This window comes from Tauraco erythrolophus, chromosome Z, assembly GCF_009769465.1.
Source record: "Tauraco erythrolophus isolate bTauEry1 chromosome Z, bTauEry1.pri, whole genome shotgun sequence".
Lineage (NCBI taxonomy): Eukaryota > Metazoa > Chordata > Aves > Musophagiformes > Musophagidae > Tauraco > Tauraco erythrolophus.
This window is the reverse complement of record NC_141496.1, coordinates 12,502,807-12,630,078: the sequence shown is the minus strand read 5'-3', so window position 1 is coordinate 12,630,078 and position 127,272 is coordinate 12,502,807. Positions and strand designations below refer to the sequence as shown.

Sequence of the window (127,272 nt, the reverse complement as noted above, 5' to 3'; positions counted from 1 at the left end):
CCCTTTTGCTTCCCCGGGCACCCCCTTGGCCCCAGCACACCCCTCCATGGGGGATCTGGAGCATTTTGGCCCGGCTCATGCAGGACAGTGCTTGTAACTTAGAAAGCAGCAGCTCAAGAGCTTCAGCTCAGGTACTCAAGGGATGCCGAGGGCTGAAGGAGCTGACACTCTCTCCAGCTGTGCTAGCCAGTGCATCCCAGAGGTTTTGCCTTGGAGGGTGAAACGGGCCTGCTGGTTTCAGTGGTCACATCTTGGGGGGACAACTGAGACTCGGGGAAGAGCCATGGAGGGATGCAGGTGCCTCACTGTAAGCTGAGTTACTTTGCTTTAACAGACAGAGGCCAACAGCAGGGACTGACTTCATGTCCAGGCACGACAGTGAGGTGTGGCCACCACCCTTGAGCATCCTGGGGCCCTACAGAAGGTCACATCCGAGTCTCAGCAACCCTCCAGCAGGACCCAGCTGCTCCTGCCTGGTCTGGCTCTCAGATCATAGCTGTGCCTAAGAGCTGGGTGCTGCACCCCACTGAGGGCACAGTGTCACTGAGCCCTTCTCCCAGCAAAGGTTGGGTGCTCTCCCTGCAGAGCTCCTGTTCAAGCCCCCGGTGCTGGAGGATGGGACCCTGCAGACGGGCAGGGGTGAGCACCTGGACTGGGGGGTGCTAGGATGGGGTGACAACAGCCCCACAGGAGATGCGGGGTATATAAATGATGCTGGACAAGTTGCCATCAGCAGGATCCAGGAGCGTTATAAAACCTGAATCTCCTGAGCCTTCAGCTGGGATTGCAGCTGCAGAGCAGGAAGCAAACAGGATCCCGGCTGGCGTTGTGAAAGCAAACACCATAAATCTGAGGAAGTGCTGCGATTGCTGTTTTAGGCACTGGGGAGCTTGGCTCCTGCTCCCCACAAGCTCTTTATTTTCTCTCTAAACAGAAAAAAAAAAAACCAAACCAAACCCCAACCCCAACTTATCGCTGGGCTGAGATGTCCCAGTGCTGCCTTGGGCCCCGGGGTGGCTGTGGGATGTGGACATCTCTCCTCAGACAGAGCCTTGAAGATGCTTCAAGCCACAGAGCTCCCAAGGCACTGAGGCAGGGCGCAGGCAGGGCGCAGGCAGGGTGCAGGCAGATACCAGCTCTGAGCCATGAACGCTCACCTGAACAGTCACCGCAACATCTAGATCCTGGAGAGGGGGAGCAGAGGGGTCAGAGAGAGCTGGACAACCAGGAGTCAGGAGGGGACAAAGCACTATTGGGGAGCGACAACCAGCTCCCACCATCCTGCCTCCCCCAGTTGTTAAGTCAGACAGGATGGCTACCAGAGGCTGGATGTACGGGTGGGATCAGAATCGACCCCACTGGAACTAAAGCAATGAGGCTGTTGGTCTATAAAGGGGACAAAGAGGAGAAGACATGGTGAAAAGCTTGATGTCACCTCATTCTGCAGGCTAGCTGCCCACCGGACAGCACTCAAGTGTCACTGGAGGAGCATGGGCTGGGAGACATGCTGGCATGCCCTGCATCTCCCACGGGTGTCCCTGGCCTCGGCACTCACACCTCAACCCTCCTCACAGAGTAGAGCCCTTCCCACCCCAAGGGCTGGGTGTGGTGTTTTCCAAGGGCTCTACAAGCCTGGGTCAGATGATAACCATGGGTCCCCAGCTATCAGACGGTGTCTGTAGAGGAATGGTGTCTGTCGAGGAATGGTGTCTGTCGAGGAATGGTGTCTGTGGATCCCCAGCCATGGGATAGAGTCTGTAATGGGATAGTGTCTGTGGACCCCCAGCTGTGGGAGGGGGTCTCTAATGAGATGGTGTCTGTGGGTCCTCAGCTGTGGATTGGAATCTCTGATGGGATGGTGTCTGTGAACCCCCAGCTGTGGGATGGGCTCTGCTCACCCCAGGCCAGGGAGTGCCTCCTCCTTGCAGCTGGTGACAGACAGGGCTCTGCTGTCTGGGCAGCCCCACGCCATGGTTCCCTCAGGCTCCCTTGCCCTCTTGACATCTCTCCTTCCTTGCTCACCCCAATGCTCTAACCATCTCCATCATCCTTTGACACTCTCCCGGGACATTTATCCCAGCTGTGGTGGGTCTGTGCCAGACCAGGTTTTGGCACCAGTGGGTTAGCCACGCATCTCTGCTTCCTTCAGCCTTGGCAGTGTGGTGGCACCCATCCTGGTGCTGGTACCCCAGCACCGTAGATGTGCTGCTGCCCATCGTTCTGCCTGGGCACCCCTTGAGGGAAACGTGCCGGGAGGGCATAGGGTGTTTAGGAAAACAGACCTTGGCACTTGCTGGCCATCCCAGGAAAATAAAAACATCCGGGCGGGCAGCCACGCAGCGAGTGCGAGAGGCCAGCACTCCATAAATCCCCTGGAGCAGGTGCTTTGTAGTCGGCACAAGGAAATGAGCACATTATTCAGCTCGGCTTAAACCCCAAAACGTTTCCTGTCCTGTGAGTCAGAAATAACCCTGGGAGATCATTCCTGGGCCACGCAGGAGCCACACCGGCCAAAAAAGTACCAGGCGCATATCGGGCCCAGGGACCCACTGGGGAGGTCAGGAGTCCGGGCATCCTGCGATGGAGAAGCCACCCGGGGCAGCTCACCAATGGAGGGGACTTTGCCATGGCAGTGCCATGCTACCAGTGCCAACCCTGGCGTGTAACTGCTCTGGGGACTCCTAGACCTGTCCTGGGCACCATGCTTCAAAGGCATGCAGGGACAGGGAGAGCCTCAGGGGACACCGGGGCTTTCCGGGTCCTGGATGGATTCAGCAGATGCTCTCCATCGTCTCTCTGGGATCAGAAGGACAGATTGCACACTCCATCCATAACCCCCCCTGCACCCTGCATCACCATGGTGCAGCACAGGCTGTTGGATGGCACCCACAGGAGCACCCTGGGGTGATGCCCTGCTTTGGGGACACCCTACAGGAAAGGCCACGACAGAATAGACCATTTAGGCACGGGGCCAAATCCCCGCATACCTGTCCTGGGGGTTCTGGAGCAGGTGGAGGGGAAAGAAACGCAGCTGATGGCCCCAGCTCAGCATGGAAAGCACTTGCCTGAGGGGCATGTGGGTGACACGTCCTGTCCTGGTGCCCTGCAAGGGCACTCATAGGGCCCTGCTGGGGGTCTGAGACACAGAGGTGCACAGGTGCTGGGGACTGAACCCATGGACACACTGGGACAGCCCCTGCTCCAAACTGTGGGGGGCAACACAGCTGCCACATTACTCGCATTTTTCCCTTTAGAACACTTGCCCCTTCTCCATTTTTTCCGCTGTTGACACACAAACCCCAAATCCAGACAAGGAACCCTTCAGGTTTCCTGGAGAGCAGGAGCACACGAAGCCCGTACATGCGAACATTGCCCTGCGTGCCTGTGCCCGTCCCTGTGTGTCTCATGCCCACCTGACCTGGAGATGTTCCTCTCCCATTTGGGATGGGGTGGTCTTTGCAGGTGCCGGGGTCCTGCAGCACCAAGAATGCCCCAGTGAAGTGCGTATCCTGGCGCAGCAGTGCCTGCATGGGTCCTCCAGCCAGCCCCGGTGGAGCTGGCCATGCCGCAGGCACCCAACTGTGGTGCCTGCCGTGCTTTTTACAGCCACCTCCCAAGGCTGACAGGTTTCTGGCCCTGCTCTTGGTGCAGAGGTGAAGGCACTTGGCAGGGCCCTGCAGCTCACTAGCTCATGTTGCTGCACTCCAGGAGGTGGAAAAACATTTTTTAGCAATTAAACAATCATCAGCTTTGGCGACCTGAGGCTTGATTTTGCCTGATGAGAACCTGGAAAACAAGATGGGAAACTCATGAGCCTGAGCTCCCCAAGGCAGGTGGGCACGGCTGTGCCCTTAGTGCCCACCATGCTCTGCTGCAGTGCAAGGACTTGCACAGACTAACATGGGCTGCCGTGGGCTGCCACAGATCGCCATAGACCACCACAGTCCACCATAGGCCATCATGGACCTTTGTGGACTGGCATGGACCACCACAGTCCACTATGGAACGTCATGGACCACCATGGACCACTACGGACCACCACAATCCATCATAGACCATCACAGACCCCTGTGCACTGCCACAGACCGCCACAAACCACCATAGACTGCCAGGATCACATGTTGGGCACAGCCCTGTGGAAAGAAAACTTGTCAGCTCTGAGACTCAGGATGCCAAGTGCAGAAAGACTAAAACTTGGTGTGAGGCCAGGGGATGGTGAAGGTGACATGGAGTTACAGAAACCCTAAAGCATGGTGCGCCACAGATGTGCGTGCCCAGGGAGCAGGCAGTAGGACACCAAGCGTACTGAGCCCTCCTAGACCCCATCCCCCCTCGGCTCCTCTTCCTCATGTGCACTAGTGGGGAGGGTGCCCTGGTCCCAGGCGGGATGCAGAGCCGGGGCTGCCGCCTCGCATGCCCTCTGGCTGCCCGGGTGCCTGAACGGCGGCGGGCACAGCTGACAGCTTGCAGCCGGTGTTCCCGGTTGCAGGGATGACCGGCTCACGGTGTGCGGTGTCCGGGCGGCGGTAACCGGGCCCCCTCTGCTGGCACGCACAAGCAAACACGGAGTGCCTGGCACCCACGGACCCTCCACGGGGCACCTCATGCTCCGCATCCCACCTGCAGCGAGACCCCCCGGGCTTTCCTCATGCTCTTTCCTCTGTTTTCCCCCTACATTTCTTTTTTTTCTTTTAAATTTGCCAGGGTCGTTGCCTTCGCTGGCCCCACTCCCTCCCCCAAGCCCCCCTCCCCGCGGCAGGTCCTGCGAGAGCATCACCACCTCCCAGGCAAGTGCGGGCAGGGAGGGGACACGGATCAAAGAAGGCTTTTCCCACCCAGAATGCTACCAGCCGCTTTGCCCCACCGTCCATCCTGGCCGGCGCCACCAAGTGACCCCAGCCTAAAGGCTCGGAGATGCCACCGTGGCACAGGGCGCAAGCCCCGGGGCTGGGGTATCCAGCGTGGAGGACACACGAAGGGCACAGGACCGGGCATCATCAGTACCCCGTGAACCCCCAGTAGCATGGGTGATTTTGAGGAGGCTGTGGTCCCCGGCGGGACAGTCACCATGCCCAGCCTCACGCTCCATGGGAAAGCTCTTCCAGACCTTCCCAGCGTCTCCTTTCTCTCCTATATTTGCTGCCGGTTGGATTTCACCGTCCTCCGGCAGCCGCCGTCCTTCGGCTCAGGCACCGCTGCCGGCTCCGTGCTGCCACCGGACCGAGGTATTTATAGCCGGCAACCCAATCCTCCCGGCTCCGGTGAGCCGAGCTCCGCGACCCCGCGATGACGGGAAGGACGTGTCACTCGTGGTGGGGACACCTGCAGTGGCACCAGCAGGGACATCCAGAGGGGCCATGATTCCCCCCAGCTGCGGGGGGACGGGGCACTCTGGGGTGTCACGCCCGCAGCTCTGCTCTGCTTTGATGGCCTTGCCCCAAACAGCAGGACGGGACAAGGACCCCTGCCCGCCGCTCAGCCCAGCATCCGGTCCCCGTGGGACCCTCACAGCGGTACCACCAAGACCCGCGGGGTCCCCGTGCAACACTGCCCTCCCCATCCTGCCCCACACACGCATGCCACCCTCCATAGCTTTGAGCCGTGGGGCAGGGGCTGGCAACACTCCCCCCCATACAAACCCCCTCCCCCCCCACCGCCGCCCCCGCCCGATGGGAGTAAGCAGCAGGCTGGGAATGCGAGGAATGCACCGCAGGCATGCTGCCCCGCCGAGCCCCAACAGCCCCACCGAGAACCCCCCCTGCAAACAGAGGGCACCTCTGTGTACCCCCGGGCTGGGGGGCTGGGGCAGCCCCCCACGGCAGCCGGGGCTGGCATCGCTTCGAATCCTTCCCCAGACCCCCGGGGAGGACCGGCAGCTCCGCTCCGCCCGGGTTATCCCAGCCCCACAGCGTCCTGGGGGACTGCACAGTGCTCCCTGCCCCGTAGCCAGCCCTTGCCCCCAGAACACTACCCACGGCACCCCCTGCCCTCGGACACCCTGTCCCCTCTGTCCCCGCTTGCCTGCCCTGGCCAGGCCATGTGTCGAGGAGGGACAGGCAGCAGGGACACGAGATCCCTGGAGCGCGGCTCCCCACTTGCACCCTTCACTGTAGCGGGGACGTCCTGGGTGTCAGGAGCATGTGGATCCCCAGGGCATCCCACTTCTCAGGGCCCGACTCCTCAGTCGCCCCCCTGCACCCCAAATCCCCAGGGACCTCCTCAGCCTGCCCCCCCCGCCCCCCCACCCCCCGCCTCCAGTGGGGCACTGGATGTCTCCTCCCCCATCAGCTGGCTGCACCCCACAGCCGAGTACCTTCTCATCCCCCGCTGTGGGGACAGCCCTCCCCAGGACACGCTTTTGCCAAGACCCCACCAGCCCCCTGCACCCCGTTCCACGATGCCTTCCCCAGCCCCCGGTGGGGACCCTCAGGACGGGGTGTCCCCTCCTCAATCCCCAGCCAGTTGGGCAACCCGGAACCCAGATGCCTCCTCCCAACCCCTCCTCACTGGACCTCCCCGGAACCGAGGTACCCCTGTTATCCTTGACACCCCATCCTCAATCCCCCCCCCCCCACACTGGGGACACTCCGAACCCTGACGCCCCCTCCCCAGACCCTCCCATTGGGACGCCCCAGAACCCAGGCACCTCTTGATCAATGCCTGCCAACTGGGGGCCGCCAGACCTGGAGAGCCCCCCTTCGCCCCTACGCCGGAGACCCCAGAGCCCCTTCTCAACCCCTCCACCGAGGACACCCAGCAGCCGAGCACCCCGCCACCCTCCCCCCGGCCCTTCCCCAGAACCGATGCACCCCTCCCCAACTCATCCCACTAGCCCCCTCCCTGGGGACACCCCCCTCTCCCTCCCCCCGGTACCGCCCATCCCCGTGCCGTCCGGCCGGGCGGGGAGCGGCAGCAGAGGGCGCTGGCCGGCCCGGGGCGGTGCCGCCCGGGGGAGGGCGCAGGCGGCGGGGCGGGGGCGCGGCGGGGCGCAGGAGCCGCGGGCGGCGGCCGGGGCGGAGGAGCCAGCGCGGCCCATGGCTCCGCGGCTGCCGCTGCTGCTGCTGCTGCTGCCGCTGCTGCCGGCGGCGGCGGCGGCGGCGGCGGGAGGGGGGCGGCGGGCGGCGACCCCCGACGGGGCGGTCGCCAACTTGACGGTGGCGGTGGTACTGCCGGAGCGCAACGTGAGCTACGCGTGGGCTTGGCCGCGCGTGGGGCCGGCGCTGAGCCTGGCGCTGGAAGCGCTGGAGCGGGGCGAGCCGCCGCTGCTGCCGCGGCCCTTCTCGGTGCGCGTCGAGTTCATGAGCTCGGAGCTGGAGGGCGCCTGCTCCGAGTACGTGGCACCGCTCAACGCCGTGGACCTGAAGCTCTACCACGACCCCGACGTCCTTTTCGGGCCGGGCTGCGTCTACCCCGCCGCTTCCGTGGGGCGCTTCGCCTCGCACTGGCGGCTGCCGCTGATCACCGGCGGGGCAGTGGCGGCCGGTTTCAGCCGCAAACGGGAGCATTACAGCACGACGGTGCGTACCGGGCCCTCGGCCCCTAAACTGGGTGCCTTCGTCTCCCACCTCCACGCCCACTTCAACTGGAGCGCCCGCGCCGTCCTTCTCTACGTGGACCGCAAGACCGACGACCGACCGTACTACTTCACCGTCGAGGGTGTCTACCAGGAGCTGCAGGACGGCAGCAACCTCACCGTGCGCCACCACATCTACTCCCCCGACGAGGGTGGCCCCGACACCGCCGTGCACTTCATCAAGGCCAACGGGCGCGGTGCGTAGGGCGGGGGGGGGATGGGACCCCGCGCGCGACAGGGCTGAGCGCCCGGGGAGGGGTCTCCCCGCGGGGGAATCGCGGAGGGCTAGCAGAGGGGAGGAGGCAAAATCCTCCGTGGGGCGCAGAGAGGGGCTGGGGTGTGGTGGGATCCGTGTGAGGTGACGCGAGGGGTTCGGGGGTGCAACAGGGCACACGTAGGGTACAGCGAGGGGTTGGGCATGCGATGGGACCCGTCTGGGGGGCAGCGGGGGAACAGGGGTGCTGTGGAGCACACGTAGGGTACAGAGAGGGGTTGAAAGTGTGATGGGACCAGTCTAGGGCACAGCGAGGAGCCGAGGATGTGGTGGGGCACACATAGAGTACAGCAAAGGACCCGGGGGGGGTACAGTGGGACCCGTCTGGGGGGCAGCAAGGGCACAGAGACATAATGGGACCCGTGCAGGATACAGTGAGGGACCAGGTGCACAGTGGGACCCATGTGGGGCACCGCAAGGGTTTGGGGGGGACAATGGGACTCGTGGGGCACAGCAAGGGGCTAAGAGGGCAGTGAGATCCGTGTGGGACGCAGCGAGGAGATGGGGACACACTGGGATCTGTGCGGAGTGCAGCAAAGGGCCAAGGAGACAGTGGCACCTTTGTGGGGCACCATGAGGGTCTGGGGACGCAGCGGGACCTGTCTGGGGTAGAGTGGGGGGCTGAGGGCACAATGGAACTCATGAGGAGCCCAGCAAGGGGCCAAGGCACAGCAGGACCTCTGCGGGGCACAGGGACGGACTAGGAGTGCAGTGGGACCCTTGTGGGGCATGAGGAGGGGCTGGGGGTGCAGTGGGACTTGTGTGGGGCATGGGGAGGCTTGGGCAAAGTGGGTTGCATGTAGGGCACAGCGAGGGATGGGGGCGCATTTGGTTGCGGTGCAGCTGGGGGAGCAGCGAGAGCTGCATAGAGAGGTGGGTGTGCAGGGGACAAGGCAGGACCTGGGACTCCAAGCCACCCCGGTGCCAGTTGGAGGGGTCCAGGGTGGGGGGGTGGGGGGGTGGGAGGGGGCATGGGGTTCCCCCTCCCTGCCCCCAGCCCAGTCACCCTGTGCTGGGAGAGAGCTGGAGCAGACCCTCACCTTGGTGGGATGCGTGGTGTGAGGGGCACTGTGACCACACTGCCCTTACAGTAGCAGGATCAGGGTGTCTCCAGGGGCAAGCCACCTCCTCGGTGGCTGAAGGTGACAGTGTGGACGTGGCTGTCTGAAGGGCAGTACTGGCTGTGGTTATGTGCCCCGAGCAACCTGGTGCCAACACACCAAGGTGCCCATGCCATGCTTGGGCAGAGCCCCCCAGTCTGGGTGCCCGGGGCTGTGCCTGTCCCCACTGTGCCCCGGGGACGGTGCTGGGGACGGCCCCACCCTGCTGATGGAGGGGTAAATCAATCTGGTGCCTTATGAGCGTCCCAGGAGAGCGGCTATATCAGGAGCGAGAGGAAATGGAGGGGCTTACGGAGGCAGCTGGAGTGCGAGAGCAGCCCGATGCTCTTTCATTATTGATGAGCGGGGTATATCGATCCCGGAGCCAGCCGCTCCGTGATGCTTCTTAATGGATCCTGAGATGCTGTGTCATTAAGAAGGACATCGAGCCGGGACGAGTGGAGCCAGATGGGCCAGCAGGAGACATGGCCGAGGTTGCATGCGACCAGGCTGGGGGCATGTGGCTGGGGAGCTTTGGCGTGCTGGGTCGAGTTCCCCAGGACTGAGGCTGGTGGGGCTGGATCCATGGGGCTGAGCATCCCTTGGTGAGCTGCAGGACCTGAGCAGCTTGTGGCTACCCCTCTGGTTTGCTTGGCCGAGTGTCTGGGATGGAAGCTCCCTGCATACACCATCGCCAGCCGTGGTGTATAGAGCTTCATGTGGGATGGGGGCAAAGAACAGTGCAGGAAAAAAGGCTAAAATCAGCGATTCCCATCAACGTTTCCGGCTTGGTGCCATAAATCACCCCGATGGGAATCAGTCCCTACTGGTGTAGGCAGGGGCTCATGGCTGGTAGGGACTGGGGGAGGAGGCCAGGCATAGGCAGAGACCTGGGGGCCTCTGAGCCAGGATGCAGGGGGAGTCTGGGCCCCTCTGGCCACAGCCGAGAGATGAGGGCAGGTTGTGGGGCTGAATGCTTGGCCCCAGGGGGATGGGTGCTCAGGGCTGCAATGCTGATGTTAGGTGCTTTCTTAACCTGAGGGTGTGGGGCAGGGAGTGGGGACCCTGCAAGGCTGTCCCAGGAGTGTCCACCATGAGTGACATGGCATGAACAGGGAAGCAGGAGCTTTGGCCACAGCCACATCCATGTTCATGACCTGCAATGGTACCACATGTCGTCCCTCTTGATGTCACCTTCCTTATCTCAGGTGATGGGTAGGAGTTTGGTAAACCTTTCCTGGGGAAAGCTACTTCCCTGCCCGACTGTGTGCCTCCAAAGCTGCTAATGCCCGACGTTCATGGCTCTAAGGAGCAGGGGTGGGGGGATGTGGATGCATCGCCCTGTCCTTTGTATGTCTGCCTCGCGCTTCCCATTGCCCCTCTCACCTGTGCCTGGGCGACGTGCAGGGGCCCATGTCTCTCCTGCCACTTGCAAAACTACTGATATAATTAAAGCCATGGTTGAGGGAATTACTGGAGCATCTGCCTGCAAAGCCCAGGTCCCCTGCCTGGGGACATGGCTGGGCACTGCTGCCGGGAGGGAAGTGTGTTTGGTCCTTCCCCCTGCAATCCACCCGGGTGGGGAATGGCTGCTTGGCTGGGGTGAGGGTCTCTGCGCTGCAGTGCCTTGTGCTGCTGGGACTGCTTGAAACTGGGATTTGCAGGAATTTGCTGCCTGAAACCGGGATTCGCCCTCGCTTTAAGGTTATCTCCCATCAAGCAGGGGTCAGGCAGTGTCCTGCCACTCTGTCTGCATGCTCAGGGTCCTGCTCGTCCCCCGGGGCTCTGCCTCCTGCACCATGGGCACCCCCTAAATAAACACCCGAGGGATGCATGTGCTCCAGCCTTGCTGGGCCCCATTCCCCTTCTCCTTGGAGATGTTGAGGCTGCTTTTTGGCTGTTTGCCGACCCCTGGGGGGTTGTGCGAGCAGGCTGGGGTGCTGCTGGCCAGGCAGGAGGCAGCTGCCGGCGTCACGGAGAGCTCCGAGCGTTGACCCTTCCCTTCTGCGCGGCTCCTCCAACCTGTCCCTGGGGAGCCATGCAGACGCCATCGATCCCTTGCTCGGTGGCCTTTGACTAGGCAGGCTTTTGCTGCTGCTGCCGCCGCAGGGGCCGGCTGCCCGGGGTGTCCCGCCGGCTGCCACCAGCTGTTGCGGCTCCCCAGCCCTTGCGGTGCTGTGGGCTGCCTTTTCCTGGTGCCTGTGATGGGATGGTGAGGGTCCCATGCTGAGTCCCCATGGGGAGACCATCAGCCTGTGCATGTTGGGGAGATGCCGAGCTGCCTCTCCTGGCTGAGAAATTTGGGGATGGCACGTTTCTTGGTGCAGGACTAGTGAAGTAGGGAAGCAGAGTGTTTATTTGAGGTATTACAGCACTCGGAGGGAAACCATTTCAGACCCTGGAATGGGATTTTGCTCACGCACAGCCCAAGCTGCTGTGATTTCCCTCTCTCCCATGCCCAGGAGCAGCTCTCCACTTTGCTGTGGGTTTCCTGTGCCCAAGGTGGCTGTGCTGGGTTTCTTCTCCCACCCGTGGGCTGCCTAGCTGCCCCCATGGGTGACTCCATCAGCCCCACTGCCTGCATGGCTGGTTGCCCTCTAGCAGCAGGGATCCCATTCCAGGGTGCAGGGACCCCATCCCGGGGCATGAGGCTTCCTTGCTCTCCCCGGCCCTCCGTGCACTCCAAATCGCACTGGGGCGCGGGGCCCCATGCAGAAGGGCTGCGTCCTGGGGCCAGCGCCTGAGCATGACATTCCTCCGGCACCCGCCGCCTCCTCCATTGCTCAATCCTGGGTTCCCAGCCAGGCTGACTGGAGCGGGGGCCCTGGTTTTCCAGGGGGAGGGAGGAGGCGATGGCAGGATCCTCTGCGAGGGCGAGGAGGGCCCCTGCACGGGGGGGTTTCGGACTCCATCGGATGCCCGTCCCTGCAGCCCGTGGTGCCCTGTGCCAGCCCTGTGCCGCCCCCACGCAGCACCCAGATGGGCATCCCATCATGGCTGGACGAGCCCCTGGCCGCGGGTGAGGGCACGCGGGGCGGCTGGCCGTGGCCCGGGCACCCCCTTGCCGCATGGGTCGCACCAGCGAGATGCTCTGTTTCCAATTAGCGCCGGCAGCCGCCGTAGGTACTGGAATCCAGGAACCTGCGCATTCCTGCCGCACGGCTGGCCAGCCGCGAACCCAAACATGGGTTTGTCCTGTTCCCCAGCCCGGGTTCCCCAGGGGCCTCCGGCGCACAGCCCCGACGCCTCTCCCAGCTCCCTCAGTCCCCTGGCCGGGTCTGGCAGGAAGCAGCCAGGGAGTGATGCTGTGGGAGGCATCCCCTGGGCGGGTTTTGCTGGAGCAGGGTGCATGGGGTCTGTGCAGGGGGTGTCTGCCCCGTATTTTGGAGCAAGGGTTCCCCTGTTCTCCTTCGTCCCTTCAGCCCAAGGTGTCTGATGGGACCAGAGTGGGTCAGGGCCAGCGAGGGCAGTGGGGCTGAGTGGGCTCTGTGGCCATGTGGCATGAGAAGGTAGTGGGCTGAGCCGTGCCCCATCTGCCTGCTCTGCCTTCCCTGCGGCCGCTGAGTGTGCTCCCAGGGCTGCTGTGCCCCATTGCCCCAAGGGAAAGCATCCCACCCCACGCCTGAGCGGGGTGCCCCGGCATGGGGTAGCATTGCCCCTGTGACGCCCTGCATCTCGCTGGCAGTGGTGTATCTCTGCGGGCCACCGGAGATGCTGCGGCAGATCATGCAGCTGGCGCAGCGGGAGAACCTCACCAATGGTGACTACGTCTTCTTCTACCTGGACGTTTTCGGGGAGAGTTTGCGGGGAGACTCTGCTCGTGACCCCTTCAAGCCCTGGCAGCAGAGTCTGGGCCAGGACTCAGGGCTGCGCGAGGCTTTCCGGGTAAGCTGCGACCACCTGCCTGGGAACAGGGACAGGGACCTCCCTGGCCTGGCCCCAGTGCATGAACTGGGGTGCCGTGCCTGGTTGCAGATGGTGCTGGTGATCACCTACTATGAGCCCCAAAACCCCGAGTACCAGCACTTCCAAACTCAGCTCATCCTGCGGGCCAAGCAGAAATTTGGGGTGCAGCTCAACTACTCTCTGGTGAGTGGGTACCCCTGTGTGACAGTGCAGTGGAGACCCTCCCCATGTGGCTGTGGCACCTCACTGAGGTGCAGAGGGTGGGACACAGCCACAGGCACAGCCATCCTGCAGGATGCGTGTTGGCCCTGGTGTGGGGTTATGGGGCCGTGGGTGGGTGCATGGCCCCAGCATGGGGGTCCTGAGCCTGGGCTACCCCCATGCACGTGGCCATGGGTGCGCTGAGGTTTCCCCGGCAGATGAACCTGGTGGCGGGGTGTTTCTACGATGGGATGCTGCTGTATGCCATGGTGCTGAACGAGACCCTGCAGGAGGGCGGCTCCAAGAAAAATGCCACCCACATCATCGAGAAGATGCGAGATCGGAAGTTCCAGGGTAACAGTGGGACAGGGGCAGCTGGGCTAGGGGTGCCACAGGGGTGGTGGGACCCGGTCTCCGTCCCACCTGGGTGTCGCTTCTCCCACAGGGGTGACAGGGCTGGTGAGCATGGACAGCAACAACGACCGGGACACCGACTTCAACCTATGGGCCATGGGCGACCTCGAGAGTGGGCAGTATGAGGTGCGGGTTGGCAGCAGGATCCTGCCAGCAGCAGGGGATGGGGGACGAGATGCTGGGGGCTGGGGGGGCCTCAGCTCTCTCTGCCGTAGGTGGTGGGACACTACTCAGGTGTGGAGAAGCAGATCCACTGGCTGGGACGACCCATCCCCTGGGTGAAGGGGGCTCCTCCCTTGGACAACCCACCCTGCGTCTTCGATGTGGATGACCCCTCCTGCGATAAAAGTGGGTGTACCGTGTCTGCACATCCCTCGGTCCCCAGCACCCATCCCTGCAGGTGCATGGGGACCTAGTACCCGTGGCCAGCTAGGCCACACTGACAAACCCTCCTGCCTGCAGCACCCCTCTCCATGCTGGCCATCGTGGCTTTGGGCACTGGCCTCACCTTTGTCATGTTCGGCATCTCCAGCTTCCTCATCTTCAGGTCAGTTGGGTCTGGGGGAGCCTCTACTTGGGCACTGGGCACCCCTAAGCCTGACAGAGGGGCAGACAGGGTGGGGGGTGTATGGGAGCCTGATCTTCCGTGTGCCCCCCAGGAAGCTGATGCTAGAGAAGGAGCTTGCCAGCATGCTCTGGAGGATCCGCTGGGATGAGCTGCAATTCGGGAGTCCTGAGCGGTACCACAAGGCAGCGGGCAGCCGGCTCACCCTGTCCCTGGTGAGAGCTGCCAGTCCTGGGGCACTGCCCTCCTCCTGCCCCTGTCCCTGCACCACCTTCCCGCCCTGCATGACATTCCTCCCTTGCTGATCCCCTACACGTTCCTCTGTCCTCTGCAGAACCATGCTTGATCCGTCTCCTGGCCAGCTCTGAATCCCCTGCATAACACCATACCTCGTTAAGCTGCTATGTCACTGTGCATCCCCTACACAGCCACACCTCATCCATCCCCTACGCCACCTACATCCCCTGCAGCGTGCCATACTGCATCCTATAGTCTTCACCGTCTCTACTGGGCGTGCAGAGCTTGTCCTGACCCTTCAGAGCTTGTCCTACACCACCCCCTGCACACCCCTGACTGTCCCTGCCCTTCTCCATCGGTGCCTGTCACCCCGCACCTCAGTGTCCCCATCCCTAATCCCTTCCTACCCTGCAGCGTGGCTCCAGCTACGGCTCCCTGATGACGACCCACGGCAAGTACCAGATCTTCGCCAACACCGGCCACTTCAAGGTCAGTGCAGCAGGCGGGGAGCTGAGCCCTCCTCCCAAAACCCCCAGCCCTGTTGAGATACTCCCCTTTGGCTTCACCCCCATCCTATGGGATGCCAGCACCTTCCTCCCCTCCCCAAATCTGCCCGAAGATTTGCTGACCTCTTCTCCCTCCTTGGCATCCCAGGGCAACGTGGTGGCCATCAAGCACATCAACAAGAAGCGCATTGAGCTGACGCGGCAGGTGCTCTTCGAGCTGAAACACGTAGGTTTGGGGTGTGGGCTAGGGTGGGCACCCTGCTTGGGGGTGCAGGGGATGGTCGTGGTGCTGACGAGGGCTGGTGGGAGCAGCAGTGCATCCTGTCTGACCTGAAGTCTGTGTTGGTTCCACTTCCACCTCCAGATGCGAGACATCCAGTTTAACCACCTGACCCGCTTCATCGGGGCGTGCATCGACCCCCCTAACATCTGCATCGTCACTGAGTACTGCCCGCGGGGCAGCCTGCAGGTAGGGGGCTTGGGGGCACCACGGGTGACACTTAGACACTCCTGGTGACCCGGCTGGGCTGGGCATTTAGGACAGGGATGGGAGGGGGTGAGTGTCATGGAGCCACATGTAGCTGGGTGCTTGGTGAGGCTGGTGCTGGTCCCACCATCCCCTGGGTGCTTGGTGGGGTCCACTCAATGTGCTGCCCCAGGACGTCCTGGAGAACGAGAGCATCAACCTGGACTGGATGTTTCGCTACTCCCTCATCAACGACATCGTCAAGGTACCCAAGCAAGAGGCATGAGGAGCTGGGGGGGTTAGATGTGCCCGTGGGGGTGCCAGCTTCACCACATCTGTCCGTCCATCCGTCCCAGGGAATGGCGTTTCTGCACAACAGCATCATCGGCCACCACGGCAGCCTCAAGTCATCCAACTGCGTGGTAGACAGCCGTTTTGTGCTGAAGATCACCGACTATGGGCTGGCCAGCTTCCGCTCACCCTGCGACAGTGAGGACACGCATGCCCTCTATGCCAGTGAGTGGCATATCTATGCTGATGGGGGGGCTAGGGGGATGGGGGGGGCCCTGCCTCACCGCCCCTTGGCTGTGTCCCTCCAGAGAAGCTATGGACAGCGCCAGAGCTGCTGCAGAAGGCACGCCTGCCCACCCCGGGCATGCAGAAAGCTGATGTCTACAGCTTCGGCATCATTGTGCAGGAGGTCGCCCTGCGCAATGGCCCCTTCTACATCGAGGGCATGGACCTGAGCCCCAAAGGTGAGGGTGGGGGGGCAGGTGTGGGGTGGTCCCGTCCCTGCCGGGGAGGTCTGGTGCTCACTGGTGGCCACCCCCTGGCAGAGATCGTGCAGAAGGTGTGTAACAGCCAGAAGCCCTTCTTCCGCCCCTCCATCGACATCGGGGTGCACAGCGAGGAGCTGGCGGTGCTGATGGAGCGCTGCTGGGCGCAGGAGCCGGCCGAGCGCCCCGACTTCAGCCAGATCAAGATCTTCATCCGTAGATTCAACAAGTGGGTGGCTGGCGAGCGGGGAAGGTGGCCCTGGACGGGAGCGGGGACAACATTGCAGGGGTAGTTGCGGAGTCACCTCTTCCCGTGGTGCCAGCTGCCTGTGCTCTGGCAGGGAGGGGAGCACCAGCATCCTGGACAACCTGCTGTCACGCATGGAGCAGTATGCCAACAACCTGGAGAAGCTGGTGGAGGAGCGGACGCAGGCCTACCTGGAGGAGAAGCGCAAGGCAGAGAACCTCCTCTACCAGATCCTGCCCCAGTGAGAGGGGGGAGAAACAGGACCATGTGGGGCCGGGGGTTGGCATGGGGTCTGCGTGCACCCTCTGCTGTTCAAGCATGCGGTCCCTTGCCAGCTCTCCATGCTGGTGTAGGGCAAGGGGGGCAGGGGGAACAAGGTTTGGGGAGGTAGGGAGCCCACTACCATCCCCCTTTGTCCTTGCCAGCTCTGTGGCAGAGCAGCTGAAGCGTGGGGAGACGGTGCGGGCTGAGGCTTTTGACAGCGTCACCATCTACTTCAGCGACATCGTGGGCTTCACTGCCCTCTCGGCAGAGAGCACCCCCATGCAGGTGAGAGCAGGGCTGGGGAGGGGATTCTCATATCCTGGCCATGCCGTCCCCGGGGCTGGGGCAACGTGTCCGCTCCCAGCCCCACACGCACCCTTGCTCCATCCAGGTCGTGACGCTGCTGAATGACCTCTACACATGCTTCGATGCCATCATTGACAACTTTGACGTCTACAAGGTGAGGGGGCTGTGAGCAAGTGCAGCCCGCTGAAGTAAGGCAGGCAGCAAGGAGCCCAGGGTGTACCTGCCCCCCTTGACCCCTCAGGTGGAGACCATTGGGGATGCCTACATGGTGGTGTCGGGACTGCCGGTGCGCAATGGGAAGCTACACGCTCGCGAGATCGTCCGCATGGCCCTGGCCCTGCTCGAGGCTGTCAAAACCTTCAAGATCCGGCACCGGCCCAATGACCAGCTCCACCTGCGCATCGGCGTACACACTGGTGAGCCTCCGCGCTGGCCAGCACCACGGCGGGGTGGTGCCTGCCTGCCCACCCCGCAGCAGCCCTAGGCTTCTCTGCACCCACAGGTCCTGTGTGCGCCGGAGTCGTGGGTCTGAAGATGCCGCGCTACTGCCTGTTCGGGGACACGGTGAACACCGCATCCCGCATGGAGTCCAACGGCCAGGGTGAGCCAGGGGGCTGGCAGCTGGGGTCTGGGGCCATGCGTCATGCCCTGCTCCTGCACCCAGGCATGTCCCTTTTGCCCCTCTGTGCTGCCCAGCCCTCAAGATCCATGTCTCGTCCACCACCAAGGAAGTCCTGGATGAGTTTGGCTGCTTTGAGCTGGAGCTGCGTGGGGATGTGGAGATGAAGGTGAGAGTGCGGGGACCTCAGCAGGATGTCAGCCCTTCCTGCTGCAGGAGCGTGCAATGGGTGGGTGGGTTGGGGCTGGGTCCCTCCATTGCTGTCAGTGCTGGAGATGGCACCCAAGGAGCAGCACCCAGCGGGGGGGCAGGGAGGGTCTCACCACCACCCTCTGCCCCCCAGGGCAAGGGGAAGATGCGAACGTACTGGCTGCTGGGCGAGAGGAAAGACCCCAAAGTCATCTGAGCCTGGCGGCAGTGGTGGAGCCCCAGTGGGGGCCACCAGCGTTTCCCAGTGCTTGGACACCTGGCACATACAGGGACCCCCCGCCCTGTTACTGCTGCCCCCCACCACCACTGCAGCCCCCCTGCTTCAGCAGGGCTCGGGCGCGGGGGCCAGCGGCCACGGCACCGCCTGCCCCCCTCCATCGGCACCAGCAAAGCCCACCTCCCCCGTGCAGCCTCTGCCAGAGGGGGGGAACCTGCCCCAATCCAGCCCGGGGAGGACCCCATATCCCCCCACCCTCTGAGGTCCAGCCCTCTCCCCTCCTTCCCTCTCCCCTCTGGCTCAGCTGGCTCTGAGCCGCTACCGGGGCCTGGCTGCCCCGAAGGGCACTTTGCTGTCTCTTTTCAGTACCTGGCCCCCGACAGAAGTCGTGCCCACATCACCCCCTCTCCGGGGGGGCAGAACTGGGAGCTTCTGCTGGGACTGACCCCTTGGCCAGAGCAGGCTTCAATGCTGCGGCTCGCCCCCAGTCCCAGTCTCCCCCTCCCCTGTATATAGCCCCACCAGGTCGTGTAAATACTTCCCTCCCCAGGTGTAAATATAGGAGTCGCTGCAAACTATTTTGTTGAAATACAAACTTCCCCAAACCCCTCTTGTCCTCCGACCTCTGCTTTGCTCTCCCCCAGAGCACCAAGCAGGGTGGGGGTCCGGGGAAGACACCGACCTAGATGGAGCTCAACCCGGGCTGGAGGTGGCTGCCCAGAGCATTGTACCCCAGGGGTCCGGCCGCAGCAAGGGGCAGGGATTTGGGGATCCGGCACAGGGTGGCTGCAGTGGTGACTGGCGAGGGCTCGGGGCAGTGCTGGGAAGGCAGGGCCGCCGCGGCGGGGTTTGCTTTGGCGCGAGGGCTGCGGTGCGTTCCTCTGAGCTCATGCTCTGGCCACGCCGCCGCCGCCTCCTCTTACTGGAACCCACCTGTGCCTGGGGACGGGGGCCATGTGTCACTCGCTGCGGGTGCTGGGAAAGGGCACGTCCCAGGAGACAGAGCTGTGCCAGGGGCTCTCTCTCTGTGACCAAGGAGGGAGGCTTGGGGCCATTGCATGTTTCGGGGCAGCAGTGACTTGCAGAGAGGCTCGGGGTGTCCCCATGCCTGCACTGCATGGCCCCACAGGGATTGTGATACCAGGGACACAGTGCTCCCCCTCCAAATGCCCAGCCTGAGGACAACTCTGGGATGTCAAAGACACTAGGACCACTTGTGCCCCCCTGCTCTTTATTGCTTGTGGGACCGGAGTTGGCTGCTGAAGGGAGCGCAGGGCAGGGGCTGCTCCAGGTACTCGGTGATGGGGGTGGAGAAGGCTGCATTCCTCCGAAAGGGACTGTCCCCGCTGCAGATGCCTGTGACACCCTGGGGCGACGGGAAGTGGACAGGTCCCCATAAGAAGCCGAGTCCCCCAGCTGCCGGCAGGGGAGGGGGTTGGGGGCTTACGGGCAGGCTGCGGGCTTGCTCCAGCCAGAAGGTGCAGGGCTGCTCCGTGCAGTAGTTGTGGGGCTGCAGGTGGAAGCAATGTGACAGTGGGGGGCGGGGGGGACAGCACGCCCAGGGGGGACATGGGAGCCTTGTGGGCTCCCTGGGGGCTGCCGCAAGCTGGGGAAGGGGCTGTCACCTGCCTGTACCTGGGTGGTAGGCAGTGGCGTGAACTGGCAGCTCCCGGTGCAGTAGTCACGGTGCACGGTGGAGACTGACTCCATGGGCCTCCGAGGAGGAGAGATCTCCTCCAGCATCTCCTTCCTGCTGACACAGCAGACCTCACACCCCTCAGCTCTAGGGTCCCCCCCGCCCTGGGCAGGGGCCTGCAGCAGGGTCCTCCCCTCCAAGGCATGGCTCCAGAGGAGAGTGGCACACAGGGACATGGGCTTGCCTGTACTTCTGGTAGAGCATGGACTCCAGCATGGCCTTCCGTGGTGCTGAGGGGGAAGAAGGCACTGTCAGCACTGCAGCCAAGATCCCCTCGCTGCCTTTTTGGGGTGCATGTGGGTTGGGAGAAGGGGATCAGCCTCACCTTGCCGCAGCAGCAGGGGCCTCTGTGATGGGTGATGGGCGTCCTTCATGGTGGTGCTCTCGGTAGGCCAGGAGAGGAGCTGGCTGACCAGTAGCCCGTGGTGGCTGTGCCAGTGGACAAAGCCCTCACTGCCCAGCTGCTGCCCCGGCACAGGGTCCGCGTGGTTCGTGGCTCCCTGAGGATGAATGGAAGGGGCTGCAGGAAGGGGGCGGGAGCCCACCCCGCAGTGCCCCACGTCTGCTCCTGGCTTTTAGACTTTCAATGGTCCCGTGGGGCTCTGGGCAGGGCTTAGGGGTAAGAGCGAGTTTCCCCCTCCTGCTGAGTCTCCCCAAGTCGGGGGCACTGCCTCATACCTAAGGCCATGCCATGTAGGCAGGTGCCTGGCACAAGCCCTGGGAGCAGCCACAGAGGTACAAGCTACAAAAAGCGGGGATGGTCCTTCCAGCCACCTCCCTGGGAAAGCTGATGTGGGAGCAGCTGTGGCTTGGGCAGGGCTGACCTCTCCTATCTGCTGGGGGTCAGCTGGCCTCATACGGCCACCCTGACCCCCTGGGTGCTCAGCCTGCCCTTACAGCTGGGCAGGCACTTCTATGGCACTCAAACCGTGGCATCCCCGGGCTGTGGCACGGCTTGGCCCATGATGTTCCTAGCTCAGCTCGCCCAAGCGGGTGTCCCTGCATCCCGCAATGGGCTGCAACACCCAGCTCCCACCACCCCAGCAGCAAGCTCCCAGCTCTCTGCCTTTTGTGCTATTGAATTTCATCCCTTTTCCATCACACTGGGCTCAAGGTCATCCAGGGAGCATCAGCTTGGCCAAGGGCAGCTATTTAAAGAGAGGGGGCTGCCCATGAGCGGAGAGCTTCACAAGATAAGCATGTGGGACGCGGTGGGATGGGTTTGGAGGACCATTTCCCCTTATGGCCCCTCAGCTGGTGGTTACCTCCTCCTGCCGGTTGTGGATCAAGCAGCTCTCCTGAGGCATCAGACAGCTGGGCTGCTCCGTCGGCATTTGCAGGGAGGCGGGCAGTGCTGGTGCCATGATGGGGGTCACCTCGCTGCGACAGGTCCCCGGCTTTCCAGGACAGGGTGGCAGCTCAGCCTCACAGGGATCCTTCCCAGCCTCAACAGGGGACATCGTGCTGGGCACGGCTGGCAGGGCCTCGGCAGGCAGCTTGGCCATGGCCGACAGCATCTCCTGGGGCACCTCCTCCATGGCTGGCATCTCCTGGGGCATCTGGGTCCTGGCTGCCGGTGTCTCCCTATGACACAGAGGCTTCTCCGTGGGCACCTCAGGCAGGGGGACATCACTGTGGACCCTGACCACACACAGTGGCCTCTCCCCAGGGCACACAGGAGGCAAGTGGCCCATCAGAGCCATGCTGCAGGTGGGGACAGTCCTTGAGGCAAGGCAGTGGGGTGCATCTTTCAGGCCCCTCTCACCTGCCACATCGTCAGCCCCCACCAGCGTGGGCAGGACCCTGATATAAGAGACCCCAGGTCCCCAGTGGTGTCACACCCATCCTGGGGGGACGGGACGACAAGGGACTCCTCTCCCTTCGAGGGGTGGAAGCAGTGCCTGCAGCTGGGTCTGTGCTCCAGCAAGGTCTCCCCCTCCGAAACTCCCCTCTCCCCACCCTCCTCCAGCAACATCCCCTCCCCGGTGTCCCTAGCCCAGGCTCTGTCTCCCATTGGCCCCCCACTCGCACAGGGCTCCCTCCCGGGGCTCTGCCCTCCAACATCCTCCCCAGGCGCGACTCCCCCCGGGCCGCTCCCCGCCCCTTCCATCTTCTAATGCCCTCCTGTCCACGCAATGCTCCCCAGGCCCTGCGCCCCAGGTGTTTCCCTCGGGGGTCACATCAAGCTCCTACACCCCTTAACGCTTCCCCCGCCCCCGGTGCCCCCGGCCCGGCCCCACCCTTGGGGGGGGGGTCTCTGTCCCCCGCCGCTGCACTCCCGGCTCCGTGGCGCCTGCGCCGGGTGAGGCTGCGCCGTCTCCATGGAGACGGTAAACACCACACTCATTGGTGGAGCCGGGGGCGTGCGTACCTCCCATTGGCCGACAGCCTGAAGAGGGGGCGGGCGCGGAGCCCGCCCGGGGGGCGGGGCTAGATCGGTGGCGGCAAGAGGGCGTGGCGAGGGGGCGCGGCCGGGGCAAGTGGGCGTGGCCGGGGCAGGAAGGGGCGAAGGCGCATGGCTGGGCCCGGTGCGGGGCGACCTCCCGGCCCGGGGCTGTCTCCATCCCCGAGCGTCCACGTGCCCTGGCCCCGGGATGCCCTGGTGCCTCGGAGCCGCCACCGGCGGGGGCTGGGAAGGAGCCCTGGGCCTGGCGAGAGCTCGCAGGGCCCGGCCTGAGGCCACGGGTGGCCCCGGAGGTGCTGGAGGAAGGGGGACGAGTGGGCACCGTGCCCGGGTGGGGACAGCTCGGCCCCAGGCGGGACGTGCCCTGCGCCGTGCAGCTGGGGACACGCTGCTCCCCATAACTCGGCCCAAGTGACCCCCGTGCCTCCCCCGTTTCGGTCTGGCCCACGGGCATGCCCGTCTGCCCTCGGGGACCCACGCCTGGCCCCAGGATGGGACCGGCCAGGCGCCTGGCTGGGCACAGCTGGTCCCCCGCAGGCGTGGAGCTGCTCCTCTTGCCGCCAGCCCTCTCTGGGCCCCCGGCCCCCATCCCTGCGGAGGCCGGGCAGAAGAAGGGCCCTTTGACAGCGCGCAGCGGGCTTCAGCACGAGGGCTGTTATTCCAGCCCGCTGCGGTGTGCGCTGCTGGGGCCGCCACACGCTCAGCCTTGGGGCCTCTGTTTTTTCTGGCCGGGGCTCCGCCTGGCCCCTCTGGCCTCGGCTGGCCGGGGCCCCCAGCGGGGACCGCTCCTCCCTCCGGGCGCTTGGCCCCACGCGCCGAGCAGGGACTCCTCGGAGCCCATCTGCCGAGCAGCTGCGAGGAGGAGGGAGAGACATGCCCTGGAGCTCAGGCTTGGCAAAGGGACCCCCCTAGGCTGGGGCTGCACCAGCTCCACTGCCACTGGAGGTGGGTTCTTGGGTGCCCCGAGGGCTGGGTGCTCACTGGCAGGGTGCTGGGGTGCATGCTGCTTGTCGTGCCCCCATGTTTGGCCTTGGGCTGACCCCTGAGGTACAGCTGTACCCCTGTTCATGCTGGGAGGGTGACAGTCTGGACACTATGCACCAGCTTGCACCCCAAGGCGCTGTTCCTATGAGCACTTCCCAGCCAGACATGCGTGGGCTTGCCCCCATGGCAGCCAAAAGCCTGTCTGGGCAGCATGGGTGCCTGGGCACACCAAAGGCACATCAAAGGCACACCAAAGGCACCGCAGTACAGTGTTGGACATGGACCCTGGTCATGCCATCCCAGGGGTATGCACTTACTGTGGGGCAAACTGCTCTGGGGTGGCATAGGGGCCGTCACTGTGGGGCTGCACCCTGGCAGCATTGCCATGAGGCAGCAGCCCTGGAGCTGCTGGAGCACATCTGGCTGCCTCTTGCAGGCTGACACATCCCCCGCTGCCCCCCTGCCTGGCTTTTTTGAGAACTTGCGTCATTTGTGATAGTCTTCGGCTGAGGAACGAAAACATCCCTGCCCCCCCCGGCCCAGCCCCATGGGGCCGTGACCGCCGTGCTACCCTGGGGACCGACAAAATAAACGTGGAGCAGGGAGGAATGTGCTAGCAGGCGTCTGTCGCCTGACCTCGTGTGCCAGTGCTCGCCCTCTGCCCAGAACAGCATCCCTGGGGGGCTGCTCCGGCTGAGCCCTGAGGGACCACGCACCAGGGATCTCCTGCCTCTCTTTGGGATCCTCACCTCCACAGAGACCTCCAGCCCCTCTTTGGGGTCCTCACCTCCTTGGGGATCCCAGCCAGGAGGAGTCCCCAGCCCTGAAGCAGGGCTGTCCCACATCCAAGAGTGACCCCAGCCCATGCTGAGGCTCAAGCAGGTCTCAGAGCCAGGAAGCAGCAGCATCCAAGATTTTTAAGGTCCATTTGCACCCCAAAACCACTGCCCACGCTATACTGGGTGTGAAGGGGGAGGCAACCAGGCTCTGTCGCAGCCCCACGCTGCTCCGGGGGGGCCTCGCCGCCAGCGCCACCGAGCCGGAGGCCAAACAGAGCCGCCATTCTCCCCGGCGGGCTGCGGTCCCCTGCGCGGCTGGCGGGGGCCCAGGCAGCCCCGCCGGTGGTGCCAGGTGGGCCGCGTGCTGCGCCAGCACCGGCCCCCGCCGCTAAATATAGCCACGGCGCCCGGCTGCGGCTCAGCACGCAGCAGGAGCGGGAGGCGCGGGACAGGGAGCGCAGGGGCGGCCGCGCGCTGGTGGAGAGCGAGCGGCCCGCTGCCCATGTCTGCGACCACGGCGAGCGAGCGGCCACGAGTGCCCCACTCGGGGTGGGCACGGCCGTGTGCGGGCACGTGTCCGCAGTCGATGCGGGTCAACATGTGTGTGTGTGAGCGCTGCTGCACCTACAGTGCTGCTCGTATTTGGCATGTACAGGGGGTCTGTGGTCTGCAACAGTGTGTTTTGCACTGTGGTGCATGCTCGTGTTTTGCATGTACAGGGGGGTCTGCGGTGTGCAACTGTGTTTTGCACTGTGGTGCATGCTTGTGTTTGGCATGTACGAGGGGTCTATGGTGTGCAACAGTGTGTTTTGCACAGCGGTGCATGCACAAGGGGTCTGGGATGTGCAGCACAACGCAGGCACAGGGGTCTGGTGTGGGAAACTTTTGCACAGTGGTGCACGCACAGAGGGTCTGGGATGTGCAATGCATTTCGCATGGTAGCACGTGCACGGGGGTCTGGTGTGAGCGGTGCAACTTTTGTACAGTGGTGCACACACAGGGGGTGCGGGGTGTGCAGTGCCACGAGTTGGGCACGGTGGTGCATGCACAGGCAGTGTAACGAGTGCAGTGTGCAGTGGTATGGGGGTGCACAGTGGTACAGGGGTACGTGTATGTGCAGCAGGCAGCATGCCCACCACGCAGCCCATCCTGCACTGCCCTCAGCTCAGGGCTATGAACCATCTGGGAGCTCCCAGCAAGGGCCCTCTGGGGTGGTGAGGAGTAAATGTGCAATTAGCGCTTTTAGTTCAATTTAGTGCAATTAGCTCGCTTTTGCAAGGCAGAGAAGCACCAGTGCCTGGCGCAGGGCTCTGGCAGCAACACGGGGGTGCCTGGGGGCACCAAGGGTGGGGGGCATGCAGGGGTGCTGGGTTGTGGCAGCAGGGCTGAGTGGGCAGCCCAGGGCATGGGGTGCTGTTGGCACTCCCAGGACATTCCTCAGCTCAGGGATATCCTTGTGGCACACAGCTGACTCCCCCACTGCCAGGGTGGGTGTGGGCACTCCGCAAAACCTGCTTGCTCCAGCTGGGGGGCTCCAGCACAGGGAGAAATGGGATATGTGAAGCCTAGCCTCCCTTCCAAGAAGCAAGTCCCACCTGCATCCCCAGCCCAAGTCCTGCTGGCATGTCCCTGACACACTGCTGTGACACCTGAGGCCACTCCTGCCCAGGCTGGCCACCCCCACCTGCAGAAGGGCCACCCCAACACAAAGCCACCGAAGCCACCACCAAGGCGATGCTTTATTGGGGGTGGTGGGTGGGGGGGGGGCTCAGCCAGGAGGCCAGCCCAGCTGCCGCCCCCCCAGCACGTGGAGGTGCAGGTGGTAGACGGACTGGGCGCCATGCTTCCCGTCGTTGATCACTGCCGGGAGAGGGACAGGGGATCAGCACAACCCCTTCACTGGGCCGCTCCCCCGGGACCACTGGCGAGGGTCCTGCCCCATGGCACGGCAGGGGACACCAACTCACCGAGGCGGTAGCCGTCAGCCAGCCCCTCTGCCTGTGCCGTGCGTGCCGCCACCACCAGCAAGTGCCCCAGGAGCTGCGGGGGTGGGGGGAACAGGAGGGTCAGCACCATGCATGTCCCCCCCTCGGTGTCCCAGGGACCCCTCTCCAGACTCACCTCAGTGTCCTGGGGACCCACACGGCTGATCCGGGGGATGGGGTGCTTGGGGATCACCAGGAAGTGGACAGGGGCTTGGGGGGCCACATCGCGGAAGACCAGGCACTGCCGAGGGGGGGGTGGGGGGACTAGGATGAGCTCCGCACCCACGGGAGCTAAACCCCGCCCCGGCTTCCCGATGCGGGCACGTGCCCCACTGTCCCCGCTACCTTGTCGTCTTCATAGAGGATGGTGGCAGGCACGCTGCGGGCGATGATCTTGCTGAAGATGGTGGGCTGCCCACCCGCCTCCTCGCCGGCCGCCGCTGCCTGCCGCGCCTTGCCCACCTCCCCGTCCTGCCCGCCCGCCGCCGCCACGCAGCGCCGGGGCGGAGGGGGCACACGGGGACTGAGGGCCTGGGCCACCGGCGGACGGGGCACGGCGACCTGGGGTGGTGGGGGCAGGTGGGAGTGATGAGCGCAGGGGCGATGGGGGACGCAGTGTGGGGTCCGGGGGGACGCGTCGGGGAATTGGTAGGGGGGTACGTTGGGGAATTGGCAGGGGGATGCGTTGGGGAATTGGCAGGGATACGCGTTGGGGAATTGGCAGGGATACGCGCTGGGGGAAGCACGGGGGGTCGATGGGGGGTGAGTGGGGCTGGGGGGGGAGCGCATGGTGGGGTGAGTGCGGGAGGCACGTGGGGTGACCGTGCACACTGGGGCGATGGGGGGGGCCGCACACGGGGGGTGCATCCTGGGGTGACGAAGGATGCACGCGGGAGTGGGGGTGGGGGGTGTACTCCGAGGCCCCGTGCCGTGGCGTGGAGGCGCGCGCGGCGGGGATCACGCCGGCCGCGGACCTTGCCCGGGGGTGTGAGCAGCGGCAAGGGCGGCTCAGGGCTAAGGCACGGCCGGACTCGGCCACTTTCCTCCGTCTCCCTCTCCCCGCCTCCGCTCCGCCCCTCCCCTCCCCGCTCCCACGCGTGTCCCCCCGCGCCCACCTGCCCCGCGCGCGGCGCGCCTCGCACCGCCCAGCCGCGCGCCAGACCGCGCGCCAGCACCGCCGCCATCACCGCCGGCACAGCCCCGCCCCGCCTCCCCATTGGCTCCCGCTCCTGCCACTCCCACCCGACACTCCCACCCCCCCCCGCGGCGCCTTAAAGCGCCCGCAGGCGCCTGCGCCCACGCGTGACAGGGACCCGCACGCGAAGGCCCCCCGGCAAGAAGCGCGCGGGGCTCCCGCCCGAATCGAACACCCCCCCCCCTCCCGCACCGTGGGTGCCGTGACCACGCGTGGCGTAGCAGCCCCCCCCCCCCCCCCTCCTCCCCCCCAGTCACGGACGGCGGGGCAGAGGCTGGTGCAGGCGGCATTTATTGTGCTCAGAAGCCCATGCGTGGGCGCTTGCGGCGCGGCTGGGAGGCGGAGGAGAGCTGGCTCTGGGAGGAGGGGATGCAGAGCTGGCTGGCCTGGCTGCCGGGGGGCTCCGGGGGCTCGGGGGGACCCTCTGCCCACACCGCCAGGTAATCCCGCAGCGTTTTCCGCCGCTCCTTAGGGATGCCGCGGCAGCGCAGGCTCTGGGAGGAGAGCAGGGCTTCATCGGGTGCTGACAATGTCGGGGGGCTTCCACCGGGTGGGGAGCCCTCCTGGGGGAGCAGCCCCCCCTCCTGGGGGAGCACGGCGGGACGGCCCGGGGACAGTGGCATGGGGGCGGCATCGCTCAGCTCTGACAGCTCGGACTGGTAGGTGAGGGAGGAGGTGAAGCTGGCCGAAAGGCTGCGATGGCCACGGGCTCGCTTCTGCCGCCGCCGCCGCTCCCGCAGCGCCCGCTGCCTCTGCGCCATGCTGGAACTCGTTCTCTCCTCCCACCACTGCCACCAGTCCCCGGACCAGGCTGCTGTCAGACGGGCGCTCAGGGGGTCCGGACCTCCCGTCGGCTCCGGGGGCTGTGGTAGAGCAGGGGGTTGAGGGGCTGGGAGGTCCCAGTGCTGGATGAGGCCCCCTTCCCGCATGGCCTGGCGCAGTCGCTGCCGTGCCTGCCCCTGCAGGGCGCTGGGGCCTGCCGGAACCTCCAGCTCCTTGCGGGTGAAAAGGCGCTTCTGGCTGAGGGTGGGGGGCCAGCCATGCCGAGGGGGCTGCCTGCAGCCTCTGGAAAGAGCCTTCAGCCAGCGGCGGTAGCGCAGGGCTGCGGCTGGGCTGGGTACTGCCGGGGTGGGCTGGGGGCTGGCACAGGGCTCCTCGGGGAGTTCAGCTTCCTCCTGGGTCACGGGCCTGCCCATGTCCTCCTCCTCCTCGTTGATAATCACCTCCAGGTTGGACAAGTAGAAGGTTTGCTCTTCCTCCTCCTCTTCTTCTTCCTCGCTGCCCAAGGCCGGTGGGCTGCTGGCTGGATCCTCGAAGAGAGGGGAAGAGCCAGGGGCTGCCGCAGCCTCATCCCCTGAGGCGGGCGCAGGGGGCTGCGCTGTCTCATGGGTCAGCCTCTGGCAGAAGACATCTCCAGCCTCAGACAGCTGGAAAACCACCAGGGACTCCTGTGGCCCGTCCTCTTGCAGCGCGGCGGCCAGCCCTGTGGGGACAGCAGAGGCATTGCCTAGGGCCGCTCCCGCAGCCTGGCCAGCAGCGGGGAGTCCATCCACCCCCCCATGGTTCCGCTCACTGCTGGCTCCTGACCCCCACGTCCTTTTCGAGGTCATTAATCTCTGGCACGGGGTTGTCCAAGGCTTTGCGTTTGCTTTTTCAGCTGCTCCCCCCTACCCCCCAGGCATGGCAGGGGCTATACTCCCCTCCTCCAGCCCAAGTTCTCCACGCCAGGGCCTGCACCCGAGGGTTGTGCGGGACACCCACCAGCAGCCGGGGCACTGAGGCGCTCCTGGAGCAGGCAGTGGCGGTGCGGAAGCTGGGCAGGCAAGTGCTGCAGGCAGCCGGCAATGCTGTGCAGCTTCTGTGGCAGCCCCGCCAGCTGGCAGGCTGACCGGCTACCACCTGAGGAAGAGCAGCCAAAAATTGGCTGGTGAGCACTGATGCTGGGGCAGCAGCTAGTACCAGTAGCGAGGAGGCTGGGACGTGGGAACAGAGGAGACTCAGCCCCACAGCATCCCTGAAGCCCCCATCTCTTACCCCGGTATTGCAGCAGCAGCAGCTCCTGGGTGCGGGATGTGCCGAGCAGCACCTTATGGCTCCTCCCGGGCCCTCCCGGCATCAGGTGGGCAAACAGAGGGGGGGCCTTCATCATGTGTGCCCACTTCAGCATGGGCACCAGCGGCAACCGCTCGTCCATCACGTACACAGAGAACTGGGACAGGAGGCATGGTTCAGCGGGGCTCACCCTGACATGCTGTGGCAGCCCCTCCTCAGCTGGGTGATCCCCCTGCCCCACAGGCACTGGGAGCTGGGGCTGTACCAGGGTGCCCTCCCCTCCAGCCCCTGGATGTCCCTCCTGGGTGCGGTGGGACTCACCTGTGTGGTGACGAGGTGCTGGGAGGGGTGAGCTCTGCCCAGGTACATGGGTAGCACCACGCGCTCGCCCTGCTGGCAGCCGGCTTCCTCACCCACTTTGAAGAATTCAAAGTGGCATCTCTCGGGGGCCTGTAGCAGCAAATTGGGGTGCCTTCAGCATCCCAGGCTGAGGAAACCTCTCTCTCCCCTGCCTGCTGCCACCCTCCCAGGCTCACTCGGGCATCCAGGCACTGCAGGCCAGTGCGGTCTGCACAGCTCAGCACCCGCGGGTGGGCAGTGAAGTCACTCCAGCGCCAGGGCGAATGGTCCCGAAAAAACATGGTCTGGGGGTCATGGCGGAGCCGCTGCAGCCTGCGGGGAGAAGGCAGTGCCAGTGCAGGGCAGAGCTGCCCCTCTCGCTTGGGCTCCCCCCACCCCCACTGATACCCAAGGGCCTGCTGAGCCCTCTCCCAGCCCCGAGCACCCCATCTCACCCCGTCTCGATGCTCCAGAGGTAGACAGCCCCGCTCTGGGTGCAGACAGCCAGCTCCCCCGGGAGGTGAGGGCTGCGGGATGAGGGGCACAGCATCACTGCTGGGGTGAGAGCACCCGCCACTGCAGGGAGGGCTGCAGAGGCGGCAGGGCCCCCCCGGTGCCTACCTGACGGTGAGGCAGGAGGCAGGCACGCTGGTGCGGATGACCTGTAGTGGGGTGGGGGCCATCCCCGTCCTGCCTGGCACCCTCCAAACACCGCAGTGATAGTCAGAGCGGACGCCGACAAAATCTGGCAGGGGACAGAAGGTGGCATGTGAGAAGGCAGTGTCCCAGCCACTCCCTGTGACCCCCTCACTGAGGCCAGGGCATGAGGTGCCCGGCTCACGGTACTCCTGGGGCTGCCTCACCTTCCCTGTCCACCCGGGCAGCAGCCACTTGCTGAATGCGTCCGTTGAGCTCAAACTGTGCCGGGGAGCCCCGGGCACGGGGCATCTCCTCCAGCACCACATCCTGGAAATCTGAGGTGCTGGTTAAGGGGAGTGCAACACAACCCTCACGTCCCTCCCCAGGGACACCTCACTGGGAAGGATACAGAGGTGGTTCATGGCCTGCCCTCCGGGGTACACCAGGTGGCCCGTGCGTGCCCCTGCGTTCTCAGGGGGCAGCCACGCCAGCGCTCCCCCCGTGGGGCTGTCATCGAAGAGCAGGCCAGCCCACTGCAGCAGCAGCTCCTCGTGCACACAGTCGGCCAGCAGCCCCAGCGGCACCTCGAAGAGCCAGTCGCGGCAGAGGTGGGAGAACCAGCGCAGGCGGGACACTCGGTGTTGCCGGGGGCAGCCACTGCGGGGGGACACATGGCGTCAGGCAGCGGGAGAGCAGGAGCCCCCTCCCAGCCCTCTGCAGAGCAGGGAACATGGGGGTGCTCACCGCCTGGCCTCCAAACGGTCGATTTCCTCCATCAGGGCTGTCATCCGGATGGTGCTGTCTCGTGCCTGTCTCTGTGGGGAGGAGAAGGGGCAGAGGCTGTGGCTGGCAGCTGCACAGGGAGGGGCGGGGGATGGTGTTGTCACCCCTGGACACACACTGACCTTCAGCTTGGAGTTGCCCAGGTAGAAGTTCTTGTGCAGCAGCCGCCCCAGGGAGCCAAATGCATCTTCTGGGTGATCCACAAAGAAATGGCCCAGCTGTGCAGGAAGGACAGGGAGGGGTTGAGATGTGCAGCGATCCCATGCCGTCCCCGCAGGTCCTCAGCAGAACACGGTGCCCCAGGCCCTACCTGTCTGGTGAAGTCCAGGGCAGCTCCAGACTTGCCTGCCCGCAGGTTCCTGTGCAGGACACCGCGGCAGAGGATGTCTTGAGGCACGAGCGAGGGGACCCAGCAGCCTGCAGGGAGAGGGGAGGGGCTGGGTGGTACTGCACAAGTAGAATCATAAAATTGTTTAGGTTGGAAGAGACCTTGAAGATCATCAAGTCCAACCATTAACCTAACACTGCCAAGCCCACCACTAGCCATGTCCCAAAGCACCACGTCTACACATCTTTTAAACACCTCCACGAACGGTGACTCAAGCACTTCCCTGGACAGACTGTTCCAAGTCTTGACAACCCTTTCGGTGAAGAAATTTTTCCTAATACCCAATCTAAACCTCCCCCAGTTCAACCTGAGGCCATTTCCTCTTGTCCTATCGCTTGTTACTTGGGAGAAGAGACCGATACCCACCTCACTACAACCTCCTTTCAGGTAGTTGTAGAGAGTGATACGGGCTCCTTTCAGCCTTTTTTTCTCCAGGCTAAACAACCCCAGTTCCCTCAGCCACTCCTAAGACTTGTGCTCCAGACCCTTCACCAGCTTTGTTGCTCTTCTCTGGACATGCTCCAGCATCTCAATGACTTTCTTGTAGTGAAGGGTCCAAAACTGAATACAGGATTCGAGGTGCAGCCTCACCAGTGCTGAGTACAGGGGGACAACCACTTCCTTTCTGCTGCTGGCTGCACTATTTCTGATACAAGCCAGCATGCTATTGGCCTTCTTGGCCATCTGCGCACACTGCTGCCTCATATTCAGGTGCCAGCTGTCCACCAACACTCCCAGGTCCTTCTCCCCCACCACTCTTCCCCAAGCCTGTAGTGTTGCACAGGGTGGGGTTGTTGTGACCGAAGTGAAGGACCTGACGCTCAGCATTGTTGAACCTCATACAACTGGCCTTGGCCCTTTGATCCGGCCTGTCCAGATCCCTCCGTGAAGCCTTCCTACCTACAATCAACACCCCCACCCAACTTGGGGTCATCTGCAAACTTAGTGAGGGTGCACCGGTTGTACTGGGACACAGCCGCAGCATCGTGGGGCCATGGCTCACCCGTCCCTGAGCCCTCCTGTGCAAGCACCCCCAGGGAGAGCTGCTAGAACTTCCCGTGCCGGCCCAGCAGAGCCGTCAGGGATGCCAAGCTCAGCAGGCACGGGCAGAGATGGAAGGGGATGTCCCCCTCCCCTCCCCGGGCAGCGTACCCCCCTCCCGCCCCCCGCGGCCCTCACTCGCGTTGGGAGGCAGGAAGGGGACGGCAGCGGCGTCGGTGGGTTCCCAGCTCTCGCCCGTCCCGCCGCGGCGGGGCACGAACGCCGCCTCGGCCCTGCAGGGAGAGGAAGCGGGAGGTGAGGGCGGCCCCGGCCTGGCCCCTCGGGCCCGGGCAGGGCGGGCTGCGCCGCGGCCTCACCTGCCGACGGCCGGGGCCGGCCTCCAGCACCTGCCCGTGCTCGCCCCAGCCGGCAGCCGGAGCGGGGCCGCCCTCCTCCCGAGGCGGGCCGGCGCCGAAGTAGGAGGGGAAGAGAGCGGCCGGGAACTCCATGGCGCCGCGGGGCGCCGGCAGCGGGACGAGGGGACTAGGGCGCGGCGCGGCGGGGCTGAACGCGGCCCGGGAGCGGGCCCGGGCCCGGCCGGGGGGTCCCGAAGGGTCCCGGATTCCAGGAGCGGCCGGCAGCGGGGAGCGGTGCGGCCGGCAGCGGGGAGCGGTGCGCCCGCCGATGTGGCGTCGTGACGGCGCCGCGCATCAATCAGCGCCGGGAACGGAGCGGGACCGGAGAGGCGACGGCGGTGGCGGCGCGGGGCGCTACCGCCCCCTGGCGGCCGGCGGGAGAAAACGCGCCGCCTCCGCCGGGACCGAGGGTCGCGGGGAGCGGGCGGAGGGAGCGGCGGGGGAGGGACCGGGATGGTGCAGGACCGGCACTGGGGCAGCCAAGGGGACCGGACCGCACCGGGGGCCGGGCGAGGCGCGCGCATTGTCCCCTACTCCTCGTCCCCAGGACAGCAGAGGGAGAACCCCACCACGGTGGGCACACCGCGTCCTCCGTGACCCCGGTGCTGCGTGGCCGTGGGGCACCCCACGCACCTGGGGGACGTGGGGCCATGGAGGGGGAGCTCCTAGAGGGTTGTAGGACTGTTCCGGGCACCCTCAGCCCACCCGGCCCTTCCCATGTGACCCCCACGCTGGCTTAGCCCCAGGGACCCTCCCTCCCGCCTCCACTCCAGTGCCTCTGCCTCCCCCCGGGACGGCTTGCAGGCTCCCCATGAGGGTCCCGCCTGGCCCAGCACCACCATGGGTACCCACACCCAGCTCCGTCGCCCACAGGTCTTTGTCCCACGGAGCTCCAGTGGGACCCGGGAGCCTTTGGGGACTATCCCGGGGGGAGACAGGCTCCTCTGCAAGCAAAGGAGAGCGGGACCAGGTTGCTTCTGGAAGGACCACGGGCCTCGCGTATCCCTGTGCCAGGGGCTACCGGCATCAGAGCTGTGCCCTGGGCAGAGCTGCCCACCCAGGAGGTCTGTGTTGGGGAGAAGACCCGGAGCCATACCTGGAGAGGGGCTGTGCTCTGAAGAGGGGAAGTCGGGATGGACCACCGGGGGAGGCTGCTTCCCCCCTGAGCAGGTCCCGGGATGCTCTGTAACGGGGGAACAGGATGGGAGCGGGGCTGGCACAGGGCAGAGCACCCCGAGGAGTGGAGCTGTGCCCACGAGTCACCTACCTGCCTCTGCCATGGCCAAAGAGGACAGTGATGTCAGGGGAGTTTGGGGATGATGTCAGGGGAGTTTGGGGAAGTGTGATGAGATCATTTCCAGTTGGGATGCCCTCATCTCCACAAGTAATGCCCAGACCCTCTCACCTGGACACCTCATCTATAAGACAAACATTCTAATTTATTGTGACAATACAGCAGCTGCTGTTACAAAACCACCTGCCCCCACTGAACAGCCCCTATAGTAAGGTAGCCCCCCAGCCCCCATAGGTAGCCCTGTCTACCTCCCATCCCCTCCCCACAAGACGCCCTGTTTGCCCCCAGCGTTGTAGCCCCCTTGTCCCCCTACACTCAATCCCCACGGCCCCTGTGCCCCAGCCCCATGGCCCCTTTCACCAATGTCCTGTGTCTCCCTTGTAGCCTGGCCCCATGGCTACCTGCATCCCAGCTCCATGTCCTCTGTTCCCCAGCCTGTACCCCTGTCTCCAGACTGTATCCTTGTCATCAGCCCTATATCCCTGTCGCCAGCCCCAGTGCATGCCCCCAGCCCCATATCTGTGTCCTCAGCCTATATCCTTGTCCCCAGCCCCATGTCCCTGTCCTCAGCCTGTGTCCCTGTCTTCAGTCTGTGTCCTTGGCTCCAGCCTGTGTCCCTGTCCCATACCCCGTGTCCTCATTCCCAGCCCATGTGTTTGTGGCCAGCCTCCTGTCCCTGACCCCAGCCCACATCCCCGACCCCAGCCCACATCCCCACTCTCACCCTATATCTCTGTTCCCAGGCCCAGGCCCCTGTTCCCAGCCTCATGTCCCTGTCCCCAGCCCCGTATCGCTGTCCCCCGTCATTGTCCCTGTTCCCACCCTATATCCCTGTCCCCCATAATTGTCCCTGTTCCCACCCTATATCCCTGTCCCCAGGCACATATCCCTGTTCCCACCCTATATCCCTGTCCCCCATAACTGTCCCTGTTCCCACCGTCACGTCCCCAGCCCCATGTCCCTGTTCCCACTCTACATCCCTGTCCCCAGCCCCATGTCCCTGTTCCCACCCTACATCCCTGTCTCCAGCCCGTGACCCGTCCCCTCCCGTGTCACCGCCGCCCGGTGCCCCGAGCAGCAGCGGGGCCACCCCGGAGGGACCCGGTCGCCGAGGGGGGCGGGCCGCCGCCGCCGGCGAGTGACGCGCGCGGAGCCCAATGGTCGCGCGGGGGCGGCCCCGGGGGCGGGGCGAGTGACGTCATGGGCGCCGGTGCGCGGCGGGGCTGCTGGCGGCGCGCGCCCCACGGCAACCGGCGCGGCGGCATGGGCCGGCGGGGCGGCGGGGGCGGCGGGCAGCGGCGGCCGCTCGCCCCCCCCCTCCGCCTCCCGCTGCTGCTCCCGCCGCTCCTCCTCCTCCTCCTCCTCCTCCTCCTCCTCCTCCTCCTCCTGCCGCCGCCCGCCGGTGAGTGCCGCGGGGGCCGGGGGCGCGGGGGGGGGCGTGGGGGCGGCGTGTAACGGGTGTGGGGCCCACGCGCGGCGGGGCAAAGGAACGAGTGCGGCGGGATGGGGCGCGGGGGTGCTCGTGCGTGGGCCGCGTGCGCGGCGGGGCGCTGGGATGCACGGTGAGGGGTGCACGTGCAACGGGAGTCAGGGGCGCAAGCAACGGGGCACAGGGCGCGCGTGCCGTGGGGTGGGAGGTCTGCGTGCTGTGGGGCGCGGGGGGGGGGGGTGCGAGGTGGGGAGCGGGATGCTCGTGTCGTGGGGCAGGGGGGCCGTGCGTGCGAGGGGTGTGAGGTGCACGAGCAACGGGATGTGGAGTGTGCGTGCAATGGGGCAGGAGGGTGGGAGAGAATGGGGCGGAGGGGTGTATGTGCAGTGGGGCGCAGCGTCTGCCGGTCGTGGGATGCAGGATGCAAGAGCGATGGGACGTGGTGAGTCTGTGCAACAAGCGATGGGGTGGGTGCGCATCCAGTGGAGTTTGGGGCACGTGTGCAATGAGACGTGGTGAGTCTGTGCAACAAGCGATGGGGTGCACAACCAGTGGGGTCTGGGGCACATATGCAACAGGGCAGAGAGGTGTGCCCAGTTGGGTGTGGGGGGTGTGTGCAATGGGGCAGGAGGTGCACATGCAATAGGGTGTGAAGTGCGTGTGCGATGAGACACAGAAATGTGTATGCAATGGTGTGTTTGCATAATGGGACATGGAGATGCATGTGCAGAGGGTACCAGCTGCCTGTGCAATGGGGCACAAGGATGCACGTGCAGTGGGGCATGACGATAAGCATGCTGTGGGGCATGGAGTACCCGTGCAGTGGGGAGTGGAGATAAATGTGCAGTGGGGCGCAGAGGTTTGTATGCCTGGAGGACGCAGGCCATGCACACGCCGTGGAACACCCAAGGGGGACACGTGTGCATGGGCAGTGGGCCCGGGGGGCTGCAGAGGCGGGGCAGAGGGCTGTGCGTGCAGTGGGGCAGCGGGGATGGACGCCCAGCAGAGAGGGGGATGTGCGTGTAGCAGGGCGTCGGGATGTGCGGGAGGGACACCGGCGGGACTGTGTGAGGCCATGAGCATGCCGTGAGGCACGGGGAGCTGGCTTGGTGACGGGCGTGCGGAGGGGTACCCGGTGGCGTGGCAGGGGCATCCCTTGTGGAGCGGGGGCAGCTGGCCGGGGGCTGCCGGTAGCCCGGGGCGGGGGCGCCGTGGGGTGGCCGCGGGAGCTGTCCGCGGTGCTGACCGCCGCTCCCGGGAGCTGCCCGCGGTGCTGACCGCCGGCTGGGGCCTGGGGCTGTGGTCCCAGGGTGGGGGGTCCCGCGGCTCCGGCCGCTGGCCTGGGGCAGAGGGACACTTGCTTCCCTCCTTCCCCCTGCCTTCCATGGAAATCCCGGTCCGCCCTCCAGCAACTCCTCCGTGCTCTGACCACACCCCCATGGGGTTTCAGCCTGACCCTCTGCCCGCAGCTGACTCCCCCCGCCTTGCCCCGGGGAAGTGGTCATGGGGAACCGTGATAGAATCGGGAAGTTCCGAGTGCTTCCCTCCATGCTGCCTTCTGGAGTTGTGTTCAACATCCTCTCCTCCCTGGGGTCCCCTGCCAGGTCACTGTCTCCACATGGGAAGGGGAGCTGCGGAGTGGCTTGGTGGTTCATGGTGGGGAAAGTGAGATTGGATGCTCTTGCACTGAGTCAGGTATTTCATGTCTGGCTTGTGCCGCTGTCAGTGAAGGGAAGGAGGAGCTGCCTTTGTTCCAGGCAAGGGAGCAGATGCATGTCAGTGTACAGCCAGCTGGGGCTGCACACAAGCAGCAAAAACACACGTGCGCACAAGCACATGCGCGCGTTTCCAGCCAGGCACAGGCTGTGCAGAGCAGCCCTTCTTCTCAGGTATCCCGCTCCCCACTGGACGAGTCCTCGTGGGCACAGCCCTGCTCGCAGCCCATCTTCTGCTGGCATCTCCCTTGCTGGCAGCTTGTGCGGAGGTGCATCTAATTCTTGGTACATCTCTGGGGAATAATGGATGAATCTCCCAGACTGGAAGTGGGGAATTGTGGCAATGGTAGGGTGAAGTTACAGATGTTGTCTGGACACCAGGTCTGCCTTGTCTCTACTGTGCCAAGAAAGTGTCTGTCCCTCTGCTGCCAGGGCCCTTGGAAATCCCTGGAAATCAAACTGTCAGACAGTTGGGCAGAGAGAGTTGGCCTCAGTGAGAGCCGTGGGCTTGCAGGAAGTGTCTTGCAGACATGGGGCTGTGCACAGCCACGCGTACCCATGCATGTGGGTGTGCACGCCTCCATATTGCTGTGCACGCAGACAGCACCCACGTGAGCATATGTGCACACATATGTGCACCATTCCTCCTCCGCAAACCATGGGAGAGCTGAGGAGCTGTGCAAGAAGTGCACTGCTCACTCCTTCTTCTGGTGGCTCTGATGTAGGACTCTGTGGTTTATGATGGGCTTTGTGCTGAGCCTCCTTGGCAGGCAGGGAAGCAGGGAATCCATATCCCTGTGGGAGATGACCTGTCGGGGCAGGGCTGGAGTCATGAGGAATGGCCCTTTGTTATAGGCAAAATGTGGGAAGCAGGTTCCCACTGAAGAGAACAATATGTTGAAAGAGGTAAGCTGACCTGGGCAGAGCCTGAGCAGGCAGGGTCGAGGGCTCCTCAGGCTCCAGAGGATGAGCACCCAGATCTCCGGGAACTGGGCTGGAGGCAATGCCGAATCAGGCGCGATGCAGGCTGTGCCAGGGCTGGGAGGTACAACTGCGCACGGCTGACCTCAGCCCTGGGGACACATAAAATGGCACAGCTCCAGCCTCTCCTGCCTCTGACCTGCCCATGTGGGGCATGTTCAGAGCCTAGGTGCGTTGGCCTGGCCTGTGAGGGGTGCTGCACCCCCCTGGTCCCCCTGCCCCACTAGAGTGCCTTGGGTCTCTTCTGCAGATGGGCTCTTTGTGACAGACTACTTCACCCGCACGCCACGCAAGCTCAGCCCCTTCCGCTCCTTTGCCAGCATCGAGCTCTTCCACTTCCATATCCCTGAGGACACAGTCATCGCCATCTGGAACCTCATCACTTTCAAGGAGCAGGGTGGCACATTTGGGGATCAATGTCCAGATCGTAGCATCACCGTGTGAGTAGGCAGCCTGCCCTGGCTGTTTCCTTCCTGCCTGCCTCTGTCTGCCCCTGCTGCCCCTTGCTTGGACTTGCCCTGGAGCCTGCCTGCTCTTGTCTGCTTCTTCCCTTGCACAGGCACATGTACACACATGCACACATGCAGAGGAACACTCATGCATGCACATGTACACATCTGTGCACAGATGCATGTGCACACCTGCATATTTGCACATACATGCACACACACACACATGCCCACTCCCCATGATTCATCTTCCCAGGACTGTTGCAGGCTTTGCTCTTTTGTGCATCTCATACATGAACAGTTTTGCTTGAACACCTACCCAGGGAAGCTCACAGTCTCCAGCAAGGTCCCAGCTTATGAGTGGCTTCCCGTGCTGTCTTTGAGCTTCCTGACAGCATGGAGGACAGATCCCTACACGTAGGGCAGGCTGACCCTGCACCCATGCCCAGCCCACACCCTGCTAACTGCTGTCTCTCCTGCAGGTATTTCCGCTCAGGGGCTCCCTCCGTCATTAACCCACTGCACACACACTTCCCCAGGGACACAGCTGTCCCTGGCTCCTTCGCACTGACCCTCACCTGGACCCTGCCCAACCGCACCACGGGGGTGTTCAATGTCACCAGCCCACTGCCTGGGGACTGGTTCCTGGCTGCCCACCTGCCTAAAGATGAGGGCAAGATCTCCGTCAAGGTGAAGGGCTTGGGGGGACTGTGAGGTGGCAGGGCTCGCTGCAGGGCGCTGCTGGCATCTGACTGTCCTGGGCTGTCAGGACCCAGGGCAGATGTCCCAAGCTGGGACAGTGCCCCGTGTCCCCTGCCCTGTAGTGACTGTCCTGTTGGTGCAGGGGCTCTACGAGGAGTGCCAGTATCTCTTCCAGCCACAGCTCATTGTGCAGCGCCTGGTGAATATTGCTGTGCTGTACCCCGGTTATGTCACCGAGCAGAGCATGGCCCCCCACAACCGCTCCTGCCTCTACAAGTGAGTGTAAGAGGGTCTCCTAAGGAGGAGGCATCCCCAGGGTGGGGAGCTCAGGGTGTCCCATCCCTCTGGCTTGCCTCCCCAGCCCTGTTGGTCCCTGCTGAGAGACCGGATCTGACACGGCTGTCCTGCAGGGTGTTCGTGCCCAGCTACACGTCACGAGTGCTGGTGGAGGTGCTGCGGTGCCGCGGGGCTGAGGGCTGCCCGCTCTGGCTGCGCGTGCGAGCGAAGGCTCCCCCTTTGCACAACTCCACAGCGCTGGACTGCCGTGAGCACACTCCCTGCCAGCTGGCACTGGACCTGCCCTTCTGGCAGCACTGGTACTACGTGCTGGTGGAGAAACACCCTGGGGTGCCGGGCACCATCTCCTTCCAGGTCACCGTGCAGCTCACAGGTGAGGGTGTGCTGGCAGGTATGGGTGGGGGGCAGGTATTCTTGACTCTGCTTGGGTGACGGGGGGAGGGATAAAAGACGCCCACAGGGTCTGACCCCACCTGGGCACAGGGTGATACCCAACTCTGCTGGGATGGGGACACTGGGAGAGGTGTCAGGGATGGGTTGCAGATGGAGGTGATCTGGGTTGCAGATAGAGGTGGGCAGTGGGCAATAAGGGGAGGTGGGAGCTAAAAGGGGGCTGGAGGGGCTATGCGGTGCCCAGGCTGACGACTCTGCCCCCCAGACTGCTCCCGACCCAGCCTGGCCCGGCCACCCTTCCTGCCCTCCAGTGCCTCCATGAACATGCCCCACTCCTTCGGCTCCGCGGGTGGGCTGGCGCTGGGGGACAGCCCTCCGCCCGCCAGTCCCAACGGCACGAAGCACCCGGTCCCCATCCCCACCGTCTCGCCCACCAGCGAGCGGTGCTGGCCGGTCCGCCCCACGCTGCGCAACGAGCTGGACACCTTCTCCGTCCACTTCTACATCTTCTTTGGGCCCAACGTGTCGGTGCCGCCTGACCGCCCTGCTGTCTTTGTCATCAACCTCCTACCAGTGCTGGACAGTGGTGGGGTGCTCAACCTGGAGCTGCGGCTGAATGTGGTGAGGTGGCCGGGCTGTGCTCCAGATGGGGAAGGGCAGCCTGGGGAGGATGGGCTGGGACATGGGTGATGTTGGTGCTTCAGCCGGGTGAGGGAGAGGATTTGGGGTGCTCTTGGGTCATAGGTCATGGTTTGGGAGGTTTTGGGGGATGGAGCACAGATTAGGGTACTCAGAGGGCAGGATGCTGGCCTGGATTTGGGGTGTTCGGAGGTGATGGAACACAGATTAGGGTGCTCTAAGGGCAGGATCGTGGCCTGGATTTGGGGTGTTCGGAGGTGATGGAACACAGATTAGGGTGCTCTAAGGGCAGGATCGTGGCCTGGATTTGAGATGTTCTTGTGTGATGGACAGTGGGATAGGGCACTGCTAGGTGGTGTGCTGTGGTCTGGGAGCTGTCAGAGCAAGGGACATCCCCGGCACTGGTTTAGGGCTGTCTCCTCCTCTGCCGTCAGAGCTCCCTGTGTGGCGAGAACGTGACAGTGTTCGGGTGTCTGAACCATGAAGTCCCGCTGACGTCCGGCGACAACTCATCTGTCACCTGCGAGACAGGTAGGCTGGGCTGTGCGTGTCCGTCCTGCTGTGGCTGTGGGGGTCACAACCGCCATGTGTCTGACAAGAGGCTGGGTGGGACACGGCAGAGACCAGGGTGGCATCTGACCCTGGAGCCTGGCCCAGGGTGCTCTGTCAAAGCTCTGCCCCGGAGAAGGGGCTGCCTGCTGCCCTGCTCACCTGGAGCTCTCCCTTCCCACAGAATCTCTGGCAGGCTTCCTGCTCTCTGTCAACGCCACGGCCAGCCTCAGCCGCCTGCGGATCCCATACCCCCAGACGGGCAGCTGGTACCTAAGCCTGCGCTCACTCTGTGCCACGGAGCACGGGTAAGAGCCCTGGCACGTCCCCTCCCTGTGCGCCCAGAGGGGATGTCCCCACCACGACCTGCATCCGTGTGGGTCCGTGGGTCTGCCTGACCCCTGCGCTGTGTATCACTGCTCACGTGTGTGCATGTGGCTCCGCGGGCCGCGCATCCCCCTGTGACTGCATGGGCACGGATGGCTCTTCCTTGCGCCTGCCTGACCGTCTGCGGATCCCCATGGCTCTTCCCTCCATCTCTCAGTTAGGAAGCACCTGGCAGCTCGTGGATGCCATGTCGGTTGGTACCCAACCGTCTCCGTGGCAGTGCCCATCTGTACCCGTGTGCAGGAGGGGGCTGGGCTGTCACTGTGAGGACAGGGCTTGGCTGTGCATGTGAGGGGGTGGCTCTGGTTGGGCTGCTGTGCCCCTGCTCTGCTCAGCATCTCCAGGGACCGGTGCTGTGTCTGCGGCTCTGCTCCTGGCCTGTGTGTCTGCCTGAGAGCCCTGCGGGGGAGAGGGCCTGTTGTGTGCGTGTGTCTGTGCACATGTGAGAGTCCGTGTGGGGCTCTGTGCTGCGCGGACGGTGCAGTGCGCACGCTCGGTGCATGCACGCAGACGGCGCTGGGTGTTTGGTGCATGCAGGCATGCGGATGGAGCTGCATGCATGTTTGGTGCGTGCATGCAGACAGCACTGCGTGCACGTTTGGGTGCTCACGTGCAGGCAGCTCCGCGAGCGCGTTCAGGTTTGTGCAAGCAGACGGGGTTGCGTGCGTTCTGCGAGCACGTCTGCCCGGATTTGGCTGTGTGAGCACACACAGGGACGGCACACACGCGCGTGGACGTGCCTCGTGCGTGTGTGCGGATGTTGCCAGGTGCGTGTTTGTGCACGCTGGGGTGCCTGCGTGTGCACAGGCAGCAGCTGGTGCGTGCTGGCGGGACGTGGGGCTGTCTGTGCTCCTGCACACTGAAGCTGCCGAGGTGCTGGGTGTGCCCAGAGCCCAGCGCATGGGAGGCGTGGGGCAGCAGGGGTTCTGTGCCTGCTCTGACCCCTCCGCTGAGTTTGTAGTTCTCGCTGAGTTGCCAGTTGCGGTCGGTCCTTCCCCAGTATGGTCACACGCAGGCATTGCAGGGCATGGTGTTTTCACAGCAAAATCCACACAAAATAGGAGCCAGCTGAGTGTGTTGCTACAGGCAAAGTGGGTCTGAGTGCAGACCACGTTCCTCCTGCTCACTCAGCCTGGCACAGATGATTGCAGTGCAAAGATCCTTGGGGACCTGCTTTGAGCTGCCATACGTAGCACCAAAGCAGCTCATTTCCACCCTCGCCCAGTCCCTGGGTCTCCTGTCGCCTGCCGAGTTTGGGGGCGATGGGTGCCTCTGGTGGAGGCAGGAGCTGCTCAAGGGGTGCAGGGCAAGCACTGACCCCCTTCTCCCACACTGCAGGTTCGAGCCTTGCACCAACGTGACGGCTGAGGTGTACCTGCGTGCCTATCTCTCACCCTGCATCAACGACTGTGGCATCTACGGCCAGTGCAAGCTGCTGCGCACCAACAACTACCTGTATGCCGCCTGCGAGTGCAAAGCAGGTGAGAGCTTCCCCAGGTGCCCACGGTGCCCACTGCACCTGGGGACCTCCCTGGCATCCCCCCTGCCTCCCTAGGGGTTGTGCACCCCATTATTTCTCCCACACCAGCTCTCTGCATGGTGCTGGAAAGGGGCTTCCCTGCTCCCTCCCCGGTGCCTGTGGGTGCTGCAAGGGTGACAGTGGCTCTCCCTGGCTGCAGGCTGGAACGGCTGGGGCTGCACAGACAACGCCGAGGCTTTCTCCTACGGCTTCCAGCTTCTCTCCACGCTGCTGTTGTGCCTCAGCAACGTCATGTTTGTGCCTCCCGTGGCCATCGCTGTCCGTAGCCACTACCTCATGGAAGCCGCCGTCTACATCTTCACCATGTTCTTCTCCACCGTCAGTGCGGGGTTGGGGGTGGATGGGGGGACAGGCGAGGGGCCATGGCCATGAGGGGGCAGCTCTCACCCCCTTTTTCCCGCACTCCAGTTTTACCATGCCTGCGACCAGCCTGGCATCGTGGTGTTCTGCATCATGGAGTACGATGTGCTGCAGTTCTGTGACTTCCTGGGCTCCCTCATGTCTGTCTGGGTCACCGTCATCGCCATGGCCCGGCTCCAGCCTGTGGTCAAGCAGGCGAGTGCGGGGACAGGGCGTGCGGGTGGGTGGGGAGGGGACCCATCCTGATGGGTACCCGGCTGCCCCACAGGTGCTGTACCTGCTGGGGGCCATGCTGCTCTCCATGGCTCTGCAGATGGACCGCCACGGGCTCTGGAACCTGCTGGGGCCCAGCCTCTTCGCCTTAGGGATCATGGCCATCGCCTGGGTAAGGACATGCCATCCTTCCCCATCCTCTTATGTCCTCATCCTGCTGTGCTCAGCATCCTGCTCAGCTGTCCAGCCCCATTCCGCTGCCAGCATCTCCCTTCCGCTGCCTTCATCCTTCCCCATGAAGCCCCTACCTGGCTTCTGGGGGATGCGGTGCCACGGCACAGGGGCTGTGCCTGTCGCTGCCGGGGCTGCCTCTTCCAGCCTCTCCCTTTCCCTGCCACAGACGGCTCGCACCATCCGGCGCCGCCACTGCTACCCGCCGACCTGGAAGCGCTGGGCTTTCTACCTGTGCCCGGGAGCGCTGATCGCGGCAGCTGCTGTGCTGCTCTACGCCTTCGTGGAGACAGAGGAGAACTACTTCTACATCCACAGCATCTGGCACCTGCTCATCGCTGGCAGCGTCGGCTTTTTGCTGCCGCCCCGTGCCAAGCCCAGCGGGCACCTGGGGCCGATTCCCCGGCGCAAGGGCTGCGGGTACCAGCTCTGTGTCAATGAACAGGAGGAGCTGGGGCTCGTCGACCCGGCCGTGGCCTCCATCAACAGCATTTGTACCAGCTGATGCCAACGGCAGCCCGGACTCCTCTGGCATGGACAGCAGCCCTGCAGGGCCAGGCACATGGTCTGTTTGCCGGCCACCCGTCCCCAGGAGTGCCAGGACTCCTCTGGGCAGGCGCTCAGCTGCCCGTGCCGCCCTGTTCTTGCAATTACAGCCTGGTTGAACTTGTCTCCGGGAGTTGCTGCGGCTCAGTCTGGTGCAGAGCTGGGGGGGCTCGTGGCTGAGATGTGTACACGCTCCTCTCTTTGCAAGGCCACGGAGGTGCCCAGGGGACGCAGCCGTGTGTGGAGGGAGGAATGGCAACGGTCTCTGGCTCTCATTCAGGGGTCTGCAGCAAGAGCTGCTGCTCTGCAGTGGGCTGTTCTGGGACTGACGCAGCTCCGGCATAGAGCAAGGTGGCCGGCAAGAGGTGGGGAGACAGGGGCTGCAGTCTTCTGGCTCACTGCAAGGCAGGCTGCGAAGCTGGGATGACTTTGCCATGGCACTGTGCTCTCATGGGATGGTGGTAATGCCTGAGCCATGGGCAGCTGTGCCGTGCCAGGGCAGCCGGGGTCTCCCCGAAGCCGGCAGGCCCACAGGGAGCCTATAGCCGTGGGGGAAACTGCTACTGGGGAGCAGTGCCGGTGCTGTCTACTGTGGCTATGCCTGCGTCTGAGAGCACCCTGCCTGCAAGGGCCACGTCCCTAGGAGCCCACAGCCCCCTTGATGTGACCCAGCTGCCCAGAGAAGCCCCTCTCAGCTCCCCACGAGTGGGTGCACCCACCCAGGAGCAGTGGAGCAGTGACCCTGCATCCCTGTTGGTGCCACCAGCCGTGAGCAGCTCCTTGCTGCCTTGTCTTTGCAGGGCACTGAGCATCGGTGAGACAGGGCATTGAGTGGACTGTACCCCCTCCACCATCTGGTTGGGGCAACCTCGTCTCAGCCCCTGTTCCGTGTCTTCCCCATGTTCAGACCCACGGGCTCAGCACCCGCCTGAGCCAGTGATGACCGTGGTGTGGTGGCAGTCACCTGGGCTGCGTGCATGGCTCAGGGCCAGGGCATTTCCACCCTACTCCTGCAGCTTACAGGAGGCAAGACAGACCAGAGAGGAGAGGGGAAACCCCACTGCCCCTTCTTACCCCTTTGGGGACTGCTCCAACCCCCTGGGCTCTTCCCAGCCCCAAAGGGGTCTTTGGAGGTGAGTCCCCAGGCAAAGCTCTGCCGCCCAGTGGTCTCATCCTGCCTCAGCAGAGCCCACCCACCAGCAGCCCCACCAGCAGCCCCCCTCCCCATACCCTGGGGACAGGGAGGTTTACTGGATGCCTAACAGGATTAGCAATTGTGGACGGGCAGGCAGCTCGTAATAGGATTGCAATCTAATTAAACTTGCTGCTCGGGAGCTGGGCCTCAGCTGGCTGGAGCGGGGTGGGCTCAGGGGGCTGCGAGGGCGGCTGGAGGGGACAGCAGGGATGAGGCGGGCAGAGCAGAAGGAGGGGTGATCTGATGAGGGCCACGGCGGCAGTGGTGGGTTCAGGGCTTTGCTGACCATAACTTAGGGCCCTGTGGGTGGCCGTGGCCATGGGGAGCCACCCTGGCGTGGGGGTGGGCCAGGCAGCCCAGGTTGGCTGGGCAGGAGCCCCAGTCACTGTGCAAAGGGGCTGGGGGATCTGCATCTGCCACCCTCCTTCCCCCTCGAGAGCTCACTCTCCAGCCCTTTCTCTGCCATGCAAAATGCCCTGTCTGGTCCAGCCAGGCGGCTGATTAAGGATTAATTTTTTAATTAAAAACGTTACTCACTTCACCAAGTCCAATTGCATTCCGCCTCTGGCAGTAGCAGCCCCTGGAGAACAAGTTGCTCAGCTTTAGCTTTCACATCATCAAGGTGCCAGGGCGCAGCGTGCACTGAGCGCGGGGCTTGTGCCACCCCGGCGTGTGCGCCAGCCCGGCGGGTGGTCCTGTGCAAATTCCCCCCCCAATTTCATTAAGAGGTTGGTACTCCATGCAGCATCTCCACTCCTCCCTCATCCTCTGGCTTGCTGCTGTAGGGCTGAAGAGCAAACCCGCTGCTGGCCAAGTTTGTGTAGACCCTACAACAACAGAGCCTAGCTAGAGAGCATGTGGTGGGATGCGCATTCCCTTTGCAAGCAGCTCCGCAGGCCCTCGCCTGCCCCACGGCAGATGCCATGGGCTGGCAGATGCAGGTCTGGACCCCCAGGAGCCCTGGCAGAGGTGGGAAGGGTTTTTAGCTGGAAGAGCTGCCTAGGGAAGCCTGGAGGAGCCATGCACTGGCTCTGCTAGACTATGCTTCTGCGCGCTGCCAGGGTGGCTCAGCACTCTGTCTCGTTTTAATTAAACCTGTGACTGAATTTTTCATCTCAAGGACAGGCCAGGCGGCCGATCATGCTGCCGGGGAGGGAGCTCGGCCAAGCAGCGATGGAGGGGATCCAGGCACTCTTTGCCAGCCCAACTCATCTCCTGGGGCTTGTAGACTGCCCACAGGGAGCTGGGAATCCCTCTCTCCACTTCACCTTCCAGCCCCAGCAGGGCAGAAACCTGTTACCCTGCCCAGGAGGCTGGCACAGCTCAGGGCTGTTGTGGTGGGGTGAAAGTACAGCACCTTCAGTCTTGCAGGACTGAGAGGTTTTCACCCAGTGCTCCTGGCATCAAGCACAGCGCAGCCGCTCTCTCCCATGGGACACTGGGCACACCCATCTCTCCCACCCAGCCTGACTGGGAGCATGTTGGGACACCCCATGGGAGGCTCTGCATCCCCTCAGCCACCTCTCCTTTGTTGCAGGGTCAGGACCATGGGCCTGTCCATCCCTACAGGGATGGGTGAGCTTTGCCGGTACGCTCCCCATGGTCTCCAGCCTCGGCCCTGTGGGGATGTGCCTAGGGCGAAGGCTGGACTCTGCCTTCCTCCGCTGCTCAGAGGTTTGGGGTCTCTGTGACTCCCACCCCCCACAATGTGAACAGCCGTCCTGATGCTCCATCCCTGCTTCTGCCCAGCATAGCAACCGCGTAACCATGGCAACAGTGTCCCCATAACAACCAGGTACATCTGACATCCCCATGGCAACCAGCTCCCTGAACAGCCAGTGAAGAGCTTCGCTTCCTTGGTGCTGGGGAGGGATGGGGGGGTTCCAGTCCCACTGGGGCTTGGTGGCTGCAAAGACATAGGGACAGACACGGATGGGAAGGGCTTTGGCCAGGTGCCTGGGGCAGCACAAGCCTTCGTGGCCTCTGTCCTGCCAGGGAAGCTGCAGGAGACGCAGGCGATGTGGGAGAACGGGGTGGCCCTGAGGACAGCATTGCCACAGGGCTCAGCCTCCTGCATCCCAGCCCCATCCTGCTGGCTGGGCTGTCAGTGCCACCAGACCGGCTTTCCCTGCTCCGACACAAGCTCCCTGGAAATGTGTATCCCAAAGGCTGGGGCCGTGCTTCCCCTCCACAACCTCCTTCCATCCCTGATCCCAGTGCGGAGATGCTCTGCCCACCGCCCACAGCGTGCCCTCCCTGAGGGGCTGCCGGGCCCTTCTGCCACTGCCTGCCCGTGTCTGCCAGGTCAAGCTCGCCAGACAGCAGCCCTGACGCAGTCTGTCATTGCAGATGGCAATTGCACACCATGCAACTTTAATGTGTCAAAGCCTGAATTATTGAGCCCTGCAGCGGGACGCGTGCATGCAGGCAAGACCCATCATCCCTCCTCCTCTCCCTGCCCTCGCACGCCAGAGTGGGCAGCAGCAGGTGGGGGCTGGTGAGAGGCACCAGTGTTTGAGGTCTCTCTGGGTGCAAGAGGGTGCTGCACCCATTGCTAGCCCCGGGGGCTGCAAGGTGTGGGTGGCAGCGTGACTCTTGGTGCCATCAGCTCAGTTGCCTGGGGGTTGATAGTCCCTGTGCCAGGACACCCCAAGGATGGTGTTATCTCTGCAGGGTGCAGGGGCATGTGCATAGAGAGGGATGCACCATCTTGCTCTGTCCCTGCCTTGGCATTTGCAGCCTGCATCCTTATGAAACCCCATGGCCAGAGGCATCAGACCCCCCACTGCTGCCCTGGGAGGTCCTGAACCCTCTCCTGCTCACCCAGCTGCCAGGTCCCAATGAGATGAAGCCTTTCCACCACAGTCAATGTAAATCCTGCTGTGAGTGCAGCCAGCGCTTGCTCTCTGGCCAGTCAGGGCTGTCGCTGTCCTGCTCTGGGGATGACAAAAGGCTGGGAGAATGGCCTGGCTGCTCTTTTCCTTTGCAATTTGCCCAGTGTACCCTGCAGCCACTTGATGATTTTCTCATCAGAGTAGCAAGCCTTGACTGCCCTCCCATGCAGACCCGTCCATCACCCCAGTTGGCACTGCCATGCGAATCACAGGCACTGGAGCTGCCTGCCCTGCTCTGTCCCTGGCCATCCCTCAGCCCTGCAGCAGCAGTGATCAGCCTGTGGGAGAGCAGCTCTGAGCATGCCAAGGGATCCCATTTCCCTTGGTGTAACCCTGCTTGTTCATCCCTCCTTCTCCCCAGTCCCCTAAGCCTGTGCCTCACCCTCCTGCTGCCATTCCCTGCCCTCATCCCATGTCAGGGACCTCCTCAAAGCTTGAGTCCCAGTCTGCAGGGTGCTGGGCGAGGGCCAGCTGGGACCCAGGCACCCACAAGTGGGAGATACAGCTACAGACAATGCAAGCCCAGCCCCAGCGCATGCTCCTGGATTGCTCCTGCCATGGGGCATCTGTCCAGGTCCCTGCTCCGGGGCAGCACTGTGCCATGGGTACCTGTCTCATGCAACCAGGACAGAACCCAGAGCAGGGACAAGGGGCTCAGAGACGGACCCAGGGCATCAGGAACCAGCATGACCCCAGCAGCACCCTGTGCCACAATGCCTGGAGGTGTAAGAGAGCAGCAGAGTGGCAGGGGACCCCCAGTTTTGCAGGAAGGCATGGGTGCAGGGGCTATGGAGAGGACAGACAAGCTGCTTAGCTGTACCCACAAGGACGGGAGCATCACAGGGGTGCTGTGTCAAGGGACAAACACCAGCTGCCACACTCGCATGTCCAGAAGGGAGCAGCGAACAGGGAAGGGGGACATGGTGGCAAATGTGGTGGCGATGCAATGCACCATGAGTTTTAGCTGCTGGTAATTGAGTTTCTTGGAGAGGCTTGTTGGGGAACCCACAGCGGGGGGTCAGGACTTTATCTCCAGCAATTTAGAAGAGGGCTGTTGAAGAGCTGCTCTGCCGAGCGGAAAAGCCACTTGAGTTGTGCTTAACTTCATCAAGGGAAATGCATAGAAATCAGGGAGCTTGCTAAAAGAAATTAATAGAGCAGCCAGGAGGGCAGAGCGCCTGCAGACAGCATGAGAATTGCTCAGAGCAGCACATGCTGGAGACTTCCAGTAAATGAACGCGTCCTTTAATGAGATTTGCAGGGCCAGTGTGGCTGAAGGAGCCGAGTGAAGGAGGCGAAGCAGTGGGAAAGGGCATTCCTCGAGGAGGGGAAGCTGTCAAAACGAAGAGCACAGGAAAGGGGATGAAGTTACGTGGAAAACAAGAGCAAAACAACCCCCAAAAAGGCTTTGAGGAAGAATTTGGTGACAGTGTAAAATTTCAGATAATTACACAATGCCAACTTTGAGATGTTGCTGTAACGATGAGGGTGTGGAGGTGTCTGGGGGTGCACCAGAATGCCACAACCTGCACCTACCTCCTTCAGATGAATCTTTGGATGGGGGCCTATGTGCCCTGCAAGCCTTCTCCTTTTGTGTTAGGAACAGAAAGTCAAGCGTGTTTAGCCCCGGAGCAGGTATCCAGGGCCCGTATATCAGCACAGAAGGATGCTGCTGAAGGAGCAACCTTGGTGTGCGGTGGCGGGCGGGCAGGGGAAGGATCTCCCATGGGCTGCGATTGCGAGAGCAAAGTCTACGAGTACAAAGTGTGGCTGCGCTGGCTGTCAAGTGGTAGGAAATTAAGGCAGTTACTCTCGTGAGAAATCAGCTTCGCACCAACAGAAATCAAACTGTTAGGCCAAATGCAATCCCGGACAAATTTATCTTGAGAAGCGAGCCTGCAGAGGAAGATAAAACCGTGTTAGCAGAGGCTGAGAACATTTTCCATGGGATGCAAAGCTGCCGTTCCCTTTATGGCTCACAGATTAAAGTTTTCTCATAAAAAACATTTCTCCCCGCTCAAATACCGTCACTAAAATTTCCCTTGAGAAAACCAAGTGCTAAGCAATACGTTGTTATGTATGAACAGTGCTCTCAATGGCAGCTATATTAAAGAAATCACATTGAATCTTCCTGTTAGAGTGTGAGTGGTGCCTATACCATGGGGAACACTGCAGTTTATTCTTACTTTACATAAAGATGCTTCACCAGGCTCCAGGGCTAAGACCCAGGGCTTCATGTTTCGAGGAGGAGTATTTTGGCTGAAATTAAATGGAATTGGAACAAGTGCAATCCAGCAGCTCCCGGCACAGCAGGAGGGGAGGTAAGTCCCCGTGAGCTCCAGGCATTGTGTCCTCCCATGGAGCTCTGCCCTGCAGTCAGCAAATCTCCTGCCAGCACAGCTACAAATCCCAGACAAGCCCATGAGAATTGTTGTTCTAATTAACTAATGAAGATGTCTCCTGCAGGGAAGATGGATAATCGGAACTGGAGGCTTTCTCCCTGTTTGAGGGCAGGACCTGGAGCAACACTCAGCTCCTCTCGAAGGACCCCATAAACATCAGCACACCTCAAGGATCAGAGTGCGGTCCCTGCTGTGGGGAGGTACCAAGTGCTCCCAGACACCGAGCGTGTCCCTGCACCCTATCTTCAACCGAATTTCAATCTCAGAACCCAGCTGTGCTCCGGTTCAGGGCTGCCTTTAAAAACCCACCCAATCCCATCCTTGGCCCAGCGGGTCTGAAGGCAGCCATGCTGCCCTCATCCCTGAGTTTTAACTTCTGTCTCACCCTCTCTGCTGCAATCTGGAGTTATTTTCAGGCAAATCACATGAGAAAAATTTACTTCTGGTGGGGTGAAATCTGTACAGGATTTCCCTGAGCCAGGCACAAGGAGGATCCACTTCAAAGCGGGGAGCTGCTTCATTAACAAAGTGTACTAGGGCTTTTGACATTGAGATAAACATTCTGATACACTTCAAAGCAGCTTCCTCTCCTTGTCCTTAGACATCCTCTCCTGCTTTGCCCAGTTGTGGATTTTGGAGTCGTATTTCTGCCTACATTGTCCTGCACCGCATCCCAGCTGGGTGGTCGTTTGCTGGGGGGAGATGTCAGGTGCTGCTTTGCCATGCATGAGACCTTTACGGTATGACCATGAACCCAAAAACTCCGTCATTGCCTTCTGGCCCACCTATAAAGTGTTAAGAGTTGCTGATGAAAGGGACTAATTTCCATTGAAAAATGCCATGGTTTTAAAAGAAAGTGCAATAGAGAAGTGTCTGAGGGCTGACTTGTGTGTGTCTGTGCCTGGAGATGTCCATCCCTCTGGACATCCCTTTGGCAGAGCCTTCAAACCCATCTCTGGCAGCTGGTCAGGTGTTCAGCAGCCTAGGAGAAAGCACTGAGGTGCAGACACTGACCACTTGCACAGGGAGAGGTGTGAGGAGGTGGGAGCAGTTGGTGCATGGAGTGCCCACAGGAGTCACATTGCACCCCAATTTACCCAGTGGTAAACCTCTCCTTGAGCATTTGGATGGGTTAGAAGGATTTTGCAATACTTGAGAGCAAGGGGACTCTTCCTAATGCTTTTGCCACAGCTGGATGCTTTAGCAGGTCAGCCAAACAGAGCTGGGCTGTGGGGTGAGCTATGGCCAGGGGGGCCAGTGTGCCCCTCGCCTGGTCACCCCAGGCCTTGGGACACCTTTTGAGGCAGGAAAGGGAGCGGCTGGTGCAGTGGGGAAGCCACAGGGCAGAGCAGCAGGAGTAGGCAACCGCAGCATGTGGCCAAAAGCTCCTCTCAGGGCCGTCATTTCGGTCACACTACTGCTACCTCTGCTTTACAGAATGGGACCAGACTCGAGGCATTGCATCCGGGGCACGGCATGCCAGTGAGCACTGGGAGTGTGGTACAGGGACAAAGGAGTTGCTGCCTGCTCCACTGGCAGGTAAAAACATTTCATTATTACACTTCCTCCAGACATTATATATATAGGCTCTGGGCTTGGACAGGCTGTGCAGGAAGGAGAGGACCAGGAGAGCAGTGCAGCTTTGACTTGTTCCAGAGTGGGACAAATCTGGGAAAAAAATCGTCTCCCAGACTCCCACTACCTCAGGGTTCTGCTCCAACTTCCCCAGGGATCGCGTGGCGTTTGGGATGTAGGAGGCCTGCTCAGCGTGCTGTGGCTGCCCTGTTGCAGGCTGTTGCCTGGGATAGAAGCATATGTCCTGGCTGCTCAGAGCAGGACCCTCATGGTCCCTGGGCCCCCAGACAGCAATACTGATCCCTGCTGAGATCTGCTGGTGCTTTCACCTCCATTTTCAGCTCAGAGAAGGCCTTGCGTTCCCCAAAAGGAGCCTGCTTTCCCCTCCCCAGGCTTGTCTTGTGCTCTCCTGGCCATCACCTCAGCTCCACCAGCTCAGCACACTGCTTGGGTCTGGAGCTGGAGAGGTCTCACTGTTTCAGACAGACACCCTCAGGAATGGGTGATGGCTTTGGCTATCCCAGAACCTTCCCCACCTGCGCCCCCTCGGTGCCAGCCCCGATTTCCCTTGCTGAAACCGCCGGATGCCTTCGTCACAGGGCTGGGGGCTCATGATAAAGGGGCTGTCCCACTGCCCCTCTGGCACCCCCCTGCTCGGCAGGGCAGGGGGCACCCCAAGCTGTGCTGCATGGGGTGGTTTAGGGCAGGGTAAGAGGGTGCGATGTGAGTGCCAGGGCGTGCCCCTGGCAGGACACCCCCACACCTGTCCAGCAGCCCACTCCGCACACTGCACTGGGCAGGGGGTGAAGCAGACCCTGGAGGGGGTTCACTCCCTTTGCACCGAGGGGTGGCCCTCTGTTCTGGTGGGGCAATCCAGCAGGGATGGCAATGCTCCGGCCAGCTGGATATCGGGGTATGGGTATTGATTCTTTTGATTTAATCATTAACCTGTATACCCCCATGGTCAGTTTGTACAAGAGAGTTTTGTACGATTTAGAAAATACAAAATTTTTCTTTTCAGTGATTGCCTTATATATCGGAGAAAACATTTCTATACACCCATGCGTAAAAGGCAATACATAATTAAAATGTTCCACAAATCGTTGCAGAATCTTGAAATCACATTCTTTGTTGATTCTGATCTTTGTTATTAAAGTTCTAAGATTGTCCCATTGTTTGTCAGGAATATCCAGATAAATGCCCATTATCCCAGTTCAAGAAGGACGAGGAACTGCTTGAGAGAGTCCAGCGCAGGGCCACAAAGATGATGAAGGGAGTGGAGCATCTCCCTTATGAGGAAAGGCTGAGGGAGCTGGGTCTCTTTAGCTTGGAGAAGAGGACACTGAGGGGGGACCTCATTAATGTTTATAAATATGTAAAGGGTGACTGTCATGAGGATGGAGCCAGGCTCTTCTCAGTGGCATCCAATGATAGGACAAGGGGAAATGGATATAAACTGGAACATAGGAGGTTCCGCTTGAACATGAGGAAGAACTTCTTCCCAGTAAGGGCAACAGAACACTGGAACAGGCTGCCCAGAGAGGCTGTGGAATCTCGTTCTCTGGAGATGTTCAAAATCCGCCTGGACGCGTTCTTGTGTGATCTGATCTAGGTGGTCCTGCTCCGGCAGGCGGGTTGGACTAGATGATCCTTTGCGGTCCTTTCCAATCCCTGACATTCTGTGATCCCGTGATTCCGTGATCCCATGGTCCCCGCAGGGGGAACCCCCTCCCGTGACGTCAAGGGAACCCCGCCCCTCCCCGCTGCATGATTGGCCGCGCCGCCTGGGGTCGGCAGCAGCCTCTGCGATTGGATCCGGTGCCTCTTGGCCACGCCCCTGATGGGGAGAAGGGCCTTGATCTGACCCCGCCCCTGCCTCTCCTCCCTCGTCTCCTATTGGCTGCAGAGCTGTCACTCTAGCGCGGCCCGGCCCGGAAGGCCAATGCGCTCCGGTGCAACCCGCGGCCAGTGACTCGGAGGCGGTCGCTGCGCCCTTGTTGCGCCCTTACTGCGCGCTTACTGCGCCCTTGCTGCGCCTCGCTGCGTCCCACCGCCGGACTGCCCCACTGCCGCACCCCTGTACCCCCTCCGCAGCCCCACCGCCACCCCGCTGCGCACCAGTGTGCTGGCACAGCGACCCCGCTGCACCTTCGCTGCAGCTCACTTCGCCCTCACTGCAGCCCCACGCACCCCGCCGGATCCCCTTTCAGCCCCCTGCACCCTCACAGCAGCCCCACGCATCCCACTGCATCCCCCTGCAACCTCACTGCAGACCCACGCACCCCACTGCACCCCCCTGCACCCCCCTGCACCTTCACTGCAGCCCCACGCATCCCACTGCACCCCACTGCAACTTCATTGCAGACCCACGCACCCCACTGCACCCCCCTGCAATCCCTGCACCCTCACTGCAGCCCCACGCACCACCATGCACCCTCCTGCACCCCCTTGCACCCTCACTGCAGCCCCATGCACCCCACTGCACCACCCTGCACCCTCACTGCAGCCCCATGCACCCTGCTGCACCCCCTGCACACCCTGCACCCTCACTGCAGCCCCACGCACCCCACTGCACACACCTGCACCCCTTGCACCCTCACTGCAGCTCCACGCACCTCACTGCACCCCCCTGCACTCTCACTGCAGCCCCACGCACCCCACTGCACTACCCTGCACCCTCACTGCATCCCCACATACCTCACTGCACCCCCTTGCACCCTCACTGCGGCCCCATGCACCCCCCTGCACCTCCCTGCACCCTCACTTCAGCCCCATGCACCCTGCTGCACCCCCCTGAACCTCCACAGCAGCCCCATGCACCCGGCCGCACTCTCAATCTGATCTCCTCAGTTCCCGGTGCTGCACATCACTGTCTTCCACTGCACCTCCAAAGCCACCCCATAGACCCCCGATCTGTGACCCCCAGAGCACCCTACTGTAGGCCCTGCTGCAATCCCACCCTCCTCTGCAGCCAGACCCCTACTGCACCCTGTCCCAGGCACCCCTCACTGCACTTCACCTCTGCCAGGACTCAATCCCGCACCGTGCTGGGGAACGGACTGCCCCACTGCCCCGTCACCCCCATGGCTCAGAGACTGTGTGCCATGGTGTCCCAGGGCTTGTGGGAGGAGGCTGCAGCCTCTGGGAGGAGGCTGCAGCCTCCAGTGGGGAGCACAGGAGGATGGCAGGGAGCATGGCAGGGCGGTAGGGAGTGTGGTGGGGTTCATGGCAGGGTAGGGGGGAGCACAGCACGATGGCGGGGAGCACAGCAGGGTGGGGACCATGGACAATCGCAGCACAAAGGTGCTCTTCCATTGCAACATCAACAGTTGCAAGCAGCAGGGCTCAGGAAGGGGGATCCTACCTTTCTCCTACCTTCACCCACCCTGATCAGCCCCCCAGGCCCTGGGAAAACCAACGCAGAGCTGTTTGCAGGCAGTGGCCCTACTGCCATGGGGCTTGAGACCAGAGCTGCTGGCCAGCAGCCAGGTGCTTTCTGCTCCCTTCTCAGGAGCATAGAGGAGGGTCTGCGTGCGGACATGGGAGCACCGTCCCCACCGGGGCTGGCACCACTCCTGGCAGCCCCGGTGAGCCCCGGCGGGCCCCAGCTCCCTGCCTGCTGCATCACGGGGCCAGTGTGCCTCTGCATCATGGCCCTTCTCTGTGACTCAGAGCGTGCAGCTAGTGTGGGACGAGGGACCGTGCCATGAGAGGTAACGGGCTTTCCCAGCACTGCTCACCCACGCTTCTTCCCTGCCAGATGCACGCTGGGCTGTGATGTTGTGGCTCACTGATGCTGTAGCACCTGCCATCCCTGAGCCACTGTACTTGTGGCCCCGTTGGCCATCCCCCTGGCCCCTCTCTATGGCTTGGCCTCACATGAGGTGCTCCAGCCAGCTGGCATGTGCTGCTCATCCTGGTGACATCCATGGCAGGCCTTGCGGAGGCTTGGCATGTCATTGAAGGATGTGGGGTGTCCTGGAAAGTCCTTGGCAGATGGTGTTTCTGGTGGGGTAGGCATCCAAGGGAGCAGTGGGCCAGGGCACGCAGTGGGAAGGGCAGGAGTTTGGGGACATCTTGCTGGCGAGATACAGGGACATGTACTGCAGCCTCACCCTGAAGGTGATGCACGTCACCTGAGGAGTGCTGGCCCTGCTATGTCTTCAAGATGAATGACGACTGCTTCAACATGGACTGCTTGCCCACCTTCCTGGCAGGGCTTGACGTGGTGTGGACCGCCCTCTGTGTAGGGTCCCTCTTCTCCTGGGAGAAGCACCAGGCTACCCACAAGCTCTCCAGCAAGCGGCACGTGGCATTGCAGGACTACCATCCTGATGTCTACCTGCCCTACCACAGCAGCATTGGCTACATCCTCTCCCTGGACATGGCCAAGAGATTCTGAAGGCAGCTGGCACATCTGCCCCACCCTCGTGGAGGAGGTGGGTATCCTGGTGGAGGTGGTGGGGGTCTGGGCAAGAGCTGGTGCCACTTTGCCAAGCATGACACGTCACGGTGCATCTCCAACTAACACTGCCTGATGGGGACCCATGTCCTGAGCCCACAGGAGCAGGAGGGGGTTCACTGCAGCACGCTGCAAACTTGAAGCACAGGCTGTGACAGCCCCAGCTTGCCCACTGGAAGCGACCCACCAAGCATCTGGGGACCAAGGGACCACAGCCACAGCCCGTGCTGCCTCCCCAGCCCCGGTGCTGCCCAGCATTGCCCACCCTGGCCCGTTCCCTTATAGAAGGAAGCAGTCCTTGCCCTGGCCAGGCTCCCTGACTTCCCCGGGCCCAGTGGCAGCCCTACTCCCCTCCACGGCCTGGCGGCAGGTCCTCTGGGCAAGGGTCCTCCTGGCCCCAGGCACAGCTGAAAGCCGGTGGGGAGCGAGCAGAGGCAGAGAAAGTATGTCTGCCCAGCATCATGTGGCCTGGGAGTTTCTCGGAGGCTGTAAATAGCTGAGTTCCCCTTCTGCTCATCTCGAAAGTGAGAAGGGGAACATCCCCCAGAGAGAGGGGAAAGAATCGGTCCATTGTCATCGCTGATACAAAAGCTATTTTAAATTTTATTAAAATGTGTCTCTTCTATAAACTTCCAAAACATCTGGGTTTGCATCTTTACTATAAAGATTTGTGCCACAGCTGCATAGCGAAGCTTTCGCCCCTGGGGCCAGGGACGGTGGCACTCATGGTGGGATGCAGCTGGTGGCAGCGGACATCTGAGGCTCCTCTTTGTGATCCGGGGAGGTGTGGGGAGCACCAGGGGAGCAGGGCACCCCAGGGCCACCCTCGAAAAGGGGCATGTGGGGGACGTAGTGGCTGAGGGGCCCAGTCTGGATCTGTGGCCGGAGCAGTAGCTGGTGCAGGGTCTCACCCACCTGCACCAGGCTGTGGGAGAGGAGGTGGAGGTGGGAGACGGTGTCGCTGGCCAGGCTCTCCAGCAGCGCCTGCTGTTGCCGTGATGTCTGCAGGATCTGCACCAGCAGTTGCTGAACGCTCTGGAGCAAGCCTGCCACGCCAGAGCCTGCAGCAAGAGGGGGGTCAGTGTCAGCAAACCCTCATCATGGCTCCGAGAGCCCCGTGACGCTGTTGGGATGCTGTGGGGAGAACCTACCGTGCAGGCTTGCATCCAACGCCTCTTCACCTGCTGCCAGCTGTTCGCCCATGGTAGCCATCCCAGGGGAGCCTGGGGCTGCGGCGGCCGCTGGCAGCACTCGGTTTCCTCTTCCCATCCCCGAGGACATCTCACCAGGAAAACCTGCCACTATGATTTGGCATAGAGGGAGCAACCAGGGTGCTGGAGCCACCCAAGCCCTGTGCTCAGCCCCTGTTGCAGAGCCCTGGTGGGCACTGCCTGCGGGAGCCCCTGCCCTCCATTCCCACAGGACAGGACAGGACAGAGCTGACCCCCTGAGCAGGGGGACTTGCTCGAAGCTGCAGACCCTTACCAGCCTTTTGCTCAGCTCCTTCCTGCTTCATCGTGGTGTCACAGCCTAGAAAGAGAGCAGACACAGCCCGTGAGTTGCGGCTGCCTCCTGCTCCTGGGTGCACAAGCACGGGCTGCCTGGGCACGGTACTCACCCAGGAGGGGAAGGGGAGGGAAGCAGCGACTGGCGTCTGCAACGAGAACCGTATCAGACCCTGCTCACAGGGCTGAGGGGGTTTACCGGGCCAAGCAGGGCAAGGAAAGCCTTACGTGGCACAGCGGCGGGAGCAGGCGGCACTCCAGCGATGTGGTCCCCACTGGCTGCTGGGAGAGAGCAGAGAGAACAGATGCGCCGTCTGATGGGACCTGCCGGGGGGGATCACCGCCAGCCCGGGGTCTGCCCAGCTTGCCTCGGCCAGCCCCGCAGCCCGACATGCCCTAGCCACAGCTCCACAGCACCCTGCAGGGCCCCAAAGCGTTTCAGGAGCTAGATACAAAAGCAGGAGTCACTCACCCACCACTGCAATGCAGCCACCTCTGGGCTGGAAGGCAGCAGCGGCGTAGCAGCACGCAGCAACACTACACAACAGATTAGGACTGGAAGTGAAGGAGAATCCCACATCCACTTGAAACTGCAGGGGGAATTTAGGGAGACAGAAGGTAATTACCCAGTGCAGGATGCTGGCCGGGGCGCCCATGCAAATCAGACCCAGGGATGAATCCTGCGTCACCTCAGTGCCAAACCCTTGGGAGTGTGCAGTGAGGGGGGTGCAAGATCCGCCTCTGGGTGGGCTGCAGGGCAGGGAAGCTGCAGGCACCTTCTAGCCCTCACACCCAGTCCTAACTCATCCAAAGCTTTACGGTATTACCAAGGAAGGGGGGAGCCAGGACCTGCCGAAGGAAGGGGAGTCACATGCCCTGCAGTGCCGCACAGCCAGAAGAGCCCCCTGGGCCGGATCGGGGTCACCATTCCTTAGAGACCTTGAGACCCGCAACCTGCCATGGGGCAGCCAGCAGCCTTGCCATGCCCTCAGGCTGAGTCAAAGCTGGGAAACCCCTCCTGCCCTGTCCCAGCCATCTCCATCCCCTCAGGCTCTGGGGCTGGTTTACAGCCAAAGCCTCTGGAGAGAGAAGTCCCAACAACCCCACTGGCAAGCATCCCTGCTGAGGAACTCGTGAGGGGCCCCCCAACCATCTAAGAACGCCCTGTCCCATCATGCTGGCATGGGCTTGGGCTGGAGCCGTGGCCGTGCAGCCCGGTGCAGCGGGGCAGACCAGTACTTACAGCTCTCTGGTTCATCCTTCACACACTGCAGCAGCGGGGACAGCAGCACGACCGGGGCGTCCCCGTCAACATCGTGCTCTGCAGAAGGAGGGCGAAGGGGTGCAGAAAAGAGCTTCAGTAACTGGGAGATGAGGAGTCCCAGCTACTTCACAGCTGGGACAAGCCCCATTCTGGCTGCCCGAGCCTGCAGAGGTACCTGGTGGCCCTGGTGAGGATGTAGAGTGGGTGGTGAGGGCTGACCTGCGCTTCCTGGGGGGCCGCTTCACCAGGTCTAGAGGAAGAGAAAGAGATCATCAAGGGACCTTGGGAGACTGTGTAGCACCAGTGCTCCCCCAGTATCCCATGTCCAGCCATCCTGCTAAACCCACCCAGGCGTCCCCAGCACCCACCTGGCATCCTCCGCTCCCCGAAGACGGGCCGTCCGGCTGCCTTCCAGATGCTCTTCATGGCTCGGTAGTGGGGGGGCAGGCGGGGAGAATGGTGTCCTGCTCTCCGGCGTGTCTCCCGCTCCGAATGGAAAGCCTGCTTGAGTGCCTTCCACTTGGAGCGGCACTGGGCCACGGTGCGCCCGTAGCCAGCCACCGCCAGCCCCCGGGAGATCTCCCGCCACAGCGCCTCGTTGGGTCGCGACGTGGAGGCCATGAGCAGGGCGGCCTCCCCCGAGCCCCCCACCAGCGCCAGGAGGCTGCTGACCTCCGCCTGCGTCCAGGCTCGCCCGCGGGGCATGCTGCCGGGGGCGAGGGTGGGTGCCGGGGAAAAGCTCGGCCCCAGGCCGCTGGTGAGGCTGGGAGAGGCAGGGCTTAGCCCCGGGGCTGGGCCGTGCGCTCCCGAGAGCGCACCGGCAGTCTGCCGCACCGGGAGCCGCACTGGGATCTGCACCGGGAGCCGCCGGGAGCTTCCCCGGGAGCTGCACCGGGAACCTCCCCGGGAGCTGCACCGGGAGCCGCACCGGGAGCTGCACCGGGAGTCGCGGGGATCGGCGCTGGGAGCTGCACCGGGATCCAAGATCCGGGCCGGGGACCACCAGGCGCCGCACCGAGCGCCCCTGCGCCGCACCGGGCGCCGCGCCGGGAGCTGCCGGGAGTCGCCGGGAGCTGCCGGGAGTCGCCGGGAGCCGCATGGAGCATGTGCAACCCGGGGAGGAGCCGCTGGGAAACGTAGTCCTGGCTGCGCCATCGGCCCCATCACCCGCCAGCCCGGCCCAGGGTCGTTTTCTGCTCGCGGGCATCCCCGTCCCTGCCCGCCCTGCCCGGCTGTAGGTGCGCGGTGGGGCAGGGGGCCCGGGCAGGACCACCCATGGCGGGGCTGGGAATGATCTCTGCCCCCCACCCCCGAGGGCACGGCAGGGGTGGCCATCACGGCAGCCCTGAAGGCTCGGGGAGCGAAAGGAGCACCCCAGCCCCACGCTTTCCAGAGCTGAGACGCAGCTGCAGCCCCATGCAAAAGAGGCGTCAGAAACCGCATCCGAGCAAACGCCCCACAGCCTCGCTGCTTTGAGAATGCAAAGCCTGGGGATACAGACAGGGCCCTGTCATTGGCTCCCCAAGGATGCCCAGGTTCCCTGCATGGTCCCTAGGACAGATCTGCTGAACACCGAGGGGTCAGGGCAGAGAAAGCAGCTTCGACACGGCTCAGCCCTGGCCCTGTGTCTGAGCCAGCAGCCATCCCACCGCTCGCTGCCCGGAAGCCGGGGGTGTGGGTTTCCCTCGTGATGGAAATGCCCGGGTGCCAGGTTGGCACCTGGGTTCTGGGCTTCCCCCTCACCCTAGTCTCTAGCAGCGCCGCGACCCTCCCCAAAGTTGTGGCCCAGGTGGTGCCTCTGGGGACCCTGCCAGGAAGTGAGACTTTCCATTTCGCGTCACACCCGGCTGCCAAAGCGGGCTGGGAGGGGGTTGCTGCTTCCCCCGTGGGGCGCAGAGTGAGAGACTGCGGGAGGGATGGAAGAGGGGGTCACGTATGCCGATCTGCGCTTGCCTCCCACACCAGGTAATGACTCGCTCCTTCCTGCCCTGGGCACTCCAGCTGTCCTGGCGGGTCCCCTGCCCTCCTGCAGCCCCTTGACCTCTGCATGGCTGTTCCCCCAGCCCTGCTCCCCCGGCTCCCCCCTTCCAGGTGTCCCCTCCCAAACAGCTTCTCTCCAGCCCCCTTGCAGACTGCCTGTTCTTGGGGTGGGGGACAGGAGGGGCTCCAGGGCAGGGGAGTACCCACTGCACCCTAGTGCCACAGCGCACCCCCTGTCCTGTGCCAAGTGCTGTCTGCAGAGAGACGACTCCTAAGAGGGTCAAGGTGCTGCAGACAGGCTCTCCCTCAGGTTTCCTGGGCTCCCCTGCTGCCTCCTGAGATTCTGGCTAGGGTTCATAGACCTTTGCTGGCTGGGGGGAGTCCCACCAAGCCCCCAGGGCCCAGGTTAACTCACTTTCTCAGCTCCTCAGCAGCCAGTGCAGCTGCCCTGGTGCTGGGCAGCCCTCAGCCTGGGTCTCCTCTCCCTGCTGCTCCTGCTGGCACAAATCATCCTCGTCAGCATCGGCTTGCACTGTGAGTACCTGCTTGCGCCTGGACCTCTCTGGCTGTGGTCTTGGGGTTGGGATCAGCACCATGGGGCCCGTGTACCAACAGACAGAGCTGCAGCTTACCCATGGAGCTGGGCCCTCCTGCATGGGGCTGAGGGCGTTGCAGGTTTCTGGGGCAAGCAGGAAAATTGGTGAGGCAAGACCTCACCTGCCTGGCTGGGAGAGGAAGGTGAGGAGACAGCGTGGGCTTGGGGACTGCGCTGGGGCATCCCGCTCCATCACATGGCAACAAAATGAAGACAGGAGGGAGAGCAGTGACACTGAAACTGAAAGGCAGAAGCACTTTCCCCGAAAGCCTGTTGTGTGGTGGGCTCCCAAAAACCGCAAGGACCTTGGTCGGCTTGGCTGGCAGGTCACCTAAAGGGGAGGACACCCTGAGCCGCAGCCATGGGGCTGTTGTCCCATGGGAGAGGGCACTGGGTGCTGCTGGGAGCAGGAGCCCAGGGTTGGTGGGGAAACTCCTGTACTCTTCTTCTGTAGATTTAGGACAGCAGGCAAGCTGCACCCGTGGTCCCTGGAGCATGGAGGAGAGCCCCATCTGTGGGCAACAGACACAGCGAGGTAGGAGAGCCCAGAGGGCTCCTGGGAGACGTTTGGAGAGTGCCCAGCTGCCCCTTTAAAGAGACAAGATCTGTCCCCATTCCAGAATGTGCCCCCCCTCCCCACTCCCAAGCCTTCCCTCAGCTTTGCTGCCTATGCCCTGGCTCACATCGTGGAAAGCTGCCGCAGAGCTGCTGAAAAGGCTGCACTGCTGGGACCCCTTCAGAAGAGAAGACCCCAGCACAGCTCAGCATTGCCTAGGCACACCACCAGCACCATGAGCTACCATGGGCTGGACGGCATTGGGTGCTCTCTTTTGGCCAGTCTCTGTTGAAGCTGAAATCTTGACTGCGTTCCCTGTGCTTTGCAAATGATGCTGGTATCACATCCCCAAACCTGGACCTCCCCTGCCTGACCACCTTTGTGTAACCAGCTGATCTCCTCTGGGGTCCCGCTGGGGAGTGGGAGATGGGATGTGGGAGCTGGACTCCAGAGTAAGCGCAAGCAGAGGGTCCTCTCTGCAGGGCAGCCACAGGAGTACACTGGGTTGGTTGGTACGCTGCCTGCCCCTTGTCATCCTCCTGTCCCATGCGTGGGGGCTGGTGGCAGCCCCTCCCGGCTGCCCTGTCCTGGCTGCTCCCACAGACTGTATTTTTGGTGCACAGGGCAATGCCAGTTCTGCCCGGCTGGCTGGTTCTGGCATGCGGGGCAGTGCTACTACTTCTCCTCTGCCAGAAAGAGCTGGGAGCAGAGCAGGGAGGACTGCTGCTCCAGAGGGGGACAGCTGGTCACCATCCGAGCCAATGCCACCCTGGTGAGTACACCTAGCCTGGCCTGTCCAGCTCGCTGCAGGCATCGGGCTGTGTTGATGGCCACCTCAAGGTCCTTCAGCAGTCACCTAGCCATCACCAGCATCGTCTCAGATCCCTGGCTCTGGCCATGTGCCCAAAGCCTAGCCAAGCCTCCAGGTGGGGAGCTGGTGATGCTGTGCCTGTCCTGCGCAGCCTCCATCACTAATTGCATGGCTGGGGCTGGGTGTCCCTCTGGGGAACTCATGCAGGTCCGTCCTCTCCTGCACTAGGCTTTCCTGATGCGCACAGCCAACAGGGAGGTCTTCTTCGTGGGGCTGAAGAGGGACAACGCCAGGTCTGACTGGAAGTGGCTGGATGGCACCGCACTGAAGGGGTGAGGCTGTCGGCTTGTCTCTAACCAGGGTTGCTGAGGGTCCAACACCAGGGCCTGAGGAGGTGATGGGCAGGAGGACAGGCAGCTCATTGGCAGGAAGGGATGTAGGAGGAGATCAGGGTGTGTGTCCTAATTGGGAGGAGCAGGGGGAAGGTGAGCTTTGCTCCCACAGCATCTCTGCAGCATCTGGTCCCTGGCTGGAGGAGTTGCTGACGGGATGACCTCAGCCCATCCTGCCCATCCTATCTCAGACCGCTCTCTCCCTGCAGGCTCTTCCCAATCCAGCGCACCACCAGCTCCTTCCTGGCCTGTGGCAGGGTGTCAGGCTCGGGGCTGTCCAGCGGTTCGTGCGGGGATGCCCTCGGCTGGGTCTGCGAGCAGAGCGCAACCACCCTGCAGTGGCTCCGATCCTCACGCCCTGCCTTCCTCTGGCGAAACACCACCTACACCTGTGTGGGGACCTGGTGACCGTGGGGATGTCCGGCCTGGCTGTCCCACCACCCTGTTCCCTGCCTGACCCCAGCACATGGGCATCTCTGGGCATCACCACCTCCCCTCTCAGACCTCTTTACCCTGTCAGATCTCTGCACTTTGCCAATAAACTCTAGCACTTGGATGCCGTGGCTGGATTTGGAGGATGAGGGTGGTGGGATGGAGGTGCATCCTCCAGCTCACTGACTTGGTCACATCACTGCCCCGTGGGAAGCGGCAGCTGCTGCAGCACTGAAGGAAGTGGCTGTAAGCCAGCATCAATCCAGGCATCCTCGTGGCCTGGTAGCAGCATGGAGCAGCTCCTGTGCACGCTGAGGCAGGTCCCCACGAAGCTCTGGGCTTTCTGACTGTGGTGGCTGCCTGGGGTTTGTGGTTTTTGGGGAAGTCAGTGGAGAGGTGGGAGGGCTTAGGCTGGGCAGCAGCTTGTCTTCTGGTGCCTGCCCAGTCTGAGGAGCTCACAGCAAACACCCACACTTTGCTCTGAGGCTGAGTGATGTGCAAGAGCCTAAAAGGCGTGCTGGGGCTTGGCTTGGAGGGGTCTGGTTCTGGCAGCTGTTATGATTTAGATATAGACCACCTGGGTTGTGTCAGCAGCATGCAGCTCTGGCATGGATGTCCCTGGCAGTCCCTCCTGGCACACATGGAGTGCCAACCCCCATGGTTGCTGCATCCTGTCTCTCAGGCAGGAGCTGGGATGGGGAAGGTGATGCACCGGGGAGCATGGCCTCGCTGGGGCCAGTATACATGGGTTCTTGGGGCTTCTTGCAGCCTGGGGAGGCAGATGCAAAATGTGTGCCCAGGGTGGAGCTTGTTTGCCCCACCACCCCCAGGAGCCAGAGCAGCCTCACTTTTTGCAAATAAAGCAACTACTTCTGCTTTTCTGCACTTGAAGAAGTGGCTCCACCTGGTGCGGTCTTGGACACAGCCTGCCACCTGAATACAGAGGAGCAGGCAGGACCGAGTCCCTGGACTGCTGCCACTCAGGGCAGTGCCCACCTGCATGGCCCAGAGCATGGTCTACGCTGACCTGAAGTTTGCCACGACCCTGCCGCTCACTGCCTCTACCTGCCCCGCAGCCCCCGATGAGCACCGGCAGCGCGGCTTCTCCTATGGGCTCTCACCTGCCTCCAGCACCTGGCTGGCCATGGTCCGGCAGCCCATCACCTTGGCAAACCTCAGGTCAGCATAAACCACGCTCTGGGCCATGTGGGCAAGCACTGGGCAAGCCCTGAGCCCTGCTGGCTCCCGCCTTGCCCTTGGGATGCCTTTCTGGGGTGGTCCTGCTCCCTGGTAATTGCTCTGTCGCTCGGGGGTGCAAAGAAGTGTGGCTGGCGTCTGCAGAAGCAGAAGTTTGCTCTGAGCTGTTGCAGATGGGACCAGCGAGGCACGGCTGCAGGGACCAGCACCCTCTCATTGGTCCCAGCACCACCAACCCGTCTCCTCCCACATCCCAAAAGTGCTCACGGTCCCCCCAGGCACATGACAGGGCCAGGGTAGCACGGCCTCAGGTCAGGGCAGTGGCAGAGCAAGGATGGACCCAAATCTGTGGGCCAGGGGAGAGATGAGGGAGAGCGGGGCCAGCCTGGACACAGGGACACATTGTCCTGGGGACAGCCCTGTGGAGGGCTGGAGGTCTTCACAGATGTGGATTTCCTCTCCCAGCCTCTGGGAATGGGAACTTTCCCACAATGCAGCTTTTGCCGCTGCCGCCTCTCATCCTCTCCCTGGCAGCACTCCAAACGCCCCCCAGAGAGGTTGTGTAGAGCAATGACACGTGCTTTGCCTTCCCTTCCCCAGACCGCAACCCCAGCACTTCCAGCATCTCCTCCTTGGTTCCAACCTCCAGCCCCTCAGCATCACAGAGGTCCCTGCCGAACTGCATCCAGAGAAAGGCAGGTTTCAGAAGGGACACTGAGTCAGGGACCAGCTGGACACACGCGGACACAGCCAGTTGCAGGGACAGGACTTGGGGTGTGCAGGGGTACTGGTGGAGCACAGAGTTGTGAGGCAGCACTCCATCATCTCTGCAAGAGCAAGGCAAGTCCTTCATCACTGGAGAAAGGGAAAAAAATAAAAGGGAAAAAAGGGGAAAAATAAAAGTTTCAAAGCAGACAGGAAGGAGGCCTGGAAAGATAAAGGTTGAGCGCTTCCTCCCAATCCCCAGGAAGAAGATGGAGCCCGTCCTCCTTTGCACGTCAGTGATCCAGGCCCATGGAGGACATGCTGGAGAACAGGAGGAGCCCAGCAGAATTTACCAAGGGCAAGTGCCATGTGCCTGACCTGCCTGCCCGCTGCTGGGGAGGATCAGGCTGGGGACCACGGAAGAGCAATGGGGTCTATTTATCATGACCCTTCGAGTTTTGGGATATGGTCCCCTGTGGTCTCCTTGCTGGCAGAGTGGGGAGATGTGGCCCAGAGAAGGGGAGACGAGCAAGAGCTCATGCTGCAATGTGGAAATCCTTTTTAGGCATTAGGGCAAACATTTCCGCACAGCAGAGATGCTCAAACCCTGGAGCAGAGCACGGAGAGGAGGAACCTCCATCCTGGATGAGGCCAGCCCCAGAGCAATCTGTTCCCAAACGGAGGCCAGCCCCAGAGCACTCTGTTCCCAAACGGAGGCCAGCCCCACTCTTCCCTGCTCAAGGGATTTGGGTTGATTCTCAGTAGACTAAGCCCTGCAGCTCTGCTCAGCACCCCAGTGCCGAGCTGCACCGCCCCACTGCCATCCCAGGGGACCCTGAGCAGTTTCGGGGCGTGGAAGGAGACAGGTCGGCAGCACTGGGGCCAATGGCAAGGACCCCATGTGCTTTCCTGCTCCCATCTGCCCCATCTCACAGCCAACTTCTGCTTCTGCAGAAACCAGCCACACTTCTCTTTTGCAGCCCTGAGAAGGGGAGAAGCCGTGGTGGAGCAGGAGGCATCAGGGTCATCGGGGCAGCCCAGGGCATGGCCCAGAGCGTGGTCTACGCTGACCTGAAGTTTGCCACGACCCCACCGCTCACTGCCTCCACCTGCCCCGCAGGCCCTGATGAGGATGACAGCCCCTATGAGAACGTATCGCCGGGGCCGGCACCCGCGGCACCCAGCCCAGGTGAGACCCCAGCTGTGGCCACCGCCATGGGGATGTCCCGGCACAGGGTGGGTGGTGGCAGTGTAACCATGGGGTGATGCCTGTGGGTGCTCATCTCTTGCAGGGCACTGGTCCCGGCGTTGGCGTGTCCCCATGGGGCTGCTGGCAGGCAGCCTGCTGCTGCTGCTGGTGGCCACAGTGGCCCTAGGGGCTTGCTGTGAGTCAGGGTGAGGGCTGGGGGGTGGGGGAACAGCTGGGAAGGCGGGCATCGGGAGTGGGATTGGGACTGGGAGATGGCTGCACTGCTGGAGGGGGCTGTCAGGGCTGGGGGTGCCAGGGGCTGGTGGACCAGGGGCTGATTTCTCTCTCTTGCGTGTCCACCCTGAGCTGCCTTCCATCTGCCTGCACTGCCTCCCACTGCCTTCCCTTTGCCTCCCCTTGCCTTCATTTTCCCTTCCCTTTGATCTCTCCGCCCTTGCCCTCCCCTTACCTCCCACTGCCCCCATTACCTTCCTTTCACCTTCCCATCACCTTCACCTTCACCTTCACCTTCACCTTCACCTTCACCTTTCTGTTGCCTCCCTTTGCCTTTCCTATCCTACCTGTTGCCCCCCAATTGCCTCCCATTCCCTCCCCTTGTCACCCTTGGGGCTGCCATGTCCTCCCCACGGCGTGCCCATGCCCCCTCCACCCCCTGAGCAGAGTCAGTGCCGGGTCCTCCTGCCTGGGCTGTCCCACCGCCATGCCCCAGCTCACCCCCTGTCCCCAGACTGGCAGCTCACCCGCAGCCTACGGGACGCCTCCCGGGAGCACGCGGCCGAGCAGGGCCGGCTCTTGCAGGAGCTGAGCACCCGGGAGCAGAGCCTGGAGCAGACACAGCTGGAGCTGGCATGGGCCAGAGCGGAGCTGCAGCGAGCGTGGCAGGAGGGCAATGGCAGCCTCCTGGAGCTGGGCAGCCGGGACGCCGAGCTGGGGCGCATCGTGGGCATCCTGGGGGAGATGGAGAAGGAGGTGCAGGAGGTGCGGGAGGAGCTCAACAACAGCCAGAGCACTGTGGCCATGCTGCGCGCCTGCGTGAATACAGGTAGGGCCGTGGTGGTGCCAGGGCACGGGCAGTGCCGCTGCCAGGGAGATGTGTTGGCCAGGGGCACCCATCGGTGGGCAAGCGCCTGAGCTGTGTCCCTGCCCCCAGAGTGCTGTCCCTCAGGCTGGGTGCTCTACAGGGGCAAGTGCCTCTTTGTCTCGGTGGAGAAGAAGAACTGGTGGGCCAGCTGTGATGACTGCAGCAGGAAATCCGCTCAGCTGCTGGTCCAAGGTGACTGGCCGTCATGGACGGTGCCGGTACGAAGCAGGGAGCTGTGGCACCCCGTGAGGGTGGGGGCAATGTTAGGGCTGGACAGACGCCCATGGGTACAGTGGCAGCAGCATCTGTGGAGGCGCTGGGGTGGCACCACGATCCCTGTGTGCCCGTCCTGGTCATCTGTGAGGAGGAGCATGGCTGGCCCTGGGGCTGCCGGACACCAGGGGCACCAGGTGGGTGCTGGGCGTGGGGCAAGTGGTTGACAGCTTCTCTTCCCCCAGCATTTTGTGCAGGTACCTGGTGTCAGCTACTGGATTGGAGCACGATTTTCTTCTGACCTGAAGAGGACTGCTGTATGGCAGGACAGCAAGCAGTCTTTGTAAGTGCAAGGACCCCCAGCTGTGGGGTGCACTGCCAAATCTCCAAGTGGTAGAGCAAGAGGCTGCGGGGAGGACTGTGGCCCTTCCTTAGACTGGTCCCAGCGTCAGGCGCCCTGCTCACCCCTGAGGCACTGGGATCTGTGGGAAGAGGTGTCCACAGTGAGGATGCTGTCACTGACCCCCTGAGACGTGCCCTCTCTCCTAGGTGCAACTATGGTTCAGACTGCAGGCTGTCAGCTAATGGGAAAATCGAGAGTTCAAAATGCTGGCAAAAGAACAAATGGATCTGCGAGCAGCCTCCAAAGCTGAGTGGTGCATCCCTCCCATCCCTCCTGATCAAGGACTGACTGAGCTGCCACCCTGCTGGGTCGCAGGACCCAAGGACAGGAGCTGGGGCGCACCCTGAGACCTTCTCCCTGTGCACGCATTGCCTCAACCGTGTTGCAAAGCATCGGGAAAGGGTGTCTGTATTTTAAAGCAAGGCTTGTGGAAAACAAACCTTATTACCTTCTCCCACACTCATGCATACACTTATACCACCTTGCACCAGCCCTCTGCCTGTCTCCGTGTGCCCTGGCCAGCGCAGCTCGCTGTGACTGGGGACTCCAGTGAAGGACACCAAGGCTACCAGGAGTGCGCTGGTGCAGGATGTTCCATTTGCATCTTTTTGGAGCTGGGGGGTGACAGCACCATTGGTATCCCTGACCTGTCCTTTTCGATGAGTCCTGTCCCTGCCCTCAGCATCGGCAGCTCCCATCCTGCCCTTTCTCCTTCCTTCATCACCTGTCCAGGGCTTTGGAGTAGGCCTTGCCTGGTGATGGTGCACATAGCAGTGCCGACAGGGTGAGAAACTGCTGGGGAGCCTTGAGATCATGTGGGAGTTGGGGGAGAGCTGGGAAGCCCTGAGATCATGGGGGAGATGGGGGAGAGCTGGGAAGCCCTGAGATCATGGGGGAGATGGGGGAGCACTAGGGATCCCTGAGATCATAAATCATAGAATGATAGATTCATTTAGGTTGGAAAAGACCTCGAAGATCATCAAGGCCAACCGTTAACCTAACACTGCCAAGTCCATCACTAAACCATGTCCCTAAGCACCACATCTACATGTCTTTTAAATGCCTCCAGGGATGGTGAATCCACCACTTCCCTGGGCAGCCTGTTCCAATGCTTGACAACCCTTTCGGTGAAGAAATTTTTCCTCATGTCCAATCTAAACTTCCCCTGGCACAACTTGAGGCCATTTCCTCTTGTCCTATCACTTCTTACTTGGGAGAAGAGACACGGAAGGCAAATGAAGGAGCCTGGAGGCCATGAGAGGAAATGAGGGTGGAGCAACGAGCCTTAAGACGGTGGGAGAGAGAGGGGAGCACTGGGGACGTTTGGGAACACAGGGGAAAAGGGAGACCCTTGTCACCACGGGGGAAAGATCCCTAAGACCACGGCAGGACCTGAGAGGTCGCCATGGGACCCTCGGAGAGGGAATGAGGGACCCCTGTCCCTGAGCCGCTTGGGTGAGTGGATGACTCCTGGGTCAGCGCTGACCCTCTCTGTCTCACTCAGTGTTTCTGTAGAAAAGCACTTTTCAGAGAGGAGGATGAGACAGGGACCACTTTGCTAAGCTGGATGCAGGCAGCTCCCGGGAGAGGAGGTGTGGAAGAAGGCTGGTGGAGCCAGCCCACAGCATGGCGAGGCTGGGAGTCTGGGACAGGATTGCAGTAGGTCCCCTGCAATCTCAACTATCATGCGAAACAAGCACCTACTGTGTCTGGCTGGTCCTGGGGAGCCCAGACATGGTCTCCGTGGTGCCCGCAGAAAAGCAGGCTCCCTGCAAACGGAGCCCTGAGCTTCAGGCACCACTGCCCACAGTGTCATTGGGCTCTGCCACCACAAGGACACACTGCTGACTCCCGTCCAGCCTTTGGTTTGTGGGTCCCCCAGGCTTTTTCAGCATGACTGCTTGCCTCCCCGTCTTGACACGTGGGGTTTCTCCTTCCTTCCCAGATGCAGGACTCCCATCCGACATCAGCAGGCTCCCATCACCTGGTTTCATCTGATCACCAGTCCTGCCCTCCAATACACCCAGTATTGCCCAGTTTGGTATTGCCCCCCAGCTGGCTGAGGCCATCCCCACCTCATCATCCAGGGCATCAGTGAAGGCTTCAGGGAGCATCAGCCGCAGGATCGGCCCCATAGGAATGTCACCAGCTGGACCAGTGCGTGGTTGACAACCCCCTGTAGCCCTTCCACCATCCAGGTTTCCACCTGCCTTCTCCTCTTCTTCTCCTAGCCACATGTCCCACTTGGCCAGTGAGGAGACCGTGGGAAACCATGTCCCAGATCTCAAAGATTCATGATGAATAGCCTCCATTGCTCTCCTCTCATCCACAGTCCAATGTTCCCACAGCAGCAGGCAGGTGGGACAGGCATCGCTTGCCCTTGGTAAATCCTGCCTGGCTTTCCCTGTCCACCAGCATGTCCTCCCTGGGCCTGGAACATCACATGCCCAGGAGGACATGCTCTGTCTTCTTGGAATCAAGGCTCTCCTCCGACTGGGAGAAGAAAGCTCAGCGCTGGGACAGGCTATTGCCGAGAGCAGGTGATGGAGGGAAGAGAAAGGGCAGGACAGAAGCCAGTGGCAGCCAGTGACAGAGGAGCAGCCAGCGAAACCACAGGACTGCCCAAAAGGGGATAGTCTGGGGACATAAATGGCACCATCATACCCATCTTCACAAGGCACAAGAGGCACCTCCCAAACCAGCTTTTGTGGAAGGCAGCAAAGGTGAGCAGGGCTCGGTACTGGCATCCCCTCCCTGGGTCACAGGAGCCAGGGTTGGAGGACAGGCGCTGGAGATGTAAACATGGTCATGAGTGTGGAACACAGAAACAGAGACTCTTTTCCAGAAGCCTTATTTTAAAATTCGGACACCTTCTTTCCCAACCTGTATTCCCAGAGCTTTGCAAGGCAGTTGAGGCAACAGTGCGCAGGAATGTAGCTGTGCAGGAGGGAAAGAGTGTCTTTCCTCTGCACCCCCAGCTTCTGTTCCTTAGCCCTGCGATGGAAAGCGTGTGTCAGAGTTCACCTCCTGGCTGGAAAGAGGGTCTCAGATGGGCTGCTCAGATTTGGTGGCTTCTCGCAGATCCATGGCAAATTGTCAAAGCAGTGGAAGCTGCTGCTTTTCTCCCCATAGGATGTTCTTGCACAGAAACCCCAACTGTTCCTAGAAGGGAAGGAGCACATGAGAAGTGCCACCACCACCACCACCACCATGCTCCCAGCCGGCTGCCAGCCCCATGGTGCCCTCCAGACAGCTGCAGCCCCAAGGCCCCTTAGCCTTGGCAGGAGGGCCAGAGCACTGCCCATGGCTGACCATCGGCCTCATGGCCGAGCCAGACACCCAGGCAGTGTCCAGCACCTCTGCCCCTGGCTGGTGATGGTAGGAGAAGTGCAAGTGGACAAGATGGAATAACTTACCCTTTATATGGCTTCCCATTCAGTCCCTCAGGTATATCATGACGACTTCGGTATCTCTCTCCAATCCAGTATGTGGCACCAGGCGCCTGCACAAAATGCTGTGGGGACAGAAGCTGTTGACCACCTGCCCCACACCCAGAACCCACCTGGTGCCCGGAAACTCACAGCCACCTTGGCTCCTCCCTGCAGACGACCGGGACAAGCACACAGGGATCATGGTGCCACCCCAGCATCTCCACAGATGCTGCTGCCACTGTCCCCATGGGGGTCTGTCCAGCCCCAACATTGCCCCCACCCTCACTGGGTGCCACAGCCCCCTGCTTCGTACCGGCACCGTCCATGATGGCCAGTCACCTTGGACCAGCAGCTGAGCGGATTTCCTGCTGCAGTCGTCATGGCTGGCCCACCAGGTCTTCTTCTCCACCGAGACAAAGAGGCACTTGCCCCTGTAGAGCACCCAGCCTGAGGGACAGCACTCTGGGGGCAGGGACACAGCTCAGGCGCTTGCCCACTGATGGGTGCCCCAGGCCAACACATCTCCCCGGCAGCGGCACTGCCCGTGCCCTGGCACCACCACGGCCCTACCTGTATTCACGCAGGCGCGCAGCATGGCCACAGTGCTCTGGCTGTTGTTGAGCTCCTCCCGCACCTCCTGCACCTCCTTCTCCATCTCCCCCAGGATGCCCACGATGCGCCCCAGCTCGGCGTCCCGGCTGCCCAGCTCCAGGAGGCTGCCATTGCCCTCCTGCCACGCTCGCTGCAGCTCCGCTCTGGCCCATGCCAGCTCCAGCTGTGTCTGCTCCAGGCTCTGCTCCCGGGTGCTCAGCTCCTGCAAGAGCCGGCCCTGCTCGGCCGCGTGCTCCCGGGAGGCGTCCCGTAGGCTGCGGGTGAGCTGCCAGTCTGGGGACAGGGGGTGAGCTGGGGCATGGCGGTGGGACAGCCCAGGCAGGAGGACCCGGCACTGACTCTGCTCAGGGGGTGGAGGGGGCATGGGCACGCCGTGGGGAGGACATGGCAGCCCCAAGGGTGACAAGGGGAGGGAATGGGAGGCAATTGGGGGGCAACAGGTAGGATAGGAAAGGCAAAGGGAGGCAACAGAAAGGTGAAGGTGAAGGTGAAGGTGAAGGTGAAGGTGAAGGTGATGGGAAGGTGAAAGGAAGGTAATGGGGGCAGTGGGAGGTAAGGGGAGGGCAAGGGCGGAGAGATCAAAGGGAAGGGAAAATGAAGGCAAGGGGAGGCAAAGGGAAGGCAGTGGGAGGCAGTGCAGGCAGATGGAAGGCAGCTCAGGGTGGACACGCAAGAGAGAGAAATCAGCCCCTGGTCCACCAGCCCCTGGCACCCCCAGCCCTGACAGCCCCCTCCAGCAGTGCAGCCATCTCCCAGTCCCAATCCCACTCCCGATGCCCGCCTTCCCAGCTGTTCCCCCACCCCCCAGCCCTCACCCTGACTCACAGCAAGCCCCTAGGGCCACTGTGGCCACCAGCAGCAGCAGCAGGCTGCCTGCCAGCAGCCCCATGGGGACAGGCCAACGCCGGGACCAGTGCCCTGCAAGAGATGAGCACCCACAGGCATCACCCCATGGTTACACTGCCACCACCCACCCTGTGCCGGGACATCCCCATGGCGGTGGCCACAGCTGGGGTCTCACCTGGGCTGGGTGCCGCGGGTGCCGGCCCCGGCGATACGTTCTCATAGGGGCTGTCATCCTCATCAGGGCCTGCGGGGCAGGTGGAGGCAGTGAGCGGTGGGGTCGTGGCAAACTTCAGGTCAGCGTAGACCACGCTCTGGGCCATGCCCTGGGCTGCCCCGATGACCCTGATGCCTCCTGCTCCACCACGGCTTCTCCCCTTCTCAGGGCTGCAAAAGAGAAGTGTGGCTGGTTTCTGCAGAAGCAGAAGTTGGCTGTGAGATGGGGCAGATGGGAGCAGGAAAGCACATGGGGTCCTTGCCATTGGCCCCAGTGCTGCCGACCTGTCTCCTTCCACGCCCCGAAACTGCTCAGGGTCCCCTGGGATGGCAGTGGGGCGGTGCAGCTCGGCACTGGGGTGCTGAGCAGAGCTGCAGGGCTTAGTCTACTGAGAATCAACCCAAATCCCTTGAGCAGGGAAGAGTGGGGCTGGCCTCCGTTTGGGAACAGAGTGCTCTGGGGCTGGCCTCCGTTTGGGAACAGATTGCTCTGGGGCTGGCCTCATCCAGGATGGAGGTTCCTCCTCTCCGTGCTCTGCTCCAGGGTTTGAGCATCTCTGCTGTGCGGAAATGTTTGCCCTAATGCCTAAAAAGGATTTCCACATTGCAGCATGAGCTCTTGCTCGTCTCCCCTTCTCTGGGCCACATCTCCCCACTCTGCCAGCAAGGAGACCACAGGGGACCATATCCCAAAACTCGAAGGGTCATGATAAATAGACCCCATTGCTCTTCCGTGGTCCCCAGCCTGATCCTCCCCAGCAGCGGGCAGGCAGGTCAGGCACATGGCACTTGCCCTTGGTAAATTCTGCTGGGCTCCTCCTGTTCTCCAGCATGTCCTCCATGGGCCTGGATCACTGACGTGCAAAGGAGGACGGGCTCCATCTTCTTCCTGGGGATTGGGAGGAAGCGCTCAACCTTTATCTTTCCAGGCCTCCTTCCTGTCTGCTTTGAAACTTTTATTTTTTCCCCTTTTTTCCCTTTTATTTTTTTCCCTTTCTCCAGTGATGAAGGACTTGCCTTGCTCTTGCAGAGATGATGGAGTGCTGCCTCACAACTCTGTGCTCCACCAGTACCCCTGCACACCCCAAGTCCTGTCCCTGCAACTGGCTGTGTCTGCGTGTGTCCAGCTGGTCCCTGACTCAGTGTCCCTTCTGAAACCTGCCTTTCTCTGGATGCAGTTCGGCAGGGACCTCTGTGATGCTGAGGGGCTGGAGGTTGGAACCAAGGAGGAGATGCTGGAAGTGCTGGGGTTGCGGTCTGGGGAAGGGAAGGCAAAGCACGTGTCATTGCTCTACACAACCTCTCTGGGGGGCGTTTGGAGTGCTGCCAGAGAGAGGATGAGAGGCGGCAGCGGCAAAAGCTGCATTGTGGGAAAGTTCCCATTCCCAGAGGCTGGGAGAGGAAATCCACATCTGTGAAGACCTCCAGCCCTCCACAGGGCTGTCCCCAGGACAATGTGTCCCTGTGTCCAGGCTGGCCCCGCTCTCCCTCATCTCTCCCCTGGCCCACAGATTTGGGTCCATCCTTGCTCTGCCACTGCCCTGACCTGAGGCCGTGCTACCCTGGCCCTGTCATGTGCCTGGGGGGACCGTGAGCACTTTTGGGATGTGGGAGGAGACGGGTTGGTGGTGCTGGGACCAATGAGAGGGTGCTGGTCCCTGCAGCTGTGCCTCGCTGGTCCCATCTGCAACAGCTCAGAGCAAACTTCTGCTTCTGCAGACGCCAGCCACACTTCTTCTTTGCACCCCCGAGCGACAGAGCAATCACCGGGGAGCAGGACCACCCCAGAAAGGCATCCCAAGGGCAAGGCGGGAGCCAGCAGGGCTCAGGCTTGCCCAGTGCTTGCCCGCATGGCCCAGAGCGTGGTTTATGCTGACCTGAGGTTTGCCAAGGTGATGGGCTGCCGGACCATGGCCAGCCAGGCGCTGGATGCAGGTGAGAGCCCATAGGAGACGCCGCACTGCCGGTGCCACGCTCAGCCCCATGGACTCAGCTGCTCTCCCCACCTTCCTCCAACAGCCCTCGGCATGGACGAGGCAGAGAGTCCCTACGAGAATTCGGAGCCAGTGCCAGCGGGGCAGGATGGGGACGGGGATAGGGTGCAGCCCAACCCAGGTGAGTGCCCAGCTGGAGCCCAGGGCACTTGGGTAGGTCCTGGTGCGGGTAGTGGGTGGTGTTTCGGGGTGCTCTCACTCTCATCCTTGAAGAGAGGAAGTTCTCACACTGTGCCACCTGTGCCATCATGCTACCACTCCGCTGCTGCCAGCAGCAGGTCTGGGGACGGCCAGGGGTTTCCCGGCTTTCCAGGTGATGCCTGTGGTTGGTTGTGTCTTGCAGGGCACTGGTCCCGGCAGTGCTGCGTCACTGTGGGGCTGCTGGCAACCTGCCTGGTCCTGCTGGTGGCCACCGTGGCCCTGGGAGCTTGCTGTGAGTAGGTGGGGTGGGCTCTGCTGGGGCTGAGGGTGGGTGGGTAGCACAGGGAAAGAGAGGCAGCTGGGCTGGGGTGGGTGCTGTCGGTGAATGGGTGGGTGAACAGAGGTGTGCCCATGCACACTGCTCGTAACTGGGTCCCTCTGCCCTGTCTGCCCCAAGGTGGCCAGTACCCTCACGCATCATGAGTTCCTCCCTTGCCTCCCATCTTCCCCACCTCCTTCTCTGTCTCTGCTCCTTTCCGTTCCAGCCTCGTATCACTGCACCCTCCCTACCCCTGTCCAGCCTTGCCCTCCCCATATTCCTCACCCCCTGAGCAGAGTCAGTGCTGGGTCCTCCTGCCCAGGCTGTCCCACCGCTGTGCCCCAGCTCACCCCTTGTCCACAGACTGGCAGCTCACTTGCAGCCTGCAGGACGCCTCCCGGCAGCACGCGGCCGAGCAGGGCCGGCTCTCGCAGGAGCTGAGCGCCCGGGAGCGGAGCCTGGAGCAGACGCGGCTGGAGCTGGCATGGGCCAGAGCGGAGCTGCAGCGAGCGTGGCAGGAGGGCAACGGCAGCCGCCGGGAGCTGGGCAGCCGGGACGCCGAGCTGGGGCGTGCCAGGCAGGAGCTGGCGGTGCTGGAGAAGGAGATGCAGGAGGTGCAGGGGAAGCTCAACAACAGTGAGAGCACTGTGGCCGTGCTGCGCTCCTGCACAGCTATAGGTAGGGTGATGGTGGAGCAGGGATGGGGTGCCCCAGAGGACTGGCACCCCTCTGCTGTGCCAGCATGAGCGCTGGCTTTTTGGCCACGTGGTGGGGATAGGGTGGTCGGAAGGCTGGAGCTGTGCCTGGAGCATAGGCTGAGCCTGGGATGTCTCCTGGGAAGATGTGGGACTGTTCCCGGTCCCCTCCCAGGCATTTGTGGCTGAGCAAGACTGTGCCCCTGCCCCCAGATTGCTGCCCCTCGGGCTGGCTGCTGTACAGGGGCAAGTGCCTCTTCATCTCATCGGAGAAGAAGACATGGGAAGACAGCAGAGTCGAATGCGAGAAGAAATATTCTCAGCTCCTGGTCACCAAATCCTGGAGTCGCTGGACTGTACCAGTAGGGTGCTGGGGGAGCTGAGGGCGGGAACTGAGGGCAGGAGCTGGTGCATCCAGCCCTGGGGTCCCCAGTTGGGCCAGCACCGCTTTGGGAGCCCCTGCCCTGCCAAACCATTGGAGGGTGCCAGGGCTGATCTCTGGAGCACGTGGCTGGTGGCGGACACGGAGCAGAGTTGCTCTGGCACCCCTGGATGCTGCCCAGGCTGGAGCAGGGCACTGGGGCTGCTCAGCTGTCCTGCCCCAGGGAGCTCCAGCCCACCCCCCTGCAAACACCACAGCACACAGGTACCATGGAAAAGCCACCAAAAGGCCCTTTTTCTCCTTCTCCAGACCTTCTTGAAGAACGCGGACATCTCGTACTGGATTGGTCTGCAGAAGAGCAGCTTCCCCTGGTATGACTATGGCTGGCTGGAGGAAGAAGACCCAGAGGGCGAGGGGGTCTCGGATGCCTGGTTCTGGGTGGATGGCTCCCTTTATGAGAGGTACTTGGCAGCGCGGCCTCTTGCCGAAACTCCCTTTCCTCCAGCATAGCTTTGGGAAGCATTTCAAATCCCACCAGTACCCAGTCCTGGGCATAAGCACTGGGCAACAAAGAGGACCAAAGCATCCGAGGCAGAGGGGAGGTGTGTGCATCACTGTGATGCCGTGCAAACGGGCAGTGCAGACATGGAGCCGTGCAAACGGACGGCAGGGGGCACGTGCAGGACTTGTGTGAGCAGGAGGCAGCGAGCAACGAAAGAAACCGCAAGTTTTATTTGGGGTCTAGACGAAGCGTTCGAGCATCACCTCCATCACCCACGTGCCTGCCTGGTCCCTCCTTGAGGGGAAATCAGGCCTTCCCACCCGCAGAGGGTCGCAGGCTCCTCCCTGCCATGTGCACCTCCTCCCCAGCTCGCCAACACTTCCTCTTGCGGTGTCTGAGAGCGGTGGGGAGGAACAGACCCGTCTGGCCGGGTGCTGGGTACCCACCCCCGGCTGCCTCCCCCCGGCACGTGCTGGTGGACGGGGTGGTGGCAGACCCCCAATGCGCCGTGTCCCCATCCAGGCCGTGGCAGTCAAAATCCAATGGGTCCTGTGCCATAATAAGTCGTGGGAACATCAAACCCGCCCAGTGCGACGGTCCCAATGACCTTCACCTCTGGATCTGCGAGAAGGCAGCCGGGCCGAGCTCCCCTTTCGTGGGATGACCATGGCCACCGGCACCAGCACCGCTGCGGTGAGTGTGCCCACGCCAGGCTCTGCTGAGCCCTGGGGTGCGTGGGGCCCATGGGGTGTGCGAGGAGGAGAGCATGGAGCCTGAGCCTCTGCATGGGCATGCTGACCGCCTCCTTTGGAAAGGGAGAGGGAAGCAGGCGCATCCTGGTGCTGGATGGAGCCTGCCTTCATCCCTTCACTGCCATGGGAGCTCAAGACACCCTCCAAGCTGTGGGGCAGCAAAGGGGCAGAACGAGGGAAACCCCTCTGCAAGCTGCCTTCTCAGCCCCGCTGTGTGTGGGGAAGGCTGGGCACCACCTCACCCTCCGCCTTCCCTTGCAGCACCTACGCCCCAAACCGCCTCCGCTTCAGCCTTGCTGCACCCCAGCCCAGGATGTCCTGTCCCTGCGGGCAACGCCCTTCCCTCTCGCAGACCCCTGCCCGCGGGCTGCCCTGGTCCTTCCTGGCCATGCCCAGTGATGCTCGGGCATCATGCAGGCTGGGGGACCCAGTGGTGGTGGCTGTTTCCCACCAGCTGATGTGCTTCATCAGGGCAGTAGGGGCCCCACAGCCCAGCCCCATATCTGCACAGGGTACGATGGGTCTCCCCCCTCCTCCCCGAGGGGCTGCTGTGTGATGGGGAGCCCGGACCCGAACACAGTGCAGAGCAAGCCCCTACGCTGCAGCCACGCAACATCCCCAGCACAGAGTGAGCTGTGGTGCTGGCATGGGATGACACAGAAGTGGGGGATGGCACAGCCCCACACCCAGCCAGGTCCCCTCGCCATTTTTTGGCTGGCCCCATCCCAGGAGCAGCAAGCACGCCCAAGGAAGGAAACTGCACTTGAACCTGCTGGCGCCTGGGCGGCCGGTTGGGGTATTTTTTTTTGCTAATTAGGAAGCAGAGCAATGACCGCTAGGATTGTACGATGTGATGGTGCCTTCCAAAAGCAAAAGCAACTCTGGTACTGGCAGCGGACTGATGCTTCGTCAGACAAGTCGTCAGGACTTTATAATTAGTTACTACACACATGCACAAGCAAAGATTAAGCAAAATAGCCCTGATGTAACATCACAGCTGGGCAAGAGCAGAGGAAGTCGTGTTCAACCAGCTGAAGACGCTCTCATTTTATTACGGGCTCATGTGTGCCATATATAGTTGATTAATTGCTATGTGAATTAGCTTGTTTGAAGAGCAAAAGGGTGTTAAAAAGCAGGCTTTTTGGAGGTGGCATGTGTCACTCCTCTGTCTTGTCCGCTGGCTGAACCCACTTTGTAGCAATAAAGAGACACAGCTTGCCTGCTTGTTGCTTTCTTGTGTACTGCCCCGAACACAGACTCAAGGGCACGAACTCAACCTAAAAAATAATTGGCAATTTGACCAAAGCCATTTCAACCGAGATGGCTGATGTGGGGCTATCGAGATCTTGGGCTGAGCCAGGCTGGCTTGCGGTTCCCCAAGGGTTTCCCAAAAGCCCCAGGCAAGCCTGTGCAACCTTTTTGGGCAGGGCTCCCCTCTGCGTCCAACGTGCATCCGAGAGACAAAAGTAGCAGCCTGAGTAGCTGCGACATTCAGTTTTTATTGAACACTTTAAATAAGCTGGGTATATATTACTAGCAATTATCATTATTAATAATAATTAAAAAAAACAGGAGTTCTGCGTTCACCAGTGCATTGTGCAGGAGGGAGGAAAGCCGGCTCCCACCCTTGCCAGGGGCCAGGCAGCCTGGCCGTGCTGCCCACCGGCCCCCTTCCCTGGCTGCCAGCATGGCACCCCGGCCCCTCTGCCAGCACCCCATTCCCAACCCCGTGTCCCAAGGAAACGTGGGGCACAGTGCCAGCTCAGCACCCAGCCCTTGGCATTGAGCAGGCAGGGGCAACCCCAGCTCTGGCAATCCTCCCCGAGCACTGTGCCATGGGCATCGCATGTCTCCTGGTATCCCCTATACCTCTCCCCACATCAGGGACTGGCTGCACTCCCCACGCTTGTGGGGGAAGCGTGGGGACACCCACCAGCCCCACAGGGTCCCCCAAAGCACACATACACACACTGACCCCTCTGCCCCTAGCCCAACCCCGGCCTGGGGGGCTGCGGGGGGCTCCTGGTTCTCCCAGGGGGCCAGGCTCATTGCACACCCCATTGCAAGAGCCCACAGAGGAGTGAGCCCTTGGGGAAGGGGGGTCCTGCACCTAGGGCGTGAATCCTGGGGGCATCATGGGGGCCCAGCCCTGCTGCCCAGGGCAGCGCTGGGCTGTGTGCGGCGCAGGGGTGTTATTGCACTTCAGTCCCCAGCAGGGACCCAGCCTGCCCCCAGGGCTCCCCGCAGACCCCCGAGGCCAATCCTAGTGGCACGGGTGTCCAAATGCCCGGGCAGCGCTGTGGCAGCCACGGCACAGGGCACCGCCGCTACTGGCGGCCACCACGAGACAGGATGGACCGCGGGGACGTGCTGGGACCCCGCGCCTGCTCGGCACTGCGGCAGCAGCGAGGTCCGAGGGGTGGCTGGTCGTGGCCACGCTCCCCAGCGGTCCCCGGCACTAGGACTATGCCTCCGGCAGCTTCAGGCTGGGCTCCGCCAGCACTGGCCCCGGGGCTTTCTGGTCGTGGCAGAGGAAGCTCCTGGCCTCACAGTTGAGGTTCTGGTAGCGAGGCGGACTGGGTGCTGGCCGGTGGCAGACGGAGGCGAAACTGAAGCTGAAAGGACCCAGGCAGCAGCCGGGGCAGGGCAGCACTTCATCCTGCTCCAGGATGATGCCGGAGCCGTGCCCGGGCAGCATGGCTGCGTGCTCCGTCCGCTCCAGCGTCGCTGCGCAGGGAATGCTGAGCTCGGAGAAGCCATGCTCCAGCCCGCTGCCCCAAGCCAGGGGCTTGCTGACCACCACGTGGTTGTTGTTGAAGACGAGATTGTTGGGGGTTTGCAGCTCTGGCTGCCAGGGCTGGGCGCCCGAGGATGCTGTGCGGATGAAGTTGCTGTTGGGGGGCGGGGGGGGATGCTGCGGTGGCTCGGGGCTGTCGGGGCCGCAGTCCATCCGCTCCTCTGCCCTGGAGCTGGGGGGGCAGGCTCGTCCCCGAGCTGGGGGCGGGAGGAGGGTGGGGGGCTGGGGGTCATCAGCGCCCAGCGCCAGGTTCCCCCGGCGAGGCAGCTCAGGGGAGGCAGGCAGCGACTGGCACTTGCGGGGGGTGGTGGCAGGGGCCGAGAAGTCGCACTGCACCTCCACGGCGGGCTCGGGCGTCACGGGGGTGCTGAGCTGGAGCGGGGCTGGGGGCGGCAGCTCGAAGGTGAGCGAGATGACCGACTTGCTCGGTGTATCGAAGAGCTTGATCTTCCCTCCCTTCAGGTCCTCGCGCTGGGAGAAGGGGTTGACACGGGGGGATGTCTCCTTGGTCCTGGCCCCACCATAAGGCTCCGGCAGCCGCAGCAGGGCAGGCGATTTGGGGGGGAACACGTCGGACTGGCTGCGGGACAGGCGCTGGTCTGGCTGCAGGTGCTGCGTCCCCAGCTCACGCAGGGGCGACTGCTCGGTGCGGCTGGCCGCCCTGCCAGCTACCCCTGGGCACGGGCACAGGAGCAGGTCACCAGTTGCCAGTGGCTGCTGGACCCCAGTGCCACCAGCTGGTGGTTGTTGTTGGGCACCCGACAACCCAGGGACACATCCCAAAGGGGGAACCGCGACCGGCTCTGTCCTGCAGACCTCATGCAACCCCTGTCTCCCTCCCTTACAGCTGCTGGGGTAGGGTGGGACACTCCACATCCCCCCTCCTTGCACTCTGCTATGGCCTGTCCCCGCGGCATCCACATACCGTTGAGCGTGGCTGCCGTCCCAGGCACGGACAGGCTCTCCCTGCTGCCGAAGAGGGTGATGCCGGTGCCCTCAGTGCCCGGCTGGCGCAGCAGGATGCTCTCCAGGCACTGCGTGATTTCCAGGAACGAGGGGCGGGAGGTGGGCTCCATCTGCGGGCAGGAGGGGTTCCCCATCAGCTCTATGGCCCCTCAAGCACCCCAGGGAGCCCTACCCAGCAAGGGCAGCTCCCTGCCTCTCCCCCTGTGTCCTGCCCAGCTGCCCAGGCAGGGAAGGGCAGCGGAGACAGGAGGCTCACGCTGCAGCAGTGGAAAGCAAGCTGGAGGAAGGCCGTCGGGCAGTCGATTCCCACCATGGTGCGGAAAGTGGTGACGTCCAGACCAAAATCCTGCACCAGTGAAAGAAGGAAGAGTGAGGTTGGGTCATCCCGCACAGTCTGGGGGAGCTGGGATGGCCTGGCCCCCCTCCTCCCCGTGCTGACCGAGTGCCACCCAGTGCTGCGGACCTGGTAGCACCCCAGGTGGGTCACAACACAGGAGGACCCTGGGGTCACCCCAAGTCGGGGCAAGGCTGGGGCATGCTGGGACACAGATCATTCCTGCTCTCTGCCTCAATCCAGCTGTCCCCTTCTCCCATCCAGGCTGACTATGGGCTCTGAGGACAGGATATCAGCAGAGAGTATCCCTCCCTGGTCACCATTTGGGACAGGGCACCCCTGCTCTGAGATGCAGGGCAGCTCCAGCACATGGGGATCTGCCCAGCACAGGAGGATGGTCCCCTTCAACTGATGAAGTGGTCCCAGCCCCAGTGCTGCTGCCACCAACCTCCCTCCCCGTCCCAGGGAATCACCTCAGTGCGGGGCAGGTAGTCGGGGTCAGCGGGGACACGAGCGATGGTTTCGCACAGGATGATGCCGTACGCGAACACATCGGCCTGCAGAGAGCAGGGAGTCACAGGGGGGCCCTGCAGCCCCGAGGATATGTGCCCACCATTCTGTGAACCCACAACCCCCCACCTCCCTGCGGAGCCACATTGGGGACCTTGCCACCCCACCACCTGAGGGATGCCCAGCTCCTTCCCTCCGTGTGCCCGAATGCCTCCATGGCTGCAAACCCTGCGCTGGTGGCACAAGCATGGATGAAGCCCCAAGCGCAGCAGCCACAGAGCCTCACCTTCTCATTGTAGATCTCCCCTCGCAGCACCTCGGGTGCCATCCAGTATGGGGAGCCCACCACGGCCAGCGGCTCCTTCTCGCTGCCCTCACTAGGGGACATGGTGGGACATCAGGGGCTGCCCGCAGTCCCCTGTCCCTGTTCAACCTCCCATCCTCCCACTGGGGCATCCCAAATCGCCACCTCCATCCATCTCCCTTCCTCCTCCATGCACCCCACAAAATCATCTCTCCCCACTCACACCACCCCTTTCTCCATTCCCTCCTTGCCAGTCCCAGATGCGTCCATCTGCCTCTTGAGTCCTCACCGCTGCGGATCACCCCCGCCATCCCTCATCCCTGCCCTTCTAGCTGCATCCCACACGTCCATCCCTCCCCAGCAACTGCTCCAACGGGGCTGGAAACTTCCCACTCCAAGGATGGGGACAGACAGGCGGACGCTGGCCACGCACCTGTAGGTGGGAATCTTCTCCGCCAAGCCAAAGTCACCCACTACAGCCGTGTAGCCATTGGCCTCGCAGCGCACCAGGCAGTTCTGGGGGCACACAAGGACTCGCGTCACACCAACCGCACCAGCCCTGCCTCACTGGCTACTGCTCCCTGGGATGCCCTGGCACAGCGCAGCCTCCTGCTCCCCAGCCAGCCATGCCTGAGGCAGCCATGTGGGTATGGGACAAGGTGGGCAACAGGATGCCTTGGAGCATGAGGTACCTTGGAGGTGAGGTCACGGTGGAAGATCCCCTTGGAGTGCAGGTAGCGCAGGCCACGGGCGATATCAAGGGCCAGCTTGACACGCACGGACCAGGAGAGGGGCACAGGGCTGTCCAGCAGCTGCTCCAGGTTCCCACCGTTGATGTACTGATGGGAAGAGCCGGACCATTGCATCACTGTGCCCCCCTCAGCCCCATAACCCTGGATGCCCGTCTCTCATCGCAGCGCATCCCCCAACCACCCCACAGCACAGCCCCCAGTAAACCTTGCCCTGAACATGTGCCATGGGCCAAGAAAGTGTCTGCACAGCCATGGCTGTCCCCTCCCCAGGCCTGCGGGAACCCTGAGACTCACGGCTGTCGTCCCGCTCTCACCTCCGTCAGTGCATGCAGCTGTCCCTGGTGCACACACACCCCCATGAACCTGCGAGACAGAGGGCACCTGAGGGTGGCCGCAGCGGGGACCAGCCCGGGAGCTCATCCCAGGAGCTGGCAGTAGTGCCAAATCCCCCACTCTAGGGAAAAGGAGGCAAGAGGGATGGCAGCGGGGGAGCAGGTCCTACCTGAGGATGTTGGGGTGTGAGAGGCGGTTCATCAGCTGCACCTCCCGGAGCATGTTTCCCCGGTTGCTGGTCAGCTTGTTCATCTTCAGCACCATGATCTGCCCTGACTGGCGGTGCCGCACCTGGAGGTGGGGTGTAGGGAAGGTTGAGCCCCATATGTCTCTGCAGTCTCCCTGGGCACCAGCTGGTACCAGGTACCCACCCCAGCCCAAGAGGCAGGAGCTTGTCACAGAAAATCTTCTTTTGATCTTTTTCTAATGCTAATACCAAAGGATCACTTGGTATCACATTACATTCTTTCTGCCATTCAGGGTGATCTCTTAATGAGAAGAACAATTCTACATAAGGCACCTCATCTCATTTCCCTCCACGGCAGCAAAACAACATTAACTGTAACGTAGTATTATACATCAAAGTTCGATTTACTGGCCACTTTTCTTGATCCTCCAACTTATATACAGGCCACCAATGATTACAATATTCAACAAGCTTTTTTTGAGTTAACGGATCTCCTCCGAGATCTTTCCAGTGCCTTAGGATACAACCTAAGGGAGAATTTTTTGAAATTCCACTCTCTGTTGAAGATCTCAGACCCGTTTTCGCAGTTTTACAAAACCAATATACGTTTCCAGTGACAGTCTCAAGTGTCAGATTCCAGGTCAATACCAGTCAATTCCACTGTACCATAAATTTTCCAAACTCGGGCGACTTGAACACCCCCCTGTGGTGTTAAGTGTGTTTTACACTGATCAGGTCATCCACTACCAAAAAGCTGCAGCAAACCACACGCAATACCTCCTGACTAATAACCCCTGTTATGTTCTCATACTCCGGGCGTCCCAGTAGTAGCATATAGAACTTCCACTTTTCAGAACCCCAGAGCTCCAAACATAACCCTTCTCCTGCAGGACTCACGACGCGACTTTTGGAGTGGTTCTTACCCTGAAAGTAATGCCTTATAGTATATTTATATACCCAGAGACTGTGCAGCCAGATCCACAAGACCAAGGGACTGGAGGATCTCCCCGAAAATCCTTCAGTGCGCACTGGAGACCTCTTGATCCCATAGATCCGTCATCTCTCAGGAGCAGAGTCCTGTCTGGGTCACCAAAAATCCAGGCAGAAACTCTCGTAACACAGTTTGCAGTGTTAGAAAGCGGCATTACTTTACTGCGGCGCTGGGTGCATGGGAGATGTCTTCTCCTGGCATGCACACCTGGCCCCTGGACAGAAACTTACAATACACTACAATCATGCGTATTCACAACATGTTTACATATTCGTTGTTATTCTCTTAAACAACTGGTTACTTTTCTCTCGCTTTACATGTAAATCACTTCGCATGCTCAGTTCTCTTCTTCCGCCCCTGCCTCTGGGGTCTGGGGTATGTTTAGGGCAGGCAGTCCATGAGTCGGTGGTCCCGATCTCCCCCTGCCGGAATTACCTTTTCCCCAAGTCACTGCTGCATGTGTTCACAATCAGAAAAACATGATACCACATTTTATACATTCTCTGGGATGTTCCCTTCAAGGGTAGACAGTTCTTTGATAAGGAGTCTCCCTTCTAATCACTCCCGGCAGCTTCAAGGATGCTCATCTTGTTCTGTTCCTTAGGTATGTGCAAACCACCTACTAAACACCTCATGAAATTCTTACAAAAGTTTTAATCCCTTCATTGTTGAATAACAGGGTGAGCACCCCACACATGGGGCACACCAAGGACTACTAGGGCTAGGGGGGCTCTCCTGGCAGAGCAGCACCCCAAGGACACCCAGTGTCAACGACGCACATTCCCATCTTCCCTGGGGCACCCTGCTTGTCGTGCTCCCCCCTCCCCACGCTGCACTGCCCATCCCTCCCAGAGAGACAATGGCAGCTCCTGCAAGCTGTGACCCCAACCCCGCTGCAAGGACAGGCAGGTGCAGGATTGGAGCACACCATGGAGGGCTTTTCTGGGTCAGTACTACCCAGCCAGACCCCACCAGCATGGAACGGAGGACAGAGGGGGCACGTTGCCCCCTTTACCAGCCCCAGGGATGGCCAACGCTGCCCCAGAGCATGACCCCAGCCTGGCAGGGCACGGTGCTCGGACCAGGCTGTATATTTAGCCGTCCCCAGCCGGACGCTGTCATGCGAGCTGGGAGCCTGGTCCCCTGCCAGGAACAGCAGCTGGGAGCGTGGCCAAGCACGGACACCCCCGTCCTTTCTGCAGCCCCTCAGCACGTGTGGGGCAAGGGATGAGCACAGGATCCCCTGCCCCAGCATCGTGCTGGGGGGGCCGAACCAGTGCTGAGGGTCCTCTCCTGAGTGGGCACTGGTGATGGGATGGGACCCCCCTAGAGCAGCAGCTGGTGTGGGGAATAACTAGGCGGATCCCAGCTGCCCCCCGGCACACACCGAGCTGTGCACGGAGGCGCAGGCATTCCTCGGCGCTGCCGTCAGCTCCCCACTCTTCTCCTTTTTAGTCGATGCTGGTTGAGGCTGCTGTGCTGGTGCCAGCCCCTGGCCTGCCCCATGCCCCCCCTCACCTCAGGGATAGCCTCCCCGGGGCAAAACATGGGTGGGTGGGTGGTTGGAGGCAGGGTCCCCAGTGCCCCCGTCCTGCTCACAGCTTCGTCCCCGTCCCCATCACCATGGGGGGAGGCTGGTGTGCTGGACCCTCTGGGTTCTATTCCCACTCCACAGCTGGCATTGCTTCAGGGAGCAGCTGTCCTGGGGTGCATGCTGAGATGGGGAGCCACCCAGCACCTGATACACAGGGGATGGGCAGTATCTCCCCTCCACGAAAGGGCCTGGGAGGGAAATTAGTGCTTCACAGAGATCCCTCTACATGTCTGGGTGTACCGAGGCCAAACCAGCCCCAGGCAGAGGGGAAGTGAGAGGTAATCGCCTGGCCCAACCCCACTGTGCCACCAACAGCTCACTGAGTTCATGAAGAGGCTCTGAATAATTCAGGAGCCACCTGCCCATGGGCACCCCGCTCCGGTTACACCTGCATCACCTCCAGCCAGCTCCAGCCAGGACCCCTGGCCCACAAGCAGGGGCCATGTAGCAGCAGAGATCAGGACGGATCCTGGATGAGTGAGGAAGGGACACCCCAGACACCTGCCACCATGGGTCCCCATTCCAGTCCCCTGCCACGCTGGGGGCAGAAGGGAGAATGGGTTCCCCCATGCCTTCTCCTTGCTGAGCACCAGACAAAACACCTGGGCTTGGGGAGAGCCCATCCCAGGGCGATGGCGCAGTCCCTGCCGTGGGAAGCATGGCTCCTTCAGCCCTGTGTGCGCTCAGGGCTCCCCACCTAATGGCACCCAAGGTCCTCTGTGACCACCACCATCCTCACCCCACCCTATTACCTGCAGTGCCTGGTACTGCTGCCAGTCCCATCCTGGTGCCCGGCGGCTCCCCGCCCACACCCATACCAGCAGGAAGGAGAAAGGGCACCATCACGCCATCCCCATCATTGTTGCCTTCCCTCCACCCCAGATGAAGCCAGCAGGACTCCCCAGCCCTGCCAAGTCCCCAGCGCTGGGTGCTGCCCAGCAAAGCTCAGCACTCCCAATCCAGCTTGCCCGGCGGCAGTGCTGCCTTCCCTTCCCTTCACACCGTGCAGGGCTGGCAGGACTGGCTCGGTCTGTTTGGCTGGCACCAGCAGCTGCCAGGCATCAGGACCCAGCTCGACGGCGCAGGCAAGCTCGGTCCCACTGGGATGGCTGCAGGCGGCGAGGCTCTGGCGCCACGCGCCCACGCCGGGAATGCCGGGTGGCACACACAGTGCTGGCACTCACGGCCGTGCGCTGTGGGGCTGGCTGGGTCCCTGTCAGCAGCAGCGTCCCTGCATCAGGGAGTAGCACCTGGTGGGCACTGGCTCATCCCCACCACATAGCTGGGACATGCTGGTGGCTTAATTCCTCGTTAATAAGCCTCCTGCCATTGCAACAGGCTGGGCCAGGACTGAGTGCAGCCGCACAGCATCTAATGCCTTAATCCTGGAGGAGAGGCAGCCTGGGGGAGGGAAGGTCCAGCGAAAGCCCCTTCCCCAGGATTTCTCCCAGGGACCCCAGAAGCCCTAGGCCAGCATAGCCCTGACATGGTGCTCTGCTCCAGGACTCCATTACCAGGGGCTCCCAGGATAGCCCCAGCCTCATGCACATGGGGCACGACCTCCTCGGGAGCATCCAGCACCCTGAGCTTGCTTGTGAGGCCCTGTCCTGCTGTCTCCAGGCCAGCTCCTGCCCAGGCTGGCAGGGAAGGGGTTATGCTCTCTTGGGTGTCCCACAGCCTCCCACATGCGCCTTGGCCAGTTTACCCACTCCAGCCAGGTGCTAGCACCAGCCCAGCACCCGGCTGCCCTCTGGAAGGAGGCATAGCAGAGGAGGGAGCAAGCCACAACTCCAGGCAGGCTGCAGCCCCTTGCTAAGGGGGCTTCCTTCCCTGCCACTGTTTTGGAAAAGCAGTGGGAAGGCTCTCCTCCCCGGGCAGGACGGCGTCCCCCCTTGCCTCTGCACACTCTGGCACAGCGCCCAGGAATCCCAGCGCATTCCCCGGAGCTGAGCTCAGCCAGGCAGCAGAGCCCGGGTGCGGGGGGAGGATAAGCTGCTGGCCCCCACCCAGGAACCAGGCAAGCCTTGCCCCTCTCCGATGCCCCCCAGCACCCCTTATGGCTCCTCCATCGAGTGCTTCATGGGGCACTGTAGCCGAGCCAGGACGCTGTGGCACGTTGGACCCCATTCCATCTGTTGCTAGTGCATGGGGCTGGGGGATGGGACGGGGCTGGCTGCGGCCCCAGCCTGGGCACAAGGGATCTGAGCTCTTTTAACAGCGGAAATTAGAGTCTTATTTAAAGAGCATGCTAATCAGAGAGAGTAGACGGCATGCTCCCTCCCTGCATCCAGCGCTCCCATCTAGACAAGGGGTGAAGTCCCTCCACTAGCCCCTCTCCCAGGGGTCTCAGCAGCCAGCCCTCCGGCACCCCATGGGACAGGTTCGCACATCACCCCGCTGGCGCAGGCAAGGCACGGTCACGCAGGGACGTCATCCTGCACCCCTTGCCCTGGGGAGCTTGGCGGGAAAAGACGGGAGGGCAGGTAAGGGAGTTAGTAACGTCGCAGGTAATCCCACAGCCGCCCGCAACAGCTGCACCTGAGCTGATGGGAATTCCTGTAGCACAACAGGTCTTTTACTGGGTGGGACTGGAAAACCTGTTTATCATGCGGAAAAGGCAGAATCGGTCAAGATAGACTATCTCCAGAGAACCGAAAGGAGCAGGGTACGCAGCACCCGCTCCCGATGAATGCTTGAGCATCAACAGCCCTCACCTCCTGCGCTCCGAGGTCTGGCACTGCAGGCATACCAGGAGCTGTGGCATTGCCGGCCCTCACCCGCAATCCTGGAGCATGCCCTCTGACAACGCAGGAGGGGTGCCGGCGGGTCCCAGGATAGTTGGCACAACGCGTTTCCAGCACCCGAGGCTCCTGAGTGGTGACAGCAAGGCCAGGGTTGCTCCCAGTCTCGCCGTGGCTGGCTGACCTCAGCAAATTCACTTCCTCCCCGCCTGCCTTAGTTTCCCCATCTGTGTCACGCTGCTCCACCCTCCTCTGTAAAACAAGGCAAAGTCCATTGATGAAAAGCAACAGGTAAGAGAGAGAGTCGTGTCATTAGTTGCACTGGTAAATTGGCAGTAAACACAAAATCTCAAAGGTTGGCAGGGAAGTGGGCAGAGACGGGTGGGAGGCAGGAGCACTGAAGCCCTCTCCTGAGCTCTGTCTGCACTGGGAGTTGCTAATCCTGCCCCCGACACCATGGAAATGGGGTGCTGAACTGAGCACACTGAAGGGCTGTGCCTTGGGAAGCAGTGTCTCCAAGAGAATGTGCGACAGCGGGAGATAAGGTGCAGAGTAGGATAAGCGATCACCTCCAGAAACAGCTCCCGAGAGCGAAGCCAGGACACTGCCAGCAGCCCCCACGTCTGCTGCAGACTGCACATGGGAAAGTAAGAGAGGGATTTGGGGAAGAGATGCAACAGTGGTTGGAGGGCTGGAGAACATGTCTGGCACAAACAACACCCGGCTCAATCTGCTCAGTCTATTGGAGATGGGAGAGGCAGCTCGCTGCAATGTCCGTGTACCTGAGAAAATGGGTGGGCCTGGTGCCTCTAAACTCGTACAGGGAAAGGCAATGGGAACCAGCTGCTCCAGAGAAACAGCACAGCAGGGGATCAGCTGGGAACAGTCCCGAGGGAAAAGGGCAGCTTTTCATCACTGGTGTCTCCTGTCTGCTCCAGACAGCCTTTCCGAGAGAAGTGCTTGGCTGGAGCGGGATAGACCAGGGCTCAAACATGCTGAGCCCTTTGGCTTGTAACACTGGGAACACAGTCAGACATCCGTGCTGGTTCCCCAGCACCCTGTCTGGCCCTGGCTCAGCTGCACACCAGCGCTGAGCTACCTGCGTAGGAACAGACGTTTCCCAGTCCTTTCCCCATTCCCGCACCTACCAAGGCTGGAATGAGGCAGGACCCAGCAGCCATGCGGAGGAGGGAGCTGCAAGTGCTCACGGCCATGGAAAGCAACAGCAGGAACAAGGGAGGTGGGAGGAAAACGGGTCCTGCACTGCCCTGCCAAACCCCAGCTCAGATCCCAGGCCTGCCCCACCATCCTGCTGAGATCTTGGACGCAACCCACCGCACGAACACAAAGCCCCATCTGGCTCCCTCCTGCCCCTGCCTCCTCTCTGGCATGCACACACAACGGCTCCTGCTGCGTGATCCTGCTCCCACCCCCCAACCTCCAACGCTCCCCCAAATCCTACACGCAAGTGGCCCCACAAGAACATGAACAACGAATGGAAGAAGCAGCATCTTGTGGCTCTTGCAGGGCCTGAGTAAACAGAAACAGCGAGGCAAGGAGAGATCGTGGCCTGGCCAAGACATGGGCGCATCCATTATTAAAGAGCCATATCCATGCCTGACATTATTAAATGCCTCCCTCTGCTCTGAGGTACTGCCGTGTGCTCCAAGCCAGAGATCAATAGCAGGAACCCAGCCAGCAGCGAGGCCATGGCTCCACAGGGGCAGGAAGGAGCACGGAGGAGAGGGACCCCTCTGCACGCCCACCATGGCCCCTTGCAGGACACCTCTCTTGTGGCTGCAGAGGAGCTGGGTCTTGGGGTCTCCCTGCTGAGTGGAGAACAGCAGCAGGGCTGGAGAGGGACCCCAGGATCCTGCTGGGTCACGGCCACCCAAGTGTCCTGCAAGTGGGAGCGTGGTCACATGCAGGGGACACAGCACAGCACTGCCCGGGACCCCAGTGACTGCGGTGGGCAGAGGTGGTGGGGGTTCTGCCCAACCCACAGCTGCTCTTACGGGCAGCCCTTGCCCAACGGCTTGTGGTGCCTTAAGTGATGCCCAGGACAAAAACAACATGTGCACACACCTCCTCTCCGACGGGGAGAGGTGGCCGTGGCAGCGGGGCAGGGCACCACCCCTCGGCCCTGGTACCACTGTGTGGGCTAGCAAGGTACCGTCACCATGCACTTCTGCCACACTGCTGGGACCCCGAGCTCCTCACCAGCACCTACGCACCCCTAACCAGAGTGCGAGCCACACACAGGCGTTCCTATTCTGGCAGTCCCAGAGACGATGGGGGACAAAGGCATCTCTGGGCTATCAGCTGGGGACCTTCTTCTGCACTACTCTGCAGCATCGCACCCCTCTCCCAGACCCGCTCACCTTCGGGAGGCTCCTGTGGGGCGCCCCACACATCTCCCTGCTCGGTGCAGGCTGAAGCAGGCCCAGCGACGCCGGAAATCACCCCGGACCCCTGCAACCCCTGCCACGGGCACACCCCAGGCCTGGCGGGGTCGAGGCTCCAGGCTTTCGAGCGGGGTCCCCCAGGCTAGGCTGCCCGCCATCCCACTGGTGCCCCGACCCTCCCACGCCGCAGCGCTTCGGAGCGCTCAGCCTTCCCGGGCTGTAAACAGAGCCGGCGCTCCCCTCCCCCTGCTCGGAGGGATGGAGGAACACCCCCGGCGGGGACGGGGCTCCCCGGCACCCCAGGTCCCCGCCGCACGGCACCGCTTCGCATCACCACCCCCCCACCCCAACCTCGCCCAGCTGCCGGGGCTGGGGGCCAGACACACCCCCCACCCCGCGGCTGCGGGGACGCCGCGCTCCCCGGGGGTTGCCCAAACCCAGCGGGATGTCTCGCAGACCGCCATGCCAGCTCCCGCCCCGCACACCTTGAAGACCTCGGAGAAGAAGCCGGCCCCGATCTTCTCGCAGTAGAAGTCGTCGATGCGCGCCAGGGTGGAGACGGCGCTGCGCAGCGCCCGGTACGAGGAGGGCCGCAGCCGCCCGCAGCCCGGCCAGGGCCCCGCCGCCTCCCCTTCGCCCTCCCCGGGCCGCCGCGGCAGCTTCTCCCACTCCATGTCGGTCCTGCCGAGCACCCCCAGCGCCATTCACATCCCCGGCCGGGCGCGGCGCGGCCCGGCAGCCCCGCGGCCGGGGCGCCGCCGCCTCCCCCCGCCCCACCCCGGTGCCCGGGGCGATGCTAGCGGCGGCGCGGGGCGGGCGGCGCGGCGGGACGCACGGCGCTCATGGCCCGGCAGCGGCGCGGCGGCGCCCCGACCCCCGTCGCGGCCCGGCGCTGCGCCTCCGCCGCCCCGAGCGCTGGCACCGGCGGGGCGGAGCCGGGGCGGGGACAGCCTTAACTCCTTGGGACCCGCCGCCACCGAGACCTGCCGGAGCCCCCCTGCCCCGCCCCGCTCCGGCGGGCAGCCGAGATCCCGCGCGCCCTGATGTCCGCATGCACCAGCACGGGCCCGGGAGGGTCCGTAGGTGCCGAGCGGGCGCCTCTATACGCGCCCGCTTGGGCTGTGGGGACCTGAGCTCCCGGTGCACGGCTTGGACAGACCCCACGGACACAGTGCTCTGATCCTCCCCTACTCCGGGCCCTGCCTGGGTGCTCCTTGTAGACGGCGGACTTTTCCTCCCCTGGGTCCCACTGGATGCACATTGTAAATGTGGGACTCTCTTCCCTGGGCCCTGCTCGAATGCTCCTTGTAGCTACTGGACTCTCGTTTTCCTCGTGGCACCCAGTTCTTGAGCGGATGGGCCAAGGGAGTGGGGATCTGATCTTCCGTATATCCAGCCGCACCCCATACAGTGTCATGGGTCCAATTCCCTCACACGAGCAGCTGCTGCCAGGATGGGTCCCGTTGGTACAGGCTCGGATCTCTCAGCCATCACCAGGCTGGATGGATGCTGTGGATGTGGGGCTCTGCTTTTCTCCCCATGCACCCACCCCTGCCTGAACGGTGTCCCAGGGGCTGTGGGGTCTGTCCTCCTGAGGAGCAGGGAAATGCAGCCTCTCAGTGACAGTATGCCCAATGCCTGTTGCACCCCTTTGTTTCTCCCTTTCCAGAGCTCTTCCACTTCTCCCCATTTTCCTCCTGCTTCCTGCTCCCCGCCAAGCCTTCACCCTGCTCAGAGGCTGATCTGTCCTGTCCTTCCTGCCCAGGGACTCCCTGCAGCAGGATCTGCCCCTGCTGCATCCCTCACATTTCGCTGCTGCTCTCCTTGGCATCCACCTGCCTGTGGTGGCCCAGCCCTGCCCCAGCTGCCTCCCTATGTGCTGCCACAACCCTCCTGTGCTGCCCTGCCACCGCAGCCACCCCGCAACTGCTTTGCTCCAGCTGTTTCCCTGTGTGGTACGGCTGGCTCCACATGCCCTGCACTGCTCTAGCTGCTTTCCCTGCTGGGAAAGGCAACCACATGTAGTGTCTCCTGGTGTGGCACTTTTTGGCCAGTGCTTGGCTCTAGGTACCACCAAACACAGCATAAACAACATGGACCATGAGCCCTGGGTTTTCTTCCTTGTCTCAGGAGGCAGAATAGCCCTGTGGGCTAGAGCAGGTGAACTGAGCCTCTGACTGCTTTGTAGTGGGAGCAGCCCCCTGTCCCCCCTTAGAAATGCCTGGTATTTCTGCTCTTCCAGGTCCACAGAAGGGAGCGGGTTTGTTCAGGGCAAGTTTCCTATGTGTAAGGAGGCAGAGCCTGGGGACAGGACTTTGCCAGTCCCTATCTCGTGGATTCTAAGCCATTCCTTTCCTCATCAGTACCACTCCAGCCTGGTGCCTCTGCCTGCCAGGGTGATTGATGGCACATGCCAGGGAGGCTGCTGCAGCCATGGGGAACTGCGCTTCGGGCCGCATTCTCAGGCTTCCTGGGCCTCATGCATCTGTCCCGCTGACAATAGCCAAACAGAATGACAGGAGCAGCTTCACGGGCCTTCTGTGATGGGCACGGAGAGGAGAGACCAGCGTCTGCGTGTGGGGATGGGAGGCTGCAGGCTCTGCCCTTCCACCACGATGGCCAGCTGCAGCTGCTCGGATGGCAGTGGGTGCCTTTCCTGCCTGCCCTGGGCTCAGCCCTGGTACCTGAAATCTGAGCAGCGAGCCATGCCCATGGGCCAGTGACCAGCTCATCAGTGGCGTAGGGAGCCGCTCAGAAATGCAAAGCCAGCTCAACTGGGGCCAGAAGGAGACGGAAGGTTGCCTGTCCCTTTCCTTTGAGTGCACGTGAGCACTGGCACCCTGAGGTTCAAGGCACTGCAGCAGAGATGGGCAGTCCTGGTGAGGCATCTTGCAGAGAGAAGCTCAGGATCACTGCCTGTTCAGGGCTCCTGCTGCTTACAAGTGGCTGGGTTTACATCCAATTAAGTTGTAAAGGATAAAGTAAAGCCCTGGAGACGGCCCTGACTGTGGAAATTGCTGCTGCAGGATTTACAGTCCCTTCTCTCATCAGTGCTGGTAACTCTGCTGTGCTATTTCCACCATGGTCTTTTCCTGCCTGGCACAGCAGTGTTGAGCTGAGACAAAGCTAAAGGTGCCCAGTGTCTGAAATCCCTCCTGTGGTGTAGGCAGGCACACTCTGGGCAGCTGGGTGCAAAGACAGGCTGGGCTGAGCCTGCAGTAAGCCCTGAATTAAGCTCCTCAAGCCCTGGTGAGGGTCAGCCGGAAGGAGGTCTCCCTGGCTGTGCTCTGCTCCTGCAGACCTGCAGGAGGGAGAGGAGAGGGGCTTTGTCCTCTTTACCCTTCTCCATCTGGGCTCTGCACCCTCCCTCTCTCATGGGGACATGGCTCAGAGGTTAACAAACCTCTTCTCCCTCCCTGCTGATGCATCACGCAGACAGAGTAGGGGCAAGAGCCTTCAAACAGCCCAGAGAGGCTGGTGCCGGAGAGGTGCAGGGGCTGGGGGTGTCCTGTAAGGATCAGGGCACACTATGGCCATAGGGCGGCCAGGCTGCGTGCAGGGCAGTGAGGGATGCGGCGGGGCTTCCATGCAGAAAGCCTGGTGCTCGCTGCACCACCACCTCTAATCCACACCAGCACCTGCGGCACCAGGTCCTTGCAGCACAGCTCTGATTGGGATCAGCCAACGGTGATCCACCCTGACCGAACGCTGTCCCTGCTTAGAACCCTGGAGCCAGAACTGGAGCAGTCCCCTCCTCTGCACCCATGTGTGAGAGCCCGTCCATACCTGAGGCTTCTCTGTGAACATCTGGGAAAATCAATGGCTGCTGCTGCCGGGAGTCCAGGGACAGCTGCAAGGAGTGAGTGTGTGCAGCTGTGGCAAAGCAGGCATGAGGCTTCCTTACAGGAGGGTTTTCCAGCCTGGAGAGTCTGTGCAGACCCAGAGGTGAGCAGGACAAGGAGCATGGACTGGCTCAAATTACTCCCTTTGGTGCTTTCTCCCAGAATGTGGGTGCAGCTTTGTGGTCCCAAGTGTCTTCTCTCCTCCTATCCCCTGACAACCTCTGCTTTTTTCCCCACATTACCACACACCACTCAGCAGATCTCTCCGCCTGCCCGTGTCCTACATGTTCCCCAGCTCCCTGCTTATGAAAGGGCCGGTCCCTGACCAACATTTCGCTCTTCTGCCCCGTAGGAAACAGGAGAAGGGGGCAACAGCAGGGTCCGTTGCAACCTGCTAGGAGACCTAGTCAGTCCGAGGAGCACAGAGAGCATGGGAGAAGGTCCCAGGCTCAGTGGTTCGTGTGCAGCCTGGTTGTGCTGAACAGCACATGGCACAGGTGCTGCATCAGGACTACATTTCCCAGCTTGCTGTATGCTGCTGAACTTGGCAGGTCCAGGGCCGTGCATGCTCCACACCCAGCACCATGGCTGGAAGCTGCAGCAGCTCATGTCCAGCTGCGAGCAGGGACTGGTAAGGTCGTCACTGTGCAGGCACGTTGCTGCTCCCACCGTTCCCTCCCCAGCACTCCATCTGCAAGGCCAATGCGGGGCTGTCTGCAGCAGGAGGGCTGCAAATATTTGTTGTGTCATGAATTTTCTACAGGCAGAGTCAGCACAGCACCTGGCAGCGTTTGCTCACTGCCTCCTGTTACCTCTTCTGGATGCTTCTCATGCCTGGGTGCTGGTACCATGTCTGTGGAGGCAGCATCCATGTCCCTTCCCTTTCTCTTAGTGGTGGGCAGTGATTTCAGCGCCTTGCTCTGCTTCTCCTGAAACAAGCCCCTGCCAGGGTGCACATCAGGGTGGCAGGGGACTGAGCAGCTGATGCCTGAGCCCAGCTGAGTGTGTGCCTGTCGGAAGCCCTGTGGGCTGTGACTCTGAAAACATAAAGAACATTGATAAAACAAAACCAACCACCACGTCTGAAAAGGAGGGACAGGCAGCTCTGGCTGTGCCTGTGTCACCTGTGACCCACGGTGACGTGTGATATGCAGCCATGCGAGCACAACTACATCCTTGCAGTGAACTAGCACTGCAGAGAGCTTCACTGGTCACCAGGAGCTGGTCATCTCGTGTCAAACAGGTAGGGGCAATGCTACCACCTCCAGCATCTCCCACCCTGCTCCTGAACCAGCCTGGACACCTGTCCTGGTTTTGGCTGGGACTGAGGTAGTTTTCTTCTTAGTAGCTAGAATAGCCTGTGTTCTGGATTTAGCAGTGCACAACAAGCTGGGAGGGAGAACAGCTGGAGCAAAGGACCCACAATTCCTATTTTAGGATTTGAATTTGGGCTTAGGATTGACGTCCAAATTGGCCAATAGAATATTCCATGTCATGCAGTGTCATGCCTAGTACAGAGATGAGGGTTGGCTGAGAAGTAGCTCTCTTGATTTCTTTGGATCCCTCTCTGGGGCTCTTGCTCTTCTGGGATTGTGGTTTCGAGACTTCTGTTTTGGGATCACTAGCCAGGACAGGTCAGACATCGGTCAGTGAGCGGCGAGCAATCGCATTGTGCATTGCTTTTTTGTATATATTATTAACGTTTGTATATATTATCATATATTACTATTTTATTATGATTTTAATCATTATTAATTTCAATGTAATTTTATTTCATTTATTAATTTGTTCTTATCTCAGCCCACGAGTCTCCTTCCCTTTTCCCCTTTAATTCTTTTTCCCATCCCGTAGGGGTGGGGGAGGGTGAGTGAGTGGCCACATGGTGTTTAGTGGGTTAAACCATACATTGGGCTTACCTCCCAATATCTGCGCCATGCTCCCATCCTCCAAGCCTGCCTAGCAGATAACAGGGCTGCTCCTTGTCCTCTTGGCCCAGTCCTGGGAAATGGGGCTCTCAGCAGCTCCACGCACCCCAGGAGGCTAGGCCAGCCTTGCTCCATCTCCTGCCTCTTGCCAGGCTATTAGTAATACTCCCCAGCCACAGTGCAGCGTCCCTGAAGTGCTTGTGGTTCTGTCAGATGTCAGCCAGGAGCAGGGACGTCAAGAATCTGGACTGGCTGCAGTGGTGGGCTGAGCAGGACCACACCAGAATGGGTCCAGGACTGGTCTCAGCTGAGCTGGTGGGAGCAGCCCTGTGACCCCCGGCACCAGCTGCAGCAGAGCAGGGCAGGGAGCAGGTCTGAAAGTGCTCAGTGGGTCTTGGCCTATGTCTTTGGGGAAGAGCCTTCTCCTGTGGTTCACCATGGCCCTTTGATCTGCACAGCCTGACATTACTGTGGGAAGGAACTCAGAAGCAGCATAAGAATGTGGAGGGAAAGGCTGGTGAGGGCATGCATAGCTGAGCACAGTGCCTGCCAGAGATACAGGACAAACCCAAATGCACAGTCAATCCCAGAGACCCTACATTGACAAACCAACATCTTCAGCCCTGCTCTGGCTTCCTTACCAGTCCCAGAGCTGACAATAGGAAAACGTTCTGGAGGAAAGCGATGCATCAGGCTGGAGAACCATTCCCCTGTGAGCTCTGAGCTTCTATTCAGGAAGGGCACATCCCACCCTGGCCACAGCAGCATGGGCCAGAGAGATGCTCCCAGTCCCTCCTGCTCCCGAGTAGAGACTGTGGAGCCCTGCTTGTTCTCGCAGATGCCAAAGCAAGAGGTAGGTGCTTGTTGTGGTTTAGCCTGTCCGGCAACAAAACTCCACACAGCCACTTGCTCACCCACCCCCACCCCCAGGGGATGGGGAAGAGAATTAAAGGAGAAAAGAGAAAGAGATCCGTGGGTTGAGATAAGAACAATTTAATACTACTACTAATATATGTACGTACAATGATGAATATATATACAAACAAGTGATGCACAGTGTAATTGCTCACCACCCGGTGACCAAGACCTGTCCTGTCCCGAACTAATGATCCTGAAACAGGTAAGTCCCAACACCGCAATCCAGGACAAGAGAGAGACCCGAAAAGAGAGCATGAGAGAGAGCACTCCGAGAGACCTAAAGTAAGGGTCTTCAGAAGAGCAAAGGCCCTTCTTTCCAGTTAACTCTCATCTCTATACTGGCCATGATGCTGCATGATGTGGAATACTTTATTGGCCAGTTTGGCCCTCAATCTTAAGTCTAAATTCAAATTATAAGGATAGTTGTAGCCTCCCTGTCCTGGCCATGCTCGCCCCTGTCCTGTTGTGCTCCTGCACGCTGGCAAGAACACGGCAGCTGAGAAGTCCTTGAGGTCTCAGTGCCAACTATAAACATCAGTGAGCTGTCAACATTCTTCTCATAACAAGTCCCAGACTAAAACCAAAACACGGAGCTCTTCTGGCTGCTAAAAAGAAGAGCTAACTCTGTCCCAGCTGAAACCGGGACAGTGTTGCAAGAGGCTCCCCACCCTCAAGTCCGTGGTCACTCGGACTACATCTCTCTGAGAAACTCCTTGGCCTGAGCATGGTCCTGTAATCATCCACGCCGCTGGGTTGGTTCCCTGACACAGTTTTGGCCTGTGCTAAACAGGACGGGCTCAAGGGACGTCATGGGCCAGGGTCATTCCCAGGAGGAAACATGGACGCGGGCACCTCCGGGCGGAGAGGAGAGTTGAGCCAAGTGCCTGTCCTCCTGCTGCTGCTGCCTTCCCCTTTGGCTTCCCCGATCTGTGCTGAGGCATAGAGGAGCAGAGGCATTGAGGAGCAGAGTGACGGTGCTGGGCTCTGGATGTCCATGAGAAGCCTTTTGCCTGGAGGTGACCGATGCCACAGAAACATGTGGACAGTGATGCTCTATCCAGGTGTCGGAAGGGCTGGAAAGCGAAGCATCAGCTCTCCATGCACCCACGAGATTGGGGGGTCTCTGTGATTGAGGACACTTCCCAGCCCTTTCCCTTGTCCCCGTGCCCTGCCCAGACCCTGTCCAGGCAGGGCAGGCTGAGGCAGCACAGGCTGGAGCATGACCCAGCATGGCGAGGGAAGGCAGCTGCGCTGTGTTTGACATGGAAGTCACTGTTGTGCTGCTGCTTGCAGCTGATTCAGTTGCAGCTCTTTATTGCTTCTCCTGGCTGCTGGAAATCTCATTAGGTTTAGCCAGCTCTGTCAGCATCACTGCCAGCCTTTCTTATCTCCTGCCCTCTCCCATGAGTCAAGGCAACCTGATCTCCGAAGAACTGCGTCAGCACGCTCCATGGGGCCTGGAACGAAAAACCTTCCTGCACCCTGGTGTGTGTGGACAGGTCTGGTACAGACAAGGTGTGCCAGGGTCTGCCACGAAGACAAGGGAAAGGAAAGGAGGTGTGGAGCTATTGTAGGTGGGGACATCTCTACAACACAACAGAGTGAGGGAGCACGGCCATCCACACACAGCAGTCTTGTACTCCACGGTAGGTAAAAGATCAGGAAGGAGGGTGGGTCCTACGTGGCTACGTCAGTGGCAAACGTGAGGCTGATGGTCCCAGGCCAGCAGCAGTAGAAGCAAATGATACCTGAGCCAGGACAAGCTGTGGTATTGCTGCCTTGACTTGGAATATCTGCTAGCTCCAGTGAAAGGCGGAACTGAGATGAATGGGGCAGAGCTTTTATCCTGCTGTGCCCTGCATACTGGAGCCCTGCTCCCAGGCAGCACCTGCATGCCACCAACAACACATTAATACCTTTGATTATCCTGGCCTAATTTCTGTCCATCTGTGTCATGGGTGGCTGGTCACCCCACCCTGCTGAGCCCTTGTTCTACAGTGGCTGATTGCACCAGCACTGGACAAACTGGTCTCCTGGGGTAATTACAGCCTGGAGAGACCCAGTGCTGCAGGCTGTGGGTGAGCCAAGTGTGTCACCACCAGTCCAGCACCTGGGACGTAAGTCACACCGTGATGCGTGGTGAGCCCTTTCTTAGGAGACATTCAAGAGCATCCGTGTGGATGCCCTGTAGCCTGGACTCTCGCTAAGAAGGACCATCACAGGCATCATCTCGTCAGTCTCCCTGGGGAGAGGCTGATATCCTCCTCCAGCGCCAGCCAGAGACTTGACTTCCCCTGTGGAGCAGGGTGAAGCAGCATCCACCCTCCCTCTCCACTGCCTCGAAACCTGCCTACCCAGCCAGCTTGTCGCATGGCCCTGGGCTCCACGGGATTTCTGTTGGCCAAGGGGGAGTGGGCTGAGTGGAGGTTCCTCAAGGCAGGCTGTGGCATGAGATGGGACCTTCTCTTCACCTCCAGGTCAGCCATGGCACTGCTGTAGGTCTGCTCAGGGTCTTCCCCTTGGCTTGATCCTGGGCTGGAAACACACATGGAAATGCAGCTGGTCTCCGGGCTCTGGGCGCCGTGCCATACCCACCACTCACACTGACTTACTAAGACACAGTGCTCTCCTACCTCCTTCTCCAGCCTTTGTGGGCAACGGTGTCACACCATGACAAGCCTTGCTCAGAGGCTGGAGGCTGGGGGAAGCCAGCAGGCTCCCAGTAGGGAAAGGGGTGAGCAGGGGCCCAACCTGGACCTTGGCTTTCTTGTGCCCCATGTGTGAGGGAAGCTACTTTGAGGAGGCACAGTGCTCTGCGATGGCAACCGCATGGCCAGGACATGGACACACATCCTATCATGGGTCAGGCCGGAGCTGTGCCAGGTCAGGGACCCCCTGGCAGCAGTGATGCCTCTGCCAAGGTATCATTGATGCAGTGCCAGGCAGGACGATGGAGCTGTGCAGCCCCCAGATGACACCATCACTTGAGCCACCTTCCCCCCTCCATCAGGCCACTGGCTCCATTTCACTGGGGAAACAGCTGCTTTTTCTTCCCTATTCATCTGGTTCCTTCCGGGCTCAGGATATTTTGGGCACTTCTCTGTTCCCAGCTACCCTGGGTGGCATAGGCGGTTCCTTAGGATTTCCTTTCCTCTGGAAGCTGTATGGGCTGAGAACTGAAAAGGGGGAAAGCCAAACCCTTTATTTAAGACCTGTGTATTGAAGGGGAAACTTGATTCCCAGCATTTACCGAAACAAACCTACTGGTATCCACAACACTCACTTTGCAGCTGCAAGATGTCATCAGACTGGCTTTGCCGTAATCTTTCCCTTTGGCAGGAAGACCCCTCTAGCCTCACTCATACCAGATCATCCTTCGGCCACCTCTGGCCAGTCCCATCTCTTGTAGGCACTGTGATGCCTCTTGTAGCTGGTGCAGATGGGCAGCACGGTGGTTCTACCAGGAGAAAATCTGGACCCCTCGTAGTCGTTAGCCTGAGAAACGAGCAGTGGTGAACATAAACCAAGATGAGGATGGTGTGGTTGGCCAGGACTCCAAAGCAAGCTCCCAAGAGATGTAGGGGGTTTGGCCAGCGACTGAAGTGAGACTGTTTGTGGAGACACAGCAGTTGTATGAGCTATCAGCCTCCCTAGGAGTAAGGTGGAATGAAGGTGGAATGATGGTACTTGAAGACCAGGTTCGAGAACATCTGAGGAACTTGAAGGTGCACAAGTCCATGGGACCTGATGAGATCCATCCGCGGGTCCTGAAGGAACTGGCGGATGAAGTTGCCAAGCCACTGGCTATTGTATTCGAGAAGTCGTGGCGGTCTGGCGAGGTCCCCGATGACTGGAAGAGAGGGAACATAACCCCCATTTTTAAAAAGGGGAACAAGGAGGACCCGGGCAACTACAGACCGGTCAGCCTCACCTCTGTGCCTGGCAAGGTCATGGAGCAGATTCTCCTGGGAACCATGCTAAGGCACATGGAGAGCAAGGAGGTGGTGGGTGACAGCCAACATGGCTTCACCAAAGGCAGATCGTGCCTGACCAACTTGGTGGCCTTTTACGATGGGGTGACAGCATCGGTGGACAAGGGTCGACCAATGGATGTCATCTACCTGGACTTGTGCAAAGCTTTTGACACTGTCCCGCACGACATTCTTCTCTCTAAATTAGAGAGTCATGGGTTTGATGGATGGACCACTCGGTGGATAAGGAATTGGCTCAATGGCCGCACTCAGAGAGTAGTGGTCAACGGCTCAATGTCCAAGTGGAGACCGGTCACGAGTGGCGTCCCTCAGGGGTCCGTGTTGGGCCCGGCCCTCTTCAACATCTTTGTCGGTGACATGGACAGTGGCATGGAGTGCACCCTCAGCAAGTTCGCCGATGACACCAAGCTGTGTGGTGCCGTTGACACACTGGAAGGGAGGGATGCCATCCAGAGGGACCTTGACAGGCTGGAGAGGTGGGCCCGTACCAACCTCATGAAGTTTAACCAGGCCAAATGCAAGGTCCTACATCTGGGTCGTGGCAATCCCAGGCATAAATACAGACTGGGTGGTGATTGGATCGAGAGCAGCCCTGAGGAGAAGGACTTGGGAGTACTGGTGGACGAGAAGCTCAATATGAGCCGGCAATGTGCTCTTGCGGCCCAGAAGGCCAACCGCGTCCTGGGCTGCATCAAGAGGAGTGTGGCCAGCAGGTCGAGGGAGGTGATTCTCCCCCTCTACTCTGTCCTTGTGAGACCTCACTTGGAGTACTGCGTCCAGTTCTGGAGCCCCCAACATAAGAAGGACATGGACCAGTTGGAGAGGGTCCAGAGGAGGGCCACGAAGATGATAAGAGGGCTGGAGCACCTTTCCTATGAGGACAGGCTGAAAGAGTTGGGGCTGTTCAGCCTGGAGAAGAGGAGGCTCCGGGGTGACCTTATAGCGGTCTTCCAGTACCTCAAGGGGGCCTACAGGAAAGATGGGGAGAGGCTGTTCAGGAGGGCCAGTTATGATAGGACAAGGGGTAATGGTTTTAAAATAGAGGGAGGTAGGTTCAGGTTGGATATTAGGAAAAAATTTTTTACTATGAGAGTGGTAGAACACTGGAACAGGTTGCCCAGAGAGGTGGTGGATGCTCCATCCCTGGAGACGTTCAAGGCCAGGTTGGACAAGGCCCTGAGCAACCTGATCTAGTTGGAGATATCCCTGTTCCTTGCAGGGGGGTTGGACTAGATGACCTTCGAAGGTCCCTTCCAGCCCTAACCATTCTATGATTCTATGATTCTATGCTCTTATGTTGAGCAACTGCTTTTTTTTTTTTTTTTTTTCTTTTCTGGCAAAGAGGCTTTTTCACTTCCTCCTGTTATTTTCCTGAGGTGGCTCTATACCCAGTGAGCAGCGTTGAACTCTTTCTAATGGAAAACTTAACCCCGCTCTCCGGAGACTCAGCCTGAGGGGTCTGCATGAGCCCAAAGCCCCCCTCCCCTCTCTCTGCACAGTCTTCCCCAGGAGTCATGTTGTCAGTGCGCTCAAGATCATAGAATCATAGAATGGTTAGGGTTGGAAGGGACCTCAAAGGTCATCTAGTTCCAACCCCCCTGCCATGGGCAGGGAAATCCTCCACTACACCAGGTTGCCCAAAGCCTCATCCAACCTGGCCTTGAACACTTCCAGGGATGGGGCAGCCACAACTTCTCTGGGCAACCTGTTCCAGTACCTCACCACCCTCAATGTAAAGAATTTCTTTCTTATATCTAATCTAAATCTGCCCTCTTTCAGTTTAAATCCATTGCCCCTTCTCCTATCACTACATACCCTTGTAAAAAGTCCCTCTCCAGCTTTCCTGTAGGCCCCCTTTAGGTACTGGAAAGCTGCTATAAGATCACCCTGGAGCCTTCTCTTCTCCAGGCTGAACAGCCCCAACTCTCTCAGCCTGTCTTCATAGCAGAGGTGCTCTAGCCCTCAGATGATCTTTGTGGCCCTCCTCTGGACTCGCTCCAGCAGCTCCATGTCCTTCTTGTGCTGGGGACTCCAGAGCTGAACACAGTATTCCAGGTGGGGTCTCACAACAGCTGAGTAGAGGGGCAGAATCACTTCCCTCGACCTGCTGGCCACGCTCCTTTTGATACAGCCCAGGATACGATTTGCTTTCTGGGCTGCCAGCGCACATTGCTGGCTCATGTTGAGCTTCTCATCCACCAGAACTCCCAAGTCCTTTTCCTCAGGGCTGCTCTCAACCCAATCTCCTCCCAGCCTGTACTTGTGCATGGGATTGCCCCGACCCATGTGCAGGACCTTGCACTTGGCCTTGTTGAACTTCATGAGATTCTCACAGGCCCATCTCTCCAGCCTGACAAGGTCCCTCTGGATGGCATCCCTTCCCTCCAGCGTGTCCACAACACAACACCACACAACTTGGTGTCATCTGCAAACTTTCTGAGGGTGCATCAATCCCACTGTCCATGTCTCCAACAAAGATGTTAAATAGCACTGGTCCCAGTACCGACCCCTGAGGAACACCACTCATCACTGGCCTCCACGTGGACATTGAACCGTTGACCACAACGCTTTGAGAGCGACCATCCAGCCAATTCCTTATCCACCGAGTGGTCCATCCATCAAAACCATGTCTTTCCAGTTTAGAGATAAGGATGTCATGTGGGACAGTATCAAATGCTTTGGATAAGTCCAGGTAGACAATGTCACTTGCTCTTCCCCTATCCATCAGTGCTGTAATCCCATCATAGAAGACCACCAAATTAGTCAGGCAGGATTTGCCCTTAGTGAAGCCATGTTGGCTGTCACCAATCACCTCCTTATTTTCTATGTGCCTTAGCATAGTCGCCAGGAGGATCTGCTCCATGATCTTGCCAGGCACAGAAGTGAGACTGACTGGCCTGTAGTTCCCTGGGTCTTCTTTTTTCCCCTTTTTAAAGATGGGGGCTGTGTTTCCCTTTTTCCAGTCATTGGGAACTTCACCAGATTGCCACGACTTCTGAAATATGATGGATAGTGGCTTAGCAACTTCATCTGCCAGTTCCCTCAGGACCCGCGGATGCACCTCATCAGGTCCCATGGATTTGTCCACCTTCAGGTTTTTTAGATGGTCTCGGACCTGACCTTCTCCTACAGTGGGCGGTTCTTCATTCTCCCAGTCCCTACCTTTGCCTTCTGTGACTTGGGCTGTGCCGCTGGAGCTCTTGCCAGTGAAGACTGAGGCAAAGAAGTCGTTGAGAACCTCAGCCTTCTCCATATCCCGGGTGGCCAGGTCCCCCGTTTCCTTCCGGAGAGGGCCTACATTTTCCCTAGATCTCTTTTTATCACTGACATATCTATAGAAGTTTTTCTTGTTGCCCTTGATGTCCCTGGCCAGATTTAACTCTATCAGGGCTTTAGCTTTCCTAACCTGATCTCTGGTTGCTCGGACAATCGCTCTGTATTCTTCCCAGGCTACCTGTCCTTGCTTCCACCCCCTATAGGCTTTCTTTTTGTGCCCGAGTTGGTCTAGGAGCTCCTTATTCATCCATGCGGGCCTCCTGGTGTTCCTACCTGACTTTCTCTTTGTTGGGATGCACCGCTCCTGAGCTTGGAGGAGGTGATCCTTGAATATTAACCAGCTTTCTCGGGCCCCTCTTCCCTCCAGGGCCTCATCCCATTGTACTCTACCGAGGAGATCCTTGAAGAGGCCAAAGTCTGCTTTCCTGAAATCCAGGGTAGTGAGCCTGCTATGCACCCTCCTTGCTTCTCTAAGTATCTTGAATTCTACCATTTCATGATCACTGCAGCCAAGGCTGTCCTTGAGCGTCACGTTCCTCACCAGCCCTTCATTGTTAGTGAGAACAAGGTCCAGCGTAGCACCTCTCCTCGTTGGTTCCTCTACCACTTGGAGAAGGAAGTTATCATCCATGCATTCCAGAAACCTCCTGGATTGCCTATGCCCTGCTGTGTTGTCCCTCCAACAGATATTGGGGTGGTTGAAGTCCCCCATGAGGACCAGGCCTCGTGAACGTGAGGCCGCTCCTATCTGTCTGTAGAGGGCCTCATCCACCCAGTCCTCCTGGTCAGGTGGTCTGTAGCAGACCCCTACTACTACATCCCCTGTCCCTGCTCTGCCTTTAATCCTAACCCATAAGCTCTCATTCGAGACCTCATTCGTTCCCAGGTGCAGCTCCATGCACTCTAGCTGGTCCTTGACATAGAGGGCAACTCCTCCTCCTCTTCTTCCCTGCCTATCCTTCCTAAAGAGCTCGTACCCTTCTATTCTGACACTCCAGTCATAGGAGTCATCCCACCACGTCTCCGTGATGCCAATAAGATCATATCCCAACAGGCACGCACACCTCTAACTCTTCTTGCTTATTCCCCATGCTGTGCGCATTGGCATAGAGGCATTTAAGTTGGGCCCCAGATGAATCTGACTTCCTGGCTGGAGCAGCTGGAATTCCCTTCTTCTGTTCTACAGGTACTTCCAGCATATCTTTATCATTCTTGATATTCCCCCCCTCCCCCTTCAAATCTAGTTTAAAGCCCTGTCAATGAGCCCTGCTAGCTTTTGCGCTAAGACCCTCATTCCCCTCTGAGAAAGGCAAGTCCTATCTGGTGCCATCAGACCTGGTTCAGTGAAAACCTCCCCATGATCAAAGCAACCAAATTTCCGTCGGTGGCACCAGCCTCTGAGCCATCTGTTAATTAAGTCTGTTTTTCTGTTCCTTTCTACATTCTTTCCTGCCGCTAAAGGGATTGAAGAAAACACTACCTGGGCTCCTGACCCTTCGACCAATCACCCCAATGCCCTAAAGTCCCTTTTGATGGCCTTTGGACTTCTCTCTGTTACCTCATTAGTACTGACCTGCATTACCAGTAATGGATAATAATCAGAGGGCCGTACCAGACCAGGGAGTTTCCTGGTGACGTCCCTGACCCGCGCCCCAGGGAGGCAGCAGTCTTCCCTGTGGGTTGGGTCTGGTCGACATATTGGCCCTTCTGTTCCCTTCAGAAGGGAATCACCTATGACAATTATCCTCCTTTTTCTTTGAGAAGAATGTCATGAGCTTTGCTGGGGGCACCATGGGAGCGGTGAATGGCATGACACCCGATGGGGTGCCCGACGCCTCCAGCGTGCAGTCCAACGAGGTGTGGATCGGCGTGGTCTACGCCTTAGCTGCCACCATGATCCAGGAGGTGAGTGGTGATGCTGCACCCCTCAGCATGTGCCATCTCCTTGCACTCCATGGATGTGCTGATGGTCATTTTCCCTCTGCTGCAGGGGCTGGTGGAGGAAGGCTTTTGTACAGCAGAAAGCTGCTACTGGATGGTTTGGGAGCGTCTGGGCATGGCATTCCAGACACCAGAGGCCTATCGGGAGAAGAAAGTCTACCGCTCACTGGCTTACATGCAGCCCCTTAGCATCTGGAGCATGCAGCTGGCCCTGGAGCGCAGAGCTGGCCGGGCACCTGCACGGCCCCCCCAGGTCCCCATCCACCCCTGAGCCTGCTGGCACTGAGCAGGGCAATGGGTGCACTGGCTGGGGGGGGGGCCTCAGCTAGTTGGCAGGGACCCTTCCCCTCTTTGATAATACTCACATTGCTGTTTTCCTTCCCTACCTGCACTACATGCCCTTCACCTCAGGGGACTTCCAGCCACCGATGCTGAGCACGAGGGGGGGACCAGAGGTGCAGGTGGTGTCTCCTCAGAGAGGAGAGGGGTGGGATAAGGAGGTGCTGCTGGAGCCTGTGTCTCCCCTTCCCCATCACTCAGGGCTGTGACAGCCTGCAGGACCTCCAGCCATGCTCCCCTGGAGCTGGTACCTTGCCCAGGAGCACAGGAGCCCTCTCTCCTGCAGTCAGCAGGCTGCACAAGGTGGGAGCTGGCCCGCAGGGCAAAGTAACATGTGACTGTGTGTGAGTATGCCGGACTGGTGCACACAGGCATGTGAATGCTATAGTTGTTCCTCCATGGTGCGACATGGCAAACGTGCTGGCTCTACCCCAAGGCACCAGCCCCAGGAGAGCCTGTGACAGATCCAGTCAATCCACAGGGGAGTCCTGGCTCCCCAGCTGTGACAATCGGAGCCCAAGCAACAGGTCCTGGTCTGGTACTGTGGCACCTCTCTCTCCTGGCACCCGGGGTGGGCAGTGGAGCACGTTCTAGAATATGAATCATTGTAAATTCTAAATAAATTTGTTCAGCTTGTCTCTCCTGCTTGCGTGTCTTCTCTGCTGTGGGGACCAGCTGGAGGAGGGAGCCCCTGTTGCTCCTGCTTTTCCTTTTGAGCTGGGACGGAAGGCTAGGGATGCAGGGGGGGGAAATGCCTCTGTGGGGAGCAGCAGGGCTGACCCTTGACTAAATTGTGTCCCCTCCTGTCCAGGGCTGGGTGCTTTGCTTCCCTTTTTTTGTATCTCTGCCAGCGCAGTGTTCGAAGGCTGTACCTGCCTGGTTTCGAGGAGATGAGAGATTTGGCTACAAGGTCTTTTTGCCTACTGCAGAGATTTTTGCTCTAAAGTCTTCCTTTAATCCTTAAGTGCCCTCAGGGCTGGGGTGGGAAGAGGCCAGTCCTCCCTCATGTGACCATCGCCCCTCAGCCCTTGTGTGTCCTGGGAGATGGTGCAGGCAGGGCATCACCGAGGTGGCCCGGTGCTGCCAGCAAGTGATAAACGGCCTTTTCTTCGCTCCCCTGCGGAGCATTCCTGCTCCTGCACACAGGAGTAGCATTACCCGGGTAGGGCAGGTTGTCCCAGATGCGGCCTTCCCAGACCAGCCAGCGTCGTCCTCCCTTGACAGGCTGCAGCTGATGGAGAGGGACCACGATGCTCTCCCTTAGGGTCACGGTGGTGAGGCTGGAGGAGGACAGGAGTGCCAGGTCACAGCTCACCTGGGCTGCCCACCTCCGCCTGTCTTGTACATCCCAATGCAGCTGACAAGGCACAAAAGCAGGGATGAAGCCAGCATGGCTGTTGACTGGGCTGAGTTTTATTGCTGCAGCCCTTCGGCATCGCTCCCTACCCCAGGCCATGGGCTGCCCGAAGACCTTTCAGAGGTTGGGGCATTCAGTCTGCATCAAGGGATGTTTCTGCTCTTTGGCTGCATCGCCTCAATAAAACCTGTATCTGACAGGCTCAGCTTTCGGCAGCTCCTGCACGGGCACGGCTGCTGGCTGGGAGGAAAATCCGTGGTTACAGATAATATTTTCTTTTAACGTTTGCCTGTGCTGCTGATTTTCAAGGCTGACTCAACCCCAGCTTAAGCAGCAAGTTTAATTATTCATTAACCCTTTCTTCTTATTATTCACCAACCTTTTCTTGACCCCTGACATACATGGGATTAAACCACGGCCCTGATGATTTTTCGCTTCTTCAGCAGTTTCTGCTTTGGACTTCTTCCCTGCCTGCCTGTTCCCCCTTGCCCGCTCCCTGCTGTGCCCAGGCTCAGGCATGGCACAAAAGGATTTAGCCGTGGTAATGATTGCCAACCTGTACGGATCATCCGGCTCATAGATCCAAATCAAGTTTCTTGGCAATGTCCAGCACACAGGTGACTCAATGTCCAGCACAGAGGTGACACATGGGTGGTTGTAGAAGCAACCCAGCCTTGCATCGCCTTGAAGCAGAGACACCCATGGGAGCTGTGTAGATAGCTCAGCCCTGAGTTGTCTGATGAGTCCCGGACTAAACGAAGCAGTGCTGATTATTCAAAGAACCAAAACTTGATTTGAGCCTTGAAATCCCTCAACAAAGAATATGCCCTGAGTCTCAATCCAACCATTGTCCAGTTGCCTGAAATAAGGTAGAGAGAAGCTGGAAGGTTTCTGTTTCAGCCAACAACTTTGTGGACTCAGACAAGTTTGTGTATTCAGACAATCGGTAAGGGGAAACTCCCGTCACATCACCAAAGATCCTCTCAGCCGTAGTACCTACACAGTCACGTAAATCAGGGGATAAAGGCCCTATGATTTGGATTAGGAATCTGAAGTCCAACTTCACAGTCCAACTTCTCCAACTACATAGCTGGTCTGTGAGGAGATTCTTCCTTCGTTGACTGGGACGCCAGCCAAGGTAACTTCCCTGGGACTGAGAGCCCTTGCCTTGAGGGACGAGTGACTATTTAGCATGCTTTAAGTTCAGTGGCTTGTGGCTTGTCTTTTTGTGTGCTGTAATGGTGCATTCTGTGACTGTCTTGTGTGTGTAATAGTGCATTCCGTGATTCTCTTGTGTGTTGTGACAGGGTATTGTAACAGTGCATATTTTGTTTTGTCGTGGTTTAGCCCAGCCGGTGGCTGAGCTACCACGATGCCGCTCACTCACTCCTCCCCCTGGAGGGATGGGAGGAGAAAATCAGAACAAGACGGGCAGAACCAGTAGGTTGGGATAAGGACAATTTAACAGAACAGTATCAGGAAAAAGGAAAGAACAGAGTAATCAATCATAAACGTACAAATGCAAGAACAGTACGAACCAACAGCCACACGGAACCCAACACAGCCTGCTCCCGATCCCCGAAATGAACTCCCTCCCCTGGCTGCTCCCCCAATATATACTCTGAGCATGCCTTCACATGGTATTGAATAGCCATTGGCCAGGGTGGGTCAGCTTCCTGCTGTCCCTTTCAGCTTCCCGCGAAAAAAGGTTAACTCTTTCCCAGCCAAACCTAGGACATTATCCACGCCTTCTTCTATACCATCTACCTCATGCTCAGAATATACATTTTCCAGTTAATCCCCTTAATTTATGGGCCATCCCTCTAACATGTCCGTTGAGTTCATTTAGTCCATGATTTCGGTGCCCATTTGTCCCAACAGTCTTTTAGATCACAAGAGGCGGCGTGTGGTGTTAGGTTGCTGCACGCTGCATCTGGACCTCATGGCTGGTGTGTCCGGCACGATCCATGTCTGTGGGTCAGAGATGTCAATCTCAGGAAAACCGCTGGACGTCAGTTGCCGAAGCCCATTCTAGTTCCAAATCACTCATGCACTCTGGGCAGGGGGTATGGAAATCAATTTTTGCTGCGCACGCTGACCCAGACTCCAGCAGACCAGGGCAGCAGGCTGCGTAGATCGCGAAGGCAGAATTGTGTGGTGTTATATCTTCGAAATCGTGAGAAAATGATGAAATATGTACATGTGTTTTTCCCAGTTTATTGCATGACCTTACTTTTAATCGTTGTTATTGTAATTACGTGGTTATTTCCTCGGGAGTATTTTGTTGTCGTTGTCCATGCAGGCCATCACCACAGTCTGGTTTGAATGCATCAGAGCCACCAAACGTAGTTACTAGTCAATGTTAATTAGACGTTAAAATTGTTAAATTGTTAAATCTGTTAAATTGTTAAATTGTTGTTATGGTGTTAATTAGATGTTAAAGATGTTAAATCTCTGTTTCGGTGTTGAAAATTGTTCTTAAGTTAATGTTATTATGCGCCATCTCTTTTCTTCTTTCTTTCTCTACTTCTGTCACTTATGCCACGATGGGAGAACCATCTCTGGAGGAACACCAATCACGGATGTTCGTCTGAACGTCAGAAAGAAAGACCGCCGACTGTGCCAAAGATCTCCTGCCTTCCCACAAACCTGAGAGTGGAACCGGCTCCAAGAAATCCAGCATGTGCCCAGACCCGGAGTCCAAAAACAGAGGGGCTTGGAGACCACCGAAGACCCCCGGAGACCCCCCGGGTGACAGCACTGGGCATGTGCACCACCGCCAGGTGGTGGGTGGGGCCAAGTAGAACAGGAGACTTTGCATCCACGCGCTGGACGAGTTGGACTGTTGGGACACTGCAACTCCATGGTGGCAGCTCTCTTCCAACTCTTCCCTTCTCTGTGTTTTCTTCTCTCTCTTTCCAATAAAGTTGTTTGGCACTTGACTCCATTTTAAGTCTTAATTCTGTTCCTGGGAATATGAACAAAAACCATGCTCTGGTCTATGACCAGCACATGACACTAACGTAACACAATTTAATTCATTGGCTCTTTTCTCCGAAAATCCAATCTCCCTGGGGTGGACATCGGACTTCCCCATCCTTCTGCATCACCCACCAAGTGTCTTCACTGGCAACCCCTCAAACCACACCAGCCAAATCACAGAGGATGTTGGCTGGGTCTGGGAGAGTGAAGAACCACCCAGGGTAGGAGCAGATCAGGTCTGGGAACACCTGGAGAACCTGAAGGTGCACAAGTCCTTGGGACCTGATGAGATACATTCATGGGTCCTGAAGGAACTGGTGGCTGAAGTTGCTAGGCCACTAGCCATCATATTTGAGAGGTCCTGGCAGTCTGGTGAGGTTCCTACAGATTGGAAAAGGGAAAACATAACCCCCATCTTTAAAAAACGGACCAAGGACAACCCTGGAAACTACAGACCAGTCAGCCTTACCTCTGCCACGTAAAAACATGGAACAGATTCTCCTGGTAGCTGTACTAAGGCACATAAAAAATAACCAAGTGGTTGGTGACAGCCAACATGGCTTCACTAGGGGCAATTCATGCCTTACTAATTTAGTGGCCTTCTACGACAAAGCTACAGCGCTGGTTGATGTGGGTAAAGCAACGGATGTCGTTTTCCTGGACTTGTGCAAGGCATTTGACACTGTCCCACATGACATCCTTGTCTCTAAAATGGAGAGACATGGATTTGACAGATGGACCACTTGGTGGATAAAGAACTGGCTGGCTGGTCACACTCAAAGAGTTGTGGTCAATGGTGCAACGTCTACATGGAGACCAGTGTCAAGCGGTGTTCCTCAGGGATCTGTTCTGCGTCCAGTGCTGTTCAACACCTTGTCAGCGACATGGATGACGGCATTGAGTGCACCCTCAGGAAGTTTGCCGATGACACCAAGCTGTGTGGTGCCATGGTCTCACTTGAGGGAAGAGATGCCATCCAGAGGGACCTTGATAGGCTTGAGAAATGGGCCAGTGCAGACTGCATGAACTTCAACAAGGCAAAATGCAAGGTCGTTCACCTGGGTCGGGCCAATCCTAGGCACAAATACAAACTGCGCACAGAGTGGGTTGAGAGTAGCCCTGAAGAGAAGGATTTGGGGGTGTTTATAGACGAGAAGCTCAACATGAGCCGGCAGTCCGCTCACACGGCCCAGAAGGCCAACCGCATCTTGGGATGTATCAAGAGAAGCGTGGTCAGCAGGTCAAGAGAGGCGATTCTCCCCCTTTACTCTGCTCTTGTGAGACCCCACCTAGAATACTGCGTCCAGTTCTGGTGTGCCCACCATAAGAGAGACATAGATTTGTTGGAGCGTGTTCAGAGGTGGGCCACAAAGATGATCCAGGGGCTGGAGCACCTCTGCTATGAGGACAGGTTGTGGGAGCTGGGATTGTTCAGCCTTGAAAAGAGAAGACTTCGGGGGGACCTAATAGCTGCCTTCCAATACCTGAAGGGAACCTACAGGAAGGCTGGGGAGGGACTTTTTACAAGAGCGTCCATTGATAAGACAAGGGTTTAAGTTGAAGGAGAACAGATTTAGATTAGATCTTAGAAAGAAATTCTTCAGTATGAGGGTGGTTAAGACATTGGAATAAATTGCCCAGAGAAGTTGTGGATGCCCCCTCCCTGGAGGTGTTCAAGGCCAAGTTGGACAGAGCCTTGAGTAGCCTGATCTAGTTGAGAGGCGTCCCTGCCTGTGACAGGGAGGTTGGATTAGATGATCTCTAAGGTTCCTTCCAGCCTGTGCCATTCTATGATTCTATGAAGTGCACCCAGGTCCTTGGGCAAAAGCAATCCCACAAATGGGTTTGGCTTTGCCTGCGGCAGAGCTAACCCAGACAGCCTTCCCCAACATATTCTTTACACGCACTACAGGGACCTCATCCCCCTCTACAACACATGGGAGTTTCGACTGGGCAGGGCTGGGTCGACTGGCAGAACCTCTAGTGTTAACTAGCCAAGTGGTCTTTGCTAAAGGAGTATCCCACTGTTTGAAAGTTCCACCACCCATTGCTTTTAGTGTTGTTTTTAGCAGCCCATTGTATTGTTCAATTTTCCCGGAGGCCAGTGTGTTATAGGGGATGCGATATACCTGCTCGATGCCATGTTCTTTGGCCCAAGTGTCTATGAGACTATTGCGGAAGTGAGTCCCGTTGTCTGACTCAATTCTTTCTGGGGTGCCATGCCTCCACAGAATTTGTTTCTCGACGCCCAGGGCAGTGGCATGGGGCATGGCATAGGTCTCCAGCCATCCAGTTGTTGCTTCCACCATTGTGAGCACATGGTGCTTACCTTGGTGAGTTTGTGGGAGTGTGATGTAATCAATCTGCCAGGCCTCCCCATACTTATACCTTGACCAACGGCCTCCGTACCAAAAAGGTTTTAAACACTTGGCCTGCTTGATCACGGTGCATGTCTCACACTCGTGGATAACCTGCGCAATAGTGTCCATGGTTAAATCCACCCCTTGATCACGAAGCCCATTTGTATGTGGCATCCCTTCCTTGATGGCCTGAGGTATCATGTGCCCACCAAGCTAAAAATTTTTCACGTTTATGCTGCCAGTCCAAATCCACCTGAGAAACGTTAATCCTAGCAGCCTGATCTACCTGTTGGTTGGTGTTCTTCAGTTGCCTGACTCCTGGGTACATGAACATCTATGTGACGTACCTTCACAACTAGTTTTTCTACCCGGGCAGCAATGTCTTGCCACAGCAGGGCAGCCCAGATGGGTTTGCCTCTGCGTTGCCAGTTGCTCTGCTTCCACTGCCGTATCCACCCCCACAGAGCATTTGCCACCACCCATGAGTCAGTATAGAGATACAGCATTGGCCACTTTTCTCGCTTGGCAATATCTAAAGCCAGCTGGACAGCTTTCACCTCTGCAAACTGACTGGATTCACCTTTTCCTTCAGAAGCTTCTGCAACTTGTCACATAGGACTCCACACAGCAGCTTTCCACTTTCAATGTTTCCCTACAACGCGGCAGGACCCATCCGTGAACAGAGCACGCCGCTTTTCACTCTCTGATAGTTTATTATATGGTGGGGCCTCTTCAGCATGTGGCACTTTCTCCTTCTTCAGCACGTGACATTTCAAATCCAGCCAGTTTGTGATCACTTCCAAAATTCCTGGGCGACTGGGGTTTCCTACTTGGGCCCTTTGTGTGATCAGTGTACTTACTCCATGTAGCATCGGTTGCATGATGCGTGGAGGGAATCCTTCCTTTGAACATCCAACCCAGCACCGTCAGTCGCGGTGCCAGGAGGAGCTGCGTTTCGGTACCAACCACTTCTGAAGCAGCTCGGGCTCCTTCACATGCTGCCAGTATCTCTTTTTCAGTTGGAATGTAGTGTATCCTTGACTCCAAAACCCAAGTGGTTGACCTCAAGTCTCCTCTGGTGCTTTGTGCCAAAGGCTCCAAGCAGGGTCATTCTCCCCGACCGCAGTGTAGAGAACATTTTTTACATCTTGTCCTTCCTGGACTTGCCTAAGGGCTACCACATGGACAATCTCCCGTTTAATTTGTTCAAAGGCTTGTTGCTCAGGTCCCCATTTAAAATTGTTCTTCGTCCAGGTTACTTGGTAAAGAGGGCTCACAGTTAGGCTGCAACTTGGAATGTGCATCCTCCAAAAATCCACAACATCTAGAAAGGCTTGTGTTTCTTTCTTACTAGTTGGTGGAAACATAGCTGCTATTTTGTTGATCCCTTCCACTGGAATGTGATGACGCCCATCTTGCCATTTTATTCCTAAGAACTGGATCTTCTGTGCAGGTCCCTTGACTTTACTGCGTTTTATGGCAAAACCAGCCTCCAGAAGGATTCGAAGTATTTTCTTTCCTTTCTCAAAAACTTCTTCTGCTGTGTTACCTCATATGATAATGTCATCAATGTACTGCAGATGTTCTGGAGCCTCACCCTGTTCCAGTGCAGTCTGAATTAGTCCATGGCAAATGGTGGGGCTGTGTTTCCACCCCTGGGGGAGTGGATTCCAGCTGTACTGGACTCCCCTCCAAGTGAAAGTGAACTGTGGCCTGCATTCCGGTGCCAAAGGGATTGAGAAAAAGGCATTAGCAATGTCAATTGTGGAGTACCACTCAGCTGCTTTTGATTTCAGTTCATATTGGAGTTCCAGTATACCTGGCACAGCAGCACTCAGCGGCGGTGTAACTTCATTCAGGCCACGATAGTCTATTGTTAATCTCCACTCTCCATTGGACTTGTGCACTGGCCATATGGGGCTGTCGAAGGGTGAATGAGTTTACTGATCACCCCTCGGCTCTCCAGTTGGTGGATCAATTCATAGATGGGAACCAGAGTCTCGGTTGGTGTGATATTGCTGCTGGTGCACCGTCATGGTAGCAATTGGCACCTGTTGTTTTTTAACCCTCAGCAATCCCACAACAGAATCATAGAATCATAGAATGGTTTGGGTTGGAAAGGACCTCAAAGATCATCTAGTTCCAACCCCCCTGCCATGGGCAGGGACACCCTCCACTACACCAGGTTGCTCAAAGCCTCATCCAACCTGGCCTTGAACACTTCCAGGGATGGGGCATCTACAACATCTCTGGGCAACCTATTCCAGTGCCTCACCACCCTCTGAGTGAAAAATTTCTTCCTTATATCTAATCTAAATCTGCCCTCTTCCACTTTAAATCCATTGCCCCTTGCCTTATCACTACACGCCCTTGTAAAAAGTCCCTCTCCAGCTTTCCTGTAGGCCCCCTTTAAGAACTGGAAGGCTGCTATAAGATGGCCCGGGAGCCTTCTCCAGGCTGAACAGCCTCAACTCTCTCAGCCTGTCTTCATAGCAGAGGTGCTCCAGCCCGCAGATGATCTTTGTGGCCCTCCTCTGGACTCTCTCCAGCAGCTCCATGTCCTTCTTATGTTGGGGACTCCAGAGCTGAACACAGTATTCCAGGTGGGGTCTCATGAGAGCAGAGCAGAGGGGCAGAATCACCTCCCTCGACCTGCTGGCCACACTTCTTTTGATGCAGCCCAGGATACGGTTGGCTTTCTGGGCTGCCAGCGCACATTGCCGGCTCATGTTGAGCTTCTCATCCACCAGCACTCCCGAGTCCTTTTCCTCAGGGCTGCTCTCAATCCAATCTCTGCCCAGCCTGTACTTGGGCCTGGGATTGCCCCGACCCATGTGCAGGACCTTGCACTTGGCCTTGTTGAACTTCATGAGGTTCTCACAGGCCCACCTCTCCAGCCTGTCAAGGTCCCTCTGGATGGCATTCGTTCCCTTCAGCATGTCCACAACACCACACAGCTTGGTGCCATCTGCAAACTTGCTGAGGGTGCACTCGATCCCACTGTCCATGTCGCCAACAAAGATGTTAAATAGCACTGGCCCCATTACTGACCCCTGAGGAACACCACTTGTCACTTGAAGGGATATCTTTCCTTCACACTTGACAGAAGTCACCTCCAGTGGCTGAGGGTTTGTGTTTTTCTCCCAATCGCCTTGTCAATGCCCCCTTCCCTAGACAGAGATCCCAGCTGCTTAGCTTCCAGGCCACTGGCCCCGTTATCCCAGCATCTGAGCAGTCAGGTAACAATGTTCTCATTTGGGAGGCAGCTAAAATCCTTTCACGTATCTCGCAGCTTGCCTTGTGATAGCAATCGGATGATCACCGTCTCATATGTGGGTTCTGCCAACTTCCTTCTGTTTTTGTGATGATCCTGGTTCATTTTCATCCCTCACTAAGTGAGCTGATTTCTTTAGGCACTTCTTCTTCCGTGTCAGTGTTAGACATGGCCACTCGATAGGTGTGGGCCAGGCCCCAGCACACTGCAGCGAGCTGCATCTCCCTGGAATTGCCAGGGTGACAGCATACTTTTCCCAATTGCTCTATCAGTTTGTTAGGACTCTGTACCTGTTTAGGCGTGAATTCCCAAAACACTCAAGGTGCCCACTGTTCTAGGAATTTGCCCATGTCTTCCCACACACCGTGCCGCTTGTAACTGTCCTGCCTTGGGGCAGATCTCTTGGGTTTTTGAGTAGTTCTTTAACCCCAGAGAGGACCTGAAACCCGTTCCAGACACACAGCAGTAGGACCATGCTGGCCAGCACCCCCGCGGGACATTCAAAATCCTCGAAGGCTGTTGTACTCGGCCCGAACGAGAAGGGCGGGGTGAAGGGCCGGCGGACGGGATCGTCCCCCGCCTCCCCCACCGGCTGGGCGCGATTACCAACAAACTCCGGGAAGTGGCGCCCGAGATACGGGCACGATGCCAACGCCGCGTACACGGGAGCAGCCCCACCGCGTGGGAGCGCCATGACCGTACCATCAGCCATAGTTACACCGTACAGCACCATGAGGGGCCTGAGCCCTCTCCCAGCAACAATAAACACCATCGCAAAGAGCACACAGGGCATGTAAGGAATTACAGAAAACCACCATGAGAGCAGCCAGAACAACATCATGATCAATCACCATTAACACAATAGAATAAACACGTATAACAAATTTGCTTTAACACGGTTTAGTTGACTCTGTCGTTAACCCAACCCTTCGAGCCCCACGTTGGGTGCCAAAAAGGACTGTCGTGGTTTAGCCCAGCCGGCGGCTGAGCTACCACGATGCCGCTCGCTCACTCCTCCCCCGGCGGGATGGGAGGAGAAAATCGGAAAGAGAGGGGCAGAACCAGTAGGTTGGGATAAGAACAATTTAATAGAACAATATCAGGAAAAAGGAAAGAACAGGGTAATCAACCATAAACATACAAATGCAAGAACAGTACAAACAGACCGCCACGCAGGACCCGATGCTCCGCCTGCTCCCGATCCCCGACGCGAACTCCCTCCCCCAGCTGCTCCCGAATATATACTCTGAGCATGACCAGAGTATGCTCAATTAAATAGCCATTGGCCAGGGTGGGTCAGCTTCCTGCTGTCCTTTTCAGCTTCCCGCGAAAAAAGGTTAACTCTTTCCCAGCCAAACCTAGGACAACTCCAAAGTCCTTTTCCTCCGTGCTGTTCTCAATCCATTCTTCACCCAGACTGTACTTGGGCCTGGGATTGCCCCGACCCATGTGCAGAACCTTGCACTCAGCCTTGTTGAACTTCGTGAGGTTCTTACAGGCCCACCTCTCCAGCCTGTCAAGGTCCTCTGGATGGCATCCCTTCCCTCCAGCGTGTTCACAACACCACAGAGCTTGGTGTCATCTGCACACTTGCTGAGGGTGCACTTGATCCCACTCTCCATGTCGCCAATAAAGATGTTAAACAGCACTGGCCCCATTACTGACCCCTGAGGAACACCACTCGTCATTGGTCTCCACGTGGACATTGAACCGTTGACCACAACTCTTTGAGTGCGACCATCCAGCCAATTCCTTATCCACCGAGTGGTCCATCCATCAAATCCATGTCTCTCCAGTTGAGAGACAAGGATGTCGTGTGGGACAGTATCAAATGCTTTGGACAAGTCCAGCTAGACAATGTCAGTTGCTCTTCCCTTATCCATCAGTGCTGTAATCCCATCATAGAAGGTCACCAAATTAGTCAGGCAGGATTTGCCCTTAGTGAAGCCATGTTGGGTGTCACCAATCACCTCCTTATTTTCCATGTGCCTGGAACTAGGCTGCCTTTAGCATAAGGATGAGTTGGCAAAACAAGAGTTCTTGTTGATTGCAAGATGTTCTAACTTGGCTAACTACAGACAGGGGTATGATATGTGCTGAGACCGCTGTTTTTAGGCACATACACCCCGCTATCTAGGAAACCATAAAATTAGCTACAACAGATAAAATAGAGAACTAAAAGTTGTGAAACCTAACTGTTCACTTATCGAAGATTTACCACAGAATGTATAGAATGTTTGGTAAGATTATTATATAAGCTGACTGAAGTTTTACCTCAGCAGAGGTGCATTTTGCAGGGTACGGACCCTATGCTCTCCCTGCTAGCGAAAATAAAGGTGCTTTGGCTTACAGTCCATCTCTGAGTCAATTCCTTTGCATCATTCTGGCGAGCCAGGTGGGAGCCCCTCTGTTCGATTGCGAGACCATTGGAACCAGGGACCCTACAATAAATCTGTGAGTCAATTCTTCTGAATCAAGGTCAGGAATCTAGTTATGTGTGCTGATCCTGATACTTGGGATGAGGATATCTGGGGGAATCCAAATAATGAACCCGACAGGGCAAGTGATGCTGAAGTTCAACCCCTAATTAAAAGGAAGGTGCAGTTGATTGACGGAAACAATCGAACATTAACTACAACACGATCTGCCCTGTGGTCCGGACCCATGCTTGCACAAATGCAGGAGAAATTGTCGTGCAAGCCTGGGGAAAGTGAAACTGAATATTTATGGCGTGTTTTGTTGAATGGAGGAGATTGAATATTGCTTAGTGAGGAGGAAGCTAGGGGATATTGGGGTCCTGGTGTGTTCCTTGGTCGGGGTCCTGTGGGGGACCAACCCTTGACACTCAGAATTGCCTATTGAGTAGGGGGACTAGATTTTTGAGAGCGAGGTGAACCGTTGACTATTAAAACAGCTGGATTATCCGAGCTGGCTGAATCAGTGCAAAAGGCTGCCCGTATACAAGCCATGTACAAGTGTGGGGAGCAGGGTACTCCCCTTGCCGTTCTGATTGACCCAGTCCACCTTAAACTGCTGATTAGAGGTCTCCCCGATGCCTTGAAAATTTATGTGCAAAATCTTAAGGAAAGGATTGTATGGGCAATTGATCATAATACCCTCAACCCCAACGAGCAACAGCCTGTTTTAACATGGGGGGAACTATTACAAGAAATAGTGGTTTATGGTAGAGAGATGGGCTGGTTAGAGGAAGGTTCAAATGCACAACGCTAGGTCTGACAGGCACGGTTTGTTGAAAAAAATAATCTCCATCCCCCTTGACAAACCAATAAGCGTTTTGACCCCCGGCGTAATGAACTGTGGAGAAAGGCATTAGCGTTAGGAATAACCCGCTCAATGTTACATGGGCAATCCACAGAGAATTATCATACAATGATAAACCTGCTGGAGCAGCCTATTAGCAAGGTTAAGGAATGTACGGATATTGCCAAAATGCAGGAAAGTAAACCTTCTGCTCCTGCCAACACTTTCTCAGACCTAAGGAAGGATTTGTGGAATTTAAAAAACTAGGAAGTGCGAGGGGAATTTCAGGCCGACCCACTTGCATAATATCCAGCTTAGAATGGCCTACCAGATTTCTAACCAATTCAAGCGTATACATGTTCGAGCAACACTCCTCTAAAATTGCAGGTCTGCTCCAGTAGAAGAAGGACAGGGACAGCTGGGAAGACACGGGGTGGAGACATCAGAGCCATTCATACAGAGTATGAACTGGACCCAGAAGGAAGTGACAAGCTAGCAGACCTGAAGTGTGGACCAGGAGTCTTGTACTTTTTGATTTTTGTGTTTGTTTTAATAGAGATAATTATTTGTAAATCTAAGTTTTAGCAGTAAGTGCTATATCATGGCTGTAATTGTAAGGATTTGTAGTAATAGTCGTTAGTCTTACAATAACCATAGGCATAAGTAGACAGCCTCGGGCTTTTGAACAACATGTTGATGGTTCTCTGTGAATCACACTGAACAAAACAATGTGATCTATAAGATTATGTAAGGTTTTGCTCACATGCTTAACTTTTCTCATGTGACTACCTGTTTGCCTTTACCACATACCCCCAACTCAGGGGATACCAATAACAGGTCTCCCTGTGGATATGGGTAAAAATTTGGATTGGCTCTGGAATAAAAACAAGTCTATCATTTGGAGCTTTTCTGAATGGAACTGGCCTTCTAACAATATCTTAAATCGAACTTCTGTTTGGAGCCTAAATTGTTCCTATGTCCCTCTTTGTCTGGACAATAAGACTTTGGGATGCAGGGGCAAACAACCCCAGATCTTCTCAACAGCTGTGTTCCAAACACCCTTGGGCAGATAGGAGAATGAGCCATATTGGGGAAAACAATTAGTCCTGAGGTATGTGGAACCCATAAACACCCAGTGGTGCTTTGAGTCTCCTTCAACACCCAGTAATTAATGTATGTGATTTGACGTAACAAAAGACCACCTGCTAATTGTTTATGGTCTCAAGCTCATGACGAGAGAAAAGACAACCAGAAGGAGTGCTATCCCTGGCAGTCTTGACAAAGGTCCTCAGCACAACCTGATATAAAAACCCTGCTGTGGAATTGTACAAATATTATCAATTGTACAAATGGTGGGGATCTAGAAAACAGTTGGTTGTGGTTAATTCCTTCATTACGGCATCTAAATCCCTCAACAAAGAATATGCTCTGAGTCTCAATCCAACCATTGTCCAGTTGCCTGAAATAAGGTAAAGAGAAGCTGGAAGGTTTCTGTTTCAGCCACCAACTTTGTGGACTCAGACAAGTTTGTGTATTCAGACAATCGGTAAGGGGAAACTCTCATCACATCACCAAAGACCCCCTCAGGCACAGTACCTACATAGTTCCGTAAATCAGGGGATAAAAGCCCTATGATTTGGGTTGGGAATCGGGAATACTGAACAATGTGATACATACATACAATGCGATCTGTAAGATTAAACAAGGTTTTACTCGCATGCTTAGCTTTTCTCATGTGACTGCCTGTTTGCCTTTACCACATTGTGGGAAAATAACCGAATTGGGGAAATGGAGAAACACTGCTTCGCAAAGTTCAGCTAAAAAGCTGTAATATTAATGGCAGATCAGAGGCAACACATGGCTGCTGCTCCCAGGAGCACAGTGTGGTTGGCATGGCCAAGGCCTGTCCTAACTGAACAGAACATACAATGTTCTTGAAATGGGGAGCAGCATGGTACGAAGGTATCATGCCTCGTCTCTGTTGTCAGGGATAAAAGAATGGCTGGCAAAAGGAACCACACAGCTGTCAAGAAAGACGGATCGCGACCCTGGCCTCAACAATGGTAAACCTAGCCAAGCATTCACCTAGGCCATTTGGGCATGTCGATATTGAACAAGTTGCCAAATGGCTGGCCTTTTGGGTGAACTTTGCTCATTTTAATATCATTATAATACCAAAACACACCTCTATCCCAAAAGCTACTCACCTCCAGGTAGCGACCTCCCCACTGAGCATGCATCCTGAATTTCTTCTTGTCTACACCTTTTAATCAAAGTGATGAAAATTTGGATCAATCCTGAAAAAGATATGCTTGACTAGAGTCACTCAAGCCTCATCAAAAAATATAAAAATTGTTTAAGAGAAAGAGGGCATTGGGCGAACACCTCCATTGGAATGTCTGGGATCAGTTGACGGGCCAGACCTCTCTTCTCACCCCCACTAGGGACACCTATTGGGTAAGAGCTCTGTGTTACGTGCGCTTAGTTACTAACATCTTGCTAGCTAGTTAGAATTATCATTGGTAAGTGTTTTTTCGCAGTCAGTCCCTATCACTGGCTATCTTCCAATCTGTGTCCTGTCACAAGCACATGTAATAGAATTTGTTATATATATATATAAAAATATACGTTTCCGGAAACTTCATAATTGGTACGGAGAATACAAGGGATTTGGCCCATTGTGCTGCCCGTAGCGTCCCTGAACAGTTTAGGTGAACACCCTCTGTCTTAGTGGGCTGCTCAGGGCAGGCAGGTGGGTGGGGTGAAAGGGTCTTGTCTTTCTTGGGAAGATGGTAGACAGGTGAAATTGGTCTGTGACCTCTACTGACCTGACCTTGTATCATAACGTGACACACATACCCCCAACTCAGGGGATCCCCGAAACAGGTCTCTCTGTGGATATGGGTAAAAATGTGGATTGGCTCTGGAATAAAAACAAGTCAATTATTTGGCATGAATTTAAATGGAAGTGGCCTTCTAGCAATACATTAAATCGAACTTCTGTTTGGAGCCTAAATTGTTCCTATGTCCCTCTTTGTCTGGACAATAAGACTTTGGGATGCAGGAGAAACAACCCCGATCTTCCCAACATCTGTGTTCCAAACACCCTTGGGCAGATATACAATAGGAGGATGAGCCATATTGGGGAAAACTATTAGTCCTGAGGTATGTGGAACCCATAAACACCCAGTGGTGCTTTGAGTCTCCTTCAACACCCAGTAATTAATGTACGTGATTTGACGTAACAAAAGACCACCTGCTAATTGTTTATGGTCTCAAGCCCATGAGGATAGAAAAGACAACTGGAAGGAGTGCTATCCCTGGTGATCTCGACAAAGGTCCTCAGCACAAGCTGATACAAAAACCCTGCTGTGGAATTGTACAAATATTACCAATTGTACAAATTATGGGGAACTAGAAAACAGTTGGTTGTGGTTAATTCCTTCATTACGGCATCTAATCACTGCTGCCTGCTTATGTCAAAATTTCACAAGGCCGTATCCTCCAGCAATGGGATGTAAAACTAGCGTAAGCTATAGAGACTTAGAATATTCTAAGAAATCCTCCTGTTGCATCCCTTGAACTGTGGGAAATTGTGATGACTCAGCTATATATGCTCCACGTCGGTTAACTTGGATATGCTCAGATGGGACTGTTACAGATATGTTAAAACCTAGACATGCTGGTTTACAATGTACTTTGGGAGTACCATCGTTATGCCCTTTCTATTACTCTGAGAAACTTACCTCTCAAGGACTGTGGCATCCCCGTACCAAACAATGTATGGACAATAGCGATTGGAGTGTATCCCAGAAATTAGCGGTATGGGCTGAAAGATTCTTTGAACTAGGAACAGGTTACCTGAAAACTAGAATCATACTGGTCTATTTAACTGCACAAGTGGAAGCTTTAGCAGCTCTTACCAAAGAGAATTTTGATTTGCTCAATTCACAAGTACAGGCTGTCTCGAAAGTCACGCTTCCAAACCAACTTGAGCTAGATATGATATCGCTCCAAGAAGAAGGGCTGTGTGGATACTTGAAGGCAAACCATGAAGAAGAAGAATGCTGTGTTACGATTCCTATTGTGTCAATAGCTCATCGTGAAAACCTGCAGAAGATGAAGAAGATAGCTGAAGTTACACCGGAACTGCAGAACCAGATAAAGGACACTTGGTTGGGACATATTTTTGGTAGAATAGGATGGGTATTTTCCAGATGGATTACTAACTTGTTGCAAACACTGATTGCTATTATCATTTGTGTTATTATAGTATGCATTGCCGTTGGTCGTGTTCAGAGGATTATTGTAAAAGTCTCTCTCTCAGGTAAGGGTTCACTAGGAAACTGAGGAACACCTGGCTCTACTAAAACACACAGATGAAACTTATACAGGTGCATCTGCCAATGACGACATATGAGCGGTTGAATTGTGACGCAGGTCACAGCAGGGAATGTACGGATCATCCGGCTCATGAGTTTCTCTTTAATCAAGCTTCTTGGCAATGTCCAGCACACAGGTGACTCAATGTCCAGCACACAGGTGACACATGGGTGGTTGTAGAAGCAACCCAGCCTTGCATTGCCTTGAAGCAGAGACACCATGGGGATCTGTGTAGATAGCTCAGCCCTGAGTTGTCTGATGAGTCCCGGACTAAACGAAGCAGTGCTGCATTGTTCAAAGAATCAAAACTTGATTTGAGCCTTGAAATCTCTCAACAAAGAATACGCCCTGAGTCTCAATCCAACCATTGTCCAGTTGCCTGAGATAAGGTAAAGAGAAGCTGGAAGGTTTCTGTTTCAGCCACCAACTTTGTGGACTCAGACAAGTTTGTGTATTCAGACAATCGGTAAGGGGAAACTCCCGTCACATCACCAAAGACCTT

General features: G+C 59.5%; 12 protein-coding genes across 15 annotated transcripts; 5 read left to right on the top strand and 7 right to left on the bottom strand.

Moving 5' to 3' along the window:
* Positions 1-7,034: 7,034 nt before the first annotated feature.
* On the top strand, positions 7,035-17,860 carry NPR2 (natriuretic peptide receptor 2). The gene is made up of 22 exons (XM_086628882.1): positions 7,035-7,770; positions 12,633-12,832; positions 12,923-13,036; positions 13,273-13,408; positions 13,500-13,594; positions 13,684-13,816; positions 13,931-14,015; positions 14,128-14,248; positions 14,685-14,759; positions 14,925-15,002; positions 15,141-15,245; positions 15,436-15,507; positions 15,599-15,758; positions 15,842-15,997; positions 16,079-16,247; positions 16,360-16,506; positions 16,691-16,814; positions 16,921-16,989; positions 17,077-17,251; positions 17,338-17,436; positions 17,532-17,623; positions 17,798-17,860. Exons 1-22 carry the CDS (start codon positions 7,035-7,037, stop codon positions 17,858-17,860), a joined length of 3,204 nt encoding a protein of 1,067 aa, XP_086485008.1.
* Positions 17,861-19,112: 1,252 nt separating this feature from the next.
* On the bottom strand, positions 19,113-19,796 carry SPAG8 (sperm associated antigen 8). The gene is made up of 4 exons (XM_086629240.1): positions 19,762-19,796; positions 19,517-19,631; positions 19,329-19,391; positions 19,113-19,247 (listed from the first exon to the last, which is right to left on the bottom strand). Exons 1-4 carry the CDS (start codon positions 19,791-19,793, stop codon positions 19,113-19,115), a joined length of 345 nt encoding a protein of 114 aa, XP_086485366.1. The 5' UTR covers positions 19,794-19,796.
* A 32-nt stretch (positions 19,797-19,828) lies between these two features.
* Positions 19,829-21,280, bottom strand: LOC147526327 (uncharacterized). Its single transcript, XM_086629239.1, has 2 exons — positions 20,843-21,280; positions 19,829-20,077 (listed from the first exon to the last, which is right to left on the bottom strand). The coding sequence occupies exons 1-2, from the start codon at positions 21,278-21,280 to the stop codon at positions 19,829-19,831; spliced, it is 687 nt and encodes a 228-aa protein (XP_086485365.1).
* Positions 21,281-25,512: 4,232 nt separating this feature from the next.
* On the bottom strand, positions 25,513-26,946 carry HINT2 (histidine triad nucleotide binding protein 2). Its single transcript, XM_086629353.1, has 5 exons — positions 26,846-26,946; positions 26,075-26,228; positions 25,866-25,970; positions 25,712-25,784; positions 25,513-25,604 (listed from the first exon to the last, which is right to left on the bottom strand). Exons 1-5 carry the CDS (start codon positions 26,944-26,946, stop codon positions 25,513-25,515), a joined length of 525 nt encoding a protein of 174 aa, XP_086485479.1.
* A 277-nt stretch (positions 26,947-27,223) lies between these two features.
* Positions 27,224-32,615, bottom strand: TAF1C (TATA-box binding protein associated factor, RNA polymerase I subunit C). 2 transcript variants are annotated; one of them, XM_086629722.1, is made up of 14 exons: positions 32,484-32,615; positions 32,305-32,392; positions 31,048-31,154; positions 30,860-30,955; positions 30,699-30,769; positions 30,364-30,611; positions 30,179-30,289; positions 29,937-30,060; positions 29,771-29,842; positions 29,513-29,648; positions 29,298-29,426; positions 28,959-29,133; positions 28,686-28,823; positions 27,224-28,407 (listed from the first exon to the last, which is right to left on the bottom strand). In XM_086629722.1, exons 1-14 carry the CDS (start codon positions 32,613-32,615, stop codon positions 27,224-27,226), a joined length of 2,811 nt encoding a protein of 936 aa, XP_086485848.1. The 2 variants fall into 2 exon arrangements, with proteins under 2 accessions (XP_086485848.1, XP_086485847.1); XM_086629721.1 differs by having other exon boundaries at positions 32,305-32,405; positions 32,491-32,615.
* Positions 32,616-35,014: 2,399 nt separating this feature from the next.
* On the top strand, positions 35,015-44,206 carry TMEM8B (transmembrane protein 8B). 2 transcript variants are annotated; one of them, XM_086629548.1, is made up of 13 exons: positions 35,015-35,218; positions 38,192-38,381; positions 38,873-39,080; positions 39,235-39,368; positions 39,503-39,762; positions 40,048-40,403; positions 40,856-40,952; positions 41,110-41,278; positions 42,696-42,838; positions 43,037-43,215; positions 43,306-43,452; positions 43,526-43,642; positions 43,871-44,206. In XM_086629548.1, exons 1-13 carry the CDS (start codon positions 35,017-35,019, stop codon positions 44,204-44,206), a joined length of 2,538 nt encoding a protein of 845 aa, XP_086485674.1. In that variant the 5' UTR covers positions 35,015-35,016. The 2 variants fall into 2 exon arrangements, with proteins under 2 accessions (XP_086485674.1, XP_086485673.1); XM_086629547.1 differs by having other exon boundaries at positions 35,080-35,218; positions 41,155-41,278.
* Positions 44,207-57,498: 13,292 nt separating this feature from the next.
* LOC147526324 (uncharacterized) lies at positions 57,499-60,249 on the bottom strand. 2 transcript variants are annotated; one of them, XM_086630067.1, is made up of 8 exons: positions 59,913-60,249; positions 59,720-59,794; positions 59,524-59,601; positions 58,509-58,562; positions 58,394-58,429; positions 58,261-58,305; positions 57,927-58,070; positions 57,499-57,836 (listed from the first exon to the last, which is right to left on the bottom strand). In XM_086630067.1, the coding sequence occupies exons 1-8, from the start codon at positions 60,247-60,249 to the stop codon at positions 57,499-57,501; spliced, it is 1,107 nt and encodes a 368-aa protein (XP_086486193.1). The 2 variants fall into 2 exon arrangements, with proteins under 2 accessions (XP_086486193.1, XP_086486194.1); XM_086630068.1 differs by lacking the exon at positions 58,394-58,429 and having other exon boundaries at positions 58,509-58,559.
* Positions 60,250-61,460: 1,211 nt separating this feature from the next.
* Positions 61,461-64,286, top strand: LOC104376185 (killer cell lectin-like receptor subfamily G member 1). Its single transcript, XM_086629966.1, has 6 exons — positions 61,461-61,509; positions 61,948-62,058; positions 62,574-62,654; positions 63,299-63,447; positions 63,715-63,818; positions 64,088-64,286. The coding sequence occupies exons 1-6, from the start codon at positions 61,461-61,463 to the stop codon at positions 64,284-64,286; spliced, it is 693 nt and encodes a 230-aa protein (XP_086486092.1).
* A 2,970-nt stretch (positions 64,287-67,256) lies between these two features.
* On the top strand, positions 67,257-69,407 carry LOC147526323 (C-type lectin domain family 4 member G-like). The gene is made up of 6 exons (XM_086629237.1): positions 67,257-67,401; positions 67,505-67,597; positions 68,150-68,464; positions 68,573-68,721; positions 68,962-69,059; positions 69,266-69,407. The coding sequence occupies exons 1-6, from the start codon at positions 67,257-67,259 to the stop codon at positions 69,405-69,407; spliced, it is 942 nt and encodes a 313-aa protein (XP_086485363.1).
* A 2,732-nt stretch (positions 69,408-72,139) lies between these two features.
* LOC147526322 (C-type lectin domain family 4 member G-like) lies at positions 72,140-74,328 on the bottom strand. Its single transcript, XM_086629236.1, has 6 exons — positions 74,184-74,328; positions 73,988-74,080; positions 73,121-73,435; positions 72,864-73,012; positions 72,585-72,633; positions 72,140-72,276 (listed from the first exon to the last, which is right to left on the bottom strand). Exons 1-6 carry the CDS (start codon positions 74,326-74,328, stop codon positions 72,140-72,142), a joined length of 888 nt encoding a protein of 295 aa, XP_086485362.1.
* Positions 74,329-76,071: 1,743 nt separating this feature from the next.
* Positions 76,072-78,918, top strand: LOC104383081 (B-cell differentiation antigen CD72). The gene is made up of 7 exons (XM_086629609.1): positions 76,072-76,156; positions 76,241-76,384; positions 76,559-76,648; positions 77,039-77,353; positions 77,584-77,732; positions 78,062-78,213; positions 78,777-78,918. The coding sequence occupies exons 1-7, from the start codon at positions 76,072-76,074 to the stop codon at positions 78,916-78,918; spliced, it is 1,077 nt and encodes a 358-aa protein (XP_086485735.1).
* A 2,552-nt stretch (positions 78,919-81,470) lies between these two features.
* TESK1 (testis associated actin remodelling kinase 1) lies at positions 81,471-93,624 on the bottom strand. Its single transcript, XM_086629546.1, has 10 exons — positions 93,406-93,624; positions 85,172-85,293; positions 84,984-85,032; positions 84,610-84,756; positions 84,351-84,433; positions 83,900-83,990; positions 83,577-83,660; positions 83,026-83,115; positions 82,729-82,879; positions 81,471-82,477 (listed from the first exon to the last, which is right to left on the bottom strand). Exons 1-10 carry the CDS (start codon positions 93,622-93,624, stop codon positions 81,471-81,473), a joined length of 2,043 nt encoding a protein of 680 aa, XP_086485672.1.
* Positions 93,625-127,272: the final 33,648 nt, after the last annotated feature.

Bases quoted from the DNA above. Each gene is read 5' to 3' on its own strand.
- LOC147526322 (XM_086629236.1), bottom strand. From the start codon at position 74,328: ATGGCCCAGAGCGTGGTCTACGCTGACCTGAAGTTTGCCACGACCCCA. The intron at 74,081-74,183 runs GTGAGACCCCAG...CATCTCTTGCAG, and splicing joins ACCCGCGGCACCCAGCCCAG to GGCACTGGTCCCGGCGTTGG. The intron at 72,277-72,584 runs GAAGTCGTCATG...CTTCTAGGAACA, and splicing joins CTGGATTGGAGAGAGATACC to GTTGGGGTTTCTGTGCAAGA.
- TMEM8B (XM_086629548.1), top strand. From the start codon at position 35,017: ATGGGCGCCGGTGCGCGGCGGGGCTGCTGGCGGCGCGCGCCCCACGGC. The intron at 35,219-38,191 runs GTGAGTGCCGCG...TCTCTTCTGCAG, and splicing joins CCTCCTGCCGCCGCCCGCCG to ATGGGCTCTTTGTGACAGAC. The intron at 43,216-43,305 runs GTCAGTGCGGGG...CCCGCACTCCAG, and splicing joins TCACCATGTTCTTCTCCACC to TTTTACCATGCCTGCGACCA.
- HINT2 (XM_086629353.1), bottom strand. From the start codon at position 26,946: ATGGGGAGGCGGGGCGGGGCTGTGCCGGCGGTGATGGCGGCGGTGCTG. The intron at 25,971-26,074 runs GTAGCGGGGACA...CCCCCTCGGCAG, and splicing joins TCCTCTATGAAGACGACAAG to TGCCTGGTCTTCCGCGATGT. The intron at 25,785-25,865 runs GTGAGTCTGGAG...CCACCCCCGCAG, and splicing joins TGGGTCCCCAGGACACTGAG to CTCCTGGGGCACTTGCTGGT.
- LOC147526323 (XM_086629237.1), top strand. From the start codon at position 67,257: ATGGCCCAGAGCGTGGTCTACGCTGACCTGAAGTTTGCCACGACCCCA. The intron at 67,598-68,149 runs GTGAGTCAGGGT...CCCTGTCCCCAG, and splicing joins AGTGGCCCTAGGGGCTTGCT to ACTGGCAGCTCACCCGCAGC. The intron at 68,722-68,961 runs GTACGAAGCAGG...CTCTTCCCCCAG, and splicing joins GGCCGTCATGGACGGTGCCG to CATTTTGTGCAGGTACCTGG.
- LOC147526324 (XM_086630067.1), bottom strand. From the start codon at position 60,249: ATGCCCCGCGGGCGAGCCTGGACGCAGGCGGAGGTCAGCAGCCTCCTG. The intron at 59,795-59,912 runs GTGGGTGCTGGG...CTCTTCCTCTAG, and splicing joins CGGGGAGCGGAGGATGCCAG to ACCTGGTGAAGCGGCCCCCC. The intron at 58,430-58,508 runs GTAAGGCTTTCC...TTCTCGTTGCAG, and splicing joins TGCTCCCGCCGCTGTGCCAC to ACGCCAGTCGCTGCTTCCCT.
- TESK1 (XM_086629546.1), bottom strand. From the start codon at position 93,624: ATGGCGCTGGGGGTGCTCGGCAGGACCGACATGGAGTGGGAGAAGCTG. The intron at 85,294-93,405 runs GTGTGCGGGGCG...CCCCACCTCCAG, and splicing joins TCTTCTCCGAGGTCTTCAAG to GTGCGGCACCGCCAGTCAGG. The intron at 82,478-82,728 runs GTATGTGGATGC...GCCCGTGCCCAG, and splicing joins GACGGCAGCCACGCTCAACG to GGGTAGCTGGCAGGGCGGCC.
- NPR2 (XM_086628882.1), top strand. From the start codon at position 7,035: ATGGCTCCGCGGCTGCCGCTGCTGCTGCTGCTGCTGCCGCTGCTGCCG. The intron at 13,595-13,683 runs GTGCGGGTTGGC...TCTCTGCCGTAG, and splicing joins TCGAGAGTGGGCAGTATGAG to GTGGTGGGACACTACTCAGG. The intron at 14,249-14,684 runs GTGAGAGCTGCC...CCTACCCTGCAG, and splicing joins GCCGGCTCACCCTGTCCCTG to CGTGGCTCCAGCTACGGCTC.
- TAF1C (XM_086629721.1), bottom strand. From the start codon at position 32,615: ATGGAGTTCCCGGCCGCTCTCTTCCCCTCCTACTTCGGCGCCGGCCCG. The intron at 31,155-32,304 runs GTGAGGGCCGCG...CTCTCCCTGCAG, and splicing joins CTTCCTGCCTCCCAACGCGA to GCTGCTGGGTCCCCTCGCTC. The intron at 29,843-29,936 runs GTAGGCACCGGG...CTCATCCCGCAG, and splicing joins GCCTCCTGCCTCACCGTCAG to CCCTCACCTCCCGGGGGAGC.
- LOC147526327 (XM_086629239.1), bottom strand. From the start codon at position 21,280: ATGGCTCTGATGGGCCACTTGCCTCCTGTGTGCCCTGGGGAGAGGCCA. The intron at 20,078-20,842 runs GTAACCACCAGC...ATTCATCCTCAG, and splicing joins TCCACAACCGGCAGGAGGAG to GGAGCCACGAACCACGCGGA.
- LOC104383081 (XM_086629609.1), top strand. From the start codon at position 76,072: ATGGCCCAGAGCGTGGTTTATGCTGACCTGAGGTTTGCCAAGGTGATG. The intron at 76,157-76,240 runs GTGAGAGCCCAT...TTCCTCCAACAG, and splicing joins CAGCCAGGCGCTGGATGCAG to CCCTCGGCATGGACGAGGCA. The intron at 77,354-77,583 runs GTAGGGTGATGG...CCCTGCCCCCAG, and splicing joins GCGCTCCTGCACAGCTATAG to ATTGCTGCCCCTCGGGCTGG.
- SPAG8 (XM_086629240.1), bottom strand. From the start codon at position 19,793: ATGCTGGAGTCCATGCTCTACCAGAAGTACAG. The intron at 19,632-19,761 runs GCAAGCCCATGT...CTGTGTCAGCAG, and splicing joins ATGCTCTACCAGAAGTACAG to GAAGGAGATGCTGGAGGAGA. The intron at 19,392-19,516 runs GTACAGGCAGGT...TTCCACCTGCAG, and splicing joins CGCCACTGCCTACCACCCAG to CCCCACAACTACTGCACGGA.
- LOC104376185 (XM_086629966.1), top strand. From the start codon at position 61,461: ATGGAAGAGGGGGTCACGTATGCCGATCTGCGCTTGCCTCCCACACCA. The intron at 62,059-62,573 runs GTGAGTACCTGC...CTTCTTCTGTAG, and splicing joins CGTCAGCATCGGCTTGCACT to ATTTAGGACAGCAGGCAAGC. The intron at 62,655-63,298 runs GTAGGAGAGCCC...TTTGGTGCACAG, and splicing joins TGGGCAACAGACACAGCGAG to GGCAATGCCAGTTCTGCCCG.